The following is a 125124-nucleotide window of genomic DNA, read 5'->3' on the forward strand; positions in this document are numbered from 1 at the left end:
TCAGAGTTGCATTAAGAAAAGGATGATATAGCTCAGGGTCCTCAGGAGAGTGTTCGTCACTGACCTCACCCTTGCCATCGGCATGGTTCACATCCTCACCAGTCAGCATGATGGCACACTCCTCAAAGTGAGTGAGTGGACTAATGTGCGCCACCCACCACCCCCACCCCCACCCACCCAACCCCTGTCTGGGACCTCTCCCTGCTGTTGTGAGCCAGCTTCTCCTGCGTGAAAACAGATGGACAGAGTGTGAGCAGGACACATGGCACTGCGTGGAATGTTTGTGTGGTGAGCGGAGCCATGTACAGGATGAGGACGCGAGCTCCAGAGGGTATGACCCTGAGGAAGATGTGAATGTGCAGGTGAGAGTTAGAGGTGTCGTTCCTTGAGGCTTGAGATCCCTGTGGATGTGTGATGGGTTTGTGAGCGGGTGAGTTGCAAGTGATGAGAAGAGTGACTTACCTTGGCAGAATGGATGAGACCATTCATCCTGTTGCGGCACTGGGTGGTTGTCCTTTTTTGCAGGGTGTTGGCACTGACCACCACAGCCACCACCTCCCATGCTGGATTAGTGATGCTGCTGTCCACCCTGTGGCCAGGATGGGGGTAGAGAACATCGCAGCTGGCCTCCACTGTGTCCAAAAGGCACTCAAGAGATGTGTCATTATACCAGGGGACTGCAGCCTTCTCGCCTTTGGAAGCCATGTCTTCTTTGCAGCAATCGTGGGCAAGAAGTACTGAAAGATGTGCATGCAGCTGTACTTTAAATATGACGCCTGGCATGACGAAGTGGCAAGGTGATAGCATGGCGGATGAATGAGAGGCTGCCTGCCATCGAAATGGCATGTTTCCTGGGAACGCATAGTTAATGAGACAGGTTTGGGATGATACGATGTGAGGAGCTGCCATTGCGGCTGGCGGGTAAAACGTCAATGCTCCCACCCAATCCCGCCCAAAGCTTTTGACAGTGTGTCTCACTTAAGCATGTTATATTCATTGTATTTGAGAGCATTGCATCCAGCCTTAACATTATTTTTTGTTATGCTCCAGAAGCTCATAGGTGTGAATAAAATGATGCTGTACTTTGCTTTCCTATAGTGGGAAAAGCTTAAAATGAGATTTCTGATTTGCCTGTCCATTCAATGACCTCCTGAGATTTCAGCGGAGAAAGGAGGTGCATCCCAGGATAGATCTTAATGGGCAGATTGATGCGATGTGTCCCATGCTCTGGGATTCATGGCCACAACTGCACTTCAGACCATCTCTCATATTCCACTTAAGGAGAAGGTGGCCACATTGTCCAAGCCTAGTGGAGATTTAATTAATCACTGTCCACTGTCCCCAAGGGAAGTGGAACCTCTGCTGTTGGTTCAGCGATGAGCTATGAGTTTTTCATGCCGTATGTGTCCGATCATTCTGTTCACCTGGATATTGGTTTGATGCCAGCTGTCTGGTTATTAGCTGCTGTTTCCCAGAATGACCCGTAAGATTTCAAGTGCTTTCTTGGTGCGTTTTTCAAATGTCCATGAATGGGAGCATCGGGTGTTGTTTAATACTCCCTTATCTGACGGAGTTTAATGGCATCATGACAAATGGCAGGTGGGATCATGTGGGACAGAAGAAGCCACTCAGTTGGAATGACTTAAGCCTCCTTGATGCTATACCGATCATGCTGTTTAGCTCCATGTCCATGATCTTTCTATGGTGGCTGCAGGGCCATGAGGCAAAGCTCCACCTACACATGGGGCTGGATTTTCATGTTGGAGGTGGGTAGTGGGAGTCAGGAAACTTTCCAGCTTAGAGGGCCCACCTCAGGAAAAAAACGCTGCGAAAGTTGCCATTTTCATTCGGGGGGTGGATGTGTGCTGGAGTCAGGCCTGCTGACCCTGGAAACGGTTTAGAGGCAGCCAAAGGGATTGTCAAAGGCTGCAACTGGCTGCTTAAAAAAGCCCACCTTGGTTCTCTGGCACATCAACCCCATTGTTTGGTGCAGTATTAGGTCTTCTAGCCTTCAGCCCTCACATCCTCTCACCTCCCTAGCCATTTCCCATGCCCCATTCATGCCAACCATGTAAACCTATGCCCTCACCAACCCTCATTGGTCCCTCACACCTTCCATCCCCAGTTATCCAATATACTCTGTACAGAATGAATAAATCCTATATTAATGCGGGGGAGGTGGTGGCATAGTCACTGGACAACTAATCCAGAGACTCTGGGGACCTGGGGTCAAATCCCACCATGGTAGATAGTGAAATTTGAATTCACTGAAAATCTGGAATTAAAAGTCTGATGATGATCACTCAACCATTGCTAATGGCAGGTCCAGGTGATTTATGTCCCAGGCTGCTGAGGGAGGAGATTGCAGGGGCTCTGACCCAAAGTTTTAATTCCTCACTGGCCACAGGGGATGTGCCAGAGGAATGGAGAACAGCTAATGTGGTTCCGCTATTTAAGAAGGGTTGTAGAGATAAGCCAGGGAACTACAGGCCAGTGAGTCTCATGTCAGTGGTAGGGAAACTATTGGAGAAAATTCTGAAGGAAAGAATTTATCTCCACTTGGAGAGGCAAGGTTTGATCAGGAATAGTCAACATGGCTTTGTCAGAAGGAGGTCATGCTTAACAAATTTGATGGAATTTTTTGAGGAGGTGATCAGGTGTGTAGTTGAAGGTAGTGCAATTGATGTAGTTTATATGGATTTCAGCAAAGCCTTTGACAAGGTCCCACATGGGAGACTTATAAAGAAGGCAAATGCACATGGGATACAGGGTAATTTGATAAGGTGGATTCAAAGTTGGCTTAGTTGTAAGAGACAGAGGGTGATGACAGAAGGATGCTTTAGTGACTGGAAGCCAGTGTCCAGTGGTGTGCCACAAGGATCTGTGCTGGGTCACCTATTATTTGTCATTTATATAAACAACATAGATGACTATGTGGGGGGTAGGATTAGTCAGTTTGTGGATGATACCAAAATTGGATGGGTGGTTAACAGTGAGGTTGAGTGTCTTGGCTACAGGAGAATATAGATGGGATGGTCAGATGGGCAGATAAGTGGCAGATGGAATTTAACCCTGAGAAGTGTGAGGTGATACACTTTGGAAGGAGTAATTTGACAAGGAAATATTCAATGAACGGCATGACACTAAGAAGTTCTGAGGAACAAAGGGAACTTGGCATGTATGTCCATAGATCTCTGAAGGCAGAGAGGCATGTCAGTGGGGTGGTGAAAAGGGCATATGGGACAGTTGCCTTTATCAATCGAGACATAGATTACAAACTATGGAGGTCATGTTGGAGTTGTATAGAACCTTGGTGAGGCCACAGCTGGAGTATGGTGTGTAGTTCTGGTCACCACATTATAGGGAGGATATGATTGCACTGGAGGGGGTGCAGAGGAGATTCACCAGGATGTTGCCTGAGATGAAACATTTAAGTTATGAAGAGAGGTTGGATAGACTTGGGTTGTTTTCGTTGGAGCAGAGAAGACGGAGGGGTGACCTAATCGAGGTGTATAAGATTATGAGGGGCATGGACAGGGTGGATAGGGAGCAGCTGTTTCCCTTAGATGAAGGGTCAGTCACAAGGGGACATAAGTTCAAGGTGAGGAGCAGGAAGTTTAGGGGGAGATGTGAGGAAAATCTTTGTTACCCAGATGTTGGCGACGGTCTGGAATGTGCTGCCTGGGAGGGTGGTGGAGGCGGGTTGCCTCACATCCTTTAAAAAGTACTTGGATGAGCACTTGGCACATCAAAACATTCAAGGCTATGAGCCAGGTGCTGGTAAATGGGATTAGGCAGGTAGGTCAGGTGTTTCTCACGTGTTGGTGCAGACTCGATGGGTCGAAGGGCCTCTTCTACACTGTGTGATTCTGTGATTCTGTGATTCTGATTGTCATAAAAACCCATCTGGTTCACTAATGCCCTTCAGGAAATCTGTTGTCCTTAGCTGGTCTGGCCAACATGTGACTCCAGACCCGCAGCAACGTGGTTGACTCTTAAATTCCCTCTGAACAAGGGCAATTAGGAATGGGCAGTGACACCCATGTCCCATGAATGAATATTTAAAAAAAGCTATGAGTAAATATAAATAGACATTTCAGTTATTTATCTTTAAAAATTGGCACTTTGATAGGGTTATAGTAAAAGCTGTTCTTAAAGTTTTTTCACACATGCCAATCTAACTATAGGGGTCATTGGTTCTGTACAGTGTGTATACGTACTGGAAGAGTTATGAGTTGGCATGGAGAGTATGAGGAAGTGGGTGCAGGGGCATGGGTTGGCATGGAGAGCTTTGAGAGGCCGTTGAGGATGGGTATTGTGGGTTGGCAGAGGGGAGCATATGTAAGACCTTTTGAAGTTATCTTTCAAAAAGTTCTGTCATCCGGACTATGGTTCCTGACACCCCTGAGAAGCCATCAACCTTGAGCGCTTGAGAAACTGGCCCAACTCCATGAAAATTGTGGGAAACCAGGAAAGGCCTCCATCCATTGGAGCTGGCCAGGTTGGGAATGCAGGTGCGAGCTCGCACCCTTCTCCCATGCTAGCAAAAATTGGGGGTGCCAGGAATAGGGGCTAGAATCCTGGAATTGGGTCCCATGCCACATCTCTAAAGGTCCACAGAGTCTCCCTGGCTCTTCAAAAATCCATCGCATGGTCTCCACTGTGTGCAAGTTCAGTGAGAACTTGCCAGTTAATTTCATCAGCAAGAAAACTCAATGTCCATTAAGTGGCCTCCCAGCCTCAAAAGCATAAAGTGGAATGGTACAACTCCCTGAACACAAGCCTTAATTTTATTGCGTAGCAGCGCCAGTTAATGTGTTTGCATGAAATTGTTTTCTGTGCTGTTTTAACACAGTTGGCTCTTTAAAAAGAAATGAACTCATTTGTATTAAAGCAGTACACAAAAGAATTTTATAAATAAATTATTAACCAGCGTGCTGTCAGAAGAAAATAAACCTCCTGCCGAAGAAGAAAAAGATGGATGGGAGTCCTGACTGACAGATTTGGATATTGTCAGGTAACAAGTAAAAAGTGAGAAACTGCGACTGGAAGCTGAGGTCTTAAAGGTTTAGGAGGATTTAGGATTGGCTGTGGCAGGTGCTCAGAGCACAGAAAGCAGCTGTTGCCTAGTGACAGGCACATGATTTTATAACTTGTAAGAGAAAAGGGCTGTTAGAATCCATTGAATTGAAATAGACATATCACAAATAATGCTTTGTTCTTGCAAAATGAATAATTAATTAGTGATTTGTGGCTTGCTGTGAACCAGGGTAGGATAATAATTCATCCTAACTGACAATAAAACTAATTATATTTATTTGAGCTGATAGTTGACTTACTCAAAAATCACATTAAGTGAGCTCTATCTTGGAGGTGCATATTACTTCCACATGTTAGCCCTGATTTTAACTCTTGGCCAGGAATTGTGCAGGCAGGAGCTGAGATGGACAGTTTACTTTCAGGCTTCCTCTGCACAGTCTCTGTCAGTCTTCCGTCTGAAGCTGGCACACAGTGATAGCTGGCTACATGTGCTGAGAGCAGGATTTTGGATGTCAATAAACCAATACCAATTACCCAAAGGAACAATCCTCTACCGTAAGGTAAGAAGTTGGTGGGAGGGTCAATAGTTGTAGGAGTGTCTTGCAGCTAGGGCAAAAGGGAAATAAGGCCATGGCAGGAGAGGCCCAAGGTTTCCTTATGGGGCCAAGAGGATCATAATAGAGCTGAATTTACTGTACCTGGAAATAATCAATGTTAGTCAATTGTTGGACTTGCCCTTGCCCATTTATTTTTTATGACCGTTTGCACTGAAAATTGCTAGAGTTCTAATGCATACACTCTTTACAAGACATCGGAGATCTGTGTGAACAAGGAAAACAGCTGTGTGTCTCCATAATCAAGAAAGATTGAAGGATTGTTAATAAACAGCACAGACACTGAACAAGGAAGTCTAAGTTAAAATAGTGAATTCAATGTCAAATCAGGTACAGAAGTGAAATAAAAAGTGAAGAAAAGATTGAACTAAATGAGAGAGAAAAAAGAGGCAGAAAAAAAAATACGTTTTGCTAAAAATTTCCAGCAACAATTAAAACCTGAAGAAATAAGATTTCATGCTTGTAAAAGTGTATTTTCAGTTCTAGAGAGGTTGTTCATTAATATTTAAGACTTATCACATTGTTAAGGGTACTTTGACTGAAATGGACAAGCCCTAGCTTTCTGTGGTGAGCTTAGTTTGTATATGTGATGTAAATATAAGAACTTCACGCTGTTTTATAATTTGAGTAGGAACCTGATGACTGATGCTGTTTTTACGGAACAGCACATCTTGGACAGCAATGTCTGGAATTTTGCATTTAACTGTGCATCTGCACTAGCCAAAAATCTCTGTCCATAAATAACAGTGAGCACTAACAGTTTTGCAGTGAATTTTTACACATGATTTTCTGCTCACAAAAGAAATGGAAAAATACCTGCGATATATTGAATTGGGGGAGGTGGTGGCATATTGGTATTGTTATTGATTAGTATTCTAGAGACCCAGGGTAATGTTCCTGGGAACTGGGTTTGAATCCCACCATGGCAGATGGAGAAATTTGAATTCAATAAAAATCTGGAATTAAAAGTCTGATGATGACCATGAAACCATTGTTGATTGTTGCAAAACCCCATCTGGTTCACTAATGGCCTTTAGGGAAGGAAATCTACTGTCCTTACCTGGTCTGGCCTACATGTGGCTACAGACCCACAGAAATGTGGTTGACTCTTAAATGCCCTCTGAATAAGGGCAATTAGGGATGGGCAATAAATGCTGGCGTAGCCAGTGACGCCCACATCCCATGAACGAATTTTTAAAAATATAGACTGATTTCAATTTTTCCTCATCCAATATCAGTCTTTTCAGTAGTTCAAATCTTAATCTTGGTGGTTTACCAATAATTGAAAAGCCCTGAGAAAACCATATATTTGCTCCTTTTCTTTAAAATCTAGGGTATGATTCAAATTGATAAAATGAATTGTCAGTTACAGGTTGAATTAATTACATCCTCACTCAATGGTCTCACTGGTTTTAAGCTTTTCTTTGTCAGTTCAAGTGCATGGTGGTACTAGTTTCATTTTTCCCCTGCCTCGTATTCGTACAAAGCCCATGATGCTTCTGCTGAGCCCTTTATTTCTTATCAAAAACAGAATTACCTGGAAAAACTCAGCAGGTCTGGCAGCATCGGCGGAGAAGAAAAGAGTTGACGTTTCGAGTCCTCATGACCCTTCGACAGAACTTGAGTTCGAGTCCAAGAAAGAGTTGAAATATAAGCTGGTTTAAGGTGTGTGTGTGGGGGGCGGAGAGATAGAGAGAGAGAGAGGTGGAGGTGGGGGCGGTGTGGTTGTAGGGACAAACAAGCAGTGATAGAAGCAGATCATCAAAAGATGTCAATGACAACAGTACAATAGAACACATAGGTGTTAAAGTTAAAGTTAGTGATATTATCTAAACGAATGTGCTAATTAAGAATGGATGGTAGGGCACTCAAGGTATAGCTCCAGTGGGGTTTTTTTTTAATTTTTTTTTTTAAATAATGGAAATAGGTGGGAAAAGGAAGATCTTTATAATTTATTGGAAAAAAAAGGAAGGGGGAAAAAGAAAGGGGGTGGGGATGGGGGCGGGAGCTCACGACCTAAAGTTGTTGAATTCAATATTCAGTCCGGAAGGCTGTAAAGTGCCTAGTCGGAAGATGAGGTGTTGTTCCTCCAGTTTGCGTTGGGCTTCCCCCATCCCCACCCCCTTTCTGTTTCCCCCTTCCTTTTTTTTCCAATAAATTATAAAGATTTTCCTTTTCCCACCTATTTCCATTATTTCACTATACCCCCTGACCTTCCCCTCTCTGATGCTGAACGTTCAGTGCTCAGCAAAGGACTTAGTTTCATACCCTTACGCCCTCACCTCAATGAATTTCGGGCTCGGCATGATACTGAACTCTTCTTCTGCCGTCTTCGTCTCCGGGCTCACTTCTTTGGGCAGGAGTCCTCTCCCAGTTCAACGGATCCTTTTACCCATCTCCAATATTCTCCCTCCACCTGGACCCCTCCCTCTGGATTCTTACCTTCTCTCGATCTTTTCATTGAGAACTGTCGGCGCGACAGTAGTCGTCTCAATTTCTCTGCTCCTCTCACCCATTCTAACCTGTCTCTCTCTGAACTTACTGCACTCCATTCTCTCAGGTCCAACCCTGACATTGTCATCAAACCCGCTGACAAGGGTGGTGCTGTTGTTGTCTGGCGCACTGACCTCTACCTCGCGGAGGCTGAGCGTCAACTCGCAGACACTTCCTCCTAACTCTCCCTGGACCATGACCCCACCACTGAACATCAAGCCATTGTTTCCAGGACTGTCACTGACCTCATCTCCTCTGGGGATCTCCCTCCCACAGCTTCCAACCTGATAGTCGCCCAACCTCGGATGGCCCGCTTCTATCTCCTACCCAAAATCCACAAACAGAACTGCCCCGGTAGACCGATTGTCTCAGCTTGCTCCTGCCCCACAGAACTCATTTCTCGTTATCTTGACTCCCTTCTCTCTCCCCTTGTCCAGTCCCTTCCCACCTACATCCGTGATTCCTCTGACACCTTACGTCACATCAACAATTTCCAGTTCCCTGGCCCCAACCGCTTCCTCTTCACCATGGACGTCCAGTCCCTCTACACCTCCATCCCCCACCAGGATGGTCTGAGGGCCCTTAGCTTCTTCCTCGAACAGAGGCCCGAACAATCCCCATCCACCACTACTCTCCTCCGTCTGGCTGAACTTGTTCTCACACTGAACAATTTCTCCTTCAACTCCTCTCACTTCCTCCAAATAAAAGGTGTGGCTATGGGTACCTGCATGGGCCCCAGCTATGCCTGTCTCTTTATGGGGTATGTGGAACATTCCTTGTTGCAGTCCTACTCCGGCCCCCTTCCACAACTCTTTCTCCGCTACATCGATGATTACTTCGGTGCCGCTTCATGCTCTCGTCGGGACTTGGAAAAATTTATTAATTTTGCTTCCAATCTCCACCCCTCCATCATTTTCAAGTGGTCCATCTCTGACCCTTCCCTTCCCTTCTTTGACCTCTCTGTCTCAATCTCTGGTGATAGACTGTCCACCAATATCCATTACAAACCCACCGACTCCCACAGCTATCTCGACTACAGCTCCTCACAGCCTGCTTCCTGTAAGGACTCCATCCCATTCTCTCAGTTCCTTCGCCTCCGTCGCATCTGTTCCGATGATGCTACCTTCAAAAACAGTTCCTCTGACATGTCCTCCTTCTTCCTTAACCGAGGTTTTCCACCCACGGTCATTGACAGGGCCCTCAACCGTGTCCAGCCCATCTCCCGCGCATCCGCCCTCACGCCTTCTCCTCCCTCCCAGAAACATGATAGGGTCCCCCTTGTCCTCACTTATCACCCCACCAGCCTCCGCATTCAAAGGATCATCCTCCACCATTTCCGCCAACTCCAGCATGATGCCACCACAAAACACATCTTCCCTTCACCCCCCTTATCGGCATTCCGTAGGGATCGCTCCCTCTGGGACACCCTGGTCCACTCCTCTATCACCCCCTACTCCTCAACCCCCTCCTATGGCACCACCCCATGCCCACGCAAATGATGCAACACTTGCCCCTTCACTTCCTCTCTCCTCACCGTCCAAGGACCCAAACACTCCTTTCAAGTGAAGCAGCATTTCACTTGCATTTCCCCCAACTTAGTCTACTGCATTCGTTGCTCCCAATGTGGTCTCCTCTACATTGGAGAGACCAAACGTAAACTGGGCGACTCTTTGCAGAACACCTGCGATCTGTCCGCAAGAATGACCCAAACCTCCCTGTCGCTTGCCATTTTAACACTCCACCCTGCTCTCTTGCCCACATGTCTGTCCTTGGCTTGCTGCATTGTTCCAGTGAAGCCCAACGCAAACTGGAGGAACAACACCTCATCTTCCGACTAGGCACTTTACAGCCTTCCGGACTGAATATTGAATTCAACAACTTTAGGTCGTGAGCTCCTTCCCCCATCCCCACCCCCTTTCTGTTTCCCCCTTCCTTTTTTTTCCAATAAATTATAAAGATTTTCATTTTCCCACCTATTTCCATTAATTAAAAAAAAATAAAATAAAAAAAAACCCCACTAGAGCTATACCTTGAGTGCCCTACCATCCATTCTTTATTAGCACATTTGTTTAGATAATATCACCAACTTTAACTTTAACACCTATGTGTTCTATTGTACTATTGTCGTTGACATCTTTTGATGATCTGCTTCTATCACTGCTTGTTTGTCCCTACAACCACACCCCCCCCATCTCTCTCTCTCTCTCTATCTCTCCGCCCCCCACACACACACCTTAAACCAGCTAATATTTCAACTCTTTCTTGGACTCGAACTCAAGTTCTGTTGAAGGGTCATGAGGACTCGAAACGTCAACTCTTTTCTTTTATCACTGCTTGTTTGTCCCTACAACCACACCGCCCCCCCTCCACCTCTCTCTCTCTCTCTATCTCTCCGCCCCCCACACACACACCTTAAACCAGCTTATATTTCAACTCTTTCTTGGACTCGAACTCAAGTTCTGTCGAAGGGTCATGAGGACTCGAAACGTCAACTCTTTTCTTCTCCACCGATGCTGCCAGACCTGCTGAGTTTTTCCAGGTAATTCTGTTTTTGTTTTGGATTTCCAGCATCCGCAGTTTTTTTGTTTTTATCTTTATTTCTTATGTTGCTCCTCTGGAGGCTCAATTTAAACCAAGTTTAGATGTGTTTCTCAGGAGAGAGAGGGAATAGGTTATGGTAAGCAATCAGTAAGACAATGCTGTATTCATATGATATATTATAAAAAAACAACAACAATACACTATTGAAATAGCTCACTGTTCTTTTCAAAGTTTCGATGGAGTTTTTTGATGAATGCAATTTTGAAGCTTCAGGTCAATGCAGTCCTTCCCGTAACTATCATATGGAAACTAGTGGGCAGACAGAAAACAAATGATACAGGGAAGCTAGCAGTCTTTATATTTTGCCAAACAATTCATAGAGTCCCCTTAATGTAAGAAAACATCTCAAAGCACGTCACAGGGGCATTACAAAACATAACACTAAGCTATGTAAGGAGGTATGAGGACAGTTGACCAAAAGGGCTAGACTTTAAAGAGTTTTATTAAAAGAGGGAAGCGAGGTAGAGAGGCTGAAAGGTTTATGGGGGGAATTCCAGAGGTTAGGACCCAAGCAGTTGAAGGTATGCTTACAAGTGGAGAAGTGACTAAAATCATGGATGCTCATGAGGCCAGGATTTGAGCAGTGCAGATGTCTCATGTGGTTGTGAGCTGGAGAAGAATACAGAGATAGAGAAGGGAGAGGCCATGGAAGGATTTGAAAACAGGAATGAGAATTTTTAAGATCAAGTTGTTGTTTAATCGGGGGGAAGTGTAGTTCAGGGAGCATTGGATGATGAGTCAACAGGATTTGGTGCAAATTAGGACACAGGCAACAACATTTTGGAAGTCCTCAAGATTACAGAGAGTAAAACATGGGTAGCCAGCCAGGAGTACATTGCAATAACCAACTCTAGAGGTAAGGCATGGATAAGGATTTCAGCATCAGATTAGCTGAGGCGGGAATGAGTTGCGCCACGTTACAGAGGTACACATATATAGTTGAAAGCTCAAATTGCGGTAAAATATGACACCAAGGTCACAGTTGTCAGGGAGAGGAATGGAGTCGGTAGCTAGGGAGTGGAGTTTGTGGTAGAGACTGAAGATAATAGGCATAATCTTATGGAGGCCACAGAGGTCTTGGCTGCCAGCTGGAGAGCTGGCAAGAGCCCTGTGTTGTCTCATTTTGAGAAAGTTCACCACACTTCGTGCCACTCAGTCATTTAACAGGCCAACAGTGGGCCTTCCCCCAGGGTCAAGGACTCTAGAGACAGAAATACTGCCTGGCAAGAGTCTTCAGTACTCAGTAGCGCCACAGAGGAGGTGGTGGCTGCTGCCAGTACTACACCTACCCAAGGCCTTTGATTGATAAGCGACCCAAGCACAGGTGAGTACTGGTGGAAGGGTGTTCGAGGGAGAGGTGTGGTGAAGGGATCAGCAGCAAGGGCAGGGGGGTGACTTTCAGTGGGCCTCACCGTTTCTGATCCTGGGTCCCTCATTAAGGAGCTGGGTGCCATTGAATGAGGAATCCCCCCCTCCCCCACTGGGAGCTAGCAATGGGTTTGCTTGTTGTGCTTCCTGCATGGCGAGCCTTCTGCCTGCTATTGCCTTAATACCAGTAGCAGCAAGATGAAGCCCTTGAGTGGGCATTAACTGAGCACTTCAGGGTCTCAATTAGTGGCAGGGCAGGAAATTGTCCAGGGGTTTTCCCACTATGGTCTTAACCAGAGTGGAGGCGTGAAGGTGATGGGGTCCACACCTCCCCCATCAAACACGCCACAGGGGTGGACACAAGATTCAACCCAATGACTTCCGCCTTCCCAACATTTAATTAGAGGAAGTGTCTGCTCATCCAGTTAGATAAGTAGTCTGACAATTTAGAGACAGTGAAGAGAGCAAGGGAGGTGTTGATGAGGTGGAATGGGTTGTCATCAGTGTACATGTGAAAACTGACATTGTCTTCAGATGATGTCACTGAGGGGCAGCATTAGGAGGGGGCCTAGGGTAAATGCTTCAGGACACCAGAGGTATTGTTATGGGAATGGGAATGGAAGTCATTGATGAAGATTCTCTGCCTATGATTGGATAGGTGAGAATGGAACCAGGCAAGAGCTGCTCCCGCCCAGCTGGATGACGGTGGAGAGACGTTGGAGGTGAATGCTGTGGGCAAGCATTGAAGACTGCAGACAGGGTGAGAAGAATGAGGAGGTATAGTTTACCTTTATCATATCATATACTGACTTCCTTCTGGGAAATTAGTTGCATCAAATAGCTTCACATGAAAACATTCCAAGACAGTATTTATATATAGTATTTTATACACTAAGCCAAAAGAATTACTTTAAGAATACAGTTACTGTCAGCCTTTAAAACTTATAATATTTTGTTTTATCTGAAGTGTCATATCAAAACTTATAAAATATCAGTTAGCATGTTAGAACTCACCTCCTATTACACAGAAATGATACAATGGCCCAGATCTTCCAATCTACGGATGATCAGACGCTGGACATATCCCAGAAGATGCGCTACAGGACACCTCAGAAGTCCCAATGTAAGGACTCCGCAGGAATTGCCCAAGAAGTTTCAACCCCTGCTACTCAGAAGCCTCTGAAAAAGTCTCCAACTCTGACTTAGGGTGTAATTTTCCATCTCCATTGGCACTGGGCGTCATGGCAGGCATGAGTGGACAATATGGCAGGAGGGCCAAAAATCAATTTCATAACGTTGTGAAACCACCTTGCGAGCGTGCGCCGTACGTCATTGGCAGGCCGCCTCTCCAGCCGCTCGTCAATGGCGGGCCGCCTCTCCAGCCGCTCATCAATGGCGGGCCACCTCTCCTGCCGCCGCTCGTCAGGAACATCACTTTAATACATCTGCAGCCAATTGTAAGCCCTGCTCACCGGAATCATCCCCCACGCTGGACCATCTGGGCATATTGGCACGATTGCATGCTGACATCTTTCACAACTGTACATAAGTGACATGCACCCAGTGAGCTGCACTCGCTTGGGTTGAGTGATGAAATGGTTGCCTTACCCTGGTGGCAAGGATGAGGTCATTCATCTGTTTTCTGCACTGGATGGCCAACCTCTTATGTGCAGCATTGGCGCTGACCACGTCTACCATGGCCTCCCAAGCCAGAGTGCTGAGATTGATGGGCCTCCTGCGGGCCAGGGTGGGGTTAGAGGACATTGCGGTGACACCACCAGAAGGTGTCTCAGGAATGTGTCACTGAATCAAGGGGGCTGCACTCTTCTTGGCTTTTGGGGCCATGTCTTCACCAGTGCCTTCCTGGGCTGCAAGTGTTGAGAAGTGTGTGTGTGCGGCTGCAGATTAAATATGCGTGAGGAAGCGGCAAGGTAGCAGCATGGCGGGCAAATCGGAAGCCGCCCGCCAGCAAGATGGAGTGTTTCCTGTGGCTGCATAATTAATGAGGCAAGAAAACCTGCCATTGCAGCTGATGGGTAAAACGGCTTTTTCCTGTCCGCCACTGCACTACATGCAAATCTGGGACAATTCGCCCTTAGAGTCGGAAACTTTGGACACTTCTGACTTACAAAAAAACCATGTCTAACTCCTGGGTGACTGTACAACTGACCCCAACCCCTGCACAACCAACTCCCCACTGAATCCCCCAGCTCCTTCTGACCCCCTCGATACTTGCCCCTGGGGCAGAATATACTCCTCCACCCCACGGTGGGTTTTGTAGAGGGTGGGGCTAGAAAATTTGGTCAGAGGCCAAAAATTTGGAAACCCAGTGCTAGGAAAACAGTTTGGAATTTTCCCCTCACCACTTTCATGGCAGGCGGATGGTAGATTAGGTTTCCCGCTAATCCATGGCAGGAACCCCATTTGCATGCATTACCACCTCATGAATGCTCATCAAAAATGCTACTCGCCAGAATGATTTTTATTCATTCAAGGGGTATGGGCTTTGCTGACTAAGCCAGCATTTATTGACCATCCCTAATTGCCCTTGAGAAGGTGGTGGTGAGCTGTCTTCCTGAACTACTGCAGTCCATGTAGTGTAGGCACACCCATAGTGCTGTTAGGGAGGGAGTTCCTGGATTTTGACTCAGTGACAGCGAAGGAACGGTGATATATTTCCAAGTCAGGATGGCGAGTGACTTGGAGGAGAAGATGCAGGTGGTCGTGTTCCCATGTTTCTGCTGCCCTTGTAGATGGTAGCAGATGTGGGTTTGGAGGTTGCAGTCTAAGGAGCCTTGGCGAGTTTCTGTGGTGCATCTTGTAGATGGCACACATTGCTGCTACTGTGCATTGGTGGTGGAGGGAGTAAATGTTTGTGGATGGGGTGCCAATCAAGCAGGCTGCTTTGTCCTGGATGACGTCAAGCTTCTTGAGTGTTGCTGGAGCTGCTCATCCAGGCAAGGGCAGAGTATTCCATCACACTCCTGACTCCCCTCAGGTTATGCCCAGCACTTCTCGTTGAATGCTGTTTTTCTGTTTTTGCTTCTCATTGTATCACCAGGCCCTTTGAACTCCACCTCTTCTAACAATAAAACCCCTTTCATGGTACCAAATTTATCAATAACATAAACATATTGCTTGGTGTCTCCCAGACAGGTGCAAGATTTCACTCCCCTTCTTTGAATGCTCTATTCAACAAAATGCAAACTCCTCTACCTCTGTGTTTACATATCAATACTACTATATATAAAAGCACCCAGACAAACTAGCTTTAATCCAATTAAGACACACAAGGGCACACCCACAGACTAAACCTCTATTAAAAAAAAAAAATTTCCAATAACATTATATACATTAAAAGCTTCATGACACCAAAGTGGGGGAAGTTGGAGCCTGACACGAAAGTCAGGAATGCAGACACAGTAGGGGTTGGCATGGGAACAGAACTACATGAATTGGAAGGGAAGCACGCAGACTCAGGAATATGAGGAGTGTGGTATTGTTAATTTGGCACAAGGGGTAAGGCTTGCACAAAGACTCATGGAGGTAGGAGAGGGGAAAGGATTGCACATGGGTGAGGTGTTGCACAGAGACTCATGGAGTGGGGGGGAGCGGGGGAAGGAGGGACACTGTGTTGTCAACAGTCAGGAAGGAATGGTACAGCAAAGAGAAAGACAGTCATAGTCCTGGCCTCGGGCCAAGTAGTGAATAGTGAAGTCAGTCCAGGGGCTTAGTGCATCTAATAGTGAGGGTACAAGAGTGAAGTCAGCCCTGGGCTTTGTGGTCCATGATATGGGGTCATGAATGGCTTGCACGTTGTAGTGCTGCTCCAGGAAGGGGTAAGGGCTGTGTGCTCAATTGGGAAAAAGCACAGCTTGGTGTTTAAGGTATGGTCATGGTCTTACTGTCACTGGCCATGATCTTGTCTGTCTTGATACTGGGCTGCAGATAGGATGGTGAGGATTAGGGGAGGCATCTGCAGTCTGTAAAGTGGGAAACGTAATGCAGAGGGGGTTATGTGAAACATTCCTTGGAGGATCTCTCTGTACGTGACCATGCACACAGCCTTGAGATGGGGAGGGGTGAGTTCTACAGTGGGCTATAGGATATCTACAATTATGGGTTCAGGTGGAAGGGTTGGAATATCGATCATAAGGACTATGGGACCCAGGATCATTGGGGGAGGCTATAGAATAACAGGATGGAACTCTACCTATACACCATGGGTTTCCAGGAAGACAGAAGGAATAGTAACAGTCACAGAGGGAGGGTTGAAGCTGGTATCATAGTAGAATCTGAGCACCACCATCTTGGCAAGTTGAAATTATGGTGCAGTCAGAAATCAAAACTGGAAAAGAGTCTGGATGGGAGGCGTTGGAGTCAGTGTGGAGAGAGCCCAGGGCTGCACAAGGGGCCTCATTCCATGGGGCAGCCTCAAACAGTTTACACTCAAAACATTGAAATGAAGTTAGAGCTGAGGGAAAAGTCGAAGATCTTCTTGAGAAGGTTTCATTGGAACCATTGCCATTTTTAGCTCTTTAAAGATAGACTACAAGAGCTATTGGCCTCACAAAACAGTCGCTCCATTTCAGTATTAACACAAAGCAAAGGGAAAATTGGGAGTCCAGGCAGCAGTTAAGGAGGCACAGCTGCTGTATATATGACAGGTCATCAACGCAAACCCCTAATGTGCTTTCTCCAATTGGCATGGATAATGGGTCAAAGGGTATCTAGTCATTGTTCTTGTGCAAGTTAGCTTTAGTCAGAATGCCATATTTGAGATTGGAGGAGTGAGTTTGATGAAGTGGCGCATGTCATTAATCTGTTCCAACCTTTGTGGGATTGAGATGTTAAGTGTCAGAGTTGCATCTTGGTCACCTCACTCTGTGAGTTTGTGCCTCAGCTACAAGGCCATATCAGTGATAAGGCAAGTAGTACAGACGCAACTTGATACCATCACAGTGCCTTGTTGTTTGCGTATGGGAGCTTTAGCATCTTTCCCCGTGATTCATTACTCTGTTATACCTATCATTCCACAGAGGACAGGAGAAAACAATAATAGATCCTGAGCTCAATGTTGCCATCTTGATGGTGCTTATGGAATGGAAGAGGAGAAGAAGGGCCTGGTGCAGCTTCTGTAGGATACCTCACTTGAGGGTTCAGGGTCCCGGGGAGCCCCAGCAACAACCAGAGGATGAGGAGGTTAGGCTGTACCATGGAACAAAAACAGAATTACCTGGAAAAACTCAGCAGGTCTGGCAGCATCGGCGGAGAAGAAAAGAGTTGATGTTTCGAGTCCTCATGACCCTACGACAGAACTTGAGTTCGAGTCCAAGAAAGAGTTGAAATATAAGCTGGTTTAAGGTGTGTGTGTGGGGGGCAGAGAGAGAGAGAGAGAAGTGGAGGGGGGGTGTGGTTGTAGGGACAAACAAGCAGTGATAGAAGCAGATCATCAAAAGATGTCAACAACAATAGAACAAAAGAACACATAGGTGTTAAAGTTGGTGATATTATCTAAACGAATGTGCTAATTAAGAATGGATGGTAGGGCACTCAAGGTATAGCTCTAGTGGGGGTGGGGAGAGCATAAAAGATTTTTTTAAAAATTTAAAAAAAAATAGGTGGGAAAAGGAAAATCTTTATAATTTATTGGAAAAAAAAAGGAAGGGGGAAACAGAAAGGGGGTGGGGATAGTGGAGGGAGCTCACGACCTAAAGTTGTTGAATTCAATATTCAGTCCGGAAGGCTGTAAAGTGCCTAGTCGGAAGATGAGGTGTTGTTCCTCCAGTTGGCGTTGGGCTTCACTGGAACAATGCAGCAAGCCAAGGACAGACATGTGGGCAAGAGAGCAGGGTGGAGGTTTGAATCATTCTTACGGACAGACCCGCTTCTATCTCCTACCCAAATCCACAAACAGAACTGCCCCGGTAGACCGATCATCTCAGCTTGCTCCTGCCCCACAGAACTCATTTCCCGTTATCTCGACTCCCTTCTCTCTCCCCTTGTCCCTTCCCACCTACATCCGTGATTCCTCTGACACCTTACGTCACATCAACAATTTCCAGTTCCCTGGCCCCAACCGCTTCCTCTTCACCATGGACGTCCAATCCCTCTACACCTCCATCCCCCACCAGGATGGTCTGAGGGCCCTTAGCTTCTTCCTCGAACAGAGACCCGAACAATCCCCATCTACCACTACTCTCCTCCGTCTGGCTGAACTTGTTCTCACACTGAACAATTTCTCTTTCAACTCCTCTCACTTCCTCCAAATAAAAGGTGTGGCTATGGGTACCCGCATGGGCCCCAGCTATGCCTGTCTCTTTATGGGGTATGTGGAACATTCCTTGTTGCAGTCCTACTCCGGCCCCCTTCCACAACTCTTTCTCCGGTACATCGATGATTACATTGGTGCCGCTTCATGCTCTTGTCGGGACTTGGAAAAATTTATTAATTTTGCTTCCAATCTCCACCCCTCCATCATTTTCACGTGGTCCATCTCTGACACTTCCCTTCCCTTCTTTGACCTCTCTGTCTCAATCTCTGGTGATAGACTGTCCACCAATATCCATTGCAAACCCACCGACTCCCACAGCTATCTCGACTACAGCTCCTCACGCCCCGCTTCCTGTAAGGACTCCATCCCATTCTCTCAGTTCCTTCGCCTCCGTCGCATCTGTTCCGATGATGCTACCTTCAAAAACAGTTCCTCTGACATGTCCTCCTTCTTCCTTAACCAAGGTTTTCCACCCACGGTCGTTGACAGGGCCCTAAACCGTGTCTGGCCCATCTCCCGCGCATCCGCCCTCACGTCTTCTCCTCCTTCCCAGAAACATGATAGGGTCCCCCTTGTCCTCACTTATCACCCCACCAGCCTCCGCATTCAAAGGATCATCCTCCGCCATTTCCGCCAACTCCAGCATGATGCCACCACAAAACACATCTTCCCTTCACCCCCCCTATCGGCATTCCGTAGGGATTGCTCCCTCCGGGACACCCTGGTCCACCCCTCCATCACCCCCTACTCCTCAACCCCCTCCTATGGCACCACCCCATGCCCACGCAAATGATGCAACACTTGCCCCTTCACTTCCTCTCTCCTCACCGTCCAAGGACCCAAACACTCCTTTCAAGTGAAGCAGCATTCCACTTACATTTCCCCCAACTTAGTCTACTGCATTCGTTGCTCCCAATGTGGTCTCCTCTACATTGGAGAGACCAAATGTAAACTGGGCGACCGCTTTGCAGAACGCCTGCGGTCTGTCCGCAAGAATGACCCAAACCTCCCTGTCGCTTGCCATTTTAACACTCCACCCTGCTCTCTTGCCCACATGTCTGTCCTTGGCTTGCTGCATTGTTCCAGTGAAGCCCAACGCAAACTGAAGGAACAACACCTCATCTTCCGACTAGGCACTTTACAGCCTTCCGGACTGAATATTGAATTCAACAACTTTAGGTCGTGAGCTCCCTCCACCATCCCCACCCCCTTTCTGTTTCCCCCTTTTTTTTCCAATAAATTATAAAGATTTTCCTTTTCCCACCTATTTTTTTTTAAATTTTTAAAAAAATCTTTTATGCTCTCCCCACCCCTACTAGAGCTATACCTTGAGTGCCCTACCATCCATTCTTAATTAGCACATTCGTTTAGATAATATCACCAACTTTAACTTTAACACCTATGTGTTCTTTTGTTCTATTGTTGTTGACATCTTTTGATGATCTGCTTCTATCACTGCTTGTTTGTCCCTACAACCACACCCCCCCCTCCACCTCTCTCTCTCTCTCTCTCTCTCTCTCCGCCCCCCCACACACCTTAAACCAGCTTATATTTCAACTCTTTCTTGGACTCGAACTCAAGTTCTGTCGAAGGGTCATGAGGACTCGAAACGTCAACTCTTTTCTTCTCCGCCGATGCTGCCAGAGCTGCTGAGTTTTTCCAGGTAATTCTGTTTTTGTTTTTGTTAAGGATAGAGAAGAGTTTGGGAAACATGTAAGCCTCCTGTGTGTGGCAAGCCCTCCCCAGAAAGGGCTGAGGATGGAGTTTGTACAACATGATAGATGAGATAGTGGTGATGTGAAAGTTTCTGTGAGACAATCAGTGCTGATGTGTGTGTCCCACTGACGTTTGTGTGCGATCCCTGAAGAGTGTAGCCTTTTGAGTGCATGATGCCATGATGAGAGATATTGGAGTGAGCTGAACGTTCAGTCCCCTTGACGGAGCTGGTGAGATCATGCAGCCTCTTCCTGCACTGGGTAATGTTGCAGGGATGGCTGCCAGTCGCTCTGACCTGACTTGCCACGGCTTCCCAGGTTGGAGGGGTGAGGCTGGTGTGCTTCCTGGAGCCATCCCTTGGGAACATCACATCCCACCGTTGGCGCACTCCCCTTATCAAAGCCTCGAGGGAATCATGGCTAAATCCAGGTGCAGCCTTCTACTTTTGGTTTGCAGCCATCTCTATCAGTCTCCTGAAGACAGCTGGGCTGGAGAGAGTGAAACGCGTGTGCTCAAGTGGCGTTTAAGTATGGCGGCCAGGCCTTCGACCCCATTAGGTAACGGCAGAGCAGACAGATCAGCTCCTGACCCGGCAGGTGATTCAGAGAGATTGTTGCCTGTGCACAATTAATTAGATTCCGGCTCAAAATCGGGCGCGATTTCCCACCACTCCAACCAGCAGGAAACACGCTGCAGAACCCGCCCGCCACAGCACTTAGTTTCAAAAACAAAAATCCTGCTTAGTACATCTCAGAAAATCTATTTCTTGAAGCTTGCTTTTGTGCAAATACTAAATAATTCTAATAGATTGAAGAGAACATTTGAAAGAGTTGGCATCATTGGATATGCAGAAGCATATGTCACAATACTGTGCACAACTGTGGTGCCAAAATAATTACTGTTTTCAGAACTCACAGGAAATAGGGCAGGTATTGAGGCCACCCTCCCACATGGAATAAAAAGGAAATAACAGGTTTACGAGTGCTGCTTAGAGAAAGAGGGTTACGAAAGACAAGGAACAAAACAAGAAAATGCTGGAAACACTCAACAGGTCAGGCAGCATCTGAGGAGGGAACAGGCAAATAAACAATCACGTGGGTCCGTCAGCACAACTTCTCGGAGTTCTTATTACACAGTGGTAGCGTCCCACCTTCTGGCCCAGAAGTTCTGGGTTCAAGTCCCATACTAGGACTATTTGGTCATGGAAAGAATGTTCATGATGTGGTTCAACTGGCTGGTGTTTTGCCTGGGAATTCTTCCATCACTATTCCCTAAAAGGGGAAAAAAAACTCCCTGCGAAGGTATGCATAACAAAAATCACAACTCTGCCCCTCAGAAGCTCATAGAGGTCTACAGCACAGAAAAGGGCCCTTTGGCCCATCGAGTCTGCTTCGGTCAAACAAGTGCCTAACTATTCTAATCCCATTTTCCAGCACTAGGCCCATAGCCTTGTATGCCTTGGCATCGCAAGTTCACATCCAAATACTTCTTAAATGTTATGAGGGTTTCTGCCTCTACCACCCTTTCAGGCAATGAGTTCCAGATTCCCACCACCCTCTTAGTGAAAAAATTCTTCCTCACATCCCCTCTAAACCTCCTGCCCCTTATCTTAAATTTATTGCTCCTTATCTTAAATCTGTGTGTTTCCAGCATTTTCTGTTTGTGTTTTAGATTTTCAACACCTACAGTTTTCTAGCTTTTTGTTTTGGAAAGGTGAGATGGGTTTGTAACTAAATATTGAAGGAACCTGGACAGGGAGTCAGGGGAACAGTTTCTCATTATGTTCATGTGACAAAATTTGATCTATGTTTTCAATGAACAGGTTTTCAATTTTCCTATCATTGGTACACAGATGAAGTCTTTCTACAAGTTTCAAAATCAGCACAGAAGAGTAAAACATTTCCATGAATAAATCCAACTTTCAAGAGACTTCAAGTGAGAAGGGAAGCTGATAAGAGAAAGCAGAATCAATTACAATATATCAGATTGAATTTCAACAATAAATAAGATAAAATAAAGATGGAAAAATTACAACAATGGGTGGAATGTATATAAATGATGTGGAAATCAGAAAAAAATTGTGATGTTTGGGGCAGAGTTAAAATCATAGAAAATGATGAGTGACGGCTAGCTCAAGGTACCAATAACAAAACAGAGATAAAGGGTAGGTGAAAAAGGGTCAAGATCTGAGAGCTTAGACTAACAAAGGTAATTTTACTTAAAGGAGTGACATACCTTTCAATTTTGCTCTGATTTTCTCGTCATGCTTTGCTCTTTACAGTTCAGTGACATTCACATTAGTGGCAGTGTTGGCATAATTATCACCCACAGATGATACAGGTTGTTTAAAGTTTAAATTAAATTACCAGTAGTTAACCATAATTACTAAGTGGACAGAGAATTAGAATTGGCCTTTCTGGCAGATTGTATGCCTGATAGAAGCACTTAAATGAGAGGCTGTAAACAAAAGGTGAAAGCATAAGATATGGGGCCAGAATGCAGGTGTGAAGAGGCCAAATGAAAATGATGTCACTGGAGCCTGACTGCAATCTTAACCTCAGCTTTGCACGATGTGATGTCTTCCCTGCTTGGGAAGAGAGCCAGAAAATTACTTTTCATTTTTTGTATTTTCCAGGCTCTGTCACCAGGTCCCACAATGAAGCCTTGGGTCTTCTCTGCCTTGGGCTTCTCTACCCCTTGAAACCAGTCTGCGATCCTTTCCCAAACCCACTCCTGACCACCTAACTTAGTGATGGAGACTTTTCCTTTCAGTGCCCAATGTCAGCCTCCTGCCACCCGGTTTTAATGGTTGGTAGCTGCCTCTCGCCAATCCTCAGCTGTTTTGATTGGAGGTTGGACAGCAGTATACTAATAAGTGGAGGCTGTTAATTTTTAAAAAATTTACTTTACTCGGCCTTTCCTTGGTTGTGGATGCTGTTTCTGTTGGCTTTGGCCTGGCAGGGAAGCTGCCGTTGCTCCCCCCACTCAGGCTTCAGGTTAAAATAGCCGAATGGACCCTAGTGATATCATAGACATGTTTGGATTGAGTTGAAAGACCTTGTTGCCTACAATTTAAGATTGCACTCTGCCAAATCAGGAGGGAAATGGTGATTCTCCCACTCCAATTCTCCCACTCCCACTGACCTACTTACCTGTTTCTACAGTGTTAAAACTTCCCCAAGATTTTTAATGCAACATAGATGTGGAGAAGGTGGTAATAAAGTTAGTGGATAATTTTCTGAGAATTTGCAGTTGTCTTGCCCAGTGCCAGCACATATCAGAAAAAGGCAAGTGCACCGCTTGTGATTTTCTGATGTGCATTGGCAGTGAGTGAAGTTCTTCACTGCCAACGCATCAACGCATATTTGGAAAATTACCCCTTGCGTGTTGATGCAAAGAGATAACTGTACCTTTTTTGTTTCCAAGAGGTGGAAAAGCTCATCTTAGACAAACAAATATGCTTGATTGCAATCTAACAGCAAAAAAATTACGTTTTAATAATATTTTTCAACATTACATGATTACATTGAACAAAATAGATTAGCTATCTACTGGAATGAGAAGTTGATATAAAGTCAGATTTTAATAAAACATACAGGGTGTGTATCAAAATTCTACTCAATTATTTTTGGTAGTAAACTAAATCTTAAAAGCTGTAAGTAAATTATTTTGGTTCAAATATGATTTTTCTCTTGTACTTATAACAAATTGTTAATGAACAGATCTACCAAATATATTTTTCAAAAAAACTGCTTCAGATTTGAGTTGTTAAAATGTTCATGGAAAACAATTGCAAAATAACTATTAAATATTAGTGATGATTTGTACGCCTTTCCTGGTCGTAGCTTCCATTGTCTCTAAGAACAATTTTTAGTTTCAAAAATCCAGTGCATTATATCAAATTGCAGTCAATTTTCTGTGCAGGCAGCTTTCATCTTTTGCTGGGGGACAGTACTTGAGATCATTTTATATGGTGAGCCTGTGTTCAAATAGGGCAAGAAGGAGTAGGCAAGCCCAACCCAGAAGCAGTCCAATGTTCTGAAAGATGAACATCAACCAGGGTTTTGTTGTTTTTACATGTGCCATCTCAGGAAGCTGTTATAAATGACACAAAATAAGGTTAACTTCTAAACATCATTGTATTCGGTGCAATATATTATTCCCTTAGCCTGTGAGGTGGAGAGATGAGATGCTAGCTGGTATCTGGTGGTCTGTAACCAGTCTGTAGCCTGTCTCTTGCCTCACCCCAGACAGCATGAATCTAAGGTGCAGTCTTGCGCCCTCCCCCTTGGCGAGTTTGCTGGCAAGGTGGGACTGTAATGAGCGGGGACCCAACCGCCTTGCCGCCTCCACACTGATGAAGTCCATAATGGGAAGGCCCATGGACTGTCATCCTGCCCCACTGCCAGTTGGGGCCCTTAAGTGGGCGGGATTGCTTGAAGGCTCTGAGAGGGCAGGGTGACTAACTTTTATGAAATAAAATAAGGGGCACTTTGACTGTGGGACCTGGTGGGGGTGGAGGATGCTGGTGACCCTAAGAACAAGGTTGTTAGGATGCTGGTGACCAAGAGCCACAATCCACCACCTCTCCACTGGCACAGCTATTCAATAGAGTTGTCGGGCTCTGATTGGCCAGCAGCTCTTGGTGAGCAGAACTTTCGTCCCCAGGGTCCTTGGTCCGAAGGGAAGACCTGCCCTTGGCTTGTAAGTGCCTGATGTGGTCGGCCTTCCCTAAAAGAAGTGACACAGGGCTCTTGCCAGCTCTCCAACTAATGGCTGAGACCGCTGTTGCCTCCAAAAGATTACGCCCCTAGTTTCCACGGTGTTTTGATACTTGGTCAAGCTCCATCATTGTAGTAATGTTTTAAGCAGGTAGTTTTAAATAAAGTCTCTTATATACAACAAATCATTGTAACATGTCTGATCCAAAAACAAAATTTGCCTCAAAATTATTAGGTTGGCAGAGGGCAGGAGTCAGCATTTGCAACTGTGTGCAGGCAGATATGTGGACTGGCTCCAGCTGATCATGTGAGTTTCTAATGGAATACAATGAATTGAATAATACATTTATTGTTTAAACATTGGCATTAGATAAATATCAGAAGGTAATGGCTCTCTGTAACAAAATGTTTCTTGAAGATTTTCAGTAATTATTTTCTTAATTACAGCACTGCCATTAATTTTAGCCTTCGTCATTTTTGATAATTATTAGGAGCAATGGGCTGCAGTTTCAGATGTTGTTAGTGACAACAGTACCATAACCAAGGAATACCATTAGGTGGTGCTAACATTGCATTTCCACACCACATCATCAGAAACTGATAAATAGCCAAAACTGATAAATAGGAGGCAAATAATAAAATTGTTCCATGCCATTGAAGGAATTGATATCAACCCTAACTTTTTCATGGATTCAGCTTATACTTCTTTCACATTTATGATTCATGATTAATGTCAGTTTACATACACATTTCATCATTGTTGTGATCTGTAAACTGTGTTGCAAGGTGGGCATAAATGTGAAAGCAATGCAGGTTGAATTCAGGAAACCCACTAAATGTAGTGCATCCTTCCCAACAGGATGCCAGGCAAGTCCATATGGTTATATTAAATGAAAATCTCCTCCTCTGCCCCAGTTCTCTCCTTGGTGTACAGTTTCCCTGTGGCCTTGCTGACAGAAACCATAAGGACTTGCCTGGCCTTCTGTTGGGAGGGGTATGCCACATTTGATAACTCACAGAACCTAATCCTCTGCCCAACTTGGGGCGTATAAGTGGGTGTGTGTTTAACTTGAGTCATGCTGGAATAATCTCCAGTGCTAGGAAGGATTCACGCAAGCACATCACAATTTAAAATGCTCCTATAATCAGACAGAGATAGAGAAATGCATACTTTTTAATTTTTTTTTATTCGTCCATGGGATGTGGGCATTGCTGGCCAAACCAGCATTTTTGTTGCCCGTCCCTAATAACCCTTAAGAATATGGTGGTGAGCCACTTAGAACCGCTGCAGACTATGTGGTGTAGGTACACCCACAATGCTCTGAGAGTTGGAGTTCCAGGATTTTAACCCAGTAACAGTGAAGGAACGGCGATATATTTCCAAGTCAGGATGGTGTGTAGCTTGGAGGGGAACTTGCAGGTGGTGGTGTTCCCATGCATTTGCTGTCTTTGTCCTTCTGGGTGGTATAGGTCACTCACAGGTTTGGAAGGTATTGTCAAAGGACTCTTGGTGAGATGCTGCAGTATATCTTGTCGATGGTACACACTGCTGCTACTGTGCACCGGTGGTGAAGGGGATGGATGTTGAAGGTGGTGGATGGGTTGCTAATCAAGTGGGCTGCTTTGTCCTAGATGGTGTTGAGTTTCTTGAGTGTTGTAGGAGTTGCACTTATCCAGGCAAGTGGAGAGTATTCCATCACACTCCTGACTTGTGTTTTGTAGATGGTGGGCAGACTTTGGGGAGTCAGGAGGTCAGTAACTCTCCACAGAGTTCCCAGCCTCTGACCTGCTCTTTTACTCACAGTATTTATTTGACCGGACCAGTTCGGTTTAGACTAAGGCTGTAATGAGGTCAGGAGCTGAGTGACCCTGGAAGAACCGAGCTTCAGTGAGCAGGTTATTGCTAAGTAAGTACCACTTGATAGCACCATCAACAGCCCCTTCCATCGTTTTCCTGATGATCGAGAGTTGACCAATGGGGCGGTAATTGGATTAGTCCTGCTTTTTGTGGGCAGGGCATACCTGGCAGTTTTCTACATTACCCGGTAGCTGCCAGTGTTGTAGCTGTACTGGAACAGCTTAGTTAGAGGTGTGGCAAGTTCTGGAGAACAAATCTTCAGTACTATTCCCAGTAAGTTCCTGGGATGGCAGGATTGTCGTATGAGAAGAGATTGGGCCGACTAGGCCTGTATTCACAAGAGTTTAGAAGAATAACAGGGGATCTCATTGAAATAAAATTCTGACAGGGCTGGACAGACCAGATGCAGGGAAAATGTTTCCTCAGGCTGGGGGCTTTAGGACAAGGGATCAGAGTCTCAGGATTTGGGGTAGACCATTTAGGACTGAGATGAGAAGAAACTTTTTCACTCAGAGGGTGATGAATCTGTGGAATTCTGTACCGCAAAAGGCTGTGGAGGCCAAGTCACTGAATATATTTAAGAAGGAAATAGATAGATTTCTAGACTGTAAAGGCATCAAGGGAAAAGGGGAGAGAGTGGGAGTATGGCCTTGAGAGAGAGGATCAGCCATGATCATATTGAATGGTGGTGCAGGCTCGAAGGGCCGAATTACCTATTCCTGCTTCTAGTTTTCCATAGCCTGTGCAGATCCAGCGCCTTTAGCCATTCCTTGATATCACGTGCAGTGAATAAAATTTGCTGAAGACTGACGTCGCTGATGCTGGGGACCTTAGGGGGAGGCAGAGATGGATCATCCATTCAGCACTTTTCGCTGAAAATGGTTGCAAATGCTTCAGCCTTGTATGTTGCACTCATGTGCTGGGCTCCTCCATCACTGAGGATGGGGATATTTGTGGAGTCTCCTCCTCCAGTTAGTCATTTAATTTTCCACCACCATTCACGACTGGATGTGGCAGGACTGCAGAGCTTAGGTCTGATCCATTAGTTGTGGGATTGCTCAGCTCTGTCTATCACTTGCTGTTCTCTGTTTGGCACGCAAGTAGTCCTGTGTTGTAGCTTCACCAGGTTGATACCTCATTTTTAGGAATGCCTGGTGCTGCTCCTGGCATGCCCTCCTGATTGAACCAGAGTTGATCCCCTGGCTTGGCGATAATGGTAGAGTGGGGAAATATGCTAGGCCACGAGGTTACAGATTGTGGTTAAATGCAATTCTGCTTCTGCTGATTGTCCACAGTGCCTCACAGATGCCCAGTTTTGAGTTGCTAGCTCTAAATCTGTCCCATTTAGCACAGTGGTAGTGCCATACTACACGATGGAGGGGGTCCTCAATGTGAAGTCAGGACTTTGTCTCCACAAGGACTGTATGGTAGTCAGTCTTACCAATGCTTCCATGAACTAGTGCATCTGCGACAGGTAGATCGGTGAAGGCAGCTAGGTTTTTCCCTTTTGTTGGTTCCTTCACCACTTGCCGCAGACCTAGTCTAGCAGTTATGTCCTTTAGGACTCAGCCAGCTTGGTCTGTAGTGGTGCTACCGAGCCACTCTTGGTGATGCACATTGAAGTCCCCCACCCAGAGTATATTCTGTGCCCTTGCCACCCTCATCTGAGGGTGGTGGTAGGTGGTAACCAGCAGGAGATTTCCTTGCCCATGTTTGATCTGATGCCACAGCTTCATGGGGTCTGGAGTCAATGATGAGGACGCCCAGGGTAACTCCCTCTTGACTGTTTACCACTGTGCTGCCACCCCTGCTGAGTCTGTCCTGTTGGTGAGACAGAACATACACAGGAATGGTGATAAGGACGTGATCTGTAAGGTATGATTCCATGAGGATGACTATGTCAGGCTGTTACTTGACTAGTCTGTGAGACTCTCCCAATTTTGGCACAAGCCCCCAGGTGTTTGTAAGAGGATTTTGCAGTGCCGACAGGGCTGGGTTTGCCCATGTTGTTTCCAGTGCCTAGGTGAATGCCAGCTGATTCATCTGGTTTATTCCTTTTTGTCGGTTTTGATACAACTGAGTGGCTTGCTGGCATTATAGAGGGCAGTTAAGAATCAACATATAGGCCAGATCCAGGTAAGGATGGTAGATTTCCTTCCCTGAAGGGCATTAGTGAACTCGATGGGTTTTTATGATAATCAACAATGGGTCATTACTACTGAGACTAGCATGTTAATTCCAGATTTATTAACTGAATTTAAATTCCACCAGCTGCTGTGGTGGGCTTTGAAACTTTGTCCCCAAAGCACATGTCACTAGATTACTAATTCCAATGACATTACCACTACATCACCACCATATGCATATATGGGGCTGTAGAGGTAATGGCTGTGTTGGTGGTCATTTTCCAAAATTCTATGCGCAGAATTTTCTGCCTGTCGGAGAAGCGGGCCCCGCTGCCATTTTACGTGGGCAGGCCAATTAACACCCGCCCAGCATGATGTCCAGTGGAAAGCGCCATGCGCTTCCTGTGCAGGTGGGAGGGGGATTCCCCAAAAGCGAGAGTGTACTCTTTCACGCATGTGCATGAAAGAGCGTACATTTCCCTGAGACTAAGTGCTGCCTCAGGGAGATGGCTTACACTTTTACAAATATGAAAAATAGAAAAAAAAATTCCCTAACATGTCCCCCTCATGTGACAATGTCACATGAGATGAGACATGTTCATAATTTATATAATGAGTTTATTAAACTTTTTTAAACCCTACATGAAATCTCATCCCGCCGGTGGATGAGGTTTGATGTTTTATCTATTTCCCGCCGGGGCTCCTGGCCTGCCCGCCAACATTAAGGTTGGACAGGCAGATCCTTTAATTGTATAATTGATCCTGTCAATGGCCTCAATTGGCCATTGACAAGTTGGCGGGCCCTCAGCTGATTTTGTTGCGCCCCCGTCTTCCTGAAAATTTAAATGGGCCGGAATGGTGTCAGGGGTTCTGCCCAATGTCATCCCATGTCATATTATGCATCAGCGAGCGGGCCCCGCCCCCTGCTCGCTGACAGCAAAATTCTGCCCTATGGGTTCTGGAACAGTTCCTGCAGATTGGAAGGTAGCAAATGGAACCCTATTATTTAAGAAAGGAGGGAGAGAGAAAACAGTGAACTATAAACCTGTTAGCCTGACATTAGTAGTAGGGAAAATGCCAAAATCTATTGTAAAGGATGTGATAACTGGGCACATAGAAAATAACAGTAGGACTGGGCAGAATCAACGTGGACTTATGATTATGAAAGGGAAATCATGTTTGACAAACCTGTTGACCTTTTTGAGGATGTAACTAGCAGAATAGATAAGGGGGAACCAGTGGATGTGGTGCATTTGGATTTCAGGAGGCTTGCGATAAGGTCCCACACAAACAAAATTAGCACACATGGGATTGGTGGTAATATATTGGCATGGATTGAGGATTGGTTAACGGACAAAAAACAGAGAGTAGGAAAGAGTGGACCATTTTCAGGTTGACAGGCTGTGACTAGTGGGGTACCACAAGGATCAGTGCTTGGGCCCCAGCTAATCTATATCAATGATCTGGATGTGGGGATTAAATGTAATATTTCCAAGTTTGCTAATGGCACAAAAGTCAGTGGGAATATGAGTTGTGAGGAGGATGAGAAGAGGCTTCAAAGAGATTTACAGAGGCTGAGTGAATGGGCAAGAACATGGAAGGTGAAACATAAGGTGGAAAAATGTGGAGTTTTCCACTTTGGTAGAATTAACGGAAATACAGAGTGCTTCTTAAATAATGAGAGATTGGGAAGTGTTGATGTCCAATGGGAGTGGGTGTCCTTGTTCATAACTCACTGAAAGCAAATAAGAAGGCAAATCACATATTAGCCTTTATTGCAAGAAAATTTGAGTACAGGAGGAAGGAAGTCTTGTTGCAATTCTATAGCCCCTTGGTGAGACCACACCTGGGGTATTGTGTACAGTTTTAATCTCCTTACCTATGGAAGGATATACTTGCCATAGAGAAAGTGCAACAAAAGTTCACCAGACTAATCCCTGGGTTGGCGGAATTGACCTGTTACGAGAGATTGAGGAGACTGGTCCTGTATTCTCCAGAGTTTAGAAGAATGAGAGTTGATCTCATTGAAGTATACAAAATTCTTACAGTGCTCGACAGGGTAGATGCAGGAAGAATCTTTCCCTAGGCTGGAGGGTCTCTAGAACCAGGGGGCACTCTCAGGATAAGAGGTGGACCATTTAGGACAAGATGAAGGGGAATTTCTATACTCAGATGTGGTGAACCTTTGGAATTCTCTATTCCAGAGGGGTGTGGATGTTCAGTCATTGAGTATATTCAAGACAGAGATTGATAGGTTTCTGGATAGTAAAGACATCAAGGGATAGTGCGGGAAAATGCCGCTGAGGTAGAAGATCAGCAATGATCTAATTGAATGGCAGAGCAGGCTTGATGGGCCAAATGGCTTACTACTGCTTCTTTGTCCCTAGATTGTGGCTAAACTCTGCTTATTTTCCTTCCTGAAAAGTAACTGTTCTCATAATATTTAAGGAATCAAGTAAAGCAAATAAAAGAAGCAACAAAAGTAAATGCCAAATCATTGACCTAAATTACTGCCAGTGCTATGCCTTACTGGTCTCTGTATGCTCATTGAGATCTCATATCGGCTGAGGAAGCTTCAGGCCCCTCAGCCTTCTGCCTCTGGTCTATGTTACATTTCTCAGCTCATGACTTTTACTTTGCTTTGGGCATATCTATTGTCTCTAACTATTCAAATGTCTGTGCTATGTAACCTGCTCCAAATATCAGCTACTGCCAATACTAGTGACATAATGCAGGATCATCCCAGATATGCACTAAGTGTGGTAGCAGGTGAGAAAAAGAATGTTTTGCGCACCAGCTGCAATGGCTTCTTTTCACGCCGTATCATCCCAATCCCGCCTCATGAATCTTGCATTCTGGGGAAACACCGTTTTGATGGCATGCGGTCTCTCAGTTACCTGCCACACCATCACCTCACTGCTTCCTCATGCAGAGCGCCATATTTAAAATGCAGCCACGTGCACGCCCCTCAGTGCTTCCAACCCATGACTGCTGCACAGAAGACATGGCCCCAAAAGGAAAGAAGACTGCAGCCCCCTCAATTCAGTGATGCGTCCCTGGAACGCCTTTTGAATGCCCGTGGAGGCCTGTCACGATGTCTTCTAGCCCTGCTCTGGCCGCAGGAGGGGCAACACCATTACCGCTTCCGCTTGGTAGGTGATGGCTGTGGTGTTCAATGCCAATGCTTTACAGAGGAGGTTGGCCTTCCAATACAGAAAGAGGATGAATAATCTTATCAGTGCCGCCAGTGTAAGGCAACCATCTCATCACTCTAAACATACACACTTGCAAGCCCCCCCCACATTCTCTGGCATCTCATTCACTGGCAACTCAAGGAACATCACCACTCACTCTCTCACACACACTCTTACATCTCCATTTGGTCTCATCTCTTCTGGAGACTGCCTCCTCAGCCCTCACCATGTTGAGGCCACTTGCACAGATCAACTTGAGCCCTCACACACACCCTGGGATACGCCCCTTCCCCCGGACAGCCCTCACCCTGCAGCCTCTTTCCTTGCCTCATGCCACTTCTTGCTCTTCCCCAAGCAATCCCTAGCCCTGCAGCTAGTGAAAAGCCACCTCCGGCCTTATGGCTGGTGTGGTAGTTAGAGACCTGCCCATGAGCCCCCTAAAAGTGATGTGGTGCTGTCTGCAAAGCCTGGCACTAATGATCGTGAGTGCTGCCCAAAGCAAGGTAGGCAAACAAACCTCGAAACCCGAGCAAAGTGCAGCTCGCCAGGTGCATGCCCTTTATGTATAGTTGTGAAACACGTCAGCGTGATTGCATACCGACATGCTCGGATGATCCAGCAAGGGGGGATGATTCCGGTGAGTTGGGTTTATAATGAAATGCAGATGTATTACAGTGAAGTTCCCGCTGCCAACACACAGGGAAAATTCTACCCATAGGCATTCTACACAAGTCTATGTTCTCCCTTTAGTGCTACGAAATAGCTGTTGCATTGTGGCTTTGTGTTGAAATGAGGTAATTTGCTGCTCAAAGCGATCTTGTCAGATTATCTTGTCCCCCACTTATTCCTCCTTTATTCACCAAAGCTTCAGTGGGACCTGGATAGTTGGCTTTATGTAGTGGCGAACAGTAGTTCTCGAGTTGTGAACTACCACCCCCAGAGAGTTGCCTGTTGTCTCCACTCTGCTTTCATTGATAATTCCACTTCCCAATGATTTGTTCCGAGAGGAGTTTTTCCCAAGTGATATGGGTGGGACTTTCTGTTCTGTCTCAGATCAGGAGCTCCAATACAATCCACTCCTGGAATCAAACAGCAGCATCAGTCAGGTGCTGGAGCCAGGTTCACGTGTGAGAAACACTTCAGGGACTTCCTAAAGGCGAATTGTGCTTTACCAAATTTGATTGAGTTTTTTGATGAGGTAACAGAGAGGATTATTGTACATGGATTTGATAAAGGCTACATAATAGGCCTCACAGCAAATATGAAGCCCAAGAAATAAGCGGGCCAGTGGCAGCATGGATACAAAGTTGGATTAGTGACAGGAAACAGGGAGTAGTTTTTTGAGTGGAGGCAGCTATACTGTGGGGTTTCCCAAGGGTTGATACGAGGGCCACTGACCACTGCTTTGCTTGATGAAACGTAGGGACACAGGAACAGGAGAAGGCCATTCAACACATCTAGCCCACCCCGCCATTCAATACGACCATGGCTGATCGAACACTTCAATGTCTTTTACCCAGACTATCCCCATAACCCTTTACGTTATTGTTAATCAGACATCTATCAATCTCTATTTTAAACATACTCAATGACTGAGCTTCCACGGCCTTCTGGGGTAGCAAGTTCCAAAGATTCACAGCCTTCTGAGTGAGGAAATTTCTCCTCATCTTGGTCCTAAGTGGCTTCCTCCTTATTTTAAAATTATATCCCCTGGTTCTAGACTCCCCAACCAGGGGAAACATCTTACCTACATCTACCCTGTCTATCCCTTTCAGTATTTTATAGCTTTCAATGAGACCACCTCATGATTATCTAAGTATCCATTTATCACATCCTTTATAATAGATTCTAGCATGTTCCCTACTACTGATGTAGGGTTAACAGGTGTGCAGTTCTCTATTTTCTCTCTCCCTCCCTTCTTAAATAGTGGAGTGATATTTGCTACCTTCCAATCTTCAGGAACCATTTCAGAAACTATAGATGTTTGGAAAATGATCACCAATGCAACCATTAACTTATACTTATTAATGACCAAGGCTTGGGGATGCACAGCACAATTTCAAAATTTGCAGCTGACACAAAACTTGGAAATATTGTCAAATGCGAGGAGGAAAGTGGAAGACTTCAAGTGGACATAGGCAGACTGGGGAATGGGCAAACACATGGCAGATGCAATTTAACACAGAGAAGTGTGAAGTAATACATTTTGAAAGGAAGAATAAAGAGAGATAATATAAAATAAAGCCTACAATTCTAAAGTGTGTGCAAGAGCAGAGAGGCCTGGGGGTATATGTGCATGAATCATTGAAGGTGTCACAGTAGGTTTCGAGAGTGATTAAAGAGGCATAATAACGATCCTGGGCTTGTTGTCCATATGGTTCCAACACCACCTAAACAGTACCAACATAATTGGGATGTTATTCCAAAATCTACATCCACTCCTATGCTGGTTTTTCTGTTGAAAATTTACAAAGAAAATTTTCTGTGTACCTAATTAGATCTTGCCAGAGTGTGAAAAAGTGAATTGATTAAAACAGGCTGGCAGAGGATGGTAGGTGGTTATTTAGAGGGCTGGCATGGGGAAACATGATGCCATGGTGGGCATGGCAGAGCAGCATTTAATGGAACCAGGAGGGGTTCTCATGCCCCTCCCAGTTCCACCAAAATTATTCCAGCATGAGAGATGGTGGCGTAGTAATAATGCTGCTGGACTAATAATCCGAAGACCCAGGCTAATGCTCTGGTGATGGGTTTGAATCCCACTATGGCAGCTGGTGAATTTGAATTCAGTTAATAAATCTGGGATATAAAGCTAGTCTCAGTAATGGTGGCCAGGAAACTATCATTGTTGCAAAAAAAAACCCCTCTTATTCACTAACGTCCTTTAGGGAAGGAAATCTGCCATCTTTATCTGGTCTGCATGCGACTCCAGAATAACAACAATGTGGTGACCTCTGTAATGGCAAGCCACTCAGTTCAAGGGCAATTAGAGATGGGCACCAAATGCTGACCTTGTCAGTGATGCCCGTGTCCCATGATTAAAGAAAAAATAACAAAATCAATTTTAAACATTTTTCTGGCTGTTTTGTGATCAGACATCAGTACATCTAGACAAAATGTTTGAATCACGAGCTCTGGTCATGTGTCCCCAATTGCAGATGTGGTCCTAACCATACCTACGGGACCCAATTGGATGGGACAGAGTCCTGTTGCTTGTTTCAGGCAGACACTGCAAACACCCAGAAGTAAGCCTCTGATAAATTTACAACAAGCCAATCACTGGAGTTAATGGGCGGTTGCCAACCAGAGAAGAGAAAAAGATTGGTGAAGACAAATGTAGGTCCTTACAGTCAGAAACAGGGGAATTTATAATGGGGAACAAAGAAATGGCTGACCAACTAAATACATACTTTGGTTCTGTCTTCACAAAGGAGGACGCTAATAACATACCAGAAATGTTGGGGAACATAGGATTTAGTGAGAGGGAGGAACTGAAAGAAATCAGTATTAGTAGGGAACTGGTGTTGGGGAAATTGATGGGATTAAAACTGATAAATCCCCAGGGCCTGATAATCTACATCCCAGAGTATTTAAGGTAGAAATGGTGGATGCATTGGTGGTCAACTTCCGAGATTCTATAGACTCTGAAACAATTCCTACGGATTGGAGGATAGCTAATGTAACCCCACTATTTAAAAAGGGAGGTAGAGAGAAAACAGGGAATTATAGACCAGTTAGCCTGGCATCGGTAGCGGGGAAAATTCTAGAGTCCATTATAAAAGATTTAATATCTGAGCACTTGGAAAACAGCAGCAGAATCGGACAGAGTCAGCATGGATTTACGAAAGGGAAAGCATGTTTGACAAATCTATTGGAAATTTTAGAGGATGTAACTAGTAGCGTTGATGAGGGGGAGCCAGTGGATGTGGTCTATTTGGACATTCAGAAACTTTCGACAAAGTCCCACAAAAGAGATTGGCATGTAAAATTAAAGCGTGTGGGATTGGGGGTAGTGTATTGAGATGGATAGAAAACTGGTTGGCAGATAGGAAACAAAGAGTAGGAATAAATGGGTCTTTTTCTGAATGACAGGCAGTGACTAGTGGGGTACTGCAGGGATCAGTGCTGGGACCCTAGCTATTCACAATATATATTAATGATTTAGAGGAGGGAACTAAATGTAATATCCCCAAATTTGCAGATGACACAAAGCTGGAGGGTGAGCTGTGAGGAGGATGCAGAGATGCTTCAGTGTGATTTGGACAAGCTGAGTGAGTGGGCAAATGCATGACAGATGCAGTATAATGTGGATAAATGTGAGGTTATCCACTTTGGTGGCAAAAACAGGAAGGCAGATTATTATCTGAAAGGCTATAAATTGAGAGAGGGGACTGTGCAACGAGACCTGGGTGTCCTCATACACCAGTCGCTGAAGGTAAGCATGCAGGTGCAACAGGTGGTAAAGAAGGCAAATGGTATGCTGGCCTTCATAACGAGAGGATTCAAGTGCAGGAGCAGGGATGTCTTGCTGCAATTATACAGGGCCTTGGTGAGACCACACTTGGAATATTGTGTGCAGTTTTGGTCTCCTTATCTGAGGAAGGATGTTCTTGCTAAAGAGGGAGTGCAGGTTTACCAGACTGATTCCTGGGATGGTGGGACTGACATGTGAGGAAAGATTGAGTCGGTTAGGATTATATTCGCTGGAGTTCAGAAGAATGAGGGGGGATCTCATAGAAACCTATAAAATTCTAACAGGACTAGAAGGGTAGATGCAGGAAGGATGTTCCCGATGGTAGGGGAGTCCAGAATCAGGAGTCACAGTCTGAGGATATGGGGTAGAACATTTAGGACTGAGATGAGGAGAAATTTCTTCATCCAGAGAGTGGTGAGCCTGTGGAAATCACTATCACAGAAAGTAGTTCAGACCAAAACATTGTATGTTTTCAAGAAGGGGTTAGAAGGGGCAAAAGGGATCAAAGGATATGGGGAGAAAACGGGAGCAGGCTATTGAGTTGGATGATCAGCCATGATCATAATGAATGGTGGAGCAGGCTCGAAGGGCCAAATGGCCTACTCCTGCTCCTAGTTTGTATGTTTCTATGTCATGTTTCAATGTTGGCTATCAGGCCTATTTGAAGACTTTTATTGCCCTATTAATACTGATTTTTCCCAAGTGAGAATCAATGCTAGTGATTATCATCTCCTGGATGGATATCTGAAGACATTAAGATGGGAGCATAAGATACAGGAAGAGTACTTTCTGTATTATATAATGGCTCTCGGACTTTAGTTTCTCTTTAGCATAAATTCCAGTTTCTAGGAATTGGATTTTGGGGTCAGAATTTGAGTTGGGTGCGTGCAGAATTTGCCGCAGTGGCCTGAATATTAGTTCCTTGCAATGATGCCAACCCTGAACCATTTTGAATGAGGGTCAAATCGGCTTCCCGCCAGGAAGCAGTGAGCAGTCTATCAAGGCTAGTTATATTTAACTAAGGGGCCAATGAAGACCCAGTTCCCTTGCCAACTGGAATTTCCAGTCAGCAACGTGAGCAACCCACATTGGCCTGGACCACCAACATTGTGGGTGCACGATGAGGGTGTAGAGGGGTTCACGATGGATCAAGAGAGGGAGCCGTGCCACACCCATAATGGCTTCTATGCCACAGCTGCAGCCATTGGACATCCCCTGGAGAAGTTGTCCCTCCAGGATCATGGCCAACATTTTAGCATTTAAAAAATTAAAAATAACTTGTCTCTGCACTTTGTCTCTGCGTCTTCACTTTGGTTGCTCCCACCTTGGCCAGTAAGGCCGACAATCACCGAATGCTGGAAGGCCACAGAGCCCATCTGCTGCCCCTGATTGGATGTTGAGCCTGATTCCTGGCCTTTAACTGGCTGGAACATTGAGGATTACGGTAAGTGTGCTGAAAGCACACCGTGCGGGCTTGGGACCTGGAACAAACTCTCATTTCCAGTTCCCAACCTCCGATTAAAAATTCAGCTCCAGAAGTTAGATTCATAACATAGGACAATAAGAAGTAGCCAGATTCGAAAGAATGAGACGGGAATTATGAACCAGCGCTAAATTTTATAAGGCACTGTTGTAAGAAATAGAAAAAAAAAATCATTTTTAAAAATGCATTCATGGGATGTGGATTTCACTGGCTGGGTCAGCATTTTATTGCCTATCCCTAGTTGCCCTTGAGAAGGTGCTGGTGAGCTGTCTTCTTGAACCTCTGCAGTTCATGTGGTGTAGGCACACCCACAATGCTGTTAGGAAGGGAGTTCCAGGATTTTGCGATAGTCAAGGAACGGCGATATAAGTCAGGATGGTGAGTGACTTGGAGCGGAACTTCCAGTTGACGTTGTTCCCATCTATCTTCTGCCCTTGTCCTTCTAGATGGTAGTGGTCATGGGTTTGGAAGGTGCTGTCGAAGGAGCCTTGGTGAATTCCTGCAGTGCATCTTGTAGATGGTACACACTGCTACTACTGTGCGTCAGTGGTGGAGGGAGTGAATGATTGTAGATGTGGTGCCAATCAAGCAGGCTGCTTTGTCCTGGACGATGTCAAGCTTCTTGAGTGTTGTGGGAGCTGCAGTCATCCAGGCAAGTGGGAATTATTCCATCAACACAACCGCCTTTGTGCCTTGTAGATGGTGGACAGGCTTTGGGGATTCAGGAGGTGAGTTACTAGTCACATGATTCCTAGCGACTGACCTGTTCTTTTGGCCACAGTATTTATATGGCTAGTCCAGTTCAGTTTCTGGTCAATGGTAACCCCCAGGATGTTAATAATGGGGAATTCAGTGATGGCAATGCCATTGAACATCAAGGGGCAATGGTTGGATTCTCTCTTGTTAGAGATGGTCATTGCCTGACACTTGTGTGGCACGAATGTTACTTGCCACTTGTCAGCCCAAGCCCGGACATTGTCCAGATCTTTCTGCATTTGGACATAGAGTGCTTCAGTATCTGAGGAGTCGCAAATTGTGCTGAACATCATGCAATCAGCAGTGAACATCCCCATTTCTGACCTTATGATGGAAGGAAGGTCAGATGAAGCAGTTATGATGAAATAGCTGAAGATGGTTGGGCCAAGGACACTACCCTGAGGAACTCCTGCAGTGATGTCCTGGAGCTGAGATGATTGACCTCCAACAACCACAACCATTTTCCTTTGTGCTGGGTATGACTCCAACCAGTGGAGAGTTTTCCCCCTGATTCCCATTGGCTCCAGTTTTGCTAGGGCTCCCTGATGCCACACACTACAATATGTCTACAATATTTAACGAAAGACTATCCATGCTGTGATCAACACATCTATTTACCTCTGAATATAAACTTATTCACCTGCATAAATAGTAAACTAAGGAGTACAATGATCATTTTAAAATTTAAGGTCAAGGTGTTTTAAATTAAAATATGTTTTTATATGTATGAACAGTATGTTCATTCTATCAAAAACATGGTGTGATTTCTGAGCTCTTCCATCACTCTGCTATTTGCTATCCTGGATACAATTTGCAAATCAACAATGCTTTTATTCTGCCCGCTTCATTATTCCTCAGTGCAGATAACATTGCCAAAGCCCAGACAGCCTGCAGTCTTGTGTGCATGAGTCTACAAGCTAATCTGAAACAAATTGTTCTGTGATCTCCATCAAGAACAGGTAAATGAGCAGATTCAGAAAATATATCATGAACGATATGTGCCAACCTGGTGAAACTACAACACACGATAACATGCACACTGTCGACAGAACCAAATGATCCCACAGCCAACAGACCTGAGAAAAGGTCGGCCTCTCTGGACATCCAGTTGTCAATGGAAGTTGACACTTAAGCAACTAATTTAAGGAAAAGGCTCCATAAATATCCCCACCCTCAATGATGGTGGAGCTCAGTGCATTATGTTCAAAAGACAAGGCTGAAGCATTTGCAACTATCTATAGACAAAAGTGCCCAGGGGATGATCTTTATGCCAGTCTTCAGCCAATTTGATTAACTTCATGTGCCATCAGGGGATGGCTGCGTGCACTAGACTCAGCAGAGGCTACAGGACCCAACAACATCCCAGCTGTTAACCTGTGATCCAGGACACGCTGTACCACTAGCTCCAAGTTCCTGTCCAAGTTACACACTATACTGACTTGGACTTATGTCGCCATTACTTAATTGTCACTGAGTCAACGTCCTGGAACTCCTTACTTAATAGTACTGTTTATAAACTTTCACCACATTTCATGAAGACTCACAACCACCAACTCCTTGAGGAAAACTAGGAATAGGCAATAAATAGTGGCTTTGCCAGTGTTGCTGATCCTTAAATTGAATTTTAAAAAAAATTGCAACTGAGATTTATATGGAACAACAAAAACATTAGATATAGTACAGTTAGAAATACAATACTCATTTCTATTTGTTTATATTTTTTAATGTTTTTTCTTTGTATGACTTAATTTGTTGTGTTGGGAAAGCCTCTATTTTTGAATTTTGAGGGGTGTGTTTTTGCCTCAGTACTTTGCTTCATCAATTTTCTAGTCAGTTTGCTTTGATAAGACATCATATAAAGATGCAAGAGTGTACATATCCTTGAAGGTTCTTAAAATGCAGCATAATGGAAGTGAAGAAGATTATGCAATCAGCCTAATAGGGTCACGATACTAAGGCATTCTGGCCTTGCCTATCATTATGCTGGGATCTGCATTTGGACATATCAAAGGAGTCCTGTAATCTCTAGAATCACAGAATCATAGGGCAGAATCTTCTGTTTGGCGTGTGGGGGTCATTCCGATCAATCGTTCAGCAGGCGCACGCCGGAGTCAGCTGCGCACCCGCCGAACTGTCAAAGGCCTGTTAAGGCCATTAATAAAACAATGTAGGCAATTGACAGGGCTTCCCATCCAACCTTAGGGTTGGGGGGCATGTGAAGAGCCCAAGCGGCATTCACGTTTTGCATGAAACCTCATCCACGGGCAGGATGAGGTTTCATGAAGGTTTTATTAAATAAGAAAAATTTTGAACATTTATAAACATGTTCCAGCTCATATAACACTGTCACATGAGGGGGCATGTATGAACAATTTTATTTCTTATTTTTTCCAACTTTAGAACTGTACTTAATCTCCTTGAGGCAGCTCCGTGCCTCAGTGAGATTTCTGCGCTTTTTCGCGCGCATGAGCGGAAGAGCGCAGGCCCCGACTCTCTTTCCTCCCCCCGCCCGCACAGGTAGCGACCGGGCATGCGTCTCGCTGGGCGGGCCTTAATTTGCCCGCCCATGTCAAATGGTGGCGCGCAGCCGATCATGGATGGCGATTGGCTCCGCCCTGGCCCGTGCCTGACCGGCCTGCCCATAGAATGGTTTCAGTATGGAAGGAGGCCATTCAGCCTGTCCTGCTGCTGCTGGCTCGCTGTAGGTTCAATTTTCCTATTAACATTCCCTTGCCTTCTCCCTGTGGTCCTGCACATTCTTCGTTTTTAGATAATGAATGATTCATTACCTCATGTAGGATTCAAAATGCTGTCCTCGGGACTAAGAGTCCTATTGTTTACCAAATGAGATACCTGGGCCTCCACTTTGTAATTGTAATTTCTCTTTTACAGTTAGCTGCTGCAGCCCTTTAAGGGCTACGTGTGTGTGCAACTCTGCAACCATGCCAAACCCCGCCCGCAACCACAAAAATGCTGCAGGCATTTCCCTACAGCCTAATCAACATGGAACTGGACACTTTATGCAGAAATAAGCTACAATCTGCTCCCTCCACTCTGGACATTAGTGCTTCCATTACGCAGCTGCACAGCTCCACATTTGTGTTATTTGAAAATTGGGTCCATTATATTAACAAAGTACTCCTCCAAAGGAAAGACTTGCATTTATATAGCATCTTTCACAACCTCAGGATATTTCAAAGCACTTTACAGCCAATGGAATGCTTTTGAAGTGTAGTTGCTGATGTAATGTAGTCACCATCAAAGCATATAGGGCTGAATGGGATGTAAAGTCAGCTATATACATCATATATCATTGGTATGGACATATCATGTGATCATAGTGACATTAATACCAGACTAAAATTTAAATGTAACAAAAATGCCATGCTGTAAGTGATTACTATAGTCCACATAATAACAACCTGAAGTTGCAGACCCAAACTTCCATCTGGTATTTTGCTTTGATAGTGCTACTAAGATGAGAAGCTAAAGTGGGAAAATTGCAACCTCCACTTTATCATTCAGTGGAATCTTATGTATGTTATCAGCAAGCTGTGACTTACAATACTGTATTTATGAAAATTCACGTTTAAAAATGTTCTCATTTTTATTTGGTGAATTGTCTTCATCATGGTCATTTTGCAAATAGTTAATTGAAAAATGCCTTTGTAACAAATCATCAGATTGATTTAATTGGCCAGGACCATTCCATTAAACTTAATAGATAGTTTATGAATTTGAAATGTATGGAAATATTACTTATTCTTGTCAAGGTTTCTGTTACTGAAATACTGTACCAATATTTGTAAGGCTAAACATACAAATAATTGCTTATGAACATAATAAGCGCATCAACTGAAATACTTTAAGTTGGAAATTGGATTTAGGTCTTTTAGATCAATTGCCTAGCAATGTAACTGTACTACAAAGACTTATTGTGCAACACTTTTATAGAAAGATTTTTTGCTTGATTAAACTTGGTGATATAAAATAATAAAACAGGCCTTGTTTCATTTTCTGGAAATCACATATCCCATTTAAACTAGCTTTTAGCTTAATGAGTCACAAAATCTGACAATTTGCATCTGGATTTATTATATGTTCTAATTCCATTTTTAGCTTGATCAAAAGAAATTTTTTATCACTTCAAGAAAACTGCTGAAGGTAAAACATTGCAATTGAGAAGTTTGACTCATTGGCATCCATTTTGTGGGCTCTACAAGCATCTTTAGGGCTTCAAAATGCCATTTGCATCTTGCACATATATATGTAGGTGAACTCATGTCAGAAGCCACGCTGATGTAGGCATTATCATGTACACAGTTAATGTCTGCAGACCAGGCAAACCATTTCATCAGCGTGCAATGCTGATTTGAAGCCAGCATCACCACTTTTGAGCTCAACGCTCCAACCAACTTTCTCCCTACACAGCTGAATATGCATTCAGTAGTAGAAAGGACCCTACCCCCATCCTCTACCACTATTTAAGAGATCATCAACTTACAGGTTAGTTCCTGGTTGATTTCCTCTGGCTGTAGCTCTGATTCTATAGCTGTTTTGGTACTTTCTACAGTTGTTTCAGGTTGCAAAAGTCTACAGTGAGTGCTATGACAGATGCTGAGGGACTTCTTGCTGACTTCAAGTCTTCAGTTGCTCTCTGACATGGTTGCCCTAGTAACTATTTCCTTTGGAACACAGAATGGCTTGGAACATGAACAGAGGTCACAGAGAACAGGTCAAACTACTGGAAGTGGGAGGAGAAGAATGGGGAGAAGGCCTCTTGGAAGGTTGCAATATCCACACGTGTTCAGGAAGCAATTCTCTTAGGTGAACCTCAACGAGGAACGATGTGTGAGGTGTTGAAGGATGTCACCACTGAAATCTGCCACCTGCTGCAGCCAAAACTGTAACCTCAGAACAGGGCAAGGACCACTTTGCCAGTAGTTGTGAAGATGGCTGTGGTGATGAACCTTTATGCGTCTGGCTCCCTCGGGGCTGGAGTGGGAGATATTTAGAATATTGAGCAGTATGCTGTGCATTGCTGTCTAAGGGAGGTCACTGAGACTCTCTGTTCAATGAGAGATAATTACATTTTATTCTCTTTTGTAAGTGACAAGCTGGAGGAGTGCGCATGCAATTTCGCTCAAACTGTAGGATTCCATATATAGCAGGATACCATGGGCTGCACTCACATTGGGTGTAATTTATGTAACCTGCTGAACGAGATTCAAAGAGACCATAGAATCGTGCAGGAGTGGGCGAGTCGGATTCCCAAAGGCAGGAACTGACGGCTGGTGGGAAAGCAGCACAGTGGCTTGCATGAACCTGGCAGGAAGCCAATGAAGGTTGTTAAGGAGGCAGATAAGAGACATTTTTTTGCTGCTGAACACAATTAAACATACCATTTGGGATGAGGCAAGTGGCAAGCGGGGATCATGGGCCACAAGATCAGTGAAAGCTGACACTGTTGAAATGAGACTGGTCTCCGAGATGGAAGGTCAGTATTTTACAGCTGTTTCCCACAGGAGGGAAGAAGGCATTTGAGAGTTAGAGGCTGAGGGGCAATTGGCACATTAAAGCCAGGGCCAGCAGCCAGTGAAAGAGCTAAAATGACACCAATGGAAATCACACATTCATTCTTGGACATATTAGTGGAGAAGGAGTGGCTCCAAAAGATGCGTCTGCAGGCATCAGAAGCACCTTTATTGGTGAAGCAGGAGCAACAAAAGGGCCTATACCCGCAATGTCATTGGACAGACCCTGCACATCATTTCCCCTCATTGGCCGGCCGCTGTGTGACAGCTTAGAGCTGGCCCCCTTCAGTCCACTCGGGATTTCCACCAAATTCCAGGTCCACCAGCAGGACCCGCATCTCATTAATTAAATTCACATAGGAACATAGAAGCAGGAGTAGACCATTCAGCCCTTCAAGTCTGCTCCACCATTCAATAAGAGTATGGCTGATCTGGTTGAGACCGCAACTCCACTTTGCCGTCTGCCCCCCCAAAACACTAGACTTCCTTGTCTATCCAAAATCTGTAACTCTACCTTGAATAAATTCAATGGCTTGCCTCCACTGCTTTCTGGGGAATACAATTCCAAATACTAATGACCCTTTGAGAGAAAGGATTTCTCCTCATCTCTGCCTTAAATTGTAGACCTCTTATTCTTAAACTGTGTCCCCCGGTTTGAATTTCCCCCACAAGCAAAATCATCCTCCTGGTATCTACCCTATCCAATCCCCTCAGGATCTTGTATTTTCCAATAAGACCACCTCTCATTCTTCAAAACTCCAGTGGGTATAGGCCCAACCTGTTCAACCATTCTTCATAAGATAAGCCATTCGCTGCAGGAATGATTCGAGTGAACAATTCCTTCCCTTGCTTTGCAAGTGCTGAATGCCAACCCTGTACTCTACATGTACAGAAAAGGATCCCACTCCTTCGATATCCATCTTATATGCATTTATAGGTGCAGGTCAATGCCTGGCATCCTGGTAGAAGCCATGATATCTTCTTTCTGCGCCAGTCTGCTGTGCCAGCACATATGATCCACCATGGAAAATAAAAGGGTGGCGACTCAATGACAAGGATTATCCTGTGATGACATGGCTGATGAGTCCAGTATGCAACCTACACAGATATGGGTAGCATGAATGCAATGAAAGCCATGCTGTCACACCAAATGTACTCATCATGCCATTGGCATGTTGTAATAAGGCTTCTACTGCCTGGGCTACTCTGGTATTCAGCAGAACAGGTGTCAAACTCATGATTATCTGTTGTATGTCCTCACTATCATAGGGTACTGTTCTTGCCACCAGATGTACAGTTGGCAGTAGTCTGGGCTGACTGGCTATCAGGTAACAGCGAGCACAAGAGCACTAGTGGAATGCAAGTGCTGGGAGACTGAATGCAGTCTTCCTGAGAGAAGCCATATGGAACCATTGCCACTCCTCCGGAGTGGTGGCTCAGCAATCTTCGTAATCTGTTAGGAGAGAGATCATTGGGTTGTTATGATACCCTGCAGGTCAGTTAGGGCGATGGTATCTACAGTCTTGATGACAGCATGATGAGGCTTGATTGATAACAATTGTTGGTAGTGAGCGATGAGGGTGTGCTGATCTAAGCAGTGGTTGAGCCAACTGGTGCAACTGGCAGAATTTGACATTCAAAGATGCATTCACTGACCTTGGCCACTCGTGTGAGGTCATTGATCTTTTTGCGGCACTGCATCCAAGTCCTTGGGTTTTGATTCCTGGTATTGACCTCTATGGTTATTTGCTCCCCCTGCCTTCTCAATGTGTATCTGGAAGGCCTCCTTCACTCCTGTGGACATCTCTCCTTGTATCCACCTCCTCAAAAATAATCCTCCAGTACAGCATCCAAAATCTTTTGAGGCCACTCTCTCCCTTTTGTACCATTCCTCACTCTTCCCAGGTCAGGTTCTCTTCTAACATAACTCCCAGCACCTGTCCAGCCACAACGCAGCTGCATTTTAAAAGGTGCAGACTAGCCTTAAGCAGTGCAGACTAGCTAGAAATGGTGCTAGCTGCTCACAATATTGTCCCCTGCTGATGCATCCAGCCAATGAGCAGCATGGTTAGTGATGGCTGGATGCAGACATAATTCAAATGAGCAAACAGCACAAAGCTGATGTGCTGCCTGCATTGCAGTCAACAGGCAGAGGTTACTCACATATTATAATCTCCGCACCCATTTTCAGGAAATATCGCTTTTAGCCCCTTTTGGTTTTATAAACCACAAAATGTCTTTCAAAACCAGTAATTAAAATTAGTTTTGTGGGAGGGTGAATAGCCTGTGTCTGTGTTTATGAACAGCAGCTTATGATGAAACTGCAGAATCCTGTCACTGTAATGGTGAATCACCCTATGTATACAGAGAATTATCTTGGTTAAGTTCCAAAGCAGGAATACTCTTGAATAACGCAAACTCCCTTGAGCTCTTCTTGCTGTATGTGACTTGCTTGCTAGTTTTTCCCTATTTATCCTCACTCCCCAAATCTTCACCTCGACACCTTAACTTTAACACCCAATATTTCAAGTTTAATCTCTTAAGAAGGAGGTCTCCAGCTCGCTCTTCTGCTTGTGTACCTTTTTTTTATTCATTCACAGGATGTGAGCTTCACTGACTGGGCCAGTATTTATTGCCCATCCCTAATTGCCCTTGAGAAGGTGGTGGTGAGCTGCCTTCTTGAACAGCTGTAGTCCATGTGGTGTAGGTACACTCAGGCTGCTGTTAGGAAGGGAGTTCCAGGATTTTGACCCAGCGACAGTGACGGAACAGCGATATATTTCCAAGTCAAGATAATGAGTGACTTGGAGGGGAACTTCCAGATGGTGGTGTTCCCATCTATCTGCTACCCTTGTCCCCCTAGGTGGAAGTGATCGTGGGTTTGGAAGGTGCTGTCGAAGGCGCCTTGGTGAATTCCAGCAATGCATCTTATAGATGGCACACACACTGCTCCTGTGCGTCGGTGGTGGAGGGAGTGAATGTTTGTGGATGTGGTGCCAGTCAAGCGGGCTGCTTTGTCCTAGACGGTTTCCAGCTTCTTCAGTGTTGTTGGAGCTACACTCAACCAGGCAAGAGAGGCGTATTCCATCACACTCCTGACCTGTGCCTTGTAATTGGTGGACAGGCACTGGAGAGTCAAGAGATGAGTTAGTCATCGCACAATTCCTAGCCTCTGATCTGCTGTTGTAGCCACAGTATTTATATGACTAGTCAAGTTCAGTTTCTAGTTAATGGTAAACCCCCAGGATGTTGATAATGGGGGATTCAGTGATGGTAATGTCATTGAACATCAACTTGTGTGCCTAGAAAGATTGACTCCATCCCAACTCTTGCATACTTTGACATTAGGGCAATGGCAGAAGAAACAGCAGAAACACGTAAGCTCAACTCTCTGAAATCCCTCGTGTCTCTCAACATTTCTTTCCTCAAAACTCACCTCCACAAGCAAGCTTTAGGTCCCCAGAACTATTCTCTCTTTCCATAACTTTGACATGTCTTGGAGCTTTATTTTAGTTTAAACACACCATAAAAATACAATTTACTGTATAGCGTGCTGAAATACTACACAATTTTGGAAGTTTCAATAAAATTGGTAATAGATATTAAACATCTTCAACTCACCATTTCTACCAACGAAAGGTAAAGGAACATCCCTGCTGTCACCGTGAAAATCCACTGTTGAACATTGAGATCAGCTGACAGAGAGAGACCAATGTAGAGCCCAATGAAAGCTGTTAGTGCACTAAATAAATTCATCAGCATGGCAAGCTTTATGGATAAACCAGAGTTCAGAAGTACAGCGAAGTCCCCTGTATAAAAATAAAATGAGTTATTATTGAAAAATGCAGGCAATGTTGTGCATTTAACATACAGAAACCTGGCCAAGAAATTCTGATGTTTGGTGAGACCAAATCTATTTAGGGTGGTGGGGGGTTGGGGGGTTGGTGGTGGTAGTGAGGCAGGGAAAGTTGGAATGTGAGTCTTAGAGAGGATATGCCAGATTTACACAGACAATGAGGGAAGGTGCGGGATGTGCATCCTAGCTAAACTCTAGATATGCAAAGGATGGGTGTTAAGTCAAGGTGATGTTCTAGGTCACAGATTTTGTCACTTTCACTTCAGGATCAACTGATCTAATTTTAACATTGAACCATCAATTGTGGAAAGCTGATGCTGGAATCATAAAGATGAATTGCTGTGCTTCATCCTGCTGTTAAATAGAGAATAATAACTTTAACTGGATTCCTATTTTGTGAACCTTATTTCCTGTTCTTCATTTTGGAGGCTCCTAACTTCATTTGGAAGTCACCCTCAAGATAGTTTTTAAGTGGGGCATTTCCTTAAAATATACTGTTATGCTGCAATATGAGTTCCCTTGTGGGGATTTCTCTTTTATGATACATATGTTAGAGGATCAAGAACATTAAGTTCAGGGAGGCCAGGCTTATAATGCAGTACTATGGGAAATATCCAGGCACCAGGTTGTATAGGCGCAGAAAATCCTTTCCGAATATTTCTCAGGAGTTATATTCAAGGAGGCTGCAGCGCTTTCAGAAGTTCTGGAAGAGCTTTGTTCCATCTAAAGGGAGATCGTCAAGTTTCCTCAATAAATAGGCCATTGCTTACTGTCACTCAGAAAGCCAGAGCTGCATTTGCTCCCTGGTACTGGTTCGGTCCAAGGCTTGCTATGCATAATATGGCAGTCAACTTGTGTGGCAGAACGCTTGAAGATTAGAAAAAAAAGCCAGCCATAGCTGATTGTGCAACAAAAGCTGAGCAGCAGAGAATTAATGAGAGCTTGGCAGAATCGCCAGGGGAAAGGGGTGAACAAGCAACATGACACATACATGAGGTAAATCTTGTAGGATGTGTGGCAACTAACAGCTGTGACTCTGGAGCTCCACAGTTCAGAAGCAGCCTGGGACCAGTTGGTGTGAATTCCACCATGGAAGCAAAGCTACCAGCTCTGGTGGCAGGAGGCGACAAATTAAGAAGCATCTTTTATATTGAATATCACACATTGGGGACCAAGATGCAAGTTCTTTTCTTTCAGCATGTTCCTGAACTAATAGCTGCCAATAGACCAGTGAGGCAGCCAAATACTAAAGGCACAGATCAAGAGCCCAAGGGGAGAAATGGCCAGAGGTGACTGTCCATTTCTCAAGACACGAGCAAGTGACAGGCACCCATCATTCATCCTCCGATCAGATCTGCTTAGCCAGAAATTTCAGAAATGAATCAGTAGTAGCTCACTCCTATGGCCAGCTTGCCATAAGAAGAGGGGCAGTATGACCCGTTTTGCACCACAGGAGCAGTCAACCACCTCTTGTGATGTTGGCCCTCAGATTGCACATAGGAAAATCACTGGAACCGGAGAAAGGGGGTGGAGGGGATGGGTGGTGAAAGTGATCAACATCAATAGCACAAAATGGTCTGATGGTGATTCAGAAACCCATTTTGCACCATATCTGCTTTTTTCCCATTTACTTTAAGCCTAGTGTAAAACATAATGTCAATATGTTATCATCCCGCTTCTGGAACAATTTGCAAGGAACAATTTTACTATCGGGGAGAGATATTTTGAAAACTAGAGGAAGCATGATGTAAGAAAAAGTAGGTTGTTTCATGGTCATTTTTGAGTCCCTTGCATTAAGGAGAACATGACAAATAATTTATTCTCATAGACGTCTACAGCACAGAAGGAGGCCATTCGGACAATATTGTCCACGCTGGTCAACAAAGATAGGGCTACGCTAATCCCATTTTCCAGCACTTGGCCCATAGCCCTGGAGACTATGGCAATGCAAGTGAATATCGAAATACTTCTTAAATGTTATGAGAGACTCAACCACCCTCTCAGGCAGTGAGTCCCAGACTCCCCACCACCCTCTGGGTGAAAAGATTTCTCCTCAATTCCCTTCTACTTCTTACATTAAATCTATGCCCCTTGGTTTTTGACTCCTCTGCTAATGGGAAACTGCCTTCCTGTGCGCCCTGTCTATTCCCCTCATCATGTTATACACCTCTATCAGGTCCCCTCTCAACCTTTGCTGCTCCAAGGAAAACAACCCCAGCCTGTCCAATCTTTCCTCATATCTTAGATCCTCCAGCGGAGGCAGCATCCAGGTAAATCTGTGGCCAGAGAGAACTTGAAAATTACTGCCACGGCCCCTGATATCTCTTCCCTTACCTACCTCAACAGCCTGGGACACATCTCATTCGGGCCTGCGGATTTATCCACTTTTAAGGCCACTAAACCCACTAGTACCTCCTCTCTCTCTATGTTAATTTCCTCTAATATTTCACAGACCTCCACCCTGATGTCTATTTCTGCGTCATCCTTTTCCATTGTGAAGACCGATGCAAGGTATTCATTGAGGATTGCACCCACGTCTTCCGGGTCCACACACAGATTACCTCTATGGTCTCTAATTGGTCCTACTCTTTCCCTAGTTATTCTCTTGCTCTTTATATATTTTTAAAAAACCTTTGGGTTTTCCTTTATTCTACCTATCAATGCTTTCTCATGCACTCTCTTAGCTTTCTTAATTTCCTTTTTAAGTTCATCTCTGCACTTTTTATACTCCACTGAGAACTCTGCCATACTGAGCCCTTGGTATCTGCCATAAGCTTCTCTTTTTCTCTTTATCCTAACCTTTATGTCCCTTGGCATCCAGCGTTCTCTGGACTTGGTTGCCCCCTTTGTCTTTATGGGAATATATTTGCCCTGTACTCTCATTATTTTCTCCTTGAATGCCTCCCACTGCTCTGACACAGTTTTATCTGCAAGTAGCTGCTCCCAGTCCACTTGGGTCAAATCGCATCTCATCTTAATAAAATTAGCCTTTCCCCAGTTTAGAACTTTTATTCCCAGCCCAACCTTATCCTTGTTCATAACTATCCTAAATCTAACTGTGTTATGGTCACTATCTCCAAAACGCTCCCCCACTGATACGCCTTCCACCTGCCTGGGCTCATTTCAGAATATTAGGTCCAGAACTGCCTCCTCCCTCATTGGGCTTTCTACGTAAGGGCTAAAAAAAGTTTTCCTGGATGCAACTTAAGAACCTTGTTCCCTCCCTACCCTGCACACTAAAACTATCCCAGTTAATATTTGGATAGTTAAAATCGCCTACTATTACTGCCCTATTATTCTTACACTTCCCTGAAATTTGATTACATATTTGATCCTCTATCTCTCCCTAACTGTTTTGGGGCCTATAGTACACACCCAACAGCTTGTTTACCCATTTTGTGATTTTACTTCTACCCATATGGCTTCATTTGATGATCCTTCTAAGATATCATCCCTCTTCACTGCTATAATTGATTCCTTGACCAATATTGCAACCCCCACCAGCCCCCCCACCCCACCTTCTTCTATTCCCATCTCTATCTCATCTGAATATCCTATGACGAGGAATGTTAAGCTGTCAATCCTCCCCTTCTTTTAGCCAAATCTAGGTCATAGTTATGATATCATACACCCGCATGTCTATCTGTGCCCTCAGCTCATCTGTCTTATTCCTCAGGATCCTTGCATTAAAATATATTCCATTTAGCCTTGCTAAACTCATTTCTTTCTTATCTAGCCTATGTTTCCTCTTCCTTACAGACTCACTTACTAGCGTTTTAACTTCTAATTCCATCCCACCTTCTCTCCCCTCTGAACTACTTTTCAGGATCCCATCTCCTTGCCTATTCTTTGCTGACTTATTCAATGATTATAACCATCATGTTTCTGGAGGTCAGATGAAGTATGACGTGATGTCCTAATTGAAGAATGTGTCATTTATTTGTGAAGGTGTGAGTGAAACACATATGATAATAAGGACTGGGCAAAATTACTTTGGACCTAATATTGCGCTTTTTATTCATTCATGTGATGTGGCCTTCGCTGGCTGGGCCAGCATTTATTGTCCATCCCTAGTAGGCCTTGATAAGGGGGTGGTGAGCTGCCTTCTTGAACCTCTGCTGTCCATGTGGTGTAGGTACACCCACAGTGCTGTAATAAGTCATGAATGATTAGTAATTGTATAATAAGGAATCCTCTGGGGAACAATGATCAGAATATGATAGGATTTAATTTTAAATTTGACAGTGATGTGGATAAGTCTGAAACTAGGGTCATAAATTTAAACAAAGCCAATTACAGAGGTATGAAGGAGAGTTGACTAAGGGCTGAAGTCATTGGAATAAATTGCTTATTTTCTTGATGGCAGAATGTAACTTGTGGAGTGCCATAAGGATGTGTGCTTGGGGGACTCAGCTATTTACAATATATAACAATGTCATAGATGAGGGGACCTGGTGCAATGTATCCAAGCTTGCTGATGATACAAAGCTAAGCGAAAAAGTGAATTGTAAGAAGGACGCAAAGAGGCGGCAAAGGGATATAAGCTGGGTGTGTGACTGGGTATGAAGGTTGCAGATGGAGTTTAATATGGGGAAATGTGAAATTATCCACTTTGATAGGAAGAATGGAAATCCAGTAGTTTTTTTTTAAAAGTGACAAACTAACAAATCTAGTTATTCAGAGACATTTGAATGCTCGTGTACACAAAGCTCAGAAAGTTAACATGCAGGTACAGCAAGCAATTAGGGAGGCAAATGGTATGTTGGCCTTTATTGCAAAGAAATTGGATTATAAGAGTAAGTAGATCTTGGCGGTATGATCTCACCAAAGACCTGAACCATTTTTAGAATACTGTGTACAGTTATAGTCTCCTTATCTAAGAAGGGGTGCAACAAAGGTTCAGCAGATTCCTCGGATGAGAGGGCTTCTCAAGGAGAGATTGAGTGGAATGGGCTGATACTCTGCAATTTAAAAATATTAGAGGTGATCTCACTGTAAGATATCAAATTTTTTTGTCAGGGTAGATGTTGAGAGGTTTTTTTTCCCTTGCTGAAGAGTCTAGAATTAAGATCCACTGGGCGAATCATCCCAGATTTGCACTAAGTGCAGTAGCGGACCGGGAAAACAACATTTTGCCTGCTGGCCGCAATGGGGGCTTTTCACACCGTACCATTCCAAACTCGCCGCACTAGCAATACATTCCCAGGAAACACACCGTTTCCATGGCAGGCGGGATCTCATTCATCAGCCCCGTGATTATCTCGCTGCTTCATCATGCCGAGCACCATATTTAAAGTGCAGCCACATGCAAATCTCTCAGTGCATCCAGCCCACAACTGCAATAAAGAAGACATGGCCCCAAAAGGCAAAAAGGCTGCAGCCTCCAGGTTCAATGAGAGTCCCTCAAGTGTCTTATGAACGCAGTGGAGGCTTGCCATGATGTCCTCTGGCACCGCTCTGGCCGCAGAATGGGCAGCAACTTCACTAATCTGGCTTGGGATGCAGTAGCAGCAGTGTTCAGTACCAATGTCCTTCAAAAACAGACAGCCACCCAATGCCACAAGAGGATGAATGATCTCCATTCTGCCAGGGTAAATGACTCTTCTCATTACTCTCAACTCACAGACTTATAAACCATCACACATCCACAGGGCCCTCACTCACTGCCATTTCAAGGGACATCACCATTCATTCTCTCACGCACACCTTCATTGTCCTCATTCTGTTCATGGGTCCACTCACCACCCACATATGCCAGGCATACTTATCATCATTATCAATTATCCACCCTGCTTACACTCTCTCCATTTCTTTATGCAGGACAAGCTGGCACACAACAAAAGGGAGATGTCACTTACCAGTGGAGGGATGCCTGAAATCAAAGTCCTCACGGACTTTGAAAACAGAGTCATCCAGCAGGCCAGCTGTTAGGAAATAGAGATAGTTTAAGTAAGTTATATTTGTATTTGTAGGTGTTAAGAATGAGTTTTAGCTTTGAAGTTTAAGTTTGATTTGTATTTCTGTATCTGTGTGTTAAGAAAGGTCAAATAGAGTTTTAGTTTCACTTTAAAAGGCTGCTTGCATTTCTAATGAGACATTTGCGACCTCTATAAAGTAAAGGTAAACACACAAGAGTAGAAAGAATGGTGCTGTTGCCTAGCAACAGAGTGGCCAGATAGGCAGGCTCCTCCCACAGATATACACACAGAACTAAAGAAACAGCAGTTTTAAGTTCAGTTGAAGCCAGGACCCCAGAGAGACTGGACACTGGGAGAGGGAACTGTAGATTTCCCAAAAGAACAAAAAGGCCCCAAGTGAAGAAAAATCACCAAAATCCAGGAGATTGGAAGAGGGGAAAGTCCAAAGGAGATCTTGTAGCAAAAGGAATGTCAGGAACCTGGGAAAAGGTCCTGCTAAGTGAAGCTAAGAGTGAGAGGCAGAGAGAAAGGCTCCAAGTGAGTACAGCTTGCAAGAAGGTTCAAAGAGACAACTGAAGGTCTGTAATTCTTTGCTATGGGCATGTGAGGCAGTGGTGTACTGTTAATGCTGAGTTGGTGAGAGAGAGTGCATGGAAGACAGCTTGAATGCATGTGGTGACCCAGGGAAGGGGAACATCAGAAGGAGAGTTCGAAACCCTGGAGGTGAACCCTTGTGGAAGGTTCCTGTGAGAAAACATCAATTTAGGAGAAGATTCCAAGGTGAGGTCTTGGAGAGTGGAGATTGGAAACCCTCGTGCGAAGGATGGAATTCAGTGAGACTGTTTGGTTCACAGTGTGACAAGCATCTAGGAGAAATATAGAAGAGATCCATAGCATCTGGTTGGGGTGGCATCTGTCATTGAGATCAGAGCATGGTGTGGCTGACCACAGGGTGCCATAGGTTTATATGGGCTGGGTATTTACTGTGTACATTAAAGTATAAGATAGCTTTTGTGAATTGTGTTGTCCTTACAAATCTGTACATATCTGTAAATGTATAGTTGTAGGTGAAGGAGTATTGTAATGTAGTTAATCTTTTCTTTTTGAATAAATGTTTTATTCTTTTGTAAAAAGCTTATCAGCTGACTCCTGTGACTGTTCAGTAGCTACTCTCTATATATTTAAACAAACAATAAAAGTTAGGATCTATGAGGCTGGGTTCCACCCTGGGATTGGGCTTGTCCAGGGGTAACCTCAGATGGGAGTCACAAAACCGGCTATGACCGGGACCGGTCCTGTGCTGATGCTGAGGTCGGCTATGGTCTACGAGTGAGGATCCAGCAGTGTAACATCCATCAGACAACCATGCTGTGAGTGATGTGTCCTATTTCACAGGCCACTGCCATGCACTAATTATCTCCCCTTGCTTTCACAGGCACATCTGCCAAACAGCCGAAAGAGTCCATGACCCAGAGCTTCCAATCAAGCCCCAAAGAAACCTCTGAAGAGGAATCCGAACGTACCCTCCTTGGAGTTGCATCTCAGTGCTTGGTCACGTCACAGTTGCTGGAGCTGCAAAGGCAACCTCAGGAATATCAGGAAGGGGTGTCCACTGCACTCCTCAGATTGCATGGCACACTGGAGGAGTCCATCCACCTTCAGGCTGAGAAGCTAATGCCAGCATGCAAATGTACTGAGGTCAACACTGGTAGGATGGCAGCCACCATGGAGACCTTGGTCCAGGACATTGCTTCTGCACAGCTGCGCGGGCTGAACTCCATTGCTGATGTCATAGTTGGCCTTCAGCAGTGTGTACACAAGAGGGGCAGCCCAATCTCACTCCAGCTCCCCCTTCTCCTCAAGGAGTCAGCCAGGGGCCCTCAGGCACTCATAGGGAGGAGGATCAGTAGGTGTATCCCCCTGCCCGCATGAGGCCATCTATCCAGCCACTCTGAATCCTCTCTTCCTGTGACCTCAGTAGCTCCAGCTTCACAAGTCAAGGAGGGTCCCCGCCAAGGTCATCACAGACAGGGCATAGCAGTCGGCAGGCCGCCTCCACCTCCACTGTGGATATCTGGGGAACACCAAGACATAGCGTCAGGATTAGGAAGGTTAAGAAGTAGTTGCACAGCCTGGGTCTTGGGTATTAATTGCTTGTACATAATGTTCACCATAGTCAATAGACTCCCAAGGCCGTCTCTCTGCCTATGGCTCCTTCTTCTAATCAGCAGTGTTCATGTCACTCAGATGTGAAACCTTTCTCCAGAAGCTAAATGCAGGTGGCTCAGTCCATGGCCTCTTCCCTGCAATTTGTGCAGACTTCAGACCAAAGTGATGGTCCAGCCTCACACTCCCTGGACATGTTAGTGATGCCTGCACCTCGACGGTGCTTGTCATTGCTGCCAAAATGTCGTGGGCACGTGTCAGAGAATTCTGTCATTCTCTCTGCGTGCTCTCAACACCTTTAAGGCAGGACTGGTCCATCTCTTCAGCATCTGTGACCAGTGATGCTCTGCTCCTAAAGGGCTCAGGTGCTGAAGGTGGACAAAGGGTCAGATGCCTTTCAGGTTTCATGGCTGCATCTCTATGATATGACCCTGATCACAGAGCACAAGCGAGCTGCCCTCAGCCAGACAGGAGTTAGACATTCTCAGGGGCTATGTGAAGATCTATGGAGTGTCCTCACTGCATGTTGTTATCATCCTCCTGGAATCGAGTGACAATGAGGGCCTCATATCCTCACAGAGGATATGTGCGCTGCCATAAGCCGGACTGGAGTCAAACATTCATAGATACAATGTGAGAATCCATGGTGTCTCCTCACTGAATATCATCGTCATCCTCCACAAATCTAGCAGCTATGAGGGCCTCCTGAGTGCTCCTGCCTCTTCTGGCCAGTGCGATGGCTTCATCGCCATTATCGTTGCCTTCGAGGACCTCCTCACCCTCACCACTGTTGATGTCATCCTCACTGGAGGAGAACTCCAGTTCCTCCATGTCCTCCTCAGCCAGCTCCTCTCCCACTTCATTGCCAGGTTGTAAAGGATGCAGCAGATGATGACAATGCATGACACCCTCTGTGGACTATATTGCAGGGCTCCACCAGACCAGTCCAGGCACCGGAACCTCTTTTTCAACATCCCGATGGTTTGCTCCACCAAGGTGTGATTTGCGGCATGAGTCTCGTTATACCTTCGCTCTGCTGCAGCCTGAGGCTGCTGCATGGGTGTCATCAGCCACGGCCTCTGTGGGCAGCCCTTGTCCCCTAGAAGGCATCCCTGCTGCATCTGTGGACCCTGGAAGACGTCAGTGATCTGTGACCGGCTGAGAATGTAGAAGTTGTGCACGCTCCCTGGAAACTGCGCGCAGTCCTGCAGGATACATTTCTGCTGGTCACACACAAGCTGCACCTTCAGCAAATGGCAGCATTGCTGTTGACATAGTTGACCACATGTTGCAATGGAGATCTGAGTGCCTTGTGAGTGCAGTCAATGGCACCCTACACCTGTAGGAAACCCGAGATATGGGCAAATCCAATCGCTCTTGCATCCTGGCTGTCCTGGTCCAGGGTGAAATGCACAAAATTGTGTGCCCTCGTGAAGATGGCATCCAAGACTTCATGGGTACATTTGTGGGTGAAGGCTTGTGAAATCCCAAAGAGGACACCTGTGGAGCCCTGAAATGAGCCACCAGCATAGAAATTGAGTGCTGCTGTCACTTTCATGACCACTGGCAGTGGATGCCCTCCATGTCCATGTGGCTCCAAATCCTGCAGTAGCTGACAGATGTGACCAAGTTGCCGAGACATGCACAGTCTTCAGTAACACTGGTTCTTGGTCATCCTCAGGAATGAAAGGTTGCATCTATAGGAGTGGGGTGTTGCTAGGTGCCGACCAGTGATGGCTCGCTGCGGCTCTTGGGTGGCATGTACAGGAGCCCCAGCAGCTCCTTCTTCCTGAGGATGCTGTTCCTCTCTCTGTGCGTCCAAGCACCTCCATCTCTCTCTCTCTTCTCCATCATCATCGTTTTCTATACGCCACAAGACTCCATGATCCTGATGTACTCCTCCTGCAGGATGAAAGAGAGAGACATGTGAGTTAGCATGGGTGTACAAAAACCTCTCTTGGTTAAGTCTGAAGGCCCCTTAACGCATCCCAGAGAATGCTAGCCACCACTTGGATGGCCAGAGATTGGTGACCTGCATGGCCAAAACCCCACCTTCCTCTACCCCACTCCACCTGACTGATTGGAGACAGTTTCACCCACTGGAGTACATACTGTGCTCTCAGCTCAGGCGCAGGCATTCTCCTAACCCACACTGCAAGGCTGCACTGTTAGCTTGAACCATGGGGGAGACTGGTCCAAACTGGGATGATGACATTTCAAGGGACTGTGAGCACCTTCATCAGTGACTGCTCCATGGCCAGCTTTAGCAAAGAGTCGTCCAACTGTTCTGCAGTCCACTAAAACTCTCATTAGTTTGGAGTCTGTGCCCAAGGAGTGAAAAGCTCTGGAGCACTTGGTGGCACTTTGATGCCTCTGTGTTGCTTGAGTGGGCGGAGAAGCTAAAGACCCGATTCCAATCATATCAATGTGGCTGCGCAGGAACTGTCTCAGCTGCAGACAAATGGTCACTTTAGAAAAGGTGTCTCTAAAGATTGGCTGCTTCCCTCGCCCACACCCCTGACCCACAAGTGCTTGTATGCTACCTTCAATCACAGGGCAGATTTTGCTCCCCACAAAAGTTGCCTCAGCCACAGGGGAGCCTTTGCTCCACCCCTCACCAACGTCCCTCAACCTTAACTTCCAACACGTGTTCCTTGTGAAAATTCCTCAGCGTTGCTGTGCACTCACCTCCGAGATCCCTTCAAAGTACAGCCCGCCAAGTGCACGCCTTTTATATGCTGTTGTGAAACATGTCAGCGTGATGGATGATCCAGCGGTAGGGAGATGAATCTGGCCGGCTAGTCGTATAATGGTATGCTGATGTACTACAATAAGAGTCCCGATGTCTGATGGTGGGAAACTCGGCCCATCATCGACAGGCTGAGAGGACGATCACATGTTGTGAAATGGATTTTTGGCCTTCTTGCCATATTTTCCGCTCACGCCACTGAACACGCCCAATGCCAGTGGGCACATTTGATTCCGCCCGTAGTCTCAAGATAAAGGATCAGCCATTTGGGACTGAGATGAGGAGCACGTTCTTCTCTCAGAGGGTTGTGAATCTTAGGAATTCTCTACCCCAAAGAGACCCTGTTCATGGTCAGTTGCACCACACAAGTGCCAGGCAATGACTATCTCCAACAAGAGAGAATCCAACCATCACCCCTTGATGTTCAATGGCATTACCATCACTGAATCCCCCAATATCAACATCCTTGGGGGTTACCATTGACCATAAACTGAACTTGACTAGCCATATAAATACTGTGGTTACAATAGCAGGTCAGAGGCTAGGAATCCTGTGACAAGTAACTCACCTTCTGACTCCCCAAAGTCTGCCCACCATCTACAAGGCACAAGTCAGGAGTGTGATGGAATACATCCCACTGGCCTGGATGAGTGCAGCTCCCACAACACTCAAGAAGCTTGATACCCTCCAGGACAAAGTAGCCCACTTGATTGGCACCCCTTCCACAAACATTCACTCTCTCCACCACCAACGCAATAGCAGCAGTGTGTACCATCTACAAAATGCGCTGCAGGAATTCACCAAGGCTCCTGCAACTGCACCTTCCAAACCCGTGGCCACTACCATCTAGAAGGACAAGGCCAGCAGATAGATGGGAACACCGACTCCTCAAAGTTGCCCTCCAAGTCTCACACCATCCTGACTTGGGAATACATCATTGTTCCTTCACTGTCGCTGGATCAAAATCCTGAAACTCCCTTCCTAACAGCACTGTGGGTGTACCTACATCACATGGACTACCTGGAGGGTATCAAGCTTCTTGAGTGTTGTGGGAGCTGCACTCATCCAGGCAAGTGGGATGTATTCCATCACACTCCTGACTTGTGCCATATCGATGGTGGGCAGATTTTGGGGAGTCAGGAGGTGAGTTACTTTTCATAGGATTCCTAGCCTCTGACCTGCTCTTGTAACCATAGTATTTATATGGCTAGTCAAGTTCAGTTTATGGTCAATGGTAACCCCCAGGATGTTGATATTGGGGGATTCAGTTCAAGAAGGCAGCTCACCACCACATTCTCAAGGGCAATTAGGGATGGGCAATAAATGCTGGTCCAGCCAGTGAAGCCCACATCCCATGAATGACTAAAAAAAAAATTCAATGCTGAGGTCAATAGATTTGGCACTAAGGGAATCAGAAAGAGGATATGGGGATCATGCAGAAATGTGGAGTCAACGTTGAAGTTTTGCAGTGATCTTTTTGAATGATGCTATCAACTGTGTGGTCATAAGGCCAACTTCTGCTCCTAATCCATATGTTTTATGACTTATGGCAAAAGAGGCACTGGTTATATACTGTGTTAAACAGATGAGAACATAGCATCAGTTCTGATGACCTTTGTCATGATTGAGGAGTTACTCAAGTGATGGTTCTGTTGATGATCTATTCCATACTGTTCAGCCTCCAAAACAGCTAGGACCATGTCCCTAAGAATCTCTATGTCCAGATCTTTGAGGATGACAAAGTTCTGCAAAGCTACAAATATGTGGGACAACAAAGATGTAGCATATTGAAAAATCTTTCCTGATTTTTCAAGACAGTGAAATCAGGTTTTTTGGACTCCAATGAGAATCTCAATGAACATTTAGGTGGAGACATGTACCTCATTGTGGTATGGCTCAGCTACTGTTCTTGCAAATCTTAAAAGGAGTTATTATTCAAGGCTCATGCAAGCTACCTGTTCATTTGGCTAGCTAGCCTGAAGCGTCCCAAAGAGGACAGAATTGTTGAGAATGAATATACCATGGCAAATCCTAACAAACCTGGAATTCATGAAGAACTATTTGCATCAGATCAACAATGGACAGTCATAAGAAAGTTGAAGGAGTTAATGGTAAGTAATCTGAGTGCCAACTATTGGAAAAGGAATACAAGTTATAGGATCTGGGAACACCAACAACATCTCTCCTTATAATTTATAGTAATTTACTCCTAGCTGAATTGGCAACTGGACAAATGGAAGGTCTTAGATCATATTTCAAACTACAGCACCGCTATTGTGGGGCAAGAAAGCCAGTGGAAGCTGGTCCCATTCCAAAATGCTGGTACACTCGTTTTAAGGCAGAAACTTGGCAAAAATGGTGACTAAGTTCAGCACCTTCAGCTTTCATTGCTTCAGAGAGGTTACAGTGCAAGTCTTACAATTATCAGTCATTTGTATTACTATATATGCACCAAAATTAATCACCATGTTTTGGGAGACTACATTCGTGAGGTTTAATTTCAAGATATTGAAACAAAGAACAGTTAACTAAAAACTCACCCATTTCATGGGGAATTTCATGAAACAAAATAGCAATAGTGGTGGTGATACCAGACTCGACTGATGATGAGAAAGCTGCGCCTATGGCTAGGCCATCAGCAAAGTTGTGCATGCTGTCGCCTACCACAATCATGATGGCCAGCAGGTTAAACGTTTCCTCTGCAAAGAATAAGTTTTCCCTTATATTAGAAAAAGAAATTGGAATTCACATATCATTAATTCTGATATTAGAAACAGAAAATGTTAGAAATACTCAGGTCAGGCAGCACCTGTGGAGGGAGAAACAAAGCTAACGCTCCAGATTGATGACCCTCCATCATAGAACCATAGAAAAATTACAGCACAGGAAGAGTCTATTAGCCCATCATGTCTAAGCTAGCCAAGAAAGGAAAAAAAATAAAAAAATTAGTTGCCCATTTTAATCCCACCTTTCAGCACCTGGTCCGTAACCTTGCAAGTTACAGCACTTTAGGTGCAGATCCAGGTACTTTTTAAATGAGTTGAGGGTTTCTGTCTCCAACACCAAACCAGGCAATGAATTCCAAACACCCACCACCTTCTGGGTGAAGAAATCTTTCCTCATGTCCCCTCTAATCCTTCTACCAATCACCTTAAATTTGTGCCCCCTGGTAATTGACCTTTCTGCTAGGGGCAACAGGGCATCCCTGTCTACTGTATCTGGGCCCCTCATAATTTTGTTCACCTCAATCAGGTTACTCCTCAGCCTCCACAACTCCTAGGAAAACAACCCCAGCTGCAATTTTCAAGTCCTGGCAACATTCTTGTAAATCTCCTCCAGAGCAATTACGTCCAACTGGAAAATGTTAGAGATGTAATACGTTTTGAGCAAGGGGCGGGTGGGACAAGGGTGAAAGAAGGTCTGTGATAGAGTGGAAGACAGGAGTGACTGAATGACAGAAGAGTTAGAATGATGATGGGGCAAGAAAACAAACAAATAAACTAAAAAAACAATGTGCCTAGTGTAGGTGTGCTGCTGCCTGAAAGTGAAACCAAGAGAAAAACCAAAACATGCAAAGAAAAGGAAACAAAGTAGGAGGACAGGGTTTATGGCCTGAAACTGTTGAACTCAATATTGAGTCCAGAAGGCTGTAAAGTGCCTAACTGAAAGATGAGAAGCTGTTCCTCAAGCTTACCTTGAGTTTCAGTGGAACAGTGCAGCAGATCAAGCACACAGATGTCATTGTGAAAGCAAAGTGGAGAATTAAAATGACAGGCCACTGAAACAATGGGGTCATGCTTGCAGATTGAATTGAGGCATTCTACAAAGCAGTCACCAATCTGTGTTTGGCCTCCCCAATATAGAGCCCACATTGTGAGCAGCGAATACAGTAGGCTAATTAGAATGAAGTACAAATAAATCTCTGTTTCACCTGGAGGGAGTGTTTGGAACCTTGGATGGTGCAGAGAGAGGAGGTAGAAGGGAGATTATTACATTTCTTGTGTTTGCATGGAAAGGTGCCATGGGAAAGGAACAGGGTGTTGGGAGTAACTGAGGAATGAACTAGCATATCACGGAAGGAATGGTCACTTCAGAATGCTGAAAGGGAAAGGAAGGGAGAAAAGTCTTTGCTGGTAGGATCATGGTGGAGGTAGCTGGGGTGGATGGCGAGGACAAGATAATTCTATTATAGGGCTGAGATGTCTTTTTACCCTCAAACGAGGATTCCTCCTTTTTGATTGATAGGACCCTTGATTGTTTCTGTCATGTTTTCCACACTTCTGTTCTCACCCATTTCCCTCCCTCCTGGAACCATGATAGAGTTCCCCTTCTCCTCACCTTCCACCTCACCAGCCTCCATACTCAACGGATCATTTTCCACCATTTCTGCCATCTCCAACATGATGCCAGCATCAAACAGGTCTTCTGTACCCCTCCCTTTCCAGCATTCTAACGGACCATACACTCGGTGATACCCTGGTCCACTCCTCAAACACCCTGAACACAAAGCCCCCTTCCTACAGCACCTTTCCATGCAAACAGAGGAGATATAACCCCTGCCCATTTTCTTCCTCTCTCCTCAACTTCCAGTTGAAGCAGCGATTTATAGGAAGAATTTTCTGAACGACCTGAACGAGCGTAAAATGACGTGCAATGATGTCAGGTGACCGTCCTGACGTCATCATGCAGTCGTGCGATATTTCAGTCGGCAGAGCGCTTGCTGACAATTCACAGCCTATTAAGGCCATTAACAATCTAATTGATTTAAATTTTCCACTGCCCGTCCAACTTTATGGTTGGCGGACAGGCAAAAAGGCCCAGCGGCCTTTGCACTTTTTGCGAAACCTCACCCACGGGCAGGATGAGGCTTTGATCCGTCATTAAAAAAAATAAAAATAAAAAAATATAAAAAATTTTCATACTAATTCCTAACACGTCCCTGCTCATGTGACAAAGTTACATGAAGGGACATGTTTTTTTAACATCTTTAAATGCTTTATTTTTAATTTTCATACCTTCATCTCTTTGAGGCAGCTCTGTGCCTCAGGGAGATTTTCCTGCGTGAACTTGCATGTCGCCCTCCTCCCCCCCCTTCCCACTCCCCTCCCTAAACAGGTAGCACTAAGCGCTGCAGCACACGTTTCATGCTAGGTGGGCCTTAATTGACCCGGCAGCATGAAATCACTGTCCGGCCCCGATCACGGACAGCGCTTGGCTTCCTGGCCGTTCCCGCCCGCCCAACGAGGGCAAAAATTCTGCCCTATGTGGACTTATTTCAATTTAGTCTACGGCATTCACTGCTCACAATCTACTTCGGGGGGACTAAATGCAAAATTGGGTGACCACTTTGCAGAACACCTCCAATCAGTCTGCAAGCATGACCCTGAGCTTCCCGTGACCTGTCATTTTAATTCCCCACCTTGATCTCATACTGACACCTCTGGCCTTGGTCTGCTGCACCGTTACAGTGAGGCTGAACGTAAGCTCGAGGAATAGCAGCTCATCTTCACAGTCTGCTGGACTCAATATTGAGTTCAACAATTCCAGGCCACAAACTCCGTCCCCCATTTTGATTCCTCTTCATTATATGTTCTGATTTTTCTCTTACTTTCGCTTCCAAACAGTAGCGTGACTGCTTTAGGCACATCTTTTGTTTCTTTGTTTCTTTCCTTGCCTCATCACCATTTGCTCTGCCCTGAAAAGCTAACTCTTCTGTCATTCAACCACTCCAGTCTTCCACCCTATCACAGACCTCCTTTCGTCATTGTCCCACCTTGCTCAAAACCTATTACATCTGTAAGCTTTCCCAGCTGAAAGGTCATCAACCTGGAACATAAACTCTGTTTCTCGCTCCAAAGATGCTGCCTGACCAGTTTTGTTATTGCAGATTTTGAGCATTCACAGTATCCTGCTTTTTGATTAATTCTGATACTTCTTTTTCTGAAATATTTGAAATCAATACTTCTTATGAGTTTTAATTATCATGGACTAATAAGAAAGTTTAAAGTTAAATACAATGTAGGATGGACAATTATTCAAGTCCTGTTTACATGTCTTGCATCCACATACTTTAATATTGCAAAAAGGTTTTAATGCCTTTGATAAAATATTGAGCAAAGGAATTTGATATGAGTAAATTAAACCATTTGTCATTAATATCACAGAGTATGATTTAACAATACTCATTATTAGCACACACTTCTAAATCACCCTGCATCTTTCTGAATGTGAGAAGATCATTATTTTAAGTGTCATGGAACACATGAAACAAGGTTGATTGAAAGTTGAGAAAAAAATCTGGTTTAGTTGCAATTGTTTTGAAGAATGAAATAAATGGCCGTATAAAGTTCATTTTCCTTTTCTCACTAAATGCTTTGGAGAAAACATTTGTTCGGGTTGTGTCAATTCTCTGGGGGAAACAGCATCAATACCTGCATGGCCCATGTAACGTTCTTCAATTAGATCAATGAAGAATGTCGCATGTGCTGTACAGGGAGCAGCCCCCAGTTTGAGTCAGCCCTTGAGAGGCGACATCACACAAATGAGCTTCTCCTCCTTAGAAACTTTCCATTTTCTTTATTGTTATTACATTTTTATGATTTTTCAGTATGCAAAGGCTTTCTGTGTTATTCAAATTTCTTGATACCAGGTCACAAAACTACAAATATTTTAAATTCCACTGTAATGCCAGGTTACCACAAAATTACATTTCTCAGTGCTTGGTGTTTATATGATTTTAATGAGAAGAAATTTATGTAACAAAATGTTCAATAATCTAGGCTTACTTATGTTTTCCTCAACTTGTATGGTCAAAACAAATGTTGTGCTGATGACCAAACTCTGTTGTAGAAGAAGAAACAACTTACATAGCTATAAAATTATAATATTTTTATTTATACAGATAGGTAATGAGGCCATATCTGTCCAGTCACAAGTAAATATGAAGCAATGTTTTCTGACAAGCAAGGTTGATTGGGCAATTGTTAGTAAGGAATTCTGCCAATTGCTTTTGATTGGCTGTCAGTAATGATACAAAGTCCATTTTTTAACCTGCAGTTGGTTTTGGTAGGTTGCAAAGAGATTGGGGCAAGAGGTGAATGAAATTGAAAGTCCATCCATCTGTACAAACACTGCCCACTGTTTGGTGACGGGATTGGGATGGTTTCAGTGAAGTGAATGCTTTACTGGTGCAAGAGCTACTCAAGATCCAGCACCGAATCTTGAAGATGGGCAGAACCTTCCAAACAAGAAGGAATAAAAGGACTCAAAATTTGAATCAATACAATACAAGTTCACTTACTCAAAAAAAACAAGCTCAGGGAGTTGCATAGGTAAAAGATTCATGCTAAGATTTAGAACCTGGAATTCTTAGATGAGGCAATGGGGAGGTTCTGTAAGCATTTGGGTGAAAAAAATGGTGAACATATATCCATTATTTGTCCTGAGAATATAATGGCTGCCAGATACATCCGAGTTTCATATTCAGTGAAATGATCAGCAAGGTGAAACATTGGAAACATTTGTATTTTCTTCTATCATTCACAATGTAGTACTTACTCTTGTCATTTTCAGTAATAGTATTTATTGCATTGTTTGTAGGAAAGTCAATATTTTCTGAATCTTCAGGATTCCCCTATTAACAAAGAGGAGATAAATTTATAAAAGGTAACAGAGATTATCCTGATCATTACTACCTTCCTTGCTGGATAAACATTTACTCAGTCTTGTTAACACAATAAATGGTGTGTCATTAGTTTGGATAAGATTATATAATATCTTTCAGTTATTATGAAAAGAATTCAGGCATCATACCAAATTTAATTCCTATGGGAGCTAACTTCATATTAGGAAAGCATTTTTAGAAATGTTTGGAAATGATTGTGAATCATCACAAAAGTAGATGGCCTTGATATAAAGGTCTCAAACCAAAATGCAAACATTATACAATGATAGTATTTTGATTGAATCAAGAGGATTTTTAGAGAGAAAAACCTTAATTCTGTCAGCAGTTGCAATATTAGCAAAAAGAGAAAATAACTTATTTTCAGAGTATTTTAAGAGCTGGGGTTCATTACTGTAATTTTGCAAAGGTAGAACTATCTTGGATTTATCTATAAGTTTCTATACCTTGGAGTATAATTCCACTTCTATAACAACTGGCTTGGCAAGAATTCATCAGAATGGAAAAAGAACCTGAAGAAATCATAATATATTCATATGACACTGCTGTGGAGCAATCCAGTGTACAAGTCTGTGAAAATATCATTGTCCATCACTGCATTGTGCAGTCTGTCTGGAAATTTGGTTAGTGTAGAGAGACTGACATACAAGAAGAGCAACAGCACCCTTGACAACCCATGGATGAAGTCTGGCTCCCCTCTTTGCTTAATGAAGAAATGTGGCATGGAAGTTGAAAGGTCCCGCAGAGATTAACCCACTGGGGGCACCATTCACTGGGGATCTTATTGAAAGGCCTTAAGCACATCAGCCAACAAGTCAAAGGTGTAGGAGAGTGGCACAGTGAAAGCATGCTGGGCTCTTAACTCAGCAAACAATGGCTCAAACCCATTATCTACTTGGACACTCTGAAGTTGAGCAACAGCTTTGATCAGAAGTGTAAGAAACTAGCAAAGTGTAAGCAGGGTGTACGTGAATCCAGGATAACAAAGGCAGATGAGCAGATAGATAGCAGATGCTATCTAAGTGTAAATGCATTTTTGGAGGAAAATCAACCAATGGGAATATACCTTCAATGAAATGATGCTGCAGTGTGTGAAGAAACAAATACATAATTTGAGTAGTGCAAATGCAGCTGGTTAAAACTTCTTAAAAAGGACAATAGCATTTTTGAGTTTTATAAATAGAAGTATTGTGTATAAGAGATGATAAATGTGTACAAAACACTTTTTAGGATATAGTTAGTGTCAAATGAAATTTTGGGAATTCAGTAATAGAACAGATGTAATAACCATTAAAGAATAAATCACAAATTCACCAGTATGATACCTTAGAGAATAAACTGTGAGAAAACCTGAACTCGCAAGTGGGTGAGAGCAATGACATTATGATGGGCAGACAGAAAATTTTAGGTATCAGTTAGGCTAAAGAAAGCCAAAACACCAGGGTCCATTCTAGGATCACAAGAGAGACAGGATAGGATGTTACAGAGACTCTAAAACTTATATTTCTGGGTTGAATGTGAATCATAGAATTAGAAAATTATAGAATTGAATGTGTGACAGAAGACAAAACATAACCAATGGGAGGTGGTGGCATAATAGCTTTATCACTGTACTAGTACTCCAAATACCCAGGGGACCTGGGTTCAACTCCTACCATAGCAGATGGTGAAATTTGAATTTAATGAAAAATCTGGAATTAACAGTCTAATGATTGTTGTAAAAACCCATCTGGCTCACTAATGGGAAATCTGCCATCCTTACCTGGCCTACATGTGCCTTCAGGCCCCCAATAATGTAGTTGACTCTTAAATGGCCTAGCAAGCCATTCAGTTCTCAAGGGCAATTAGGGATGGGCAATAAATGTTGGCCCAGCCAGTGAAGCCCACATCCTGTGAACGAATAAAAAAAACCTGATTTTTAAAATAGAACTAATCCAGGTAATTGCACGGGTCAGTTATTTTAATGTCTGTAGTAGGGAAAGTTTTAGAGTATTCAATAATTAGAAGTAGCCGGCATGGATTTCAAATGAGGTGATCCTGCTTGACAAACCCCAGAATTCTTTGAAGAAGTAATGTACACGGCAATGGGGGAAATGCAATGGATTTAGTGTGCCTGGACCTCATAAAAAGCCTTTGGCAATGTACTACATGGGAGTTTGTTTGAGAAAATTGAGCATGGGGTTAGGGGTAAGAAAACTAGAGTGAAAACTGGCTGTTTTTATGTGATTTTTCTTTTCTTGCCAGCTTGCAATTCTCCATTTCAGGATTAAAATGTACCAACAGACTTTTCTGATAGAATTACATGAAGAGTTGTTGTCTTGAGTGGAGCATAAATGCTGGCATGGCCTAGTTGGGCTGATTGGCCTGTTGTTGTGCTGTAAATACTGTGATTCGATGTAAAACGAAGTCACTACTGAACTTTAAGTTGTGAAGGTTTATATGTCATGTCATGGTTTCTTTTTTAAACCCCATAATACTGCATCTGCTGCCCCCACAAAAACGTTTCTCTAAACATGTGCCCCAGCTGGTGATATTTCACATAAATGTACAGAACATGTCAGAGCAAGTCTCAGAAATGCTCATGGGAGATTTTGGTGGGTGGGCGAAGGTTGGGCTGTAGGGGCGGTGAAACGACAGGGTTGGGGGGGGGCGGCTGGTGCATTAAACCCTACAGAAATGTGGAATGCAATCTCAACCTACAGCATACGTGCCTGAGGTCAAGAATACAAGAACATATGGATTAGGAGCAGGAGTAGGCCATTTAGCCTCTTGAACCTGCTCCGCCATTTGATAAGATCATGGCTGATCTGATTGTGGCCTCAACTCAATTTTCCTATCTACCATCCCCCTCCTCCCCACCTCCCAAAATCCTTGCCGATCAAAAATCTGTCTAACTCAGCCTTGAATATATTCAATGACCCAGCCTCCACTGCTCTCTGGGGAAGAGAATTCCACAGACTAATGAGCCTCTGAAAGAAAAGAATTCTCCTCAGCTCCATCCTAAATGGGAGACCTCTTTATTTTAACTGTGACCCCTAGATCTAGGCTCGCCAATAAGGGAAAACATCCTCTCAGCATTCACCCTGTCAGGTCTCCTTGGGATCTTATATATTTCAATAAGATCATGGGAGGAATTGTCCCAGATTTGCACTAAGTGCGTTAGCTGGCGGGAAAAAGAATGTTTCACCCACCGGCCACAATGGTGGCTTTTTGTGCCGTATTGTCTAAAACCCATCTCATTAATCATATATTCCCAGGAAACACACCGTTTTGATAGGGGGCAGGCTCTCATTCATCTGCCATGCCATCACCTCACTACTTCCTCATGACGGATGCCATACTTAAAGTGCAGCTGCGCTTACACCTGTCAGTGCTTCCAGCCCAGGACTGCTGCACAGAAGACATGTTCCCAAAAGGCAAGAAGACTGCAGCCCCCCGAATCAGTGATGCATCCCTGGGACGACTTCTGGACACTGTTGGAGCCTGCCACAATGTCCGCTATCCCTGCTCTGGCCACAGAAGGGTCATCAGTGTCACCAACTTGGGAGGAGGTGGCAGTGGTGGTCAGTGTCAATGCTGCACTGAAGAGGTACAGAATGAGTTGAATGATCTCATCCATGACACCAGGGTAACGCAACCATCTCATCACTCTAAACTCACATTCACAAGCCCATCACACATTCACTGGCATCTCACTCACTGTCAGCTCAAGGGACATCACCACTCACTCTCTCACAAACCCTTACATCTCCATCTGGCCTCATCTTCTCTGGAGACTGCCTCCTCAGCTCTCACCACCTTGAGGCCCCTGGCACAGATCAACATGTGCCCCCACACACACTCTGGGATACCCCACTTCACCAGTACAGCCCTCCCCCTGCAGCCTCTTCCCTTGTCTGAGGCCACTTCTTCCCTTCCCCCAAGCAAGCCCTAGCTCTGCAGCCATCGAAAAGCTACCCTTGCCTATGGCTGGGCTGGTAAGTAGAGAGCTGCCTGTGAGCACCCCTAAAAGTGATGTGTGACTGCAAAGCCTGACACTGATAACTGTGAGTGCTGCCCGAAGCAAGGTAAGCAAACAAACCTCAAAGAACTGTGTGATGTGCAGCTTGCCAAGCACGTTGCTTATGATCAGTAGTGAAACACTTGGGCGTGAGCATGCCCGGATGATTCACCGTGGAGGTGGGGGGGGTGATTCCAGCAGGCAGGGCTTATAATGATTTATAATGATATGCGGATGTATTACAGTGAAGTTCCTGATGTCCGATGGCAGGGAACGCAGCCCGCCATTGGCGAGCAGAGTGGACGATTGCAAACCGGGTTTCACAACGTCGGGAAACTGATTTTTGGCTTTCTCACCATAGTTTCCGCTTATGCCGCCAAACATGCCCAACGTTAGCGGGCACGGAAAACACCAGCCCACTTCTCATTCTTTGAAACCCACTTTTGTAGCAGTGGGTAGTATGTGACTGCATTATCTTAGAGAGGCAGGAGACTCATTGACATATTTAAATCAGGTTCCCTCAGTGCATTTGGGAACAGTGCAAAGTTAGCAGCAGTGAAATGGAAGCAGGAAGTGACAGCTACAAAAATGAAGTTCCTTTTACAGCACTCTTTGTGGGCCAGGAAGAACAGGAGCGCTGTAACCTACTGGCTCCTTGAGGAAGCCTTTGGCCTCCCTTTTGATGATCATGGCCTCGCTTTCCCTGCTGCAATTGCTGACATCCCACCCTGCACTGCCCAATCCCTGATCTGCAGTCTGCTCACCTTAGGATCGATGAGGTCTGTTCTCAAGGTCACGGACTCCTACCACTGAATTTCCCACTGGCCAGCCTGTCATGCAATTTATCCAGCTGGCACGTGGGAAATAGAAGAAGGAAATGAAACTGACTTCCTGCCATTAACTCTAGTTGGACCTCCACATCCTTGGCCTTGCCAAGTTCTACACCCGCTTTCAGCCTCTCGTGCTCCCTCCTCACCTCACCATAAATACTGGGGCCTAGGTTTGTGATTAAAGCATTGAAATGTAGCACTTTGTTTTAACCAGGCCACTGTTCTCTTTAAAATGGTCCGTCAGCTAACATTTGAGTTCACAGTTATTGGAGTAAATTTTCATTCCTGGCACAGAGCCCAGCACAATGAACATGTAGCTTGGAACATGTCTGATTTGTATTATGTTTGTCTTTCTACCTGGAAAATCAGGAGCACTGTGCTTTAAGTGGGCTGCCTTCCAGTTCCTTTTCTTCACTCCATGGTCCAATTGAATGACATTCCGTGGAAATAGTGGACACATGTAAAATCCAGTCTACTAAGTTTTCTGGTTGTGCTTATTAACCTTTTATACAGTGTTAGGTGAACATTAATCTGACAGGTATCTTACCAGTTGCATAGTGGAAATAGATTTGCCTCCTTCTCTTTGGATATTCAAGTTAGATTCCATTGGAAGGTCATGTGAATGTGCCAAATGTCCATTTGCAAATGGCTGGTTTTGGAGGAAAAAAATACAGTGAGGTTAATATAAATTCTACCACAATTTACAGCAGCCAAGAACTTCTGCATCTCAGTTAACTTATTAAATGAATCAAGAACAAGGGGGATAATTTTCACCTTGCTGCTGCCCTGCTGGTGTTCAGAAATGGGGGCAGTAGTAAAACTAAAATCAAACAGATATTGAGAACTTTGACTTACCACTGCATTGATACTGTTCCTGATTTCCAGTCAGAGGTCTCCAACTGAAACCGATGGGAGCTTCAACCATGAATACAACTGGGGGCAAATGAGACTAGCTTGGACTCCAATGGAGTTTTTGTCTCTATCAACTGATAACCATCAGTGACTGCGTTCATCCAGTAACCATGGGCAAGTTCAGAAGGTTACCTGGAGGGATACTTAAACAGATCCTTAGCTCCATCAGGTAAAACTTGGAAGAAGCTTTGTGTTTACATGCAGATTTCCTACAGGATCTGAAATCAGATGCAGTTGCTGCCATAGATTCTGCATTCATCTTTCCTGCTGCTCCACTGTTTTACTGCTTTCTGTTCCCAAAGCACCTCATCTTTTACCCTGTTGCTGCAGGTCCTTAACAAGTGACCACACCAGTGATTTCTCAGCTGCAAATCAGCCAGCAGCCTGTAGGGGGCACATTACAAGCTGGTGACTCATAGCTGCATTTTAACAATGGGGCACACTATAATTGCCCATGTAGAAATTTATCCACTTCTCTGTTCTGTTCAAATGAGTGGTAAGAAAGGGTTTAAAGCAGCGTGGATTATTTGAGCTCTACAGGGAAAGCTCACATCAAATCACCCACTCTACTTAAGCAGCTCAAAGATGGGCAACTCTTTTGGCGTTATAAAACTTGTTTTCACAAAGAATATTTGCCCTACTTGATGAAGGTGAACATTTGGCATCAAACACAAAACACAAATTACATAATATTTAGGACTCTTGTTTTAGACTTACTGGTGTTTAATATGGTAGATATATTTTTTAAATGGACTCAGTATTGAATTTTAGAGGAAGGCAACTGAATATTTTGTCTGTTAAAGGCCTGAGAACAATTCAGTCTAAACACCAGGGGCAGGATATTTAGATTCTGATGGGGTGGCAACAGAGGTAAGTGGTCACTAACGTTACTAAGCCAGTTGGCCGACCAGTATCACATTGCTGTTCCTACCACTAGTGATTTTCTTCAGGCGAGTCCCAGAAATCTGCTCGATCTGGAAACAGTACCATTTAATCCTGTTAATGAGCTCATTGCCAGCTCATTAAGAGCCAGTTTGAGTTTTTGTGGGAGTGCATGGGTTGGATATTGGATCAGTGCCAGATCAGGTGAATGGAAGGGGTAACAAAGCAGTCATGGCCCCATCATTCACCTAGGTGGACCCATAAAAGGGAGCAGAGTTGAGAGGGGCACTCAGACATTGGCACATGGGTGCTACCAGGTGTGTAGAGGTTGAGGAGAGAGTGATCTGTACATGCTCAGGCAGTGTAGAGGTCATGACCCTCCTGGCATCATGGGGAAATTGGAAGAGGGGTTTAGACATTATTGTGAGTGCAGCTGAGTGCAAGGAAGGCAACAGTTGGGAATTGGGACGCAATTCTCAGATACTCATTCTGGTCGCGATGAGAATCAACATCCTCAGTAGCAAAGGCAGAGCCCTGGGCATAAGAAGGCAACAGAAACGGATGAGGGCCTGGAAAGCAATGGAGGTCATACTCTCAACATGGGGTGTACCCCAAAGACGGAGCGACATGTCAGAGAATCAGAGCCACAGGAAACTGCGTCTATCCAGGCAGATAGTCCCTGAGATGACTGAGCCTCACACCTCACAGCACTACTCACCATGCCCTGTCAATAGCTGTGGAAGTCATGTGACCTTGAACTTCTTTGCCTCTGTCTCCTTCCAAGGATCAGCTGCAGACTTTGGCCGTGTCTCACAAACAGCTATTGACTACTGCATCTCACTGATCACTGATGCACTATTTACGAGAGCTGGACAATACAATTCCAGACAGATGCGGCCTCACAGACACAAAGGACAGTGAGTTTCACCTCCATCGCTGGATTCCAGCATTAGATTGTACCCATGCGGCCATCAGCGCAGCAAGTGACCATTCTGTGAGCTTCATCAACAAGAGGGGTTTCTACTCACCCAACATTCAACTGATCTGTGATCAAAACAATAGCTACCCGCATGTGTGCATCTGCTTTCCTGCCAGCTGGCATGATTGCTTCATCTTCCAACAGTACCTCTTCATTCTACCCCACAATCTTAATAGATGGATTCCCAGGGGACAAGGGTTATTGTTTGAAGAGACCATAAGACATAGGAGCAGTAGTAGGCCATTCAGCCCATTGGGTCCACTCCGCCATTCAATGAGATCATAGCAGATCTGATAATCCTCAACTCCACCTTCCTGCCTTTTCCCCATAACCCTTGATCCCCTTAAAAATCTGGCTATCTCACCTTGAATATACTTAATGACTTAGCCTTTACAGCCCTCTGTGGTAAAGAATTCCACAAATTCACTACCCCCTGAGAGAAGGAATTCCTCCTCATCTCTGTCTTAAATGGGCGCCGTCTGGTCCTAGGCTCACCCACAAGGGGAAACAACCTGCTGAACTTGAATGCTAGCTTTTTGTGATTCATGCAGGTGGACCTCCAAATGGCTGCTCACCTCTTTATGTGGCATCTTTTGTGATGAACCTTTAGGTGGTGTATCTTGAACTGTCGTCCATCACATTCCACCATGGATAGTGAAGACAGGATGTGATGTACTCTGTAGACAGAACAGAGCAGCAGTCCCCAAAGTCACATGTGTTCTATGTGGACTCCCAGTTACCATTACCTGGAAAAACTCAGCAGGTCTGGCAGCATTGGAGGAGAAGAAAAGAGTTGACATTTCGAGTACTCATGACCCTTCAACAGAACTGATTTTTCTTTACAAGGAGAGGGGTGAAATATAAGCTGGTTTAAGGTTGGGGGGGGGGGGGGTGGGGTGGGGGGGAGACAAGTGGAGGGGGGGTGTTGTTGTAGGAACAAGCAAGCAGTCTTAGGAGCAGATCATCAAAAGATGTCACAGACAAAAGAACAAAAGAACACAGAGGTGTTGAAGTTGGTGATATTATCTAAACAAATGTGCTAATTAAGAATGGATGGTAGGGCACTCAAGGTATAGCTCTAGTGGGGGTGGGGGGGGGCATAAAAGATTTAAAAATATTGGAAATAGGTGGGAAAAGAAAAATCTATATAAATTAATGGAAAAAAACAAAAGGAAGGAGGAAGAAACAGAAAGCGGGTGGGGATGGAGGAGGGAGCTCAAGACCTAAAGTTGTTGAATTCAATATTCAGTCCGGAAGGCTGTAAAGTGCCTAGTCGGAAGATGAGGTGCTGTTCCTACTCTTTGCGTTGGGCTTCACTGGAGTAATGCAGCAAGCCAAGGACAGACATGTGGGCAAGAGAGCAGGGTGGAGTGTTAAAATGGCAAGCGACAGGGAGGTTTGGGTCATTCTTGCGGACAGATCGCAGGTGTTCTGCAAAGCGGTTGCCCAGTTTACGTTTGGTCTCTCCAATGTAGAGGAGACCGCATTGGGAGCAATGAATACAGTAGACTAAGTTGGGGGAAATGCAAGTGAAATGCTGCTTCACTTGAAAGAAGTTTTTGGGCCCTTGGACGGTGAGGAGAGAGGAAGTGAAGGGGCAGGTGTTGCATCTTTTGCGTGGGCATGGGGTGGTGCCATAGGTGGGGGTTGAGGAGTAGGGGGTGATGGAGGAGTGGACCAGGGTGGGTGAAGGGAAGATGTGTTTGGTGGTGGCATCATGCTGGAGTTGGCGGAAATGGCGGAGGATGATCCTTTGAATGCGGAGGCTGGTGGGGTGATAAGTGAGGACAAGGGGGACCGTATCATGTTTCTGGGAGGGAGGAGAAGGCGTGAGGGTGGATGCGCAGGAGATGGGCTGGACACGGTTGAGGGCCCTGTCAACGACCGTGGGTGGAAAACCTCGGTTAAGGAAGAAAGAGGACATGTCAGAGGAACTGTTTTTGAAGGTAGCATCATCGGAACAGATGCGACAGAGGCAAAGGAACTGAGAGAATGGGATGGAGTCCTCACAGGAAGTGGGGTGTGAGGAGCTGTAGTCGAGATAGCTGTGGGAGTCGGTAGGCTTGTAATGGATATTGGTGGACAGTCTATCACCAGAGATTGAGACAGAGAGGTCAAGGAAGGGAAGGGAAGGGTCAGAGATGGACCACGTGAAAATGATGGAGGGGTGGAAATTGGAAGCAAAATTAATAAATTTTTCCAAGTCCCGACGAGAGCATGAAGCAGCACCGAAGTGATCATTGATGTACTGGAGAAAGAGTTGTGGAAGGGGGCCGGAGTAGGACTGGAACAAGGAATGTTCCACATACCCCATAAAGAGACAGGCATAGCTGGGGCCCATGCGGGTACCCATAGCCACACCTTTTATTTGGAGGAAGTGAGAAGAGTTGAAGGAGAAATTGTTCAGTGTGAGAACAAGTTCAGCCAGACGGAGGAGAGTAGTGGTGGATGGGGATTGTTCGGGCCTCTGTTCGAGGAAGAAGCTAAGGGCCCTCAGACCATCCTGGTGGGGGATGGAGGTGTAGAGGGATTGGACGTCCATGGTGAAGAGGAAGTGGTTGGGGCCAGGGAACTGGAAATTGTTGATGTGACGTAAGGTGTCAGAGGAATCACGGATGTAGGTGGGAAGGGACTGGACAAGGAGAGAGAGAAGAGAGTCAAGATAACGAGAAATGAGTTCTGTGGGGCAGGAGCAAGCTGACACGATTGGTCTACCGGGACAGTTCTGTTTGTGGACTTTGGGTAGGAGATAGAAGCGGGCCGTTCGAGGTTGGGCGACTATCAGGTTGGAAGCTGTGGGAGGAAGATCCCCAGAGGAGATGAGGTCAGTGACAGTCCTGGAAACAATGGCTTGATGTTCAGTGGTGGGGTCATGGTCCAGGGAGAGGTAGGAGACATGTCTGCGAGTTGACGCTCAGCCTCCGCGAGGTAGAGGTCAGTGCGCCAGACAGCAACAGCATCACCCTTGTCAGCGGGTTTGATGACAATGTCAGGGTTGGACCTGAGAGAACGGAGTGCAGTAAGTTCAGAGAGAGAGATTAGAATGGGTGAGAGGAGCAGAGAAATTGAGACGACTAATGTCGCGCCAACAGTTCTCAATGAAAAGATCAAGAGAAGGTAAGAATCCAGAGGGAGGGGTCCAGGTGGAGGGAGAATATTGGAGGTGGTTAAAAGGATCCATTGAATGGGGAGAGGACTCCTGCCCAAAGAAGTGAGCCCGGAGATGAAGACGGCGGAAGAAGAGTTCAGCATCGTGCCGAGCCCGAAATTCATTGAGATGAGGGCATAAGGGTATGAAGTGAAGTCCTTTGCTAAGCACTGAACGTTCGGCGTCGGAGAGGGGAAGGTCAGGGGGGTATAGTGAATACACGGCTGGGGCTATGATTGGAAGATGGGGTGGGGACAGAGGGACAGGCAGGGGTGGAGGGTCCTAGATGGGTGTTGGTGTTGATGAGTTGTTGGAGCTGGCGTTCCTTAGCACTTGAGAGAAAGTGAAAAAGTTTCTTGTTGAGGTGTCGGATGAGACGAAGAATTAAATGAAACTGGGGGCACGCGCAGCTTTGAAAAAGGGTATGGCGGTGCTGCTGGAGGGAGAGATCGAGTGTGTTCATATGGCGGCGCATGGCACTGAGTGTGGATCTCAAAATGTGACGGGAACAGCAGTCCGAGAAACATTTTATGTCCCGGAGATACCTGTAATCCTGGGTGGGTTCGAAAGATGAGCCAGACCTGCTGAGTTTTTCCAGGTAATTCTGTTTTTGTCTTGGATTTCCAGCATCCGCAGTTTTTTGTTTTTGTTTTTATCCCAGTTACCATTGTCTGTATGTAGTCTTACCTATAAACAACCCACATTCTTGTTGTATGATTGGTATGTTTTGTGCTAAATGGAAGAACACAACACATCGAGGCACAGAGACACTACAAGCAATGCCATCTGCTTATAAGGTCCACAATCAGGCCGTTGGGCTTCTGAAGATACAGTTCTGGTGCCTGAACCGGTCGAGTTGCTCCCTGCAGTACAGTCCCACAAATGTCTCGCTCATTGTGGTTGTCTGCTCCACACTGCATAATGTGGCCATTCAGAGAGATGTGAACTTTGAAGAGGGTGACACCCTGTTATGACAGAGCTCATCAAAGGAAGAGGAGGTACTGGACATGGAAAAGGAGGAACAGGAGGAAGATGAAGAACACTGACATACCTCAGCTGCGCAGGAAGGTGGCCGTGCCTGGTACAGGTCTCACAAGCCTAGTCAGGGTGACTTCCGTTGAAGTAGCAGAATTGAATAAATCCACTCATCAGCAATGAATGACCTCTGTCCACAGACCTTACTGACCCTTTCAAAGACCTTTGTTTCTCTTCACCAATTCATCCCTCTTTTCCAGTTTCACCATTAAAAATGGAAGCTCACATGTTTGGCATCATGTATCAATATTTACAGTATGTCAAAAAGTAACAAAGTGCATACTTACAAGTGAAGCAAACCCCAGTGACCTACTCAGTGCTCTGCCCAACATGGTGGCCTCCACTCTTGGCCACTTCTACTTGATACTCCCTTTGTGCCATCAGATGCATTGGAGGCAGCCTGTCCACTTGTCTCAGTTTGCAACTGAGATGCCTATGGCAGTCATCCTTATCATAGAGGCTCAGTGGGGGCACCTCCAGAGGCAGCTGCACTGGTGTCAATGTAGGCTTAGACTCTGGCACTTGGCCCTGCTGCAGAGATAGTCCCTCAGTCAGAGGGGCCAAGGAGATTGATGACGATGGTGCCTGCCGTAATGGCACACTCATCCACCTCAGTCACTGCTTCAGCCCTTGGAGGGGACCACCAGCTGCTGTGCAACAGGCATCCATTCCAAACTTCTCTCTTCCATTGGTGCCATTGACCATGCTGCAGAGCATGGCATATGTAGCATGGCATGTGTACTCCTGCATCCACATTGTGTGCCGCTGTATATGGCTATCCCTGAGGTTGGCCACTCTCTCAGTGGAGGAACTCATGCATTCAAAGCTCTGTGCCATGGTGGCACACATGAGCTGGAAGGACTTCTCTCTTTTCAGGCCATGACGCTGCATTGCCTCTGGAAACTCCACCATCTGCTGTTGCTGGTCTAATTACAACATCCCTTCTTGTGGCACCTGAAAGCCTGAATCTATGTCCGGCTGAGCATGCCTTTGTCCGTCCTCCATCCTCTGAGGGGGACTTCCCACAACTGCCTTGGCCTCTCTCACCTCCTCCTGTTCACTCATGATATGCTCTTCACTCAGTGTCCCTCCATGTAATTATGTGCAAGGGCTCACCACTGAGTCCATCTGTGAAAGTGGAGGGTGCACTTGTCTGATAGGACAGTGCTGGTTCTGTTGTCTCAGGTTCCTGCGAGTGCCCCAGTGCTCTCTGGCATTGCTCCTCCCTGTCAGAACCTGTGGGAGACAGCGGGAGCATTAGAACAAGTCTCTGACAACAGCAGCTTCTGCAATGCTGAGGCTTCCCAATGCAATTGAATCTTTGACATGCTGTCAGACAGGGAGGAGGACACTCCAACCCCTTCATTGACAGATTACAATATCTTTTCACCCTCTCCTCCAGGAATATTTAACTCTTCTTCTAAGACTTGCTTCTACAGGGCCATCCTGGTGATCTCCACAGCTCCCTTCTTCACAGCAGTGACAGTGTGGAGATGAGCACTCCTCCGGTATGAGCCCTCTCTCTGGCATTGTGTGCCCTTTTCACCTGCAGGACCAAGGAGAGAGAGAGAGAGAGAGAGATATATAAGGCACCGCTGGCCAGTGGCTCATTGACATATAGGAAGCTGCATGTATCAGTAAGTCCTCAGCATCACCATGGCTCTGAGCCTTGCTGAGGGGTCAGCCAGTGCCCTGGGCACACACTCCTCCCATGTTCAGGAGCAGCATGTAACCTCAGGTTCCTCAGCTACAGTGTCTGTGTGAGGTTAAACACAGAGAGGCCTACCCTGAGGGTCTGGCATTGCATTCAACTTGTCAGGATGAAGAAGTTAATTGAATCTTTTACAGCACTGGACCCAGTTCCTCTGATCACACTTCAGCTATGATGGTTTCTCCACCTTAGTCCATCCCAGATCTGTTTGGCTGGTTGTCCTCCTCTTCCTACCTTTCGGAAAGAAATCCTTCCTTGTCTCCCTCACGGCATCCAGAAGGACCTTGAGGTCAATGTCGGAGGATTGAGGGGTTGCCCTGTCCCGGGTTCCAAGCCTCTGCCTCTCTTTCTCAATCCCTGGTGCTTTCACTTTTTCCTGCAAAAGGCAGTCCCACCTACCTTCTCTCTCCTTTGGCTGCTAATTGGCCACCCTAACTGCCCTCCAGCCACTTAACCGCCTACCTCTGCAAAAGTCACCGGCTGCAACTTCTACCTGCACCCCCCACCGAACCTCCGTCTCCCCCTGCCCCCGCATCTGGAACTTTCCCAACGTTGATGTCTCTACCCTGGTTGGAAAAGCCTGTCCCAGACGTATTTTCTGCCAAAATTGTCAGAGACAGTAGCACAATAAAAATGCACATTGTCTACTAATTGATAATAATCATCAATCACAGGAATACTTTGACTAAGGGTGAATGTTGAATGAGCATTGCTTTTGAGGCATGATGTACATTTTTCAGTGAACATTATTTTTTTGACTTACCTGGCCTCTTAATGCCAATATGAGTGTGAATAGTTTCTCAATTAGGAAAAATGCATATATTCCTCCAAGTACTGTAAGCATTTTCCAAATATACCCTTTGTCTTCAGAAAAATGGCTGGTATCTTTTTGCTCATGCTCATGGAGACCAAGAACCTTAATACGAGAGGAATGAAAAAAAATGCACACTTAATTAATTGTATCCGGTACTTCATCACTTTTATGTCTCATGTCAACCACACCAGAGAATCATTTTTAGTCAACTGTCCTCCACATTATTTGCTATTGCCACATTAATCCAAATATGGGCCTAAAATTAATATGAAGATTTAGTTTCTGGCATTAATCCTTGTACTGGAATAGTTAGGTATGAGGCACACCCAGAGTCGGGCCTTGCAACTTATGTAAATGAAACTGATGCTTGCTGGATGATCTGAGGCAGCTGACCGACATTAAAATTCAGGCAGCTGTCAGCTAGGGGATCTCTGCACTGCTGTACTTGCACTGCTATATGTATTCACTGCTACCACTCAGGACCGGATTTTGGCTACTGTGGTGGGTAACTTGACTCACTGGAGCTGCCTACACACAAAGTGCCCAGATAAAAACAATCTGTGCTCTGGGGCAGTGTGGTAGGTGCAGGATGGAGTCGGGCCCACTGGCCCCAGTAGCAAAAGTGCCAGGGCCCGCGAGGGCAGGCTGCTTAAAACGTCTGCCTCGGTTCTCTGAGACTGCCTCCTAGCTGTTCTGAGAAGATTTTAGGCCCTCTAGTCCTCATCCCTCACACCCCCTTCACCTCTGCCGCCCAACCCCCATGGCCTCTTACACCTTCCATGCCAAATCTTCAAACCTTACAAAAGTGTCAAATCAATATTATAACCGCTTAAAGATGTGTATCAAGCAAAGTCAACAATTCACTTGCATTGTCAAAACAGAACTGTCTGGTGATCTAATGTTTTAATTGATCTGGGCTCACAGCCAATCATGCAGAGAAGACTTGCTTGATTGGCATCTTTAAGTGATTATAATATGTTTTTCTTCCTGAGCTCACTTTTGTCAATGTCTCAATATTTACTTGAGCAAGATTAAGAGATGAAAATTGTTTGAAGCCTCTGTTATTGATACTTTAGTGGTCTGTCTGAGTGACACTTTTATAGCATTGTAGGGCTGTAGGAGCAACAGTTTGTTCTCAAAGATCATTTGCCATTGTTATTATATGGCTCATTGGTTATTTAGATAGTGTCTACTGGGTGAGTGTGCATGGAAGGGGCATGAGCTGGCACAGACAGAATGATGGACAACGAGGACTTGCTGAGGGTCATGAGTTGGCATTGAATTGGCATGCATGGTGCATGGGGATGGGGGGGAATGGGTAAGACCTTTTGAACTTACCTTTCAAAAGCTTCCCGAATTCAGGCTATGGTTCATGACACCTCTGACGGTCTGTAAGCCAAGAGCTATGGAGAAGCTCCATGAAATTAGGGGGGGTGTCCCTCCGGGGGGGTCCCTCCCCACTCCCCACCTCACCCCCAGCACCCCCTCCTTCCTTGCAATGGAGCCAGCCAGACTGGGAGTGCAGGGTGCAGGTAGCAAGCTCGCACCCTTAATCCCGTGCTGGTGAAAATTGGGGGTATCGTGAACGTAGTCAGGAATCCAGGAATCAGGTTCCACCCACCATTTTTAAATGGCTCCGATGCCTTTCTGACTCTGTGAAACTCTGGACTTCACTGTCAGTCTCCATGTATAAGTCAGAAAGATGGACTGATCTGGCTGTGTTATATTTCACTCAGTATTGTTGGTGAGCCTTTATGACCTTTACCTCTGTGGGTTGGGCCTGCTCCTGGTAGCTTTCTGCCCCTCTGAGATGAAGATTTTTTGCCACTGCAAATGGCTGTGAACTATAAAATCTCATTATCGAAAGCAGCAAGTTAAAATCATTTGAAGACAGATAATTAGAACTTACATTTACATTATCATCACCTCAGGACAGCTCAATGTGCATGTAAATAATGTTTAATGTTTATTCTTTATTGTATAAATCCAATTACACAGAACAAGGACCCACAAAGAGCTAATGAGAACTTAATCTGTGCTGTTTTCCTGGTTTGGTTCTGGGAGGGATGTGGTTAAAAACTCCAGGAGAGCTCCCTGCTTTTCTTCAAATAATGCCAATTGAATAAGTATAGAAGGCCTTGATTTAAATGGATGCAGAGGTGAGACTAGAGGTGGATTGGCCACATTTTCCCGTCATAATCCGGCGTGCCATAGTCCCACCGCTGTGCCATTTTTGAAGAGTCCTGTTGAAGATGGGAATGTCTGAAAGCAGCATCTAGCAAATCAAGCCCCTTTATGTGCCCAAGGCCAGTGTACACTGCTGTGGTAAGCAATTGGGTCTCCAACTGAGGTTGAATCTTAGTTGATAAATAGAGGCAGCATTCTAGTGGCAGGCTGGGAAGCCAGCACTCTATTTATCAGTTTTAATCCCTACTCCCTACACCTTAGCTGTGACTGCAAAATGGCCACAGCTGTGGTTTCCCCTCCATAGTAATGGTTTGACAGCTTTAGCCATTTTTGTTTTTAAAAAAAATTTTAAAAATCTTCAGAAGGCCCTTCCATCTTGAAACGCTCTCTCCATCTACTTACATGCATCAGCGTTGAAGGGCCTTCTATTGGCCCTCTAGCCTCAGGAGGCTGCCCTCTGTCCTTAATTATGTGGGCTCCTGGAAGTGCCCACATAATTGTCTGCCTCCTCAAAAATCATCCGCTGATCCCAATGATAGCAAATATGGGTTCACTGCTGTAGGACCAATTCAGCCCAGAATCTCTCCCAAAATACAGCCTTTTTAACAATGTGATGCTCCTTTAATATTGCACTGACATGTAGTAAGTGTAAATGTAGCAAGTGAAGCTTGTTCAAGTTCATAGTTGAGCTTGAGCCAACAACCTGTTGACTCAGGAGAAACATGCAAAGTTATGCAAAGTCATGTTTTGTTCTAAGTTATGTTTCTGTAAACAGAAACAAAAACCTTACCATAACCAAAATATCATCATTTCCAGAAACCTATAACTTTTGTTTTCCATTCAGAGTGTTTTTCATGAGGTAAATTGAACACAGAATTATAAGGACCAATTTTCCAAGTACGTCTGGTCACCAGGGATTGTCATGTGCCAGTTGTGCATTCTCAGGAAAGCTGTCCTATATTTCCACTAAAGTAGAAATATTTTCCAACATTGTGGCCAGTCAGCCACTGTGTTGCTTCCTTTTCTAAAAACTTTGATCTTGATCAAAGAATCACAAAATTGTTACAACACAAAAGGAGGCCATCCAGCTAGTCATGTCTGTACCAGCTCTCCGAACAACTAGTTCATCTGGTGCCATTCTCCCGCCTGCTCCCTGTAAACCTGAAAACTCTTCCTTTTCAGATAACTGTCAAATTTCCTCCAGTTCTGTCGAAGGGTCATGAGGACTCGAAACGTCAACTCTTTTCTTCTCCGCCGATGCTGCCAGACCTGCTGAGTTTTTCCAGGTAATTCTGTTTTTGTTTTCCTTTTGAATGCTTCAGTTGAACCTGCCTCCACCACACACTCAGGCAGTGCATTCCAGACTTTAATCACTCCCTGCATGAAATATTTTTATCGTATCATTCTTGCTTATTTTACCAATTATTTTAAATCTGTGCCCTCTCATCCTTGATGTTAGTAGTTTTATAAGTTTTGCTGCCTCCCGTACCCCAGGGTGCCTTGCCAACTTTCGTGCAGTAACTTACCTGTGGCAAAAGATGCATCAGTGCATCACCTGACATTGTTCCAACGGCAATACCTACAAACAGCTGCAGGATAAGCTGATATGTCTGTTTGCATGAGCTGAAGATAAGTAGGGTGATACCACACATGGAGCTCACGGTAATTATCAAAACAGCCACTGTGCTATATCCATACTCTAGAGAAAAAAGGCCACAATTAGCATTCCTGAATGTGCATAAAGATATTTTGAAAATGCAAATATCCACATGAAAAAAGCATGATAAAGAATATTTTAACCAAATGATCAACCCTAATTATGGAAAACAAGAGAGGAATCCTTTCAAAAGTGAACAATATTAGATTCCACAGCAAATACTGTATAAATAAAATGAAGCTGAAGTTTAAGATAGACTATTTTATGAGAAATAATTAACTGTTAGAAGTGGCCATTGATGGCTCGGTGAGTAGTGGGACCACATGATAGGGGCACTAACTATATGGACTAAGAACATTTCAGTTTCTACCTAATATTCCTTGACACTTTGTGCTATCGGTAGCCTCAGTGTAAACAGGTCAAAGTATTTTTATGTGGATGCCAGATGACAAGCCGTATTTCATGCAGTTAGAATGCAATGATCCCCTGATAGTTACTCTTCATGCTTAAATATGAATAATTTATTTTTATTGCTGCAGAATCCCATTAGGCTCTGTGGTCAATGACTTGAATGGTATCATTTAAGGAGTACATAGGGGTCATGTATAGTCTTGCAAATAATATAATTCCCAATTCTAGATTAATCTTCACAGGCACAATTTTTTAAGTTTAGGTTTCAGTAACAATTATGAGACTGAAATAATTACTTGGGGTAGTTGTGGGGGGTGGGGATGTGGGGGAGGGGGTGTGGGTGGTGGTGCCCTGCTCTGCTGTGTAACTCTGGCAGAATTTGCAGAATTTCTGGGAATTTGCTTATTTCTCAGATGGGCAGAGTCAGAGACAGGGCCTTTGTAGGCAGGGTTTCTCAGTCACAGATATGGAGGACACCTGATGCTGAAGTGATGGCTGTACACCCAGTTAAGTGAAGTGTAGCAGCCCCCACAAGGGTCAATGTGGACCCCATCAGTGGGGTTCAAGTGGGCAAGCGGAATTGACCCTTGAAGAATTGAAAACTATTTTTGTTTTTTTTGCATCTGTATCCAGATCAGCCTCTTCCTCCCTTTATTCTGGGAGCTGATTGGACCATTGCCAGGTTCTGTGGAGTGGGGGGGAGGGGTGGTTGGATGGTTATTATAATGGACAAGCAATGTGGAGGTCATGAATTAAAATCCCATTACAGCAAGCTGTAGAACTGAATTGATGTACAAATTTGTGCGTTGCAACTAAATAAAAAATTAAATGGCTGAATTGTTGTAAAAATTCAAATGGCTTATTAATGTTCACCCAGTCTGATCTCTCTAGTCTCACAACTCGCTGAGTCTTAATACCCTCTGAGACAAGAGACAATAAACGTGGCTGTATCAGCACTCATCACATCTCAAGAACAAATCTTAAAACATAGCCAGATTGAATTTTAAAACCATTATATCTAAAATCAATTTCAATCTGTACTGAGTATATGTGCAGTGTTGTAGCAATGTTAGCAGAAAATACTGGAAGCACACAGCAGAACCCTCAGCATCTACGAAGATAACGGACTGCTTGACAACATGGTTGGAGATATTTCGTCGGCATAAAGGGTCTATGCATGAAACAGTAACTCGTCTTTTCCCTTTCGGGTTGTTGAGGAATCTGCATTGTACCATCAACATTTTCTGTTTTAATTACAGTTTTCTTTTTCAATTTTGTATTTTCTTTCCTGGACAGTAGGAAAAAACTGGACTCTTTTACTAATTTTGAAAAAATTTTCTTGGAGTGTCAGTGTCCCTAACTAGGAGGACAGCTATTGCCCATACCAAGCTACCCTGGGAAGATAGTGATGGTGGACCTTGAACTGCTGAATGTTCCAATACGGCTAAGTAGTGTGTGAGGTTACTTTACAGAATAGTTGAGAGTGAACCACATTGGTGTGGGACTGGAGTCACATATAAACCAAGAGGGCATGTTTCCTTCTCCAAAGAACAATAGTGAACCAACTGGGTTTTTGCAACAATCCAACTGCTTCATTGTTACTTTTTCTAATACTATCTGTTCTGGATTGATTTTTAATAAGGTCATGTTTTCTGAGGCTTTATCTTTGTTCTGAAATGTTCGCTTTCTGGTTTGTGAATATTTGTTGTGTTGTAAATGGTTATAAATGAGTGCTTACACCAATTTTCGTATTTTACACAAGAAAAGTGCATTCCTTCAAAAAGGAGGCTAGGATTCGATTTTAATGTGTTTTATGTATACTTTAGTCCCGTGTGCTATTCATAAAATAACCGTTTAGGATCGTGTGCCTAACATTTTTACATAAGCATTAGTCCAGGGCTTCAGAGGAGTTCAGAGATGGATTATTTCTCATGATTTGGGGTGGCTGAAAGATAGTCAATTCTTCTTATAATTTCTACTCCGATAAGGACACAGGTTGGAATTCTAACATTTTATAAAATAGTTGACTGTTTTGTACAACTTTACTTCAAACATTATATTTGTTTTCATCACTGTTGTTCCAGGGCATTAGTGAGCTTGATTCTAATTTGCTGTAGACAATTTTCTTTCAGTGAAATGTCTATTGCTGAAATGTCCAGGAAAATGTATTCCTACTTGTACACAATTGCTGACAACTCTATTTTAGCAGATGTACTGAAGTATTATAAAGTGGGCCTGTATGTTGGCTCTGAGTAATATGTTCTGGCAAGCTGACTGTAACTTGTAACAGGGTTCAGCCATCAATAATTTTAATGCGCTGATGGTATGATTGTATGCTTTGAAGTTTTAGTTTGCAATTATCATTGGTCATAGTTTGCCCCTTACTGGGAAAATACTAGAAATTCATTCTAAGGGAAGGGGCCCTGTACTCCCAGATCGCTCAGAAGTGCTGCTTATTTCAATGAGAGGTGTGTGGAAAAATATTTCAAATTAATCTGTGAAAGACTGGCAGAGAACTTAATTGCAAAGAATGCTCAAACTTAGTGCCTGGTCAATCCTACAGGGCACATAATAAGTTATGTGTGTGTGTTAATTCTCCCATTGTAGAGATGCCAATTATAAAGCAATATTATTTATTATGACTTACTCTCAGTGTTAGTTGGCAGGACAACGGATTGTGCATATTCCCGTTCACTGTGTTGACAAGCTCCACTAAGTAGCTGTTGAATAATTGCAGGGCTCATCTGGTTGAAGTGTTCTTTTGAAATAGCAGAATCACTACCATTTGCAAAGATCTCCATTAGCTGTTCGGCAGAAAAGCAAACCTAGTTGAGGAAAATGGCTGTCAATTTATCTGAAGTTGAAGCTTTTATAAAACTAGAAAGGATCATATAAGTCACAAGTTTGAATGAGGTATAGCAGGAATTAATAATCCATACATAATATGTGCAAATTTACTTCTGTGTCAGGCCCACTTTGCAGATACCAATAACCGTAAATCATGGGGTATAATAGCATAGTGTAGATAACCAAAAACACCCACCTGGTTCACGAATGTCCTTTAAGGAAGAAAATCTGCTGTCCTTACCTGGTCTGGCCTAATTGTAACTCCAGACCCACAACAATGTGGTTGACTCTTAAATGCCCTCTGAACAAGGGCAATAAATGCTGGCCTAGCCAGCGATGCCCACACTCACGAATGAATTAAGAAAAACCACAGTTGGGTCCCAGATATTGAGCCTTAACTTTTAGACTGCTAAGGGGATATTTTAATAAGACTATAAGACTCAGGAGCAGAAGTAGGCCATTCAGCCCATCGAGTCTGCTCCACTATTCAATGAGATCATGGCTGATCTGATAATCCTCAACTCCATTTTCCTGCCTTTTCCCCATAACCCTTGATTCCCTTACTGATTAAAAATCTGTCTATCTCAGCCTCGAATATATTTAATGACCCAGCTTCTATAGCCCTCTGTGGTAAAGAATTCCACAGATTAACTACCCTCTGAGAAGAAATTCCTTCTCATCTCTGTTTTAAGTGGACGGCCCCTTACTCTGAGATTATGCCCTCTGGTCCTATATTCTCCCACAAAGGGAAACAACCTCTCAGCAGCTACCCTGTCAAGCCCCCTAAGAATCTTATATGTTTCAATAAGGTCAACTCTCATTCTTCTGAACTCCAATGAGTACAGGCCCAACCTACTCAACATCTCCTCATAAGAAAATTTCTCCATCCCCAGGATCAACCTAGTGAACCTTCTCTGGACTGCCTCCAATGCCAGTATATCTTTCCTTAGATAAGGGGACCAAAATTGTTCACGGTTTTCTAGGTGTGGTCTAACTAGTGCCTTATATAGTTTTAGCAAGACTTCCTAATTTTTATACTCCATTCCTTTTGAAATAAAGACCAACATTCCATTTCTCTTCCCTATTACCTGTTGAACTTGTATGTTAGCTTTTTGGGATTCATGCACAAGGACTCCCAAATCCCTCTGTGTTGCAGCTTTCTGCAGTCTTTCTCCATTTAAATAACATTCAGCTCGTCTATTCTTCCTGCCAAAGTGCTTAACCTCACATTTTCTCACATCATATTCCATTTGCCAAGTTTTTGCCCACTCACTTAACCTGTCTATATCCCTCTGTAAACTCTTTGTGTCATCCTCACAACTTGAATTCCCACCTATTTTTGTGTCATCCGCAGACTTGGCGATAGTGCATTCATTTCCCTCATCCAAGTCATTGATATGTATTGTAAATAATTGAAGCCCAAGTACTGATCCCAGTGGCACTTCACTAGTTACAGGTTGCCATCCTGGTGCTGAACATTGTGCAATCATCAGCGAACATCCCCACTTCTGACTTATTGATAGAAGGAAGGTCATTGATGAAGCAGCCGAAGATGGTTAGGCCTAGGACACTACCCTGAGGAATTCAGGGGATTGGAAGGACAAGGCAGGGGGCATATCAATCATTACGGGTGTGAGATTTTCAGGAAGGTAGGGTACTTCAACATTCATCTAGGCGGGACAGAACGTAATGGGGAGGGTTGAAGGGTCACTGTGGGGCAGTCGAAAATGATTCTGGTGGGGGGTCAATGGCTATGGAGGGGAGGGTGTTGGTGACAGTGGGACGGGAAAAGGGGTTAGACTGCACTACTAAAATCATGGCTGCTCACAAGTATAAAGAGCTTCGTGATGGAGATCTGGAGATGCTGCCTGGGAGTTGGGTCAGTGGGGGTGGGTGGAGCAGCAGGTTATCTCTACTGGACAACTGAAAGGGAATCCCAGCATGTAGTACTCACAATGCTGAGGCTTTGGAATAGATGAGCCTGTGAGGGGCAAAGGGTCAGTGTGTTCAGAAGACTTCTTGCATATGGCTCACAAGGGCCCTGGCAAATACCTTTGCCACCCTCCACATGCATGATCCCAGGGTACATGGGTGTCTTGTGGAGGATGATCGCGGGAGCAGGGGGGTGCACAGGCTTAAGGACTATCGCAAATAAATCACATCAGATATGATTAAAGTGCAAATGAACTATCTTTACAAAAGTGTGATATGTGTAACAATATCCGAGCAACCACTTGTGAATTCAGAACTTCTTAATATTTCTTTCCCTAGCATGTCTTCTAGGTTCTCCCCCAACATCCGCAGCAGGGGTGGAGGCAGCCTGCTGAACCATTGGCCCTCTGACATTGGATGACCTTGACGTCCATCCTCTGGAGACTTGGGGCCTGGAGGGCCCCTGGCTTATTTTGGCTGTCCTGCTGTGGGCAACTGCTCCGTCTATGGTTACAGAAGCTGAAGGGGTCACAGGCAAAGGGGATTCGGAAGGGCCAGACATCCTTAAAGATTCCTGAGCAGAGCTCTCAGGGGTGTCCAACAGCCGCTCCCCCTCCCTTTGGGTCCCCGAAGGCCCCTGCCTGACTCCTGGAGGGGAAAGGGAACCTGGAGGAAGGTCGAAGTGCCCCATCCCCCTCTCACATAGCCACTCCAGAAGCTCACCCATTGCTCCAGTGTTGCAATGCAGGTCTGCATGCATCTTCGGCAGAACATGCAGGGCCAGGTTCACCATGGAGTCCACCATCCGCCCCATAGAGACCTTTATGTGTAAACACGCTGGCACAACTTCATCAGCCAGCAAGTGGAGGTCTCCTCCGCCTCACATGCCACTCTGTTGAGGGCCTTCGACATCTCTGCCTAATCTTCCCCGTCTCTTGCTGCCTCTACAGCATCGTCTTGGAAGGCAGATTCCAGAGGACGTCATTGGCCTCGAGCCTCGCAGATGCCTCTTCCCCAGCACTTCTCCAAGTGCCGGTGAGCTTAGCTGATCCTGCCTCTTCCTACTGCGACACACGTCTATGCAGTGACCACCAGAATGTGAGACCCTTCCTAAACTAGAACTAATACCCACTGAGGTGTGTGTCTCTGGGCTGGTGGAGGGTGCAAGTATCTGCTGTGATGCCTCTACAGGTGCATTTTCTTCATCAGCAATGTCCTCACTCCTCTCCGAGCTTGTGTGCATGCAAGACCAGGCTTTCTGACTCTTGAGCCTTGCCCTCTTCCTGGTGGCATCTGTAAGTGAGAGATGAGAGAGTGAGTGACTGCATGAGCTGCCTCCATGAAGGCACCCTTGACCCTGAGGTTTCTATGACATGCATGGACCCTTACTGAATGGAGGCCACAAGCCAATACCTCCATCTCCGATAGGTGTGTCCCATTCCACCCCTGCAAGCTGAGCTACCCACACCTCCAAGTCAGTCAGTTCTTTCAAGTGTGGCCGACCACCTCCCATTTTCTGCTTCTCTCTATGATTAAGGCTTAACTTCTCCTGTGCAACGAGAGAAGATGGGGTTGAGAGCAATTGGGTTTATGTACTTTTCCAAAGCTTCCAGATATACAAATAACCCACTGGATTGTGTGCCATGTGATTGATGCACTGCAGGTTGTCCTGAAGGGTTCTGGGCTAGCACCCTCAAAGTGGTGAGCCCATGCAGATATAAGGATAAGGCTCAGGGAAGCATGTCATTAGTGGTGCTTGATGGTGCCCTCAACGCATGAGTCCCTTCCCCCCTCCCGTCCCAAACAGCATGTGAGCTCTCTGTGTGAAAGGGTGAGGAACCTACAATGGCCTGTCCACCTGTAGAGTAGATGGCTTGCAGTGGGACTATGAGGCATGACCTTATCATATTGCCACTGAGCCTCATGTCCCCTATACCATTCATTGAGGTGAGTGTGAACAGCCAAGGGGTCACTTACGCTGGCGGAGCAGATAAGGTCATTCATCCTTTTGCAGCATTGAAGGGCAGTCCTCTGTTGGGGACCCTGGGCACTGACAGCCCTGGAGACTTGCTCCCATGCAGGGTTCATCTCCCTGCTCGGCCTCCTCCTCCCATCCGATGGATGGAGGATGTCCTTCCTGGCCTCCACTTTGTTGAGCAGGACACCCAGGAAGGTATTGCTGAACTTGGGTGCTGGAGCTGAGGTTCCTCTTCTGGCCATCTCCTTCTTCAGCGGTGGGTAAATTGCTGTCTAGGCACTTTTAAATATGGCTGGGATATGACAGCGGGGCACATGCCATTCAGCCCGCCCTGCTGCGAATAACGTTGGGAAACCCCTGACCACATAATTAATGACACAGGGTTAGCGCAAATTCCTGGTGGCCTCAGCAGCAGGAAACACTCTCTGTCCCAGCCCGCCACAGGACTTAGTCCCGGAAGGGAAAATTCCACCCATTGAAGACACAAAAATTTTTTGAATTTCTACTGTAAAATAATGCGTTCTGATTCATTGTAAGCATTTTTATACTTCATAATTAAAGTAATTTAAATCTTAATGAGCAGAAAAACAAAAGTAATATTTAAGATTTTTAATACCTCAACTAGCCCATTATTTTGCCAAAAAGTGATTCTTTATTCTTTTAAGGGATGTGGGCATCGCTGGCAAGGCCAGCATTTTCTGCCCATCACTAATTCCCCTTGAACTCTGTGGCTTGCTAGCCCATTTCATGGAGCAGTTAAGAGTCAACTGCACTGCTGCAGGGCTGGAGTCACATGTCAGCCAGGCCAGCTAAGGATGCAGATTTCCTTCCATAAAGAGCATTAGTGAACCAGATGGGTTATTACGACAATCGATGATAGTTTCATGGTGACCATCATTGAGCCTAGTTTTATATTCCAGACTTATTAACTGAATTCAAATTCCATCGGCTGCCATGGTGGGATTTGAACCCACGTCCCCAAAGCGTTAGTCTGGGCTTCATTGCCATCTCCCATGACCTCAACAATCACTGTCCTATATTCAACTAACTTTAACTATAGTTTTCAAAGGCATTCTAAAATAGATACGTTAGGCATTTCATCCTTCTGAGCCAAGATTACAGAGACGTTACTCCATCCAATTCCACACACGTTCGTTGCCATTCATTTTCCTCCCCTTCATTGGAAACATTTTCACATTTCACACATCGTTCAAGCCCTTTTCCACTGCTATTCATTCTCTCCCTCTGTAATAAACTTGATGTACCGGACAGGTTTCTTACTTGAAACGGATAGCTTTATTTACAGAGCTCTTGTAGAAGCTACATGCTTGAACCAGGTCCACAACTAGAAAGCTCCGCCCCTAAGATTACCCACACTTAGGGCTGATTTGTCAGTACAGTCATGTGACCACTAAAAGCGGTAGGAAAGGTCTTTCCCACAATCAGTACAATCCTCCCCCTTTAATTTTTTTTTTGCATTTATATTTACAAGAATATCTTAATCCACAGCATTTACAGATATACACACTTCATGATTATAGATTAAGTCTCTGAGGTGGTTTTCCAATTCAGTTGGAGCGATGTAGCTCTACAACTTGAGATTCTCCCACTGGATTGACATGACCGGGAACTGCAGCATCAGGGACATGCTTAGAAAATGGCAGTTCAGAATTATTTAATTCAGCAGAGACATCAGGCATGTCGATTCTAGGTCAATGTGTCACCTCAGGGACAAAAAGTTCGACATCAATTACTGGTGGAATAATTGGTTATTCGAATGTTTCTCCACTCCTTAGATGATCCACATGTTTTTAAACAATCCGGTCTTCCATTTCTGATTGATATGACAAAGGACCAATTTCAGAGACAATTATACCAGGAACCCAACTAGGACCATTTCCTAAATTCCACACAAAAACTGTCTCTCCCATAGTAAATTTTTGAGCTTTGCTATGAATATTGTGATTCACTTTCTAACTACTCTGGCTCTTCTCTACCTTCCCCTCTGAGTTTGGAAACACCAGACTAAACCTTGTATGAAGGCAGTGTTTCAGACAATGTTAAACCGTAGTTGCGTGAGGAGTCATACGATAATTGAGAAGAAAATGTGAAATTCAAGTTTCTAATGTTCCTTCGAATAACTTCTTCATTCCTGTTTTGAAAGTTTGCACTGCACTTTCTGCTAATCTATTGGATGAGAGGTGACATGGTGCTGTTTTTCAATATGTTCAATTCCCATCAGACTCACGAATCTCTTGAATTCTGTACTAGTGAAGACAGTACTGTTATCCAAAACAATGGCTTCTGGGAGGCCATGTCAACTAAAACATTGGTGCAGTTTTTCAATACTGCACAAGATGTTGGTGATCTAACTTCATATGCATCCATCCACTTAGAATGTACATCGATGATCAATAAAAACATGGTACCTAAAAATAGACCTACATAGTCTATATGTAGTCTAACCCAGGGTCAATCAGGCCCCCCCAACCCCCCCCCCACCCCCCAACCGCCACCCCCCCCCCCCCCCCCCCCCCCCCCCCCCCACCCCACCCACCCCCCCCCAGGATGAAGTGGAGCTGAAACGGGCAACATCTGTTGTTGCTGACACTGGAGACAGTGCTTAACCGTTCATTCTATATCACTGTCCAAACCTGGCCATCAGACAGCTTCGTGCAAGCATCTTCATCTTTAAAACGCCTGGATGTGCACTGTAAAGCTCTGTTAAGAGTGGTTCTCTTCCTTGCGAAGGGACGGCAACTCTTGATCCTCACAACAAGATTCCATCTTGACAATCTAACTCAGTTTTTTGGGCATACAATGGTCTTATCTGTTCAGAGACTAGTGCATTCAACCATCCTTGCAATACCTGGTCTCGGACTTTTGATAAAACTGGATCCCTGTCCAATTCTTTATTTGCTTTGCACAGACTGACAAAGAGTCCAGGAAATTCAACACAAGTACAACTTCTTGTGACACTGGAGCATGTACAATGCTATCTGGCAATGTAAGACGACTGAGGGCATCTGCGTTTGCAATACGGACACCCAGGCGGTGCATACTCAAACGCTGACAAAATCAAAGCCCATCATTGAATTCTGGCTGCGGCTATTGGCGGGATTGTTTTATTTTTGCTAAATGCAGGAAGATAAATGATAGTTGCAGGAAGGATGTTCCCGATGGTGGGGGAGTCCAGAACCAGGGGTCACTGTCTGAGGATACGAGGTAGACCATTTAGGACTGAGATGAGGAGAAATTTCTTCACCCAGAGAGTGGTGAGCCTGTGGAATTCGCTACCACAGAAAGTAGTTGAGGCCAAAACATTGTATGTTTTCAAGAAGGAGTTAGATAAAGCTCTTGGGGCGAAAGGGATCAAAGGATATGGGGAGAAAGCAGGAGCAGGATATTGAGTTGGATGATCAGCCATGATTATAATGAATGCCAGAGCAGGCTCGAAGGGCCAAATAGCCTACTCTTGCTCCTAGTTTCTATGTTTCTATGTAAATAAACCCATTAGTGGCTTATGATCTGACACTATGCTCAAATGTCGACCATGAAGATATTGATGGAATTTCTTTACTCCAAATATTACTGATAAACCTTCCTTTCAAGCTGTGAATAACCCTTCTTGGCTGCAGCAAGGATTTTGGAGACATAGCCTATTGGCTTTTCGGGTTTGATTTCTGTCTTTTCTTTTTCTGCTTGTTGCAGAGTTTTGTCTCGTTCTTCATTTTGATTTCACATTCGGCCAAATTTCTCTTTGGTGAAATCTTAACTTGGCTCAGTATGGTGGTTGAGTTACCCATAGCTTCGTTACCCACTTGCATCTTGGAAAGTTCCATGGCTTTTCTTTCTAATGCCTCTTTGGTTTCAGTTAGCTGATTCTTCAGTTTTTCTGTCTCCTTCTTGTATCCTTTGGCTTCCTCCTAGGACATTGAACATTGTTGAGTTTTTCTGCCAACTGTTCCTTCAGTTTGTTCAGAGTAGCACTATATTCGTTTTGTTTCTTTTCATGATTTTCCAATGGAACTAACTCTGACCTGAGGGATCCTTGCATCCTGCGAAGGTCCTGTGATTCTCCTAACTCATTCCAAAATACACTGTCATATTCCTGTATCAACTCAATCTCTCTTCCCGTTCTCACTTGAAATATTTCTGAGGAGCTGAACTTAAATTTTTGTAACTAGTCACGGCCCAGAAGACAAGGTCCTTCATCTGTTACAATGATCACTGGAAGTTGGGCTGTCTGTTGCTTATAGGACACAGGTACTGAGGCGATGCCTTTTACCTGTATTGACTCTCCAGTGTATGTCTTCATTTAAGCTGTAGTTTGCTCCAGATTCAGTGGCTGGGTACCTTCACTTAGGTGTTTAAAAGTGTGTTCTCCTACCACCGTGGTTGATGGTCATGTGTCTACCTCCATGATTAGAGGTTTCCCATTCACTTGAAGAGTGACGGTTATTGGTTCAGCTTTTACTACTTTGACATTGCACAGGGTATAAATATCAGTATTTATAATCAGCAGCTTCTGATTCAGTTATATATTGCACGCCATTTAACTTGACCTGCTGCCTGAATGACTGTCTCGATTTCACTCTGCATTGCTTTAATTCATGCCCTTTTTTGTGACAGTAGTGGCATCCTGCCTCTTTAAATCTGCAGGGTTCCTATACATGGTTACCCCCACGTTGGTAACAAATTAATTTCTGAATTGCTGATGAGATCCTCCCGTATTCCTTTTCATTTTTCGAGCAGCAGGGACCGTGTCCCACTTGGCTGTTGTCTCCCTGGTTTTCACGCCAGGCTCGGCAGTAGGTTCCTGCCCCAACTGAAGAATGGCACCATGTTGCATACTCTGCAAAGCTTGCAAGTCCCTTTCAGCACTTTACATTGCTAGCGCTATTTCCATGGTGCGCTTCGAGTCAATATTAACTTCTGCAGGTAAACGGCGCTGAATGGTGTTGTCATGTACGCCACAAACCAAACGATCCTACAACATGTCATTGAGTGTATCTCCAAAGTCATAATGCTCGGTCAACTGTTTTAACTTCGCAGTATAAGTTGTGATTCAGTCACCCAGGGCCCTTACTCTAGAGTTGAATTTAAATCTGTGCATAATTACCGATGGCGTCAGCTGAAAATGTATCTTCAAGAGGCCTACCAGCTCGTTAAAAAATTTAGAATTGGGCACGTTTGGGGTCGTCAGACTAAGGATGAGGTTATATGTCTTGTTACCACAGACACTTAAAAGTATTGCTTTCTGCTTCTCCTCCACTGTTATTTCATTCCCAACAAAATAAAAACCTAGACGCTTTATGTACTGGCTCCAGTCTTCCATGGATGAGTCATAAGAGCCAATTCTGCTGAAAAGTGGCATGACTGGTGAGCATACTTTGCTTTCTTTCCTTAAGATCTGATGTATTCACATTCACGAGGCAAGGTGCAGCGTCGGAGCTATTTAGCCTCATCACCAATTGTAATAAACTTGATGTGCTGGACAGATTTCTTACCTGAAATGAATAATTTTATTTACAGAGCTCTTGTGGAAACTACATGCTTGAACCAGGCCCATGACTAGAAACCTCCACCACCAAGATTACGCCCGCTTAGGGCTGATTCCTCAGTACAATTACATGACCCCTAAAAGCAGTAGAAAAGGTTTTACCCACAATCACTACACCCACTTTCACCGCCATCTAGTTTTATTTTTATTTTTATTTTTCGTCACTGTCCATTCTACTTCACCGTCTCATCTTCCCCTTTCAATGCTGCTCATCTGCTTTGCCCACCCAATCCTATCTGTATCTGGTAGTTAATGCACAGGTCCCCACCCACTCTCTGAACCACTCCACAATTGCCGCTCCTGCATAGTATAGGCAGGAATTTCACAGAGTTGATGGGTCCATACAATATGTGGCAGCAGTAAAGACATTCAAATGGACTGTGCGAGAGAGCATAACTCCCAAGAGATGATTGAGTCTGAAATGAAGAGCTTACATTTATAAAACAACTTTCACAACTTCAGAATGTTTACAATTTTTATCACTGTGCTAAAGCATGGATATTCAGGCATTAAAGCCAATGCAGAAAGGGCAGCCAAACTGAGGTGTAGCTTACAGCATTTGAACTATGAATAAAAGGTTGAAGAGTCAGTTTATTCTGGAGAAGTGATGGCTCAGAGGAGATATCATTCAAGCATTCAGGATTCCTAAGGGAATAGATAAATCAAATTTGTTCAAGAAAGCCAAAACACTAGAACCAAAAAATATAGGCTCATGGTTACAAGACAAAGGAGGCTCAAGGTTACAAGACAAAGGGCAGGCTTGATTTAATAATTTGACTCAAAGAATGGTGAACATGGAGAAAAGATTGCCTAGGGACATGGTGGAGATAAACAGTGAGGAAAAATTTAAGGGAGAATTGAATAACTATTTGAGGGAATGGATGATTATACAGTATGAGATTTGTGGGATCGGCCAATTTGAACTGTATCTTTACCAGTTGTGTATTTTCCACTGTTCCCAAAACATTATTGTTGTAAACTATAGTCAACTGAAAATACTAATTTTAATAGATTATCATGTGTAATAACAGAAAAACAGGGGAAATTAAAATTTAGATTGATACCATTCCTCCAAAGGGAAATCAGGTCAATTATTACATTTCTTTTACCTTTGCCCATGTGAATCGATCATCATCGTGTACATGATCACATTCATGATGATCTTGGCTATGCTTTATTGCAAAGCGTAGATGGCCAGAATCTTTGAACTGCTTCTCTGTGCTTCGATCATCTTCATGATCATGTGAATGTGATTCAAAATATTTTCCCAAACCCAGCTGATTAAGGAGATGATTCAGGTCTGAATGAAAGAGGGGAATAAATAATGCCAATAAGCCATTTAGCCCACCACAAACCATGTGCATGTTGCCTATCAGCAGTTATACCCAGCCCATTCCATCTTCTGAGGCAGGTAAAATTTGCAAAGAGACAGAAGGATCTATTTTAATTCTTGGACATGCAACCAGCCGATGCATACCAATTGGCTGCTCATTCTGGAGGGGAGAAGGCTCCTACAATTTAAATCTGACAGATGAGCTACAGGGCACCAAACAGGGAGCCTTGAGGCCTCAAGGTTGTGCCACAAGCAATTTTAATTCAGGGGAAGAGATGAACAAGGAATGTTTGCGGTGGGGAATCCTAATCACAGATGGTAAGTGCCCTGGCAACAGTCCAGATTACTTTAGTGGGCCTTGCACTATGAAGTCTCCAACTAGTCCTGGTCTAGAATAATAATTGAGGTCGTATTTATGTCACAGGGCCCCAGCGTTAATATGTCATTAGGGCTGCTGGATCCAATTTGATGCCATTACTAACCCATTATTGTCAGGCAAAGGCAGCCAAAATGGGACCCAGGGTGTTGTCCATTATCTTGTCGTTATTCAAGGGTAACTGTAGTTTATGCATTTGCTACAGTACTTTAACAGTCATGCTACAGGACCATTAATCTAAATCTGACAGTTCACAATTTCAACATGGCAATTTATAAAACTGAATTTAATAATTGTGCTAAGTTGTGGGCTAGAGCAATGACCACGAAAGCTATTTTATGGTTAGTAAAAATTGGAGAACACATTCAATACGGTGATAATTATTATACCCTTAAATCCCTTCATTATCACAATTATTGTTAGAATTGTGACAGAATTCAAACAACTTCTAATACTGTCAGTCTTTTTCATTAAATGACAATAATATTCCTTTAGTTTAGGAAGGATTATCACCAGTGATGTTTCGATTAAACGGCATACCTGCAGTACTTATATTAGTTGTACTGTTTAGTGATCTGAAAATAAATTCAGTGAAAAAGTGTGGCTTGGGTAAATCTAAGCCTCTGATACAAAGTCCTTGCAGAATGGAAGTAATGATTGCACCAGCCAGACGAGGGGCTGTAATTTCATCAGCACCCAGTGGACCCACTATGCCAGCTTTCTCTTCCAGCCAGTCTGCATCAATACACTAGAAAATAAAACAATGTTTTTGTTATGCCTTCATTGTTGAAAAAGCTCATTAGTGTATTGCAACTTTAAAAAGACACATTTTACTAGTACAATACTTCCAAAAAAAGTATTTTTTTGAATGCTGAAAAAGAATATCTGTTAGCAGTTCTGTGTGATACAGTTAATTAGGGGGTTGCTTTTTAGCTCTGGGAATGGAGTTCAAATCAGAATAGGACATAGAATGAAAATCTCTTTTGACTGCATGGAATGAGTTTGGTTTCTCAGCCCATTTCCTGGTGGGTTTATGGGCCCACTGTATGAAACTGGAACCAATTTGACACCAAATTGGAAATCTCTGAGAAGTCTCATATGTGAAATGGAAATATGTCACATTATTCCATTGAGGATTTCTTCTCTGAGATATATTTTTGTTATGTTATTCCTGACCCAGACAAGCTTAATGCTGAGATTTTAGGGGGGTGAAATTAGTCCTCAGCAGTAGCACACAATAGGCGATGATAAATTGGCAGTCCGTTTTACAATCCACACAATATTAACTGCAATAGAAAAGAAAATACTGCCAATTCGCTATTGACTGTTTTGCTCTATTCCCAAAGATTAATTTCACTCTCCAGATATTCAAAATTAGAAAAGTTCCTTATGAGGAAAGGTTGGACAGTCTTGGCGTATCCACTGAGGTTTAGAGAGTAAGAGGCAACTTGATTGAAACAAATAAGATCCTGAGGAGTCTTAACAGGGTGGATGTGGAGAGGATGTTTCCTCTTGTGGGGAAATCTAGAACTAGGGGTAACTGTTTAAAAATAAGGGATCGCCCATTCAAGAGAGAGATGAGGAGAATTTTTTTCTCTCACAGGATCGTGAGTCTTTGGAACTCTCTTCTTCAAAAGGCGGTGAAAGCAGAGTCTTTGAATATTTTTAAGGCAGAGGTAGATAGATTCTTGATAAGCAAGGGGCGGGTGATAGGTTATCAGTGGTAGGTAGGAATGTGGACTTCAGGTTACAATCAGATCAGCCATGATCTTATTGAATGGTGGAGCAAGGTCCAAGGGCCAAGCAGCCTACTCCTGCCCCTAATTTGTATTTTTGTATGTATGTTTGTGTGTCCCATTTGCCAACATTAATTTTCCTGAACTTGAAGACAAAATTCATGATAGAATATCCACTGCTCACTTTACTTTGGTATAAGAAGACCTCCCTCACCTGAGTCCAGGAGGAAAATGTATAATGCTCTTGAATGATTTCCAAAAGTTTGTTGATTTCATCATGAGACAGATGATTTAAATCTTGATGTGGCTTTAAGCTTAAAATCTTACTGAGATAGAATCTGTAGCCCTCAACTTTTGGATGAATATTTGAAGTGCAGATATCTTTCATGTTAATGATATAGTAAAGAAGAAGAATCGAAAGCCTGTGAAAGGCATCCTCATGTAGATGGTGCTCCTCGTTATCTTCCTTTACAATTGAGATGGTATCATTTGGCAAAAGGCACTGTAATTAAAGCACAATTGAATTTGAATAATTCCACATCTTGGCATCTTTAATTGAATGTAATTAGACACTGGTATTCATTGGTAGACATAATGCAAATGGGCCCAAAGGATGCACACCGGAACTTTCGAGAATTCAAAACAAATTAAAGAACTAATGAAAAATGAAACTGCAAGTTAGCTTTGAATTTTTTAACAGAATATTAAATAAACATTAATAGAAGATCTCCCGTTACATTCCTTATTGATAAATTGCTCTTTCTCTGAAAGTAGATAATTAAAGAAAAAGATCTATGCTCCTCATGTAGCTGTTATATAAGGAAGTAAATCTTTTTTTTTATCTGCTTCTGGTTCTCATTCTGTGATCATTACAAATAGAATGGCTGAGCATGGAAAACATAATCATACATAAATACATTACCGAAAGCACATGTAAGTATATCCAATTATGTACGTATTTAAAATAATGCGATTGAAATATAGTTTTTATAAATATATATTGAATATTAAGTGCTGTAATATTGATTGTATAACAAATATGTATAGGTGCACTGAATTGTAAAAATGTAATATATGAAATACATAAAATATAGGGTAGATTTTACAAGTTTATCTTTGTTCTAAATTCCCAACATAGCTATCTGGACATTTGCATTTACAAATTCAAATTCATAAACTGTTACCTTACATGCAGATATAAATCATGGAATTTGGTGTTGGTCAATGGATCAAGAAGGAAAGTGCAGATTGAGTTTGTATCTGTTCTTGTGGGGAGGCTTGATATAGCCCGATATGGAGTAGTGATAGAGTTTGGATAGAGAGTTGGGACATAATGGTTAAAGCAAAATACTGCAGATGCTGGGAATCTGAAATAAAAACAGAAAATGCTGGAAAAACACAGCAGGTCTGGCAGCATCCTTAGACAGAGAAACAGAGTTAACATTCTGAGTCCAATATGACAATCATTTAGAACTAGGGCCATAAGGAGGCTGGAGCCTTTGCCCCCTGGTTATCAATCTAGGTATTTTGTGGTAATCATAATGACTGATTATATCAGATGACTCACATAGCTCAGTCAGCATATCCAAGGGAACTACCGCTTTTATGCACATTCAAAAAGACACGGGGTCATAACTTTCCAGCTCCAGGGCGTTGTACCTGGGGTGGGGGGTATGCCAAATGTATGTTGGCACGCCCCATCCACTCTCACCACCCCACCCCCAGATAAGGTTTACATGGTAATTGACTGTGAAGTGCAAACTCTCCCCTCAATGGGGATCTCCCCATCCCGCCACAGGACACAGGCCCCATGGGACACCTCCACCCTGCCCACAAGGCCATCCCCCAATCTTACTCATGGGATGACCCCCACTCCCCCGGGACTCGGCCACCCCACTATGAGACCACCCTTCCCACCCCATGGGATTACAAAGAACAAAGAAAAGTACAACACAGGAACAGGCCCTTCGGCCCTCCAAGTCTACGCCGATCATATTGCCCATCAAACTAAAATATTTTGCACTTCCGGGCTCCGTATCCTTCTATTCCCATCCTATTCATGTATTTGTCAAGCTGCCTCTTAAACACCACTATCGTACCTGCTTCCACCACCTGCACTGGCAACGAATTCCAGACACTCACTATCCTCTGTGTAAAAAACTTGCCCCGCACATCTCCTCTATAGTTTTCTCCTCTTAACTTAAATCTATGTCCCCTAGTAATTGACACTTCCACCCTGGGAAAAAGCTTCTGACTATCTACTCTCTCCATGCCACTCATAATTTTGTAAACTTCTATCAAGTTGCCCCTCAATCTCCGTCACTCTAGTGAGAACAATCTGAGTTGCTCCAATCTCTCCTCATAGCTAATAACCTCCAGACCAGGCAGCATCCTGGTAAACCTTCTCTGCACTCTCTCCAACGCGTCCATATCCTTCTGATAATGTGGTAACCAGAATTGCACGCAATATTCCAAGTGTGGCCTAACCAAGGTTCTACACAGCAGAAGCATGACTTCCCAGCTTTTATACTCAATACCCCTGCCAATGAAGGCAAGCATTCCATATGCCTTCCTGACTACCTTATCCACCTGCGTTTCCACTTTCAGTGACCTGTGGACCTGTACACCCAGATCCCTCTGCCTGTCAATGCACTTAAGGGTTCTGCCATTTACTGTATAATTCCTGCCTGTATTAGACCTTCCAAAATGCATTACCTCGCATTTGTCCGGATTAAACTCCATCTGTCATCTGTCCGCCCAAGTCTCCAACCGATCTATATCCCGTTGCATCCTTTGACAAATCCTCTTCACTATCTGCAACTCCTCCAACGTTAGTGTCGTCTGCAAACTTACTAATTAGCCCAGTTACATTTTCCTCCAAATCATTTATGTATACTCCAAACAGCAAAGGTCCCAGCACTGATCCCTGCGGAACTCCACCAGTCACAGCTCTCCATTCAGAAAAGCAGTTTTCTACTGCTACCTTCTGTCTTCAATGACCAAGCCAATTCTGTATCCATCTTGCCAGCTCATCTCTGATCCCATGCAACTTTACCTTCTGTACCAGTCTGCCATGAGGGACCTTGTCAAAGGCCTTACTGAAATCCATGTATATAACATCCACTGCCCTTCCATCGTCGATCATCTTTGCCACTTCCTCAAAAAACTCAATCAAATTAGTGAGACACGACCTCACCTTCACAAAACCATGCTGCCTCTCACTAATATGCCCGTTTGTTTCCAAATGGTAGTAAATCCTGTCACGAAGAATCTTCTCCAATAATTTCCCTACCACTAACGTAAGGCTCACCAGCTTTTAATTTCCTGGATTATCCCTGCTACACTTCTTAAACAATGGAACAGCATTGGCCATTCCCCAGTCCTTTGGGACCTCACCCGTAGCCAATGAGGATACAAAGATTTCTGTCAAGTCCCCAGCAATCTCTACCCTTGCCTCCCTCAGTACTCTGGGGTAGATCCCATCTGGCCCTGGGGACTTATCCACCTTAATATTCTTCAAGATATCTAACATCTCCTCTTTTTTTGATCTCAACATGATCCAGGCTATCTACACACTCTTCCCTAGACAAATCGACCGCTAAGTCCTTCTCTTTGGTGAATACTAATGAAAAGTATTCATTTAGTATCTCTCCCATTTCTTCTGGCTCCACACACAGATTCCCACCTCTGTCCCTGAGTGGGCCTACCCTTTCCCTGGCTACCTACTTGCTTTTCACATATGTATAAAATGCCTTGGGATTTTCCTTAATCCTGGTTGCCAGTGACTTTTCATGACTCTTTTTAGCCCTCCTGACTCCTTGCTTAAGTTTCTTCCTACTTTCTTTATATTCTTTACGAGCTTCATCTGTTCCCAGCCTTCTAGCCCTTACAAATGCTTCCCTTTTCTTTTTGAATAATCTCACAATATCCTTCGTTATCCAAGGTTCCTGAAACTTGCCATGCTTATCCTTCATCCTAGCAGGAACATGCCAGTCCTGAATTCTTATCAACTGATATTTGAAAACCCCCCACATATCAGTTGTTCATTTGCCCTCAAATATCCACCTCCAGTCTAGATTCCTCAGTTCCTGCCTAATATTGTTATAATTAGCCTTCCCCCAATTAAGCACCTTAACCCGAGGACTCCTGTTATCCTTATCCACCAGTATCTTGAAACTTACTGAATTATGGTCACTCTTCCCGAAATGCTCCCCTACTGAAACTTTGACCACCTGGCCGGGTTCATTCCCCAATACCAGGTCCAGTATTGCTCCTTCCCTAGTTGGACTATCTACATATTGTCTCAGGAATCCCTCCTGGATGCACCTTACAAATTCTGCACCATCCAAACCCCTAGCACTAAGTGATTCCCAGTCAATATAGGGAAAGTTAAATTCACCCACCACAACAACCCTATTTCTTTTACATCTTTCCAAAATCTGCCTACATAACTTAGTTCCTCAACCTCTGGCTGGCAATTGGGAGGCCTATAGTAAACCCCCAACAATGTGACTGCACCCTTCCTATTCCAGAGCTCTACCCATATTGCCTCGCTGCATGAGCCCCCCGAGGTGTCCTCCTGTTGTACAGCTGTGATATTCCCCTTAACCAGCAGTGCAACTCCCCCACCACTCCTACTTCCCTATCTATCCTGCCTGAAACATATAAATCCTGGAATGTTTATATCTGCCAATCCTTACCCTTCCACCCATGGGAATTCACTGCCCCCCCACAGTACCTTGCCAACTCCCCAACTACCCTGCTAGGCCCAGGGCCATCTGACCCACCCCCACAAGGCCCAGCCGAGCCCGGCCTGACTGTACACCTCCCAAGGCCCGAATTCCCCCGCCGGCTCCATCCTCAAGGCCTAGTCCAATTTGACCCGATCGGACCACCTTGCTCCCACCTCCCCCACAGGCCCAACCACACCCCCCACCACGCAAGGCCCAACCTGACCTAGCCCAACCAGGCCCTCACCCCCCTAGCTAAATCCTATCTGCTTACCTTATCCAGTTACCTCGTCAAAGGCCTTTAAACCTGGCTGACTTTTAAATTTACCTGGTTTACAGCAGCTGGTGCTGTAAAAAAGGTGGCGTGGCTTCCTTACCTTTGACTCTACAGCCCTCGACGCTAGGCCCCAGGGACACACTGCACTGCCCAGATCTCACCTGGTCTGACTCGGAAGGTCGGGGGGTTAGGACCGGCTGAATCTTCAGGTGAGAACTTTCGAGTGGAGCAGCAATCTGACTCGATCACCACTTCATCGAAAGGTATGGCCCATGGAGTTTCTGCTATGGGCACACTGCCAATCTGGGTGCAAGTTATGCTCAAAATTGCTCTAGTTATCAGAATTAAATTTTTTGTTTAAGTTTCTGCTCAAATTTATTTGTGTATCACTGAACGCAAATTCTTCTGTGAATCTGAGCAATTGGGTATTTTTTTAGAATGCCATTGCTTTATGAAAAAAAATTCATTGATTTATTTAAGAGTGGTGCCATGGTGCAATTTTACTAATGCGCCAAAGAATGACTTTCCCTCACCAGTGAGCAACATGATTTTTAATAACTGAAAATGTCTTTAATAAGCTATAAAGAACCATTTATGAGTTTCATTGGTGTACAGTAGTCAGTTTCTTAGTAAATTAAATATTTTCAATATGTAAAATATTTTATAAAGTGCCTACTAGTGCCCTTGCACCTAAAAAAATCAACTTAAAATTTAGAGCTTCTTCAAAGGGCCACAAATTTGTGCAATTAGTCAAAACGCATCATTCAATTTAGGTGTTTGGCCAATTTTGTAATCAGGGCCAGCTTTCATTGTGATTTTTAAAAAAACATATGATGAATACTTTCCATTTAAAGACCTTTATCCCCTGTACATAACAAAAACATAAGAATAAGCTGAAGGCCCTCATATGGCAATGTTCATAGTTGCTGAGAAGTTTGGTAATGATAGCTTTCTTTGTTTAATCAGTGACAATCAGATATTTGAGCTAATCAGTATAGGTAACATAATCAATAATAATTATATAAGGCCATGATAAATATGTGATGAATGACTTATGTTGCCATGAATGCCCTGAATGTAATGTACAGGTGTAAAGTGTAACCAGCGCTGAACAAAATACTTCAAAGTATACCGAAGATGCAAATGTTACTGAAATACCATTTAATTTCTTGTCAGTAAAGACATGGCAACAACAACCAGCAGCATCATTGAGGTGAGGACTAGCTGGATTTCAAGATTTGAGCGCCTTTACACACACACTCTGGATCCAGGTACCTGTTGAGGAGCCTCCACAATGGGGTACACCTGCCCTACCTGCCACTGACCTTCCCCCCAAGGTCTCTATCATGAGGCTCCTGATCCTTTCCCACTACCAGGCCTCTGACCCATCCCTATCACCTGGCCACTGATATTCTCCCAGCCTCCCTGCCACCCATCAGTTAGCTGACCCTATGGACTTCCTTTAATGTGATTGGCTGGGCAAGTACTGCTTCAGTACTGGTACATTAATGGTGCTGAACATTGAGCAATCATCAGCAAACACCCCCACTTCTGACCTTATGACAGAAGTAAGGTCATTGATGAAGCAGCTGAAGTTGGTTGGGTCTATGACACTACCCTGAGGGACTTCTGCAGTGATATCCTGAAACATAGAAACATAGAAACGTAGAAATTAGGAGCAGGAGTAGGGAATTTGGCCCTTCGAGCCTGCTTCACCATTCATTATGATCATGGTTGATCATCCAACTCAATAACCTGCGCCCGCTTTCTCCCCATGCCCTTTGATCTCTTTTGCCCCAAGAACTATATCTAACTCCTTGAAAACATACAATGTTTTGGCCTCAACTACTTTCTGTGGTAACAAATTCCACAGGCTCACCAATCTCTGAGTGAAGAAATTTCTCCTCATCTCAGTTCTAAATGGTCTACCCCGTATCCTCAGACTGTGACCCCTGGTTCTGGACTCCCCCACAATCGGGAACATCCTTTCTGCATCTACCCTGTCTAGTCCTGTTAGAATTTTATAGGTTTGTATGAGATTCCCCCTCATTCTTCTGAACTCCAGCGAATATAATCCTAATTGACTCAATCTCTCCTCATATGTCAGTCCCGCCATCCCAGGAATCAGTTGGGTAAACCTATGCTGCACTCCCTCTATAACAAGTACAACCTTCCTCAGATAAGGAGACCAAAACTGCACACAATATTTCAGGTGTGGTCTCACCAAGGCCCTGTATAATTGCAGCAAGACATCCCCGTTCCTGTACTTGAATCTTCTGGTTATGAAGGCCAACATACCATTTGCCTTCTTTACCACCTGCTGCACCTGCATGCTGACCTTCAGTGACTGGTGTACGAGGACACCCAGGTCTCGTTGCACATTCCCCTCTCAACTTATAGCCATTCAGATAATAATCTGCCTTCTTGTTTTTGCTACCAAAATGGATAACCTCACATTTATCCAGATTATACTGCATCTGCCATGCATTTGCCCACTCACTCAGCTTGTCCAAATCACACTGAAGCATCTCTGCATCCTCCTCACAGCTCACCCTCCCACTCAGCTTTCTGTCATCTGCAAATTTGGAGATATGACATTTAATTCCTTCATCTAAATCATTAATATATATTGTGAATAGATGGGATCCCAGCACCGATCCCTGAGGTACCCCACTAGTCACTGTCTGCCATTCAGAAAAAGAGCCGTTTATTCCTACTCTTTGTTTCCTGTCTGCCAACTAGCTTTCTATCCATCTCAATACACTACCCCCAATCCCATGCGCTTTAATTTTGCATGCCAATCTCTTATGTGGGATTTTGTCGAAAGCCTTCTGAGAGTCCAAATAGACCACATCCACTGGCTCCTCCTCATCAACTCTACTAGTTACATCACTGAAAAATTCCAGTAGATTTGTCAAGCATGATTTCCCTTTCATAAATCTATGATGATTCTGTCCGATTCTGCCACAGTTTTCCAAGTGCTAGGCTATTAAATCTTTTATAATGAACTCTAGAATTTCTCCACTACCGACGTCAGGCTCGGTGGTCTATAATCCCCTGTTTTCTCTCTGCCTCCCTTTTTAAATAGTGGGGTTACATTAGCTACCCTCTAATCTGTAGAAACTGTTCCAGAGTCTATAGAATCTCGGAAGATGACCACCAATGCATCACTATTTCTAGGGCCAGTTCCTTAAGTACTCTGGGATGTAGATTATCAGGCCCCGGGGATTCATTGGCATTCAATCCCATCAATTTCCCCAACACCATTTCCCTACTAATACAGATTTCTTTCAGTTCCTCCCTCTCACTAAATGCTGTGCTCCCCAACATTTCTGGTATGTTATTTGTGTCCTCCATTGTGAAGACAGAACCAAAGTATGTATTTAGTTGGTCAGCTATTTCTTTGTTCCCCATTATAAATTCCCTTGTTTCTGACTGTAAGGGACCTACATTTGTCTTCACCAATCTTTTTCTCTTCACATACCTTTAGAAATTTTAACAGTCAGTTCTTATGTTCCCTGCAAGCTTACTCTTGTACCCTACTTTGACCTTCTTAATCAATCCATTGGTCCTCCTTTGCTGAATTCTAAACTGCTCCCAATCCTCAGGTCTGTTGTTTTTTCTGGCCAATTTGTATGCTTCTTCCTTACATCTAATACTATCTCTAATTTCTCTTATAAGCTATGGTTTGGCCACCTTTCCTGTTTTACTTTTGCGCCAGACAGGAATAAACAATTGTTGCAGTTCACGCATGCGCACTTAGAATGTTTGCCATTGCCTATCCACCGTCATCCCTTTAAGTAATATTTCCCAATCCATCATAGCCAACTCACGCCTCATACCATCGTATGTTTGACCTCCAACAATCATAACCATCTTCCTTTGTGTTAGGTATGATCCTAACAAGCGTTTTCCCCCTGATTCCCATTGACTTCAGTTTTACTAGGGCTCTTGATGCCACACTGTATGTCAGGCGCAGTCACTGTCACCTCACCTCTTGTGTTCAGCTGTTTTGTCAATATTTGAGCCAAGGGTGTAATGAGGTCAGGAGCTGAGTGGTCCTGGCAGAACCCAAACTGAGTGTCAGTGAGCAGGTTGTTGTGTTATACATGCCACTTGATAGCACTGTCAATGACACCTTCCTTTTTGCTGATGATCGAGAGTAGACTTATGGGGCGGTAATTGGCCGGATTGGATTTGTCCTGCTGTTCGTGGACAGGACATACCTGGGCAGTTTTCCACATAGCCAGGTAGTTGCCCATGTTGTAACTGTACTGGAACAGCTTGGCTAAGGGCGCAGCAAGTCCTGGAGCACAAGTCTTCAGTACTATTGCCGGAATGTTGTAAGCCCCCGTAGCCTTTGCAGTATCCAGTGCCTTCAGCCATTTCTTGTTATCATCTGGAGTGAATTGAATTGGCTGAAGACTGGCATTTGTGATGGTGGGAACCTCCGGAGTAGGCCAAGATGAATCATCCACTCGGCACTTCTGGCTGAGGAGTGTTGCAAATGTTTCTGCTCCAATTGGTCGGGAAACCTAGAATCGGGACGCTAATACTATGCTTGAGTAAAATAACTATGGCAAAACCCGCTGCGCAAACTTTCAGGCTTCTGACCCATGGCAGGCCTCCCTCACTGCAAGTAATTCCAGAGGTTAAAACCCTGCCCTGTGCATTTCACTGTAAATATAAAGCAATTTATTTTAATGGTACTGTTTTATACAATCTTTAGTTTGGCAAATAGAAATAAAATGTTAATTGTATTATTATAAATTCCAGTTAACGGAGTTTGCTTATTACTATTTGTATCCACATGTGACAGCATACTAATATAGATTATAGATATTTTAAGAATAAATGGCGGAATTTAATTGTTGCAATGGTGGACCCAATGGTTTGACAGCCAATGACAACGCCACTGCAGCTATTTGGACCTCCCAACCTGATTTAACGCCAGACACTTACCTGTTTAACGATGGGGTCCTCGGAGTCTTCTGGGTGGATGCCCTGCCTCTGAGAGCTGTCGGCCAATCAGAGACTGGAAGCTCTCCAGGCCAGGCAGCACCAATGGGAGTAGTGGCCGCTGCTGGTACTGCAATATGCCCAGGTTGCAGGAGGGTAGTCACTAGAGATCTAGAGGAAAAGCAGCTGAGGCAGAATCACTGGAGCCAGCCGGCTCCGACGAGGGGATGAGGTCAGTTCAAAGGGCAGGTGGGGGTCTTTCCATATATGCAGACCTTGTCACCAGTCGGTCTTTCCAATAGATATGAACCACCCAAGTAAGAGGGAACCATGCCCCCATCCTGCCCGCAACCAGGCTGCAGACATATCAACTGCAGTTTACCTTGTGTGTTGCTCAAATGGCATAGCCCCCACCCTGAGGGCCTTAGGTGGCCACTAAAGGCCTCAATTGGCCTCTGGGCAGGAAGGCCATTCTCAAGCTATCCTCCCCAGACTTAATCGGTGGTGGGGAGTAGAAATCATAAAGGTGACGGGTCTCCAATCAGCACCATCCTGCCCAATTATCCCTGAGGCAGGTTGGGAGGCAGGGAAAGCATTTAATTCTGCCTGAATGTTTGCCAGGTCAGAATAGGTTAGTACTAGTTAGGGTCACTGCATTCTTTTTCAGTGGACTTTGAGCTAATAGCCCCAATCTTGCATAACTTAATTAAACAATTTTAAGTGGTGATTGTAGCTATCCTTGCATTGTCCCTAATTTGCAAAGTATTAGCATAAATAGGAGTGAACGAATCAATAAGGGTGTATCTCTGTTCACAACTTGCTAATCAATTAAATCACTCAATTAATAGCTCCACTTAGTAAGAGTATTCTTCCATCTAGCTAAAGAATATGGACAGCTGAGAGGATATTCTGTAAATGAAGGCTTACTGACTGGGATCTGGATAACCTCACTGATATTTGTATATGTAGCCGAATGAACAGCCACTCATAATATGGATATAGAATCACAGAATCTGAATGGCACAGAAGGAGGCCATTCAGCCCATCATGTCTGCACAGGCTCTCCAAATGAGCATTATGACCCAGTGCCATTGTCTTGCCTTTTTCCCATACCCATGCACGTTGTTTCTATTCAAATAATCATCTAATGTCCTACTGGATGTCTCGGTCGTACCTGCCTCCACCATACTTCCAGACAGTGCATTCCAGACCTGAACCACTCATTGTGTGAAAAAGTTTTTCACGTCACATTTGCTTCTTTTGCAAATCACTTTAAATCTGTGTCCTCTCATTCTTGATCCTTTATACAAGTGGGAACACAAACCTCCTCTCCAATCTATCCTCATAGCTGAAGTTTCTCATCCCTGGAACCATTCTTGTAAACCTCTTCTGCACTCTCTCCAATGTGTTCACACCTTTCCTATAATATGGTGCCCAGAACTATACACAATATTCCAGCTGAGTTCTAATGAATGTCTTATATAAATTCAGCACAATCTTTCTGCTCTTGCATTCTATGCCCCCATTAATAAAGCCCAGGATACTATATGCTTTATAAACTGCTCTCTCCAACTGTTCTGCCACCTTCAATGATCTATGCACATATACACCCAAGTCTTTCTGCTCCTGAACCCCCTTCAAAATTTCACCCCTTATTTTATATTGTCTGTCCTTGTTATTCCTACCAAAATGCATCACTTCACACTTCTCCGCAGTGAGCTTCATCTGCCACCTATCTGCCCACTCCACCAGCTTGTCTATGTTCTCTTGAAGTTCCACACCGGCCTCCTCGTAATTCACAACACTCCCAAGCTTCGTATCATCCACAAACTTTGAAATTGTCCCTTGCACACCAAGATCTAGATCATTATATATCAGGAAAAGCAAGGGTCCCAATACCGACCCCTGGGGAACCCCACCACAAACCTTCCTCCAGCCTGAAAAATATCCATTGATCATTAGTCTCTGCTTCCTATTTTTCAACCAACTTTGTACCTACGTTGGTACTGTTCCTTTTATTCCTTGAACAATAACTTTTATCACAAGTCGGTTATGTGGCACTGTATCAAATACCTTTTCAAAATCCATGTACACCACATCAACTGCATTACCCTCATTGACCTTTTCTGTTACATGATTGAGGTCATTTAGCAACTTTAAGCTGCTGACAGGTAGCTATACCTTCTGACAGGAAATATCGAAAATTCAGGCTCTGGATCACCACAAACACCAGGCACACCGGAACACCACATGTACCAGAAGGTTACACATTGGACTGAAACTCTGCATTTACTGGAATCCCACATACAGAAGCGTCACATACACTTGAATATCATTTGTACTAGAAGGATGGTACTGCAGCATCGCATGGATTGAAACCCATTAGACTGGAATCCCACCCACAGAAACACTACATACTGAAACACTATATAAACTGGAGCACTATAAACACTGAAATCTTACATAGACTGAAGCCCTAATAATACTGGAACACCACATACACTAGAATTTCACATACACTGGACACTACATAAATGGGAACATCGTGTGCCCTCAACTTGATAACAACTCATTCAGTAAATAAAGTTATGATACTTGAAGAAATAAATGCTGTAGGCTGTCATTCTTTATCTGTGCTGAAAATAAGTTTCATTTGTTCTAAATTATAACAAACTGACCTGAGGCATTTGCAAGGCATGGCTAAACAGGTAAAGCAACGAACAGTTCCACTAATGTCAATATATGTGATATGCTTTGATAATACCGAAATGTAGGCTAAAGTGAAGTAGAAATAGCGTGCAATGAGACCTTCCCACTGGCTGTATTGGTTCACATGCTGCTACCAGCTACTGATGAGCTCATTGTGTGCAGCTGGAAACTGCTACAATCTTCACTTCTACCAGTGCTGTGGGGAAATGCTGACATCTTGCTCTTCTTTTGCATCACTGGTTCACAGGTGTGAGTGTGAGTATGAAGCAGAGTTTGCTTTATTAGCCAAGACATTTCTGGAATACTCTAGTCTGTGCAGAGTGGCATTTAATGAGCCCTCAACAATCCTTAAGGAGCAAATTTATTTTGTTCGGCTCATTTCTGTCAAGACTCTTTGCATAGAAGTTTTGATAAGAATAGAAGTGCCAAAACGGCTTTGCTCACAGTTGACTTGTGTTTATTTCTATAATAAACAGACTGGAGAAGAAATAGTAGCTGCTTACTATTTCAACTTAGTAACTACAAGTTTGAACCTTTGCAGCAATTTATTATTAGTTCTATATATAGAATGTGTTTAATGTCACTTTAAAATAGATTTAAGCTACAGATGCAAGCTTTGAAAAGGAAACTTGTTTTAAAGGAAGCTTTGCTCTCTCACACTTCATTTAAAAATAAATATTTAGGGTAAATTGTGCTTTTCACAATTAGTGAATTACTTTTGAAGTGTGATCACTGTGTTTTAGGCACACAAGGTGAATGACTAATCAATGTGTTTTAGTGGTGCTGGTTAAGAGAAGAATGTTGGTCAGAGGATCAGGTGCTCTTCTTCAAAAAGGTACCCTGGGGTTGTTTAAATCTACCTGAACAGGTATTTGGAGCTGCAGCAATGGAGGTCTTCCTCAATACTGCGCTGAAGTGACAGTTTGGATGATGTGTTGAAATCTTGGAATGTGGCCTGAACCCACAAAGGTAAAAGGTGGACCTCATTGAACCTGCTTTACACCTATCTTGGAAATTGGGAGCCGGGATCCATTCTACTCTGAATTCTTCAACAACCTCTGTGGCATAAATATGAGCAGCAAAAAGAGGTGAGTTTTTTTTTAAGTTATACTAGAAGCGTTTGTGTGGAGCCAGGAGGAGCAGGAGTGCTCTGCCAACTCCACAATATCCCAACGGACAGCTCTCTCCCTACCTTTCCCCATTGCTGCTTTATACCCCCTCCATGGGACAGCAGTCAACAAGTCAAGAGAGTTGACATTCACCTTTTTAAAATGGGAGAGCTGCCTGCGGCGGTGTAGCAGAACTCAGCAGCTCTCCCACATTCCATTGAGTCCTGAGTTAGGGTGTGCTCTGTGCCTGTTGCTCTTTTCAGCCTAAGCAATTCCACCTAACAAACCTCAGACCACAAACTCAGCAGCAGAAGGGCTGCCACTCAGCCAATCCGAGGCATTTTTCAGTTTGTTTCTTTCTTCTAAATTATCGACATGACTGCCAAATTACACAAAGTTTACAGTGCCTAATAGTTCTTCTGAACATTGGTAAAGATTAAGATATAAACCCACCTTGTCACATTGCTCTTTCGTGCTAGCTATTCTTTCTGAACACTGTACTCGATCCCATAGTTTTTGAATCAGAAAGTTTGTTTGATTGTTGGAAAATGCAACTTGGTCATTTGGAGACAAATTATGCAGCAATTCTCTCAGATACCCATGGGCGTGGCCATCAGTCTGGTTGTGCTCCTTGGCCTGTCCTTTGATAATGTAAATGTTCACTGTACTGGTATAGATCATCCATACACCAAAAGGTAATTTCCAAGGCAGCATATTCTTCCTTTGTCTTTTCTTACTTCTCCTTCTGGTGTATCCTCCTCTTCCAGTTCTCAGGTCTAGAAAAAGGAAAAATATATTCACTTTAACGCTGCTATAAGCAAAAGTTAAAATGAGGCATAATGACTTTGATGACCAAGCTACTGTTCACCTGTTCTATCCATTGAAGTTTAACAAGTTTGCATTGTTTAACCAATTTATTGCTCTTTAGAACATGTTTCACTTGATACATACTTTTGGACCTATAAATGTTTGAGGGAAGTTCTCTCCTAGTATGAGACCTTTGACTGTTCAGATCTGGTACCACATTTTCTGGCATAAAAGTTACCTTTGCAAACATTGAAATAATTACAAAATGGTGGTGATATTTCATTTTTTTTATTAAACCAGATTATGTTGAATCATATTTTACAAAGTTATTGGTCAAATTTTTTTTTAATTGTGTTTTTTCCTGTTTTCATTAATGTTACATATTAGTTTACTAAGTAATCAAATTGGATCTAATCGGAATCCAATGTCCATGTATAACTCAAGTCAAAAGTGTACACTAAATATTCTGACTGTCAACAAACCCTAAGTGATGTATATGCAATGTTTTTTTTTATTGCTGCTGTATTTACTTTTCTACTGAGGGCAAACAAGTTGGTAAAATGTTCAGATTTATTTACTGATGCACGATCCAGTGTATGACCTTAGGTCAAGGGTCTGAGTGGAGACAATGCAAAGGAGTCTTTAAGATAAAAGCAAAAAACTGCGGATGCTGGAAATCCAAAACAAAAATAAAAATACCTGGAAAAACTCAGCAGGTCTGGCAGCATCTGCGGAGAGGAACACAGTTAACATTTCAAGGCTGTATGACTCTTCAACAGAACTAAGTACAAATAGAAGAGAGATGAAATATAAGCTGGTTTAAGTGTGGGGGGGTGGTGGTGGGGAGGTGGGATGAGTACAGCTGGATAGAGGGCCAGTGATAGGTGGAGATGGACAAAGAGGTGTTGAAGGTGGTGATATTATCTAAGGAATGTGCTAATTAAGGGTAGAAAGCAGGACAAGCAAGGTACAGATAGCCCTAGTGGGGGTGGGGTGAAGGAATCGAAAAAGGCTAAAAGGTGGAGATGAAACAATGGATGGAAATACATTTAAAAATAATGGAAATAGGTGGGTAAAGAAAAATCTATATAAATTATTGGAAGAGAAAGGGGGGAATCGGAAAGGAGGTGAGGATGGAGGAGAGAGTTCATGATCTAAAATTGTGCTTTACAGCCTTCCAGACTGAATATTGAGTTCAACAATTTTAGATCATGAACTCTCTCCTCCATCCCCACCCCCTTTCCGATTTCCCCCCCTTTCTCTTCCAATAATTTATATAGATTTTTCTTTACCCACCTATTTCCATTATTTTTAAATGTATTTCCATCCATTGTTTCATCTCCACCTTTTAGCCTTTTTCGATTCCTTCACCCCACCCCCACTAGGGCTATCTGTACCTTGCTTGTCCTGCTTTCTACCCTTAATTAGCACATTCCTTAGATAATATCACCACCTTCAACACCTCTTTGTCCTTTTGTCTTTGACATCTTTTGGCTATCTCCACCTATCACTGGCCCTCTATCCAGCTCTACTCGTCCCACCACCACCACCACCCCCTCTTTAAACCAGCTTATGTTTCACCTCTCTTCTATTTTTACTTAGTTCTGTTGAAGAGTCATATGGACTCGAAACATTAACTGTGTTCCTCTCCGCAGATGCTGCCAAACTTGCTGAGTTTTTCCAGGTATTTTTATTTTTGTTTTGCAAAGGAGTCTTTGGTCTTCACATTTTTGCTGATTTTCTGGCTCTTCTGCTGTCTTTGCTTTTTTGGTTGCATTATATTTTTTCCCCTTTCCTTTGCTTTCCTACCCCACCATTCCACTTGTAGCTAGCACTGGACAGTTATGCACCATTTCTGTAATCAGTGAGAGCTGTTCCAAATTGGAAGTCCGGGACCAACTTCCAGTTTCCATATATAATGCTGTAGTTCCTTTTAAAGGACAGAGAAGTACCACTCGCAAGTTTATTTAGTTCACTTTTTAACACATTTGTGACTATTTCAGCTGCAGTGCATCAATGTCCAGCATGTGCGGGGGCTCCAAAAATATGAGGAAAACATGCAACAGTACAGAAACTCAAAAAATCCACATCAGGGAATGAAAGCACGGTAAACAGAAGCAAGGCAAACAATGGATGTAGAGTGAAAGAGGGTCAAATGAATATATAGGAAGAAAAGACTGAAGGAAAAAAAATGAGACAGAGAAAGACAGACTGCTTTGTGAGGTAACGATCTGGTGCCGCCTGAAGCTTTGACCTAAATACGCCACTGTTAACATTGTTAGTAATCCATCGGTCAATTGATTATAAATCATAAGATCTTTTTACCTTTCGATTGAATGTACAGATTCTTCCAATGTCCTCCTTAGCCTTCGTTCTTATTAGTGAGAATTGGATAACAGTTGAGAGATTAGCAGCCACTACTCAGTGTTCTGGTTGTCATGGAGACACTTGGATTTATTTCTGTATTGAGACTACTTCAGTATATGTGTGTGTGGGAGGGGGGAGGGTGTATGGGAGGGAGAAGTGGTTAAGAATGGAGTTCTGATGGAAAGGCTTTTTTTCATCAACATCTTTGCAGTTTAGGAATACTGAACCATCTGTAACTAATAGTGCGTGCAGGGCGCAAATATAATTGTTAATTCTTTGTCCTGTCTGTTTCAAAGTTTCAAAGCCCTGCATCTAATTGAACACTTTTTCTGTGAAGACAAGAAGTTAGAAAAAAGAATCTAGTGTAAGGCATAGTAGTGGTGTACTGAAGGGCTCGAAGAGAGCTAATACCCATGATTCTTTCACATGATTAATTGTTAATGTCGTCTGCAATGTGGGAATATAGGGACTAATTTTAAGTGCCTCTGTTTGTCATAACTGGAGCACCAGCAACTTAAAATGGAGCTGTGTCATTTACTACCCAATTTGGCTACTGCCCATCTTCGGTAGGGCCCTGAGATAGGCATCCCGAAAGCTTGCCTGTTTCAAGCAGGAGGCTACCCGAAATATGCTAATTGATATTCTTTGATCTACTTAGGATATTGGCTAAAATTTTGAGGTATTGATGGTTGAGTGGATTAACTGGTTGTTCTTAAAACCACCAGAGGTCACTCACAAAACAGCCAAATAATAGCTAAAATTTAACTTTTATTTTTGTGGTTCCAGGGAGTGCAGGAGTGATACTTCTGAACCCACTATACAACACAGATCCATTACTGACCTATACATGCCCCACCTGTGCCAAATAGTGAGCTAATTTCACACTAGCCTCAAAATCAGGCTGTCAAATTGGCTTAGATCTGAAGGCAGTAGCAATGGGATGGTAGTGCGCACACTCCACTTGTTAACAGACTGTTCCACCCCACAACCAAATTAACTCAGATGCAACAGTGCTATCATTGGATGAGAAATCCAGAGGTCCAGTCAAATGCTCTGGGGACCAAGTTCAAATCCCAAAAGCAGCTGATGGAGTTTAACTTCAATTGATAAAGCTGGAATTTAAAAAAGCTAGCTTCAGTAATAGTGATCATGAAATCATTGTTGATTGTTGTAAAATGTCCTTTAGGGAAGGAAATCTGCCATCCTTACCTGGCCTGGCCTACATGTGACTCCAGACCCACAGCAATGTGGTTGACTCTTAACTGCCCTCAGAAATGGCCCAACAAACCATTCGCTTGTGTCATACCACTACAGAAAAGTCAAAAAGGAATCAAACCAGATGGTCCACCTAAGCACCAGAAATGACAATGGTACACCCAGCCCTGCTGTCCCTGCAAAATCCTCCATCCTAGCATCTGGAGGCTTGTGCCAAAATTGGGAGAGCTGCCCCACAGACTAGTCAAGCTACAGCCTGACCGAGTCATCCTCATAGAATCATAACAGATTGACAATGTCCCAGACACTACCATCACCACTTGCAGTGCAGACCCACCAGAGGTGGCTTTACAGTGGTATGCATTCAGGGGGGAGTTGCCCTGTGATCCCTCAACATTAAATCCAGACCCTGTGAAGTCTCATGACATCAGTTGAAACATGGGCAAGGAAACCTGCTGCTGATTCCCACCTAATGCAACCCCACCACCTCAGCTGATGAATCAGTGCTCCTCCATGTTGAACACCACTTGGAGGAAGCACTGAGAGTGGCAAGGACGCAGAATGTACACTGGGTTGGGGACTTCAATGTCCATCCTCATGAGTGGCTTGGTAGCACCACTACTGACTGAGCTGGCCAAGTCTTAAAGGACATAGCTGTTAGACTGTGTCTGTGGCAGGTGGTAAGGGAACCAACAAGAGGGAAAAACATACTTGACCTCATCCTCACCAACCTGCCTGCGGCAGATGCACCTGTCCATGACAGTATCAGTAGGAGTGACCACTGCACAGTCCTTGTGGAGATGGAGTAACATCTGCACACTAAGGATACCATCCATCGTGTTGTGTGGCACTACTGCCATGCTAAATGGGAGAGATTTCAAACAGATCTAGAGACTCAAGCGTGGGCAAAATGAGGTGCAGTGGGCCATCAGCAGCAACAGAATTGTATTCAACCACAATCAGTAAACTCATGACCTGGCATATCATCTATTCTACCATTACCACCAGACCACGGGATCAACCCTAGTTCAATTAATAGGGAGGCATGCCATGAGCGGCACCAGACATACCTAAAAATGAGGTGTCAACCTGGTGAAGCTGCAATGCAGGACTACTTGCGTGCCAAACAGCATAAGCAGCAAGGAATTGACAGAGCCAAGCGATCCCACAACCAATGGATCAGGTCTAAGCTCTGCAGTCCTGCCACGTCCAGTTGTGAATGGTGGTGGAAATTAAACAACTAGGAAGGAGGCTCCACAAATATCCTTCATTCCCAATGATGGGGGAGCCCAGAACATCAGTGCAAAAGAAGAGACTGAAATGTTTGCAACCATCTTCAGCCAGAAGTACTGAGTGGATGATCCATTTCAGCCTCCTCTGGAGGTCCCCAGCATCACTGATGCCAATTTGATTCATTCTACGTGATATCAAGAAACAGCTGAAGGCACTGGATACTGCAAAGTCTATGGGCTCTGACAATATTCCAGCAATAGTACTGAAGACTTGTGCTGCAGAACTAGCTGCACCATTAGCCAAGCTGTTCCAGTACAGCTGTGATACTAGCATCCCACCCGACTAGGTAGAAAATTGCCCAGGTATGTCCTGTACACAAAAAAACAGGACAAATCCAACCCGGACAAATACCGGCTCATCAGTCTACTCTAGAACTTCAGCAAAGTGATGGAAGGTGTCGTCGTCAGTGCTATCAAGTGGCACTTACTGAGCCCACTCATGTTCACATTCCACCAGGACTACTCAGCTCCTGACTTAATTACAACCTTGGTATAAACAGGGATAAAAGAGCTAAACTTAAGGAGTGAGGTAAAAATGACTGCCCTTGACATCAAGGCCGCTTTTGACCGAGAATGACATCAAGGAGCCTAGCAAAACTAGATTCAATGGAAATGGCTGTGTTAAATCCTGAAATTCCCTTCCTAACAGCACTGTGGGTGTACCTACACCACATGGACTAAACCAATTCAAGAAAACAGCTCACCACCAGCTTCTCAAGGGCAATTAGGGATGGCCTAGCCAGTGATGCCCACATTCCATGAAAGAATGAATTTTTAAAAATCAGAGGGAAGACTGGTTGAAGTCTTGCATAGCTGTCAAGGACAGCTTCCTTTTGACAGCAAAGGACACTATTCCTTTTTATTGCCCATGATCATTATGTTTGCATGTAAAGAGTGTGTGTTTTCTTGCCCTCAGAGTGATTATCCCAATTAAATAATTTCCAGCAGCAGGCTACTAGAGAATTTTAGAATAAAGAATGTTATTTATTATCGCAGACATGCCCCAGAGGCTTAAAACAGGAAATCTTACTCACACACACAAAGATTAGATACAGATGAAGGTAAACAATACAATTACAATCTTGTCTGAATCTTTCATGACAGGCCTGCATTTTCTTAGATGAAGTTGATGCTTTAGTTGAAGTCAAGGACTTGTAAATCAGAGGATTCTCAGTAGGCTGTGAGGCTTCTTGTATTGAATTTCCAGAAGTTTAGTTCTCAGGAGGACTTGGAGTTGGAACAGGTTGGGGGCAGTCACTCTCCAACTTCCAACGTATTGCTGTTTACTATTGCTCTTGGATGACATTCAGCTGATTTGATAGCTTTCTGATGGATCTTTGTCTGCAGAACAACTTTTTGCTGTTATTTTAAAAACACAAACAGAAAGTATGGCTGTCTCATCATGTGAGCTTTCTCAATTCCAAAGATCTTTTCCAAATAAGGCGAGTGGTTGGGTCGCGTATACATCCTGTGTGATGGCTTTCACAACTTGCGAGTTTAAAGTAGTTGGTGTCTTTGAATTTGAATGACCTATTCCATTTGAAATTACCCTTTTGAATTAGTTTCAGGAAATGGCGTTGAGTCAACATCAGTCTGGGTGGTTCCTTTCCTATAGAGACAGGAGTCTTTCAATCCACAAAAGAGATCAGGTGATCCTTGGGCAGCCATCTTTTTGCAGCATTTTTGAGCTTAGTTCTAAAAGATAGAAATTAGTTTGAGGTTCAGAATATGCTGGATCATGGCACTAGCACAAAGGAAGATGGCTGTGGTTGTTGGAGGTCAATCCAGGCTGCTTATTTCCAGACCTTCAATAGAGGAAGTGTCCTCTTGACTGGAGTTGAGGACCTGGATGGAACTGAGGGACTGGCTGGCTGAGGGTGTCGGTCACTTGGAAGAGCTCCCTGTGAACCAAAGTAGAGATAATTAGTGCATGGCAGCAAGTCAAAAGCAGGAGAGAGAGCAACCACAGTTGTATTGAGAGGGGGATGATGTGTTGCAGGATCCTCATGTGAGTGTTCGCCGCTGACCTCACCATTGTTGCAGGCACGGTCCATGTCTTCAGCAGTCAGTGCATGGTATGCTGTTCAAAGTGTGTGAGAGGGGCCTAATTTGGGCCACTCCACCCTGTTCCACCCTGCCCCACTCTAGGACCTCTCCCTGCTGTTGTGAGCCAGTTTCTCCTGCATGAAAACAGATGGAGAGAGTTTGAGCAGGACACATGGCACTGTGTGGAATGTTTGTGTGGTGAGCAGAGACATGGTCAGGATGAGGACACATGAGCCTGATGCAGATGAGAAGGTGTGTGTGAGTTAGTGATTTTGTCCCTTATGAGATCCCTGTGGATGTGTGATGAGTTTGACAGTGTGTGAGTTAAGAGTAATGAGGAGGTTTGACTTACCCTGGCGGAACAGATGAGAGCATTCATCGTCTTCCTGCACTGGATAGCTGACTTCCTCTGTGCTCCAGTGGTGCTGACCACTGCTGCCACTGCCTTCCAGGCCAGATTGGGGAACAGGGTGGACCTCCTGTAGCCAGAGCAATGGTAGGGGGCATCGTGGCAGACTTCCACTGCATCCAGCAGGTGCCCCAGATAGGCATCACTAAATTTGGGGGCTGCCACCTTCTTTGCTTTTGGGGCCATCTGTTGCCTGGAGCAGTCCTGGTCTGTAGGCATGAAGTGGGCTGCACTCTGGTGCACTTTAAATATGGCACCTGGAGTGAGGAAGTGCTGAGGTCACAGTGTGGCAGGCAAATCTGAGCCTGCCCATCAGCGATCTAGAACATTTCCCATGAATGCTTACGAATGAGGCTGGACGCACCGGAATGGGACGGTATGGCGCAAATGCCGGTCATTGCCACCAGCGGGTAAAACATTCAAATTAGGAGCAGGTGTAGGCCACTTGGTCCATTGAGCCTGCTCTGTCATTCAATAAGATCATGGCTGATCTGATTATAATGTCAACCCCACATTCCTGCTTACTCCCATTAACCTTTTGCCCGCTTGTTAATCTGCACTGGAGTGCTGTTTTGGGCTGCAGTAGAGAGCTTCAGTTGGAGTTTGGTGACTGAGAGAGTTTAAAGGTTAAATTCAGAGTTAAATTCTATTTAAAGAACAGGCTTTCTTTAATTTAGCTATTAGCTAAAAGTTGCTTTTAGGGTTGGAAGAAGGTAAGTTTTAGTCCAGCCTTAAAACAGGGTTCATGCAGGCTCTGCTTGCAGCTGCAACTAGGTAATTGGATAAGTGCCTTAATCAGGTTTTCAGAGGCTGTGTTCAGAGTATAAAAGTAGGCTATTTTATAGTGCTGACTTTTTTCTGCAATGGAATGCTGTTTTGGGCTGCAGTAGTGTGTTTCACTTGGAGTTTGGTGAGTAAGGGAGTTCAGAGAGGAGGTGCTCCTTTCCTTTTTTACCCTTCCTTAGAAAGAGGAGTGGCAGCCTTGGTAAGTAGGACCTGGTGAGTAAATTAGAAAAGTGTAATATTTTTAAGCAAGTTGCTAATACTTGGATTTAACTGAGAAGCACCAGGAATAAGGGAAATTTAGGGCCAACATAATATAAATAATCCAAAGCAGATTAAAGTTAATGTAAGGGAAGTAGAGTTAAGACATGGCAGGGCAGCTCAGTCGAGTGGAATGTAATATGTGCAAAGTCATGGATGCTACCGCTGTCCTAGATGACCACATGAGCAGGAAGTGCTGCCAGCTGCAGAAACTTGAGCTCTGGGTATCAGGACTCGAGTGGCAGCTGGAGTCACTGTGGCGCATCAGCGAAGCTGAGAGCTACGTGGATAGCACGTTCAGAGAGGTGGTCACACTGCAGCTTAAGGGCCTGGAGACAGAGAGCGAATGGGTGATTACTAGGCAGTCCAAGGGGAGTAGGCAGGTAGTGCAGCAGTATGTGTCCAATCCAACAAGAAAAGATGCGCTGTTGGACCTGGTTCTTGGAAATAAGGTGGGCCAAGCAGATCCAAGTGTCAGTGGGGGAGCAGTTAGGAGACTGTGATTATTGTATTGTACGTTTTATGATGATGTTAGAAAAGGATGATAGGAAATCCGGAGTAAGAATAATTAACTGGATGAGAGCCAATTTCAATGGGGCAAGAATGGAACTGGGCCAGATAGACAGGAACGAAAGATTGGCGGGAAAAACTGTAGCTGAACAATGGGCTACCTTAAAAAAATAATTGATTCAAGCACAGTCAAGATATATTCCATCGAAAGGGAAAGGTAGGGCAAACAAATCCAGGGCTCCGTGGGTGAAAAAGGAGATAGAAATTAAGATAAAGAAAAAAAAGTGTGCTCATGACAGGTGTCAGGTAGAAAGTATAATTGAGAACCAAAAGGAATACAGAAGGTCCAGGGGGGAGGTGAAAAAGCATATTAGAGAAGTGAAGAGGGATTATGAGAAAAGACTGGCAGCCAACATAAAGGGGAATCCCAAAGTCTTCTATAGGCATATAAATAGTAAAAGCGTAGTAAAAGGAGGAGTAGGGCTGATCAGGAACCCAAAAGGGAATTTACACATAGATGAAGAGGCCATGGCTAAGGTCTTAAATGAATACTTTGTATCTGTCTTTACCAGGGAGGTAGATGCTACACAGGCCATGGTGACAGACAAGAAAACTCTGTCACTAGAAGAGTTCAAAATTGATAAGAAGGAAGTGTTGAATAGACTGTCAGCATTTAAAGTTGGCAAAGCACCGGGAC

At 44.2% G+C, this 125124-nt stretch overlaps 1 protein-coding gene across 1 annotated transcript; it reads right to left on the reverse strand.

The window, feature by feature from the left end:
- Positions 1 to 24072: 24072 nt before the first annotated feature.
- Positions 24073 to 119962, reverse strand: LOC121276002 (zinc transporter ZIP12-like). The gene is made up of 17 exons (XM_041183946.1): positions 119956 to 119962; positions 115191 to 115513; positions 101168 to 101455; positions 99758 to 99965; positions 98618 to 98808; positions 87836 to 88013; positions 84647 to 84819; positions 80883 to 81035; positions 80582 to 80717; positions 79525 to 79644; positions 73731 to 73815; positions 72682 to 72748; positions 72000 to 72101; positions 66499 to 66574; positions 61482 to 61640; positions 47874 to 48061; positions 24073 to 24201 (listed from the first exon to the last, which is right to left on the reverse strand). Exons 1-17 carry the CDS (start codon positions 119960 to 119962, stop codon positions 24073 to 24075), a joined length of 2583 nt encoding a protein of 860 aa, XP_041039880.1.
- Between the last annotated feature and the right edge of the window lie 5162 nt (positions 119963 to 125124).

The sequence above is a fragment of the Carcharodon carcharias genome, chromosome 3, assembly GCF_017639515.1.
Source record: "Carcharodon carcharias isolate sCarCar2 chromosome 3, sCarCar2.pri, whole genome shotgun sequence".
Classification (NCBI taxonomy): domain Eukaryota; kingdom Metazoa; phylum Chordata; class Chondrichthyes; order Lamniformes; family Lamnidae; genus Carcharodon; species Carcharodon carcharias.

What these genes read in the sequence shown, in the direction of transcription:
- LOC121276002 (XM_041183946.1), bottom strand. An exon ending in TTTCACAGATGGACTCAGTG is followed by an intron (nt 73,816 to 79,524) that starts GTGAGCCCTTGC and finishes ATTGCTTTCCAG; the next exon opens with GCCCTCATCCGTTTCTGTTG. An exon ending in TAAGGACCTGCAGCAACAGG is followed by an intron (nt 72,102 to 72,681) that starts GTAAAAGATGAG and finishes CTCCAAAACCAG; the next exon opens with CCATTTGCAAATGGACATTT.